Source organism: Elgaria multicarinata, chromosome 1 (assembly GCF_023053635.1).
Source record: "Elgaria multicarinata webbii isolate HBS135686 ecotype San Diego chromosome 1, rElgMul1.1.pri, whole genome shotgun sequence".
Classification (NCBI taxonomy): domain Eukaryota; kingdom Metazoa; phylum Chordata; class Lepidosauria; order Squamata; family Anguidae; genus Elgaria; species Elgaria multicarinata.
In genome coordinates this window covers 211,550,030-211,694,208 of record NC_086171.1, presented here as the reverse complement: position 1 = coordinate 211,694,208, position 144,179 = coordinate 211,550,030, and the positions used below count along the sequence as shown (strand labels likewise).

Below are 144,179 nucleotides of genomic sequence, written 5' to 3'. Positions count from 1 at the left end.
ATTCACCTCCTGGTCTGCAAAGGATCGCTGTCGCCCGGTAGCAAAAGCAACAACAACAAATAATGAGAAAGCTTAGCGCTACGGGGATAATCCGAGGGAAGCAGGGATGTGGGATGAAGCTTTCAGAGATTTTCCTCCATTCCTGCATTGTGGTACCTTCAGCGAAAGTATGAAGTGGTAGGTGGGAGATATGTACTTTTTGCCTGAGAGCTGTGTATACATGGGGAAAGCCCTGGAGTGGCTCCGTGGCGTCGCTGTGGCGCTTATACAATGCAGCAGCCACTGCGAAGCCATCCTGGGTTTTTCCCCGAAGCTCTGAAGTAAAGAAGTTGGGAACTTACCACAACTATTTTCTCTGGAGCAAGGCTCCAGAGTCGCAGTGGAGGCATGGCTGGGTGGATGGTGACTTCTTATTGGTCACTGTCCACCTGGGCAGGGGGAGGGGCGGGGCCGGCGAGCCAAATGGCCACCTGAATGCCCCTGTGCTTCCTCTGGCATTGGAAGATCAGCAGGGAGGGGGGAGCCGGGGAGGGAGAGGCAGCGGTGAAGGGCAGCAGTGTGGCCATGGGTCGTGGCAGCAACACCCCCTTCTCCGAAGGATGTAAGCCCTGCACTCGATCCTTGGTGTGGGGACAACCCCGGCGGGAGTGAAACCACCAGGTTTGGGGGTCTCATGGCACTGAGGCATCATCGTCAGGACAGGCCCTTGGTTCACTGAAATGACAGTAGATCTACAGGGTCTGAAAAATAAGCTCAAAACCAGACAAATCTACTGATACCAGGCTTTGTGCATGAACCAAAGCAAAATTATATTCCACAGCATAGGAGGAAATAACGTCTTCACAAGTTGCTCCTTCATCCAAGGTATTTAGGGCTAAAGTAGATTATTAGCTTCATCCCACATAACTATTTCCCTTGAATTATCCCCTACAGCGCTAAGCTGTCGCCGTTGTTGTTGTTAGCTAAATCACACCCCGGGCGGCAGCGCTCCTAAGATCCTTTGCATACCAGGAAAAGGGTTTAAGGAGGGAAATGTAAAAAATCATTAAGAAATCAACAGATGACCCAATCTGATTCAAATTTGGCATGCTTAAAGCTCTCCTTAATATCTATTACTGTGCCAATTTTGATGCCTTTATCTTTAAAACTTACGCATATGTAAGCATTTGTTTATTTTTTCTTTAAACATGATCCTGCGCCCCCAGTGGCCGCTCGGAAAACAACAAACGATACGCTCGAAAACTAGTAGCAAAATATTGCGCTTCTTTTGGTTAAGAAGCGCAGTTAAAGCAGGATGGATGGGAGCACTTCACAGTCAAAGCAGACTGTAACTAAAATGCTTAGGCCATTGCTAGACGAGGAGTTAGCGCGGTGTGAGGCCCGGTCTCCCTACTGTCCATCCAGATGACGCACAGGGGATTCCGGGGTCAGGCCGGGCTAAGACCTCCCTTGACCCGGGATAACCGGATGCGGTTATGGCCCAGCTTTTCCGCAGCCCCGGGCTGAGGCCGGGGCTGCAGAAGGTCTAGCAGGGTCCGTGGCTTTTCCCGGCTGCTCGCTTACTCGCAAGTAGCCGTGAAAAGCTGCGGACTGGGCACAGCATTCCATAGGAGTGCTGTGCCCATCGGGCCGGAGGGGGAATCACGGGGGGGGGGGGGAGATGGGGGCCGGGAGAAAGAGCGGACCCGGCAGGAGGGGGGAAGAAGAATGGGGACAGGGCATGGTGAGCGGGGACAGGCATGGCAGACCGGGGGGGGGGGAGAAGAATGGGGACAGGCATGGCGGACAGGGGGAGGATGGGTGAGCGAGCAGGCAGGGGGGGCATCAGACATCGTGTGTGGGGGAAATCAGGGGCAGGGGGATCTGGAAGAGAAGCGGAGTGGGGGGTCCGTGCACACCCCTAATAAATACTATCCATATGTTGCAGATGAGTCTAGGGAAAATATTCCCTGTATGTATAAAGCTAAGTATCAGGCCAAAGGCCTGGCCAGAAGTCTTATATCTGGTATTCTAGATCTCTTTGTGGAGGGCTCTTTCCGGATGGAGGAACGTTCCACGCCTGTGCTCCACAGTGGTACAGCCCAGACACAGAATGGCCACCTCTGTGAGATCTAGACGTGGGGTGTTGTTGGGTTTGTGGGTCTTGTCGGGTTTTTTTTGGCACATATGTGTATCCTGGATGGAGTCTCTAAGCACACTCATAGGGCCTCTCTTCATAGGGCCACTTTGCCGCTCCTAGGGTGACCCTATGAAAAGGAGGACAGGGCTCCTGTATCTTTAACAGTTGCATAGAAAAGGGAACTTCAGCAGGTGTCATTCTATGCATGTCGCACCTGGTGAAATTTCCTCTTCATCACACCAATTAAAGCTGTAGGAGCTATACTGCAGCTATACTAGAGTGACCAGATTTAAAAGAGGGCAGGGCACCTGCAGTTTTAACTGTTGTGAAGAAGAGGAAATTTCACCAGGTTCTCCATATATACAAACGACACCTGCTGAAATTCCCTTTTCAATACAACTGTTACAGGAGCCCAGTCCTCCTTTTCATATGGCCACCCTAGCCCAGAGCTTTCCAAACTTTTCATGTTGGTGACACACTTTTTAGACATGCATCATTTCGCGACACAGTAATTCAGTTTTACTAGCAAACCGGAGGTTAAACTGACCCCTTGTAAGAGATACGGACACATACATAAATTGTAATACGTTCGCGCGACACACCTACACACTGCAGCCGACACACTAACGTGTCGCGACACACAGTATGGAAAGCTCTGCCCTGGCTGCTCCTTCCCCCTGAAGCCCCAAGGTATCACTGTTGCAGGGTGGGAGCAGGAAATCCCCATGCCAGGGTGGCCCGGAGGAAGCGCAGGGTTTCCCGGTGGTCATCCAGGTACTGGAGCCTGCTCCCCTGCCTCTTCCTGACTTCCGGTAAGCAATCACCAGTCACCATCCACCCAGGATCTGCCCAGGAACGCCCCCAGATCGAGCCTCGAGTAAGGTCATTGGCGGAAGGCCCATGGTGACCTCGCTTCTTCAGGAAAAGTCGAAACAAGTCCCCAACTTCTCCAACGTGCAGCTCCGGGGAGGGGGGAAGTCCCACGGTGGCTGTGAATCAGCTGCTGCCTCGTATAACCGACGCAGCGCTGATTCGCAGCTACCATGGGGCTTAGGAGTTGTATAGATAGCCCCATAGTGCGGGAGGTTTAGGCAGCAGAGAATGAGATCTGCCTGCTTTTTTGTTTGCTGTTTATTGCAACGCTCAGGATTTACGGCAGTGACATCGTTTCCAGAGGAGAAGCGTTGCACTCCCACCAACCAGTTCCAGATGCCCAGAAACATGTTTTATTTTATTTTATTTTAATTCTTGCTGGTTGTTGTTGGTTTCAGCATTAAGGAATTACCTCAACGCAATGCGGTGTGCTTGCCAAAGGCACGAACGCAACGCGTCGGCTGGCCATGGAGAGAGGGAAGCAATTGGCTGCCGTTCAATGGCAGCCATTGGTACACAATTTATTTTCTTGATTATAGCTCCCCATTTAAGAGCATTTCCTGGTTAAGTGAGTATCTGCTGGAGCTCAGAGGCAGAGAAACAGCTGGCTGGGTAGAAAGGAAATGCAGCAGACTGGAGGTACCAGCCTGTGTCCTCCCAAAAAAGCTGGTAGTCACATTATTTTCCCCAACTTGTTTGCACAAGTAACTGGTGGGTAATGGCTGGGCACTGGAAACAGCGCCTTCTCAGTGGAGGCACCCCAGTTAAAGAATGTTCTCCACTGGTGCTGATCTTGTACTTTCTGTGCCAGATTTTATTCTCCCAGGTTTTTACGGATTTTTATTTTTTAAAAATTCTAGTGATCCTGGTTTAATTCCTGCTTTTGTTTCTCTTTTTAGCTGCTGTTTTTATTGTTGCCATTTTTTTCTAACTGAATTTTTGATCTGCATTCTTGGTTTTCGTTTTAAATTGCTTCGGTTGCTGCTTCGGAAGCTTCGGCCTAGAAATCCTTGAAATAAAGAAAAATACACTGTGACACCGAAATACGAGCAAAATTTTAGGGTGACCATATGAAAAGGAGGACAGGGCTCCTGTATCTTTAACAGCTGCATAGAAAAGGGAATTTCTGCAGGTGTCATTTGCATGCATGCAGCACCTGGTGAAATTCCCTCTTCATCACAGCAGTTAAAGATGCAGGAGCCCTGCCTAGTGTGACCAGATACAAAAGAGGGCAGGGCTCCTGCAGCTTTAACTGTTGTGAAGAGGGAATTTCACCTGGTGCTGCATGCAAAAAAATGACCCCTGCTGAAATTCCCTTTTCAATGCAACTGTCAAAGAGGTCTATAGGGAAGAGGGGGTAGGTCAGGTACCTGGATCTTGACTTGTTCAGGTAGGGTGACCATATGAAAAGGAGGACAGGGGTCCTGTATCTTTAACAGTTGTGATGTAGAGGGAATTTCAGCAGGTGTTATTTGTATGCATGCAGTGCCTGGTGTAATTCCTTCTTCATTCAAATACTTAAAGCTGCAGGAGCCCTGCTCTCTTTTGTATCTAGTCAGTCTAGTATAGCTCCTGCAGCTTTAACTGCTGTGATGAAGAGGGAATTTCCCCAGGTTCTGCATGCATACAAATGACACTGGCTGAAATTCCCTCTTGATCACAACTGTTAAAGATACAGGAGCCCGGTCCTCCTTCTCATATGGTCACCCTAGTTTAGGGCTTTCTATACTAGCAACAAAACTTTGGGGCTAGCTATATGATACCTCTTTGCTTACTGATTCCCCTCCAAACCCCATAGCATCGCTGCTGCAAAGCACATCGATAGGATTATATGGCAGGAGTGAGCGCGAGCTATTCAACCAGGAAAAATTGCAGCACCATTGTCAGAGGGCGGTAACGGGCAGTGTCTTGTCTAGCCCTGCTCCCCCTGGGTTAGAAGAAGGTGTTTCAGGTGATCAATCATAATCAGACGCTGAAGTAAAGCAGTCGGCACCAGAAACAGGCCAGCCTGTACCAGTGGGGGAGAAAGGTCTCATGGGTTCTTCACAGCTGGGAGTGAACCCTCTCCAGGACTTATCTCCTCAAGGGCAAACAATACAGTCAGTGGGAAGCCAGTATTCTTCCGAGGGGGAGAGCATGGAGAGGTTAGCCGATCCTAGGGTACGCCGCAGGCTAAAACAGGCGGAGCTAAAGAAAGGTGAGAGAAAGTCAGCCCAGTTGGTGTCCCATCAGAGGCTGCCTCAGAACTAGTCTCTCTGAAGTTAATGCGTCTTTCTACTTGAAAGGACAATTGTCTCGCTTAGTTTGCATAGAATCAGAGAATCAGAGAATAGCAGAGTTGGAAGGGGCCCACAAGGCCATTGAGTCCAACCCCCTGCTCAATGTAGGAATCCACCCTAAAACATACCTGACAAATGGTTGTCAAGCTGCCTCTTAAATGCCTTTAGCATGGGAGAGCCCACAACCTCCCTAGGTCAAGGGTTCCATTGTCATACTGCTCTAACAGTCAGGACGTTTTTCCTGATGTCCAGCCAGAATCTGGCTTCCTTTAACTTGAGCCCGTTATTCCGTGTCCTGCACTCTAGGAGGATCGAGAAGAGATCCTGGCCCTCCTCTGTGTGACAACCTTTTAAGTATTTGAAGAGTGCTATCATGTTTTTGCCTAGGTGAAAGTTCCTAGAGATTAGACTCTCTTCAGGAGGGAAGAGATGTTTATTGCTTGAATAAAGCTTTGTGGATTACTTAGCAGGCCTCGTTATTGTCTCTCAAGAAGGCGGGAGGTTTTGAGAAACACGACAGGCAGCAAATTGCAAGACCAGAAACCGCAAAAAGCGTCTGCGCAACTCTGAAACCCCGTAGCTGCGATTCATTGAACTTATGCGCTATTCATCATAACTGCCCTTACTTTCATTCCGTGGATTTTAATATTGCCATGGTGGGCATTATGAGGTTTGCTGAGCTCGCCCCCTGCCCTCCATTCCCACTCCTACTCTTCGCTGGGATCCGCTCCTAGCTATGCCCACTCTCTTAATCCAAACTGAAGCCGCCACTGACAGACAACAAACAACCGTGGTGACATCGGAGCAATGTAAATAGTTATGGTGAAACGACATGTCGTAAAAGCACAATTTTGTGGGGAATAACATGATGTGGCTGCGAATTGGCGGCTGCGTCAAATCAACAACGGGGCACAACTGTGCAGCCATGATGGGATATATAGAGCATATAGGCAAGCCCTTTAACAATGAGCGAAGGAACTCCACCAAAGGGCCAGCATGGAAATCCGAGGGGAAGAGGGAGGAGTATTAAAGTGGGGGCAGTGGCCTGGAAGAAACTGATCCCAAGCAAATGCAACAAAGAGGCTAACATGTTAATTATAGCTTATGAGCTTTTGTGGACTACTTTGTGGCAGTGAACTTCCTATGCATATGGACTGTGAAATGCAGGAGTGAGCCTTGTTGGCAAACAGTATTCCCTCACCCAAAGCACGTAATACCTAGGAGAGCCCTCAGTAATCCACACAACAGCCCTTTAAGGTAGACCAGTATCATTATCCCCCATAGGTGTGCGCAAAGGGTGTGCTGGGTGTGCCCAGGCACACCCTAATGTCTCAAGCAATAAGCACTGAATTGAGGGGGCCACTGAGGAGGGATCCAGAGGGGGAACAGCGCTCCAGATGCCCTCCGCCCCCCCTCCCTTGGCCACTAGGCCTCTGCTTGAGCAGCTGCAATGGCCTTCCTACAGTCAGAGAAGCACAATAGGGCATCAGTGTCTACAGTGTTAATAAATGAATGAATAAAAAATAAGGTCCTTTATGATTGAGTATTCAATAAATATTCACCTGTAAAAGAAAAATTCCCTGGGTGCACATCCTAATAAAATGTGCTGTGCACGCCTATGTTATCCCTATATCACAGGTGTGTGTGTGTGAGTGTGTGTGTATGTGTGTGTGTGTGTAAGAGAGAGAGAGAGAGAGAGAGGCTTAACCACAGCCACTCATTGAGTCCTTCTCTGCAAGCCCCTGCCAAAGGAAGCAAGGCAGGTGGCTACCAGGAGGAGGGCCTTCTCTGCTGTGGCACCCCGGCTGTGGAATGAGCTCCCTAAGGCGGTTCACTTGGCACCTACATTATATGCTTTTAGACGCCAGGTGAAGACCTTTTTATTCTCCCAGCATTTTAACAGTCTATAAATCAATTTTAACTTGGTGTTTTAAATTTGTAATTTTGCATTGCTGCTGTTTTTATCTGGTTGAGCTTTTATATTGCATTTTATATTATGGTTTTATACTGTTGTTTTATACTTTGAATGATTTTAATTTTTGTGAACTGCCCAGAGAGCTCCGGCTATTGGGCGGTATAGAAATGTAATTAATAAATAAATAATAAATAAAATTTATTGCTGGGGTGACATTTGAAATCAGGGACTTGTGGGCGTCCAGCCACATACACAGACACAAAATTTGCCCCACCCATTTGAGAAGCAGGTCAGCAGCATTCCATCCTTGGAAACGCATTTTGTCTTAAGAAGAGCCGTGGTCCCATCATCGTTGGCTTCCTCAGCCCAGTGGGGCCAAAGCAAACGGCCTCATACGAGCATAGAAAATCGCCCCAGCACAAGGGCCAGATTGACATGCACTAGACCCGGCAAAGTCTTTCCTTGGCCAATTTTTGGTGGCGTCAGTGTGATTTTTGTCCTCCGCTGAATTGGTCCCATGAAGAGCTTTGCTCTTTTCCTGTTAGCAGCAGAGGGTCTCTTGTGGCCGGTATTGTCAGAGGGTCATTCAGGAAACATACACAATGTCAGGACATTTTAGCACTGACCTCACCACTTTATGACTCTACAAGCTTCCTCCACCGGAAACAAGAGTCCTTTGAGATGGAAGACTTAGACACATGTGTTGCCAGGAGGTCTGGGAGTCCTTTACCTTGCAGAGTTCTCTCCATGAAAGGTCCGGCGGTCGTTTCGTAGGGATGTGCTCCGCTTCTAATTGGACCGGAGAAGCAGTAGCGGAGCGGGGGGCTTCGCCTGCCCTTAAGGCGGAGGCGAAGAGGATTGGGGGGCCGGCGGGGCGTGGCGAAGAGGATCAAGGTGAAGGCGGATCCTTCGCCTCGATCCGGAGCTCCGCCGGAAAGGTAAGTGGGGTTTACCGGGCCCTGCCGCTGTCGCTGTCGCCCATGCGGTGACAGCAGCAGGGCCCGGTAACGCCCCCCGCCCTCCTCTCCCTTACCTGCCTCCGTCTGCGGTCCGTCAGCGTCTCCAATTGAGCCCATGGTTCCAGCAGGAAGTCTGGGCCGCACTTGCGGCCCAGACTTCCTGGTGGAACCACGGGCTCAATTGAAGACGGCGACGGACCACGGACCGAGGCAGGTAAGGCCCCCCCTCCTCCTTACCGGGCTCTGCCGCCGTCGCCGCATGGGTGGCGATGGCGGCAGGGCCCGGTAACCCCCCCTATGGGGGGGGGGACTGGAGCTCCGATCCGGATCCGGAGCTCCGAGCGGAGCAGAGTGGGCACAGGCGGAGTGGGGGCGGGGCGGAGCGGGCCGATCCGAAAATGGCGGATCTTAAAATGAAGCGGAGTGGGGGGTCTGTGCACACCCCTATCGTTTTGTATGACACAAAATGGTGGTCGCCGCAATGCATCCTTCCAGAGCCGTAGAGAAGAACCAATGGAAAGCGTGCAGAGACAATTTGAGAGTTCCACCCCATTGACCGCTCTTGTTGGGAAGGCTGGCGACAAGATGGTTTATCAAAATCTGGAAAAGACTCCAGAAACTGTGAGAATGAAACGATGTCTGAGTACTGTTACAGCCAAATACTGTTCGTGATTGCAGTAAACATTTCAGTCTAAACTAGAACAGATAAGAAACTTCCTCAAAGGTAATTCTTTTTACCCTTGAAATGTAATGAGTTTCCTGAATTATTTATTTATTTATTTATTTATTTATTTATTTTATTTAAGGGTTTTTATGCCGCCATTCAGCCAAAAAAGGCTCTCACGGCGGCTTACAAAAGTATTTCTTGACAGTCCCTGCCCACAGGCTTACAATCTAAAAGACATGACACAAAAGGAAAGGGGATTGGGAGGGAGGAGGAGGAGGGGGAAAAGGAAAGCAAATTCAGGCACTACAATCTTAGTTGGAAAGTTCAGCAGTTACAGTTGACAGCAGGAGGGAGGGGGCTCTCAGCTGGAGCTGGACCCAGGCATGATGGAGAGGTGCCCGGCTGTTGCTTCCTCCCTCACTGGTGGCCTCTGCAGAGACAGTTGGTAGCAGGAGGGAGGGGGCTCTCAGCTGGAGCTGGACCCAGGCACGGTGGAGAGGTGCCTGGCTGCTGCTTTCTCCCTCACTGGTGGCCTCTGCAGAGACAGTTGGTAGCAGGAGGGAGGGGGCTCTCAGCTGGAGCTGGACCCAGGCACGGTGGAGAGGTGCCTGGCTGCTGCTTCCTCCCTCACTGGTGGCCTCTGCAGAGACAGTTGGTAGCAGGAGGGAGGGGGCTCTCAGCTGGAGCTGGACCCAGGCACGGTGGAGAGGTGCCTGGCTGCTGCTTCCTCCCTCACTGGTGGCCTCTGCAGAGACAGTTGGTAGCAGGAGGGAGGGGGCTCTCAGCTGGAGCTGGACCCAGGCACGGTGGAGAGGTGCCTGGCTGCTGCTTCCTCCCTCTCTGGTGGCCTCTGCAGAGACAGTTGGTAGCAGGAGGGAGGGGGCTCTCAGCTGGAGCTGGACCCAGGCACGGTGGAGAGGTGCCTGGCTGCTGCTTCCTCCCTCACTGGTGGCCTCTGCAGAGACAGTTGGTAGCAGGAGGGAGGGGGCTCTCAGCTGGAGCTGGACCCAGGCACGGTGGAGAGGTGCCTGGCTGCTGCTTCCTCCCTCACTGGTGGCCTCTGCAGAGACAGTTGGTAGCAGGAGGGAGGGGGCTCTCAGCTGGAGCTGGACCCAGGCACGGTGGAGAGGTGCCTGGCTGCTGCTTCCTCCCTCACTGGTGGCCTCTGCAGAGACAGTTGGTAGCAGGAGGGAGGGGGCTCTCAGCTGGAGCTGGACCCAGGCAAGGTGGAGAGGTGCCTGGCTGCTGCTTCCTCCCTCACTGGAATTATGAAATGTGTGTTTTGGAATCAGTAATGATACAAATTCAAAATTTGGATGCCCCAGTCAGGACCAGGATGAGTCCTACCTAGAAGCAATACCTCAGCATGGTGATGTCATTTTCTTTGTCGTGTTAGGAATTTGGGGGTTAAAACTCCTGACGCTAGGAGCTTTATCACACCAGCGTTATACTGTGCAAGCACTGCTAATTGCATGCAAAAGACTCAGAAGTTTTCCACCTTATAATCTGTTTTGATTGTGAAGTACTCCCATGCATCCTGCCTTAATTGTGCAATAAAGCCAAAAGATTAGCCGTATTTAGCCCCTACATTTTGATCGTCTCTTCCGAGCCGCCGCTGGGGCACAGGAGCAGGATTTTAAAGAAATGCTTACATCTGCATAAGCTTTAAAGATAAAAACTCCAAAATTGGCACAGTAATAGATATTAGGGAGAGCTTTGAGCATACCAAATTCGAATTGAATTGGGTCATCTGTTGATTTTTTTAATGATTTTTTACATTTCCCCCCTTCAACTCACTTCCTGGTATGCAAAGGATCGCTGTCGCCCGGTAGCAAAAACAACAACTGCGAAAGCTTAGCGCTACGGGGATAATCCAAGGGAAGCAGGGACGTGGGATGAAGCTTTATGTCATGGAAGGTTCAAAGGAACCCCACCCCCCCGTCAGGAAGTGAGACAAGAACTTTATTATCTCCTTCCATCAAGAGCAGAACGTCATCAGGAAGTTCCTGAGTTCCCACCCGGATCCAACTAAGTCGAGTACCACCTAGTGACTAAACCGTATAATGACAGTATCCACACGTACAATCATCAGTGTTTCCTTCGACACTGGGAGCTATCTTGTGGCAGGAGAGGGTCTCCAGGAAATCCTCCTGGGCCTACAGAACTATGAGCAGTATTGGCCTTGGCGCTGAAAATGACACCCCTGTGTAGCCTCCTCCTCCTCCTTACAATGCAGTTACACCATGCATTTCCCCACCTCTGCCAGAGAACAGTTTGCATGGAGAAGCACAGCCTAATCCAGGATCAATGTTATGACATTTGCAAAAGGGGAGTCACGGTTATGGTATTTTCGGCAGCTCTGTCGTTCATACCTGCACTGTCTAGTTCACAAGAATACCCGCTGTCTTCTGATGCCTGACACATGGTTCCTCCTGAAACCCCACACAGCCCCTGGTGAAACCAACACGGATGAGGACGATATCTTGCTAAAACTACCCCCTCCCCAAATCAGGCGTGGAACAAAGAGCCATGCAAATTGAACAGAATATGCCAGTGCGGTGTAGTGGTTAGAGCATTGGACCAGAACTGGGGAGGCCCGGGTTCATGTCCCCACTAATGCTCACTGGGTGGCTTTAGGCCAGCCTCTGACTCTCAGCCTCACCTACCTCACAGGGTTGTTGTGAGGATAAAATGGAGAGGAGGAGGAGGATTATGTAAGCCGCTTTGGGTTCCTCTTGAGAGAAAGGCGAGATCTAAATGTAACAAATGCATAGATAGGTAAATAAATAAATATGCAAATTGTATGCAAAAAGGGAGACCACCCGCCCGCCTCTTCTGTGTCATCGATTTTTTGGGAACATCGGGGAACGGAATCGACCAGGCTTCAGCCAATCAGAAAAGGCCAGAAGCCTGCTCACTTGGCTGACAGGAACATCAAGAGAGTGGGTGGGGGGTGAGGGGGGGGGGGAGAAAGAGAATGGGATCGCTCCCCTCTCTGTTTGGATGTGTGTGATCTAATAATCTGGGATGTCTCCATCTGGGATAGGTTTTCTGTTCCCTCCCAATTTTCTTGGGGTCCTTAATGTGTTATAACTTATAACAGGCCATTACCTCACTGGTTCATGGCAGTCTGAAAACACATTAAGGAGCTCCCTTGCTCTGTGATGCCTGGCTCAGTCTCACAGACCTTTCATCAAACTCCTTGGAGGGGTCTAGGTCTGTAATTCCTCCCACCCACCCCGTCCCCCGCTCCTGCCCCATCTTCTCCAAAGTTTTGTCTGGTTTGGGATGCGATAGGATTGGGGATCTGAGCCATTTCGCATATCCTAATAATTCTTGCCTCCCTCCTTCAGAGGAAACAGACCTTGCATTTAGAAAGATAATAATAATAATAATAATAATAATAATAATAATAATAAGAAGAAGAAGAAGAAGAAGAAGAAGAAGAAGAAGACAGATTCATATCTTCCCACATTTCTCTCTTCCCGTGTTAATTTTGAGGAAAAGCAAAACTTCTGCAAATTTCAGGGTGCAATCCTATACTCACCTACCTGGGAGTAAGTCCCATTGTACTCCGTGGGAGTTACTTCTGAGTAGACATGCACAGGATTGCAGACTAAGTGAAGTTGAACCTCTCTGCAGACCTTAAAATGTGCACCCAGGGAATTTTATTTTTTAAAGGTGAACATTTATTGAATACTCAATCATGACATTTTTTTTAATTCATTTATCTATTAAACACTGTAGACACTGAAGCCCTACTATGGGTTTGGCTTGCCTGACTGTGGGACAGCCACTGTAGGTGAGGGGAGGATTGTGATGCTTATTGCTTGAGACATTAGGGTGTACCTGGGCACAGCTGGCACACCCCTTGTGCACACCTATGGCTCTGAAATGAAGAAGGGAGGTGGGGGAATGGATTTATTTTCAACACAGATACAGTCAGAGCAGTAGGGAGTGATCAGAGGGAGGAGCTTCAAGGCATCATTCACTGGGAGGTTCACCATCATTTTCTGACAGAAAGGAATGAGAACAATTTAAACGAACATTGATGGTTGGTGACTACTAGCTACTAAATGTGCTCAATGCTCAGCCGATAGAGAGGCGAACTGTGAACCTTCCTTGCCCCTGCTAGGGGAATCTGCTTGTAGCATTTGCTGCAGCAGGAGAGCGCAGATGACAGGGCCCTCCAGAGCAGCCGCCCGCTCAGTGACACTACCGCCTGCTCTAGAGGGCCCTGCTGGTCCCACTCACCCGGTGTGTCAAATGCTAAAGAGCAGCAAGTGGGGCTTCTCTGGAGAAGCTCACCATCCTCTGCTTTGCTCTGAGGGGCTCTTCAGAGCGAAACAGAGGACGGCCAGCTGCTCTCAGCCACCTGTCAGTGAATCCTCTCAGTGTGAGCCAGAGGGTGGGTGGGCTCTCTGGCCAGCCACATTGACTGGCGAAAGTGGGCAGAGAGTCGACCAGGTCGAAATGCCTGGCTCTGAAGAAATCCTTCCTCAGAGCCAGGCACTGCCTTGGTGGAAAGGTGTCCCAGGCTGCGGACAATCTCCCGGGACGTTTCTCCTTCAGAGCAGCTGCCTGTCCTCTGTTAGCTCTGGCAAAACAGAGGACTGAGTGGCTGCTCTGGAGGAGGGGTGTCCTGAGAGTTGGCATGAAGCACGGGCAATCTCTAGGGACATTTTTCCAGGAAGGCAATGTGTGGCTCTGAGGAATGCTCATTTGGGGCTGCACTGGCAATTGGGGGTGGGGAGTGGCATGCAGTGGCTTGTGCATGACGGTGGTAAGGAGGGTTAGGGGACACATGGCAGTGGAGTGCTCTCATGCTGGCTGGCTGGGAGGGAATAGTGGAGGCTGGTGACTCCGATGTCAGTGGGGCAGCGAATCAGCTCCAGGTTTCAGTCAGAACCACCAGAACTCTAAAGGAGCTATAGCTATAGCTCCTTTAGAGTTCCAGCTGGTTCTGACTGAAACCTGGAGCCGATTCGCTGCCCCTCTGTCATCGGAGCCACCAGCCTCCACTGTAGGTAAGCTGCCCATTTAGTAAAAACATCCCTGTCACGAGAGGACCATTATGTTCATTTGCTAAGTCCCCCTGGTTAAGCTTTCACACTTTAAGGAAAAACATCTGAAAGGAATCATGACAACCTAACTATTGGCAGACATGCGCGATATTCTTGCAAAAGAAGAAAAGGGTGGTGGGACCCCAATGGATTTGTATGAATGATAAATCAGAGATGATGTATTTGCCAATTTAATAGCTTGAATTAATACATTTTCTGATGATGTTAGGGCTGGCTTGAAACGGGGACTATCATTTCAAAGCCATTTCACTCCCATTGAAATGGGCTGTTTTGAATAATGTATTGGTTTTTCAGCAACATGGCAAAATAAATCAGAATGATTTCCAAAAACCCATATATGCTTTATTTGAAAGCAGACACAAAGGATGAAAAGCCTTTCCCCTTAAAAAAGATTTTACCCTTCAAGGCGACTTAAGAACGATTTTTAAATAAATAAATAAATAAATAAATAAATAAATAAATAAATAAAATAAATAATCAGAAATTAACAGTGCAATCCTTTGCATGTCTAATCAGAAGTAAGCCCCACTCAGTTCAATGGGACGTACTCCTACATAAACATGCTGAAGATCAGAGGGATGAATGAGGGTGACAAAGTCAGGGTGGGGAGGATTTCTCTTCAAATTACTGGGTCAGTTTCACAACTTTTTACTGGATGACTGTTCAAAGTTCTAATCAGTAGGGATGTGCTCCGCTCCGATTAGGAGCGTAGAAGCAGTAGCGGATTGGCCTGCTCCGCCTTACCCAGAGGCGGAGTAGGAGCGGACCGCGGACCCCCTAGAAGCAAGGCGAAGAGAAGCGACCATTTTTCGGAGCTCCGAGTTCAGGCGGAGCGCTCCGGTCGCCATCTTGAAAACATTTCGCCATAGGATTGCATTGCGGCAAATAATCGCGCATAACTACGTTGTTTTTGAAGCTATCGTTCTGGAAATTCTTGTGCACAGAGAGTCGTGGATGGGGGTCATTTTGAGACCACTCTCACCTCTCTGCGTGCTGTGGTTCACGTGCAATATTTTTTTAAAAATCGGGTCAACCGCGGGGCTCAAACTGCGTTTCGGCTTTTCGCCCATAGGATTGCATTGAGGGAAAGAATCGGGGATAACTGGGGGGGGGTTTAAGCTATCGTTCTGAAAATTCTTGTGCACAGAGAGTCGTGGATGGGGGTCATTTTGAGACCACTCTCAACTTTCTGCATCGTACGGGTCGCGGGCTAGAAGTTTTTTAAAAATAGGGTCAACCGCGGGGCTCCGTTTCGGCTTTTCGCCCATAGGATTGCATTGAGGGAAAGAATCGGGGATAACTGGGGGGGGGTTTAAGCTATCGTTCTGAAAATTCTTGTGCACAGAGAGTCGTGGATGGGGGTCATTTTGAGACCACTCTCAACTTTCTGCATCGTACGGGTCGCGGGCTAGAAGTTTTTTAAAAATAGGGTCAACCGCGGGGCTCCGTTTCGGCTTTTCGCCCATAGGATTGCATTGAGGGAAAGAATCGGGGATAACTGGGGGGGGGTTTAAGCTATCGTTCTGAAAATTCTTGTGCACAGAGAGTCGTGGATGGGGGTCATTTTGAGACCACTCTCAACTTTCTGCATCGTACGGGTCGCGGGCTAGAAGTTTTTTAAAAATCGGCGGGAAAAATACCTTTTTCAAAGGGCTGAGGGGCAGAGTCAGCTCCCGGTCATGATGATCCCAAAGTTGGAGGAGGGCATAGGCAAAACAGGTAACTTGGGATTCTGGGAAACTTCTCTTTCTTCATCTGAACGGGCTTTTCCCCGTGTTTTTTAACACAGTAGCCCCACCAAATGCACAAACACAACCTGAAATCATATACTAAGCCAAGAATAAGAGATAGAAAACACAGCACTGCTCCCCACCCTAACCTTGGTGAACAACTGAATCGATGTGGTGCAAGGGGATGAGCTCCCCTAGGGCATCTCATTGTGGACGTGCCCCCACTCTCTCCTGCACTGGAAGGCCATAGAGCCTTCCAAAGAGAGTAAAACGGTGGAGCAATGCCTATCATGAGTTGAAGTGAATGGTCACTTTTCAGTGGTGGAGCAATGCCTGTTATGAGTTGAAGTGAGCGTTTTACTTCTTCTCAGAGCTGTTGGTGGCTGTCTTGAACTGGCAGCTACTTCCCCCTCCCCCGGGCACGTCCCCCTATTGCTGGTAAAAGACAGATATAGCCTTTTTTTTTTAATTCTTCTTGCTGTTTATTGAGCAACACTGCTGCTTTTAATTCCACCCCTCCTTTGTTTATTGATTGATTTATTCCATTTTCTATGCATTACTGGCTTATCCTTGGCTCCCTTCCTTATGCCCCCAGAAATGCCAGCTGCATGCCTGCCTGCCTTCCCTCCCTCCTCCCCTGCCCACCTCGCAGGGATGTTGTGTGTGGGGTGCCCGATTTTCAAAAATTCGCCAAAAATCAGGGGATGATGGGATTGCCTTGAAACTTGGCGTGTGTGTGTATACGCCCATGAGGTGTCATGGTGCCAAACGTGAGGTTTCTAACTTCAACGGAAAAAAAGTTGTTTACTTTTTTAGCTTTCAATGCAACCCTATGGGGGGGCAAAAACGGAGCTCCGGATCCGGATCCGGAGCTCCGAGCGGAGCGGAGCGGAAGTGGGCGGAGCGGGGGCGGGGCGGAGCGACCCGCTCCGAAAAATGGCGGATCTGCAAGTGAAGCGGAGCGGGGGGTCCGTGCACACCCCTACTAATCAGTATACTGAAATCTATAACACCATCATCCAAATAACTGTCCAAGGCAGTGTTGGCATGTAGGGAAACTTCACTTTGCACAAACAAGAATAAGAGGAAGTAACCAGTTGGTTACCTATGAAAACAGTTCGTGAGAAAAATCAAATCTAACAAAAGGTTTAACTAAACTTTGACTGAATTGCTTTTAACTGTAGGTGTCTCTTAATCCCTTCATGATTTGTTTATAGGCTGTATGTTACTGCCATATCATTGTACTATGGCCTGCACCTGTGTTTCTAAAGCTGCACAGAGAAATTTTTTTGTATTCATATTTCATTTTGTTTCAATTTGTAATTACGTTTGTTTAATTATACTTGCCATTTTTATTTTTAAAATAAAACTTTATAGTACATAGTTAGCCTAATTCTTAAAAAAAAAAGCTTTATGGACATAAATAGATTCTCGACTTTGAATTATAGTGAAAACCATTGTTATTTGTGGAATCTACATGTCAATGAAGTGTTTCATGAGAATCAGTCAATGGGCAGTCAAAAAGGGATGACCAACTAACATACCACTTTGAATTTTGATATATATGAGATAATTAATTCGAATTAGTGCTATCAGTGAGTGTACTGTAAACATGACTTACTACCAGAATTATATTTTTACCGCTCCATTTTTATCTTCACAACAACCTTGCAAAGTAGTTAAAGCTGAAAGGTATCGAACAGTCCAAGGTTATTCAATATGGTGAATGGAGATTTGAACCCAGATCTCACCAGATCCCTTCCCCAAGCAATTTACACTCTAAATGCTGATTGTGTGTGGGCACAACAGAGGATGGGAAGGTGTGGGAGGGGTAAATGTAAAACAGGATTCATAAGAGCAAATGTAGTTAGACTTATTCAGTAGGGTGACCATATGGAAAGGAGGACAGGGCTCCTGTATCTTGAAGAGTTGTATAGAAAAGGGAATTTCAGCAGGTGTCATTTGTATGCATGCAGAACCTGGTGAAATTCCCTCTTCATCGCAACAGTTAAAGATGCAGGAGACCTGCCCTCTTGACCAGATACAAAGAAGGCATGGCTCCTGCAGCTTTAGCTGTTGAGATGAAGAAGGAATTTCACCAGGTGCTGCATGCATACAAATGACACCTGCTGAAATTCCCTTTTCTATACAACTCTTCAAGATACAGGAGCCCTGTCCTCCTTTCCATATGGTCACCCTATATTCAGGCTTCAGTCATTTCCCAGGAGTCCTTGAGCACTATGTTGTCTTAAAGCAGGGATGCAGAATTTCAGGCCTGGGGTCCCAATCCTGCCCTCTGGGATTCCCACGGCTCCACTCCTTCCGAACGACCATCAGGGGGTTTCACAGCTTTCGTGGAGTTTCGTCCTCTTTTTTTGGAGATGTGTCTCCTCTTCTTTGTCTGTGTTTTTTAGGGAGACGCGGTGGAGAGGTGAGATGGTTAGACATTCCTGGCCCCCTCTGCTGTATATTCCCAGAAACAGGAGGGGCCGTGGGATGGTGGGAGCATCAGGGCAGACGGAAAGATGCTAAGATCCCTGAGGAAGCGAAAGTCTTGCCACAGCTCTGCAGAGCATTCAGGCTGAGAAGCTGAGATTAGTCAGCAGAGTTTGTGGGTGGACAGGGAGGCCATCATGCCGGGTCTGCCGCCTTTTTATAAATAACCCCTGTCCCAGGGCCAGGATGTGTGTCAGGGCCATTTTGATAGAGTGTTTCTTTCCTGATTGAAGAGAAACAAGGCCTTGTGTTTTTTCTTTTCTTTTCGGGTGAGGTTGCTTTGAAACGAAGGCCTCCTTCCTTTTATTTTTGGACTTTGGCAGGAGAAGCCTTCGGAGAAAGGTTCAAGCAAAGAAAGCACTTTTCCTTTCCACAGAAGCTGCGGCCTGGGTGGGGGAATTGGCACAGGGACACAGAAACACAGAAGACAACACACCATACCATTTTTATAAACCCAGAATTCCCTAAAGGACATTTTCACACTCGTCGGCTGTTCGCACATGCGTTAGGTTTGCTATGCACATGTGCGTAAGACTCCGCTGAAACGGTGTGAGTTTAAGGTGAGGTGAAAATTCTGTCTTGTGGTGTCAGAGCCCTGAGGGACCATTCACACGCCCACACGTCAGCGGTTCATGAAATGACAGATATGTATGTGTGAACAGGTTCACATTACCACTAATACTCTGCGCATAATATGCTTATTTTATTTATGTATTTATTGCATTTTTATACCGCCCAATAGCTGAAGCTCCCAGGGTGGTTCACAAAAACTGAAACCATTCAAAGTATAAAACAAACAGTATAAAAACATGATATAAAATACACATTAAAACTGATTAAAACATACCATACATGATTAAAACATCTTTAAAACATCCTTAAAACATCCTTATTTATTTATTTATTTATTATTACATTTATATACCACCTTATAGAAACACAGAAATCATATGTATATGCAGCATGTTTCAAAAGGGCTCCTCACATCTGTTATGCTTAGAATAGCTGTGCAGGACTGCCACAATGGTGGATCCAAGAGCACTCCCAAATTTCAAACATGATTCTTTGCGGGGAGTGCAATCCCGTCCAGAACAGCTTGAACTCACTTAGCTGGGCAGATGAACTGCCCGCTAACAGTACCACCATCTTGTCTGGTTTGAGTCTCAGTTTACTGGTCCTCATCCAGTCCATTACCACACCCAGACACTGGTTCAGAACAGCCATTGTCTCATCTGGATTTGATGAAAAAGAAGAGATAGAGCTGGGCGTTATCGGCATATTGGTGACACCTCAGTCCATATCTCTGGATAACTTCCCCCAGCGATTTCCTGTAGATGTTAAGCAACATGGGGGATAGAATAGAGCCCTGTGGCATCTCGTGGCATAATTGCCACAGGACACAGCAATAATTCCCCGGCACCACCTTCTGGAATTGCCTACTCAAGTAGGAGTAGAATCACTGCACTGCAGTATCTCCAACTCCCAGTCCAGACAACTTATCCAGAAGGATACCATGATAGATGGTATTGAAAGCTGCTGAAAGGTCCAACAGAATCAACAGGGTTGCGCTCCCCCTATCCCTCTCCTGGCAAAGATCATCCCACAGGCTGACCAAGGCACTTTCCATTCCAAAACTAGGTCTGAAACCCAGTTGAAATGGATCTAGCTAATCCATTTCATTCAAGAGTGCCTAAAGTTGACTAGCATCCACCCACTCAAGCACCTTGTCCAGGAAGGGGTATTAATAATTGGCCTATAGTTGTTAGGATTTTCTGGGTCTTTTAGGCTTTTTCCAGATTGGCCTATAAAAAGGCTGGCGGGCACCACTCCCTCTCTCAAGGAGGAGTTGATAACCTCCTGGACCCAGACGGACATCGTTTCCCTATTAGATGTAAGATGGGCAAGGGTAGGGTGACCAACTGTCAGGATTTCCCCGGATTTGTCCTGGTTTTTGTTCTTTCCATGGTGTCAGGGGGGATTTTCTATAATTTTCAATAATGTCCTGGAATGACACACCTTCCTCTTTAAGGCTGCCATTAGCATGGCAGGAGGGAATGACATGCTTTCTTGAGGCACATCATTCCCCCACCCCGAGCTCCAATTGAGGTCTTAAAGGGGAAAGTGGGTCATTCGTGGACATTATAGAAAAGGCCCCCATTGGAGTGGATGGTGGTGGTGCAGAATGAAATCCTTTCCCCTCCTCCACTCCAATCGGGTTCTTTAAGGTGGCGGGGGAATAACGTACTTTCTGCAGGACTCAGAAAGCTGCTTCCCCACACACACACTAGGTGTCCTCTTTTTTGGTTTCCCAAATATGGTCACCCTAGGCAAGGGTCAAATACACAGGTGGTTGACCAACTTGGCCAAGCCCCTTGCCCACATCCTCTGGCCTCAGCATCTGCAACTCATCCAATAAAACTAAACCAGATGGTGCTCTGGACACCTCTACTAATGGATCTGCATTAACCGTGGTGGAATTTGTGACGAATCTGAGTGACTCTTCAAAGTGTTCTGCACACTCATCGCAGCACGCTACGGATGTTTCCACCAGCTCTCTCCTTGGCCCAGATTACAAAAGGCCATGAACCATTAGGAAAAGCTCTGCTGGACAACACTGAGAAGATGAAATGGTGGTGGAAAAGATCTCCCACTTCGCCATCCTCACTGCCACAGAGTAGGCTTGATAATGAGCTTTAACCTGTGGTCAGTCAGACTTGTCATGAGTCTTTCTCCACCTGCATTCTATGCACTTTCCGTCTTCCTTCAATGCCCTCATCTCTGGTGTATACCAAGGAACTCCCCAAGCTCTTCTCAGAGGGAGTGGGTGCTTGGGAACGATTGTATCATGCCCTAGTCATCTCTGCACTCCACAGCATAACCAGGGCTTCAACAGGATTAACAGACACATCTTGACATCATCATTGAAACAGTTCCAAGGGAGGCATTCAGAGCACTGTCTAGTCTTGTTACATGAGTCTTAACTAATCACACCTAGCTGAAAGGGGTTGATTGGATGGACCAGCAGCCAGCATAGCTATTTAAGAATTGGCAAAATATTCTCCCATTAGCCAATCCCAGTAAGTAACCGAGCAGCTTTATTTTGGACAACTGCCAGTTCTGAACAATCTACAAAGGCAGTCCCGTGTATAGCACATTGCAGTAGTCTAGTCCTTAGATTACCAGAGCCTTGATAGCCACAATTATGTTATCCGTCCAAGAGGGGTTGAAACTGGCGTATTGACATTTGTTGATAAAAGGTGCTATGCGCCACAGATGCCACTTGGTCATTCAGTGACAAAGCTGGATCAATGAGTACACCCATACAGCAAATGTGATTCTTCAGGAGGGATGCAACTTTACCCAGAACAGGCTGAGCAACACTTTCCTGGTTAGATGAGCCATTTACCTCTGTCTTGTACAGCTGCAGAGAAAATATAATTTGATACTCACACAAAAATGTGAAATTGTACCAGTAAGTTGAAGAGAAATAGTTCTCCAAATCGTTTCACTGATTCTTCAGCACATTTTCTTGGGAGTAGGTCCCATTACACTCAATGGGGCTTACTTCTAATTAGACAAACACAGTTTCAAATCCGACTCCTTCCTGGGGTCTGCTTTCAAATAAAGCATTTTTGTTTAGTTTTTTCCTCTTCTTCCTCATCTCCTCCTCTTCCTCATTCTCTTCCTCCTCCTCTTTTTTTTTTAAAAGAAATCCAAATGCAAAAAATGTTTCCCCTAGTAATTTATCCTAAAATAGGATTCACGAAACAGCACACAGTGACTTTATAGTTTTAACCAGATGCTTGACTCACTAACCTTTCTTTGAAAGGATATTTAAGTATACCATACCTCTCAAATAAAACGAGTTGCTGGAGGAAAGATCTGTCCACACTATTAAAAAACAAGTGTGTGTTTCTGTAGATTTCCAAGAGTTGTCCACTACTGATGGCCCCCAACAAGTCGTTGAGTAGGCCGCCATTTTTAAAATGGTGGCAGCCATTTTGAATGTCAAAAAATGCTAAAAGCACCTCAGGACAAGATTTTCTGAGGGAAACAAACTGACAGAAACTCTGATTCCCTTCCCTTAAAAGAATTTTGCCTCACACCTGAAATATAGCTGAAACTAAACCCCCAGTGTTGACTAGGGTGACCATATGAAAAGGAGGACAGGGCTCCTGTATCTTTAACAGTTGCACAGAAAAGGGAATCTTAGCAGGTGTTATTTGTATGCATGTCACACCTGGTTAAATTTCCTCTTCATCACAACAATTAAAGCTGCAGGAGCTATACTGCAGCTATACTGTGACCAGATTTAAAAGATGACAGGGCACCTGCAGCTTTAACTGTTGAGATGAAGAGGAAATTTCACCAGGTTCGCCGTATATACAAATGATACCTGTTGAAATTCCCTTTTCAATACAACTGTTAAAGATACAGGAGCCCGGTCCTCCTTTTCATATGGTCACCCTAGTGTTGACGTGGGTGAAACAGTTAAGAAATTGTCTTTGTCATAAGAACATTGGAAGCTGCCTTATATGGAGTCAGATTGCTGGTCTACCTAACCCAATATTGTTGACACTGACTGGCAGCAATGGCTCTGCAGGATTTCAGGCAGAATTCCCCTCCCCCACGCCCCCTGCCCTATCCTGAGATACCAGGATAGGAATTGAACCTGGGCCTTTTTATGATGGACCCATGGTCCTTTCCCACAGAAGTTCTGCTGGTTCAATCCACAGTAGGTGGGACTGCAACCCAATTATGGGTCATCCTAACCCACTAGGTGAAGATCAATGGTGTAAACCAGGGCAGATAATGTGGTGTCCATGGGCATCAGCACACCTCTGCATACCTTTCTTTGCACCTGACAAGGTGCTCTACTCTTCACCCATTATTATTATTATTATTATTATTATTATTATTATTATTATCATTATTATTTATTATAAACTAATTTTGAGAGGGAACATGTGTATGGATCCAGAGGAAGAGGAGGGTAATAAATTATTATTATTATTATTATTATTATTATTATTATTATTATTATTATTATTATTATTATTATCCAGCATGTGAGAGAAAAGAAATAGTGGGGAATGAATTGGCTGGCAAAGCAGGCTGGAGAGAGAGAGAGAGAGAGAGAATTTGCCTTTTGTGAAATAAGTTCCTGTTGGTACTGAAAACTTGCTACTGAAAACTTCCAAAGGGTTGTTTTGTAGTGCTTTGGATCAGACCCCACCTCTGCCTTGTGCTCAGTCTTTGTGGCAGGTTACTTGGCAACCATTTGGCAGCCATTTTGTGTTGGTGCTCAGGACACTTCCTCAAATTTCCAAATGTGCCCAGAGGCCCAAAACAGTTGCCTCCCGCTGATGAAAACAGCACTGGGCTAGATGAAGCAGCAGTCTCCCTTTGTATAAGCCAACTTCCTGGGTTTCTTGGCTTTGGGATGGTCACTTTACAACAGAACTTGGATCCTGAGAAATGTGTACGTCCTCCTCTAGCTCAAATTCTTCAGTGCTGTTTAAAAAAAAAAATGCGAGAAAAAGGAATAAATTAAGCCTGACTCCCCGGCCTCTGGCCGTGTGGTGTGCTAGAGGTGAAGGAATAAAGTTCTGAGCGCTTATCTGATGGAGCACAAGCTTTGCCAAAGCTTCTTTGCTATCAGCTTGAGACACATGTGCAATTGGCAACGCTTCTTGGAAGGAACAATGCAAACAGTCTTCATTGTGGAGTCAACAATGATGGGAGAAGGAGGCCGTGGGCCGTGGGCGGTCTGTGAGGCACACCGCAGGCGATCCCAAGCCAGGAAGATGCTGTCAAAATCAAACGCAAGGGATGGCCAATTTCTGCAGTGTGGCTCCCCTCCTTTTTTTTTCTTTTTCTTTTCGGGTGGGGGGGGGAGTTGTTCTCAAAGGAAAATTCTTACTTTGGGAATGATTTGGAGCCAACTATATAAAGCAACAGGCTTTTTGTCGGCATAAAAGAGTTTATGGTTGCCGTCACGTGTGAGCTTAAAATAAGCCACTGTTGCCAGCCAGTTTAGGAAAGCATTTGGATTTAACAAGGTGCTAGTTCTCAGTTGGATTACCCAAATTGTGGGCTCTATCTTGCTCCCTCTCTGTGTTACAAGAGGGGGGGGGAGAGATTTCTGGGAAAGCTAAATAAGTATTACTCATTTGATTTTCAAAATCAGGAATGCCAACGTCTTAAAAATTAAGGATTTGCTACCTTGAGTTTCCAAACTAATATTTTGGGGTAGAGATTCAAGCTTCCCTAAATACACACAGGGCTCAAGTCCCCCCCCCTAAAAATAAAAATTCATTCTAAAGTCTGTAAAATGTTGAGGCAATGTACAGATTCCTACACATTCCCTAGAGCAGTGGTTCTCAACCTGGGGCACTCCAGATGTGTTGGACTGCATCTCCCAGAATGCCCCAGCCAGCTGGCTGGGGCATTCTGGGAGTTGTAGTCCAACACATCTGGAGCGCCCCAGGTTGAGAAAGGCTGCCCTAGAGAGAGCTGATAGACCTATGCACAATAATTATATGGTGCAGCCTTATCATGACTATATCACTGTAGGTGGGGGTGAGATTGCATTTTTGTAATGGATTAATTACAAATTAATGGAGTCTAAAAGTTGGTCAGACCCAGGGTGACCATATGACCGGATTTGCCCGGATTTGTCCGGGTTTTTTGATGACAAATCCGGGAGGGGGATTTTTTTCCAAAGAGCAGCTCTAATGGGAATTAACAAAAATGCTTATAACTCCATCATTTTTTAAGATGAAGACATGAAACTTGGCATGATGGTAGCTCTTAGGAAGGGCTTTAGTCATGCCAAATTTGAAACAGATCTGTTCATCCATTGATTTTTAAATTTTTTTTAAAAAAATTAAGGTTTTAAAATTATTATTTTTAAAATCGTCATTTTTAAAGATAAAGAGCTGAAAGTTGGCACCATGATAGCTTTGTCTTAAATGTGTGCTGTAAAATCAGACATGTGACCAAGGCTATGTTCGGGTGGGAACGCCCCCTTGGTGCTGGACACGCCCCCTTGGGAGGCGACCATGTTGTCCTTCTTTTTGGTTTCCAAAATATGGTCACCCTAGTCAGACCTGCTGACCTTTTGTCAGGGAGATTGCTGGGGAAATGACCAGTGGACGCTTTCTCAATAGCTGGGAAATATTGGGAACATTCTAGAAGTGGATATAATCTTCTGTCTTCTGTTCCAGCTAAGGATGATACAATCTAGGTAGGCCTGTGCATCTGCGAAAGGAAATTAAGGAAACAGACTGCAGTTTTTGAGAGGATGGTGGCTCCGATGTCAGTGGTGAATCCACTCTGAGTTTCAGACAGAACCAGCCAGAACTCTAAGGAGCAGGGGGTTGGATTCGATGGTCTTGTAGGCCCCTTCCAACTCTACTATTCTATGATTCTATGAAAACAAAGTTCCACCCTTGCTGTCTCCCTGATATGTAGGGTGACCAGATTTAAAAGAGGGCAGGGCTCCTGCAGCTTTCACTGTTGTGATGAAGAGGGAATTTCACCAGGTGCTGCATGCATACCAATGACACCTGCTGAAATTCTCTCTTCATTACAACTGTTAAAGATACAGGAGCCCTGTCCTCCTTTCCATACGGTCACCCTAATCCAAGGCAGGTCTTCCTTTATGAGAAGATAAAATGACCTTTCCGTCCTCCTTGTCATAGTGTCACCCTAGTCGAGAGGGAATGATTTGCCCAAGGCTGCACAATCATTTCATAGAAGGAGTAGGATGCTGAATCTGCAAATTCCCAGAATTAAGACGGACATGAGAGCCATTGAAACCAATACCCATGGAACTGGTCCATCACAGAGACTTATGATGGGAGGATGTGAGTCAAAATTAAAGGAAGTTGGTCTTCTAAGAAGAAAAGAATGAGTACCAATTGCTTTAGGGGTAATTAAAAATGTCCTCTGCTCCCAAACATATTTTTCACACCCACGGCTAGCCGGAAACCTGAGGGATCTCAGACAGCAAATGAGCTTGTACACCATCACGCAGCCTGGGGCAAAGGAACCAAATGCAACCTTTGTCAAAGATGTGCACACAGAATTCAAAGGCCGAAATCCACCCCAGAACATGAAAACAGCAACAACAAAACAAACAAGAACCTCTAACGTTAGGGTGACCCTATAAAAAGGAGGACTGGGCTCCTGTATCTTGAACCGTTTGTATTGAAAAGGGAATTTCAGCAGGTGTCCTTTGGATATATAGGGAACCTGGCGAAATTTCCTCTTCATCACAACAGCTAAAGCTGCAGGTGCCCTGCCCTCTTTTAAATCTGGTCATGCTAGTACAGCTCCTGCAGCTTTAATTGTTGTGATGAAGAGGGAATTTCACCAGGTTCTCCATATATACAAATGACACCTGCTGAAATTCCCTTTTCTATGCAACTGTTAAAGATACAGGAGCCCTGTCCTCCTTTTCGTAGGGTCACCCTATCTAACCTTAAACGCCAAGATAACGGAAATGTAGAGCTGATATACCCACTCAAGAGAGCCACGTAGTACAGCCCTCTTGGGACTGTACCACTTCCCACCAGGGAAGATTGCAGTTGGGAAAACTGCATGTTTAAATTTTCCTTTGGAACTCCCAAACCCTGATGCTTAGCAATTTCCCAGCTAGTGGGCCGATGGTCACTCTTCCCGTCTTTCTTACCAAACACCTCCTCCCTCCAAGCCTCAACCGGCGCCCGCCTTCCCCATGATGTAGCTGCTTTGTGAGAAAACCACAAAGGTTCCCCCTTTCTGGACCACTGCAGGCTTCCTTTGCCAGTAGCTGGAAGGGAGTATTCTTTTGCATTGGTGCCGACAGGCCGGCTGGCTGGCATGCGCCTCCCAAGGGAGGTGTTAGAAGGAGGTTGTGCATTTCTGGGAATTGTGCAGGTCAGGGAAGGAGGCTGTCATTGTTCAAGTTAGAAGTTAGCATTAGGCTTCAGAGATCCGTGCTTGGTTAGAAGGAGCAGCAGAGATGTATGGGTCAAATCAGAGGGAGCCTTCTACCACTGTAACACCAGCGGTCTCTACAGGGCCTTCACTTGTGGTGTGTGAACCCGACTTTGCAACTTGACTTGCACATCGGTGAACTGAACACTGGTTCAAATATCAGTCTTGCCCTCCTTTGAAGTTTCAGGTCAATCATCCACTTTTTACTTTAAAAAAAAAAAAAAAAACAGCACTTGTTGATTAGTTTATTTATGCAACCCTCTTCTTATTGAAAAGATTATTGCAAGCATTTTTAAAACAGTGGCAAAACTGTTCCAGTAAATGGTTAGGAAAGGTGTGTTGGTGATGTTGCAGCTGCTAGCCAGTCAGGGCTGCCCACAGACAGCTTCTCTCCATAAAGAATCATTCTGAAAAGTGGCAGATTTTTTTAAAGAGTTGTACCAAGGAGACAAAAAGGAACATTTTTGGACTGAACATGGTAAAGGTGTTTCCAAACCTTCTTCACTGTTTTGTCGTAAGCTCTTCCACTGAAGTCCTACTCCAGGTACACTATGGCCACAGCTAGACCTAAGGTTTATCCTGGGATCATCCCGGGTTCGCCCCTGCCTGAGCACTGGATCCCCTGTGTGTCACCTAGATGAACAGGTTTGACCCCTGGACGATCCAGGGATAAACCTTAGGTCTAGCTATGTCCTATATCATCCCAGACAAGAGGGCCTTCTCAGTGGTGGTGCCCTGGCTTTGGAGTGCCTTCCCTAAAGAGATACATCTGGGACCTACCTTACAACTTCTTTGCCACCACGTTAAACTGTTAGTTACGCAGGCATTTTTATTAGCACCATCAAGTGGAGGCTGGTGGCTCCAGTGTCAGTGGGGCAGTGAAGCCACTCCGAGTTTCATTCAGAACCAGTCAGAACTCTAAGGTGTAAAGTCTCCACTGCCTCCATCTGTCTTGTCAATTTTATTTGCCATATTTTATTATGGTTGTTAGCATTTTATTATATTGTATCAGGGCAGTAGAGTTGAACTTCTTTCAGCCCAAGGGTTGAGTTCCATTCAGAGAAGTTGTCCACACCCACTTTCCAGGGGTGGGAGGAGCTTTGCAGGTAAAGGGTGGAGCCAAAATCCCAAAATCCCAGCCTACTTTTTTCTTAAAGCTCTTAATGCCACTAACTAAGCTTTAGCAGAGACATTTCAGTCTTTAAGGATGGGGTAAAAATACATGCTGAAACCATGGTGATGACCGAACAAGACAGAGATCTTGGGATTGTGGTGGACAGATCAGTGAAAATGTCCACCCAGTTTGCGGCCGCTGTAGAGAAGGCAAACTCCATGTTAGGCATGATAAGAAAAGGATTTGAGAATAAAAGGGCCAGTATCGTACTGCCCTTATACAAATCTATGGTGCGACCACACTTAGAATACTGTGTACCATTCTGGTCACCACACCTATATAATTTTAGTTGCCCTTTTTCCATGAAAAAGGGCAACTAAAATGATTAAGGGGCTGGAGCATCTCCCCTATGAGGGAAGGTCACATCAACTGGGATCGTTTAGCTTGGAAAAAAGGAGGCGAAGGGGAGACATGATAGAGGCGCACAAATTATGCATGGTGTGGAGAATGTGGATAGGGAGACATTTTTCTCCCTCTCCCATAATACTAGAATCCAGTAGGGTCATCCCATGAAGCTGATTGGTGGGAGATCCAGGACAAATAAAAGCAAGTACTTCTTCACACAGTGTACAGTTAAACTATGGAATTCACTACCACAAGATGTAGTGATGGCCACCAATTTGGGTGGCTTTAAAAGAGGGTTGGATAAATTCCTGAAGGAGAAGGCTATCAATGGCTACTAGCCCTGGTGGTTATATGCTACCTCCAGTATCCGAGGCAATAAGCCTGTGTGCACCAGTTGCTGGGGAACATGGTTTGGAGGGTGCTGTTGCACTATGTCCTACTTATGGGTTCCTGGTAGGCCATTGTGTGAACAGAGTGCTGGATTAGATGGACCCTTGGTATGATCCAGCATGGCATTTCTTACATTCACCTTCCAGCCCCCCGGTTCTGTTGTGCTTACAACCACAACACTTCTTTTCCCATCCTAAGATGAGCTACCATGGCATTGTAACCAACCCAACAACACCCCATTGATTTTTTAATCCCCAGGCAAGGAGCAAAGACTAAGAGGCTTATCAAGGATTTTTTGAACCACAATCCATGCTTGTTATACCAAGCACACACGTGTCAACAGGGTTTCTACACCAGCCTTCCCAACCTCCATGTGTGTTGGACTACACACCCCAAATTCTGTATGCACCAGTTGCTGGGGAACATGGGTGGGAGGGTGCTGTTGCACCATGTCCTGCTTTGTTGGTCCCTGGCTGACAGCTGTTTGGCCTCTGTGTGAACAGAGTGCTGGACTAGATGGACCCTCGGTCTGATCCAGCAGGGCTCTTCTTATGTTCTTACCACTGCAAAACAACGCCAATGGCCGTGCGGGCTGGGGATGCTGGGAGTTCTAGTCAAAACATCTGGAAGGCATCAGGTTGGGAACAGATGGTTTCAATGGAGGGGGCAGAAGAGCTGCAGATGGACTCAGGAGCTGGCTGATGAGAAAGATGCCAGCCCATGAGAAGAAGCAGCCCAGAGAACAGGCAGGGCTTAAGAACAGCCATAAACGAGTCCTTCAAAACCATGTCACTGGGAATGTTTGCTATTTACTGCTATTTACTGCTATTTACTGTCTTGCTATTTACTGTTTTACTCTGTACAGCACCATGTACATTGATGGTGCTATATAAAATAATAATAATAATAATAATAATAATAATAATAATAATAATAATAATAATAATAATATTCCACCAGATTGCCTGGCTGCTTGGCACCACAAGCAGCTTGTATATCACAAGCTGAATATGAGCCAACAGTGCAATATGGCTGCAAGAAAGGCAAATGCTATTTTGGGCTGCATTAATAGAAGTATAGCTTCCAATCACGTGAGGTACTGGTTCCTCTCTATTCGGCCCTGGTTAGGCCTCATCTCGAGTATTGCGTCCAGTTCTGGGCTCCACAATTCAAGAAGGACGTAGACAAGCTGGAGGGGGTTCAGAGGAGGGCAACCAGGATGATCAGGGGTCTGGAAACAAAGCCCTATGAAGAGAGACTGAAAGAACTGGGCATGTTTAGCCTGGAGAAGAGAAGATTGAGGGGAGACATGATAGCACTCTTCAAATACTTAAAAGGTTGTCACACAGAGGAGGGCCAGGATCTCTTCTCAATCCTCCCAGAGTGCAGGACACGGAATAACGGGCTCAAGTTAAAGGAAGCCAGATTCTGGCTGGACATCAGGAAAAACTTCCTGACTGTTAGAGCAGTATGACAATGGAATCAGTTACCTAGGGAGGTTGTGGGCTCTCCCACACTAGAGGCCTTCAAGAGGCAGCTGGACAACCATCTGTCAGGGATGCTTTAGGGCGGATTCCTGCATTGAGCAGGAGATTGGACTCGATGGCCTTGTAGGCCCCTTCCAACTCTGCTATTCTATGATTCTATGATTCTATGATCAACAGCCCCTCCCTGCTGCTGATCAGAACTCTTCAGGTGCCTGGCAGATGGAGGTTCCATCCACATTCCATTTGAGCTCATAGACAGGAGTTCACCGTTAGAGCCAGGCAGCCAGGTACTCCGGTGGAATGTTGTCCTTGCACAAACATCTCCAGCAATACTTTTTTTGAAGGTCTCCTCTATGTCTGTGCTTATGCCCTGCCTCTAAGGTTGTTCTCCGGAGGTACGTCACGTTGAAGCAAAATGCACTTTTGAGAGACACAGAAGAGGACATATAACCCCCTCCCTTGTACTTTGTATGTATTTATTGATTTGTTATATATTTCATTACTCATAACACTTGTGAATCACATTCCCTGCAATGCACCTGAAGCCCCTAACGGTGTATGAACAATAATAAAATGTTTAACAAATACTAAACTACTAAAAACTCTTGATTTTTTTTAAAAAATGCAGTTTCCACGGAATCACAGTCTACAGAGAAATCTACCTTATACTAGGTCAGTTCATTCATCCATCTATTTGAGATCCATTGGAGGAGACCTTCTGTGTGTCCCACCAATGCGAGGCATACATTATGGTGGGACATGGGACAGGGCTTTCTCTGTTGTGGCACCCCCGCTGTGGAATGCTCTCCCCTTGGAGGCCTGACTGGTGCCAACAATGGCTTCATTTCAGTGCCAAGTTAAAACACGGCTCTTTATCGAACCCTTTGAGAGCTAAAATGCTCCATGGTTACTCATAATTTTAATTGCTTTGTTTGTTTAAAAAAATTCTACTGGTTAAAATTTGTTAACAGTTTAATTAGTTTTTAGCTGTGTATATTATGTTTACATTGTTCTGATTTTATCTGTATGCCGCCTTAAGATCTCAGTGATATAGGGTGGGATACAAATGTTTTAATAAATAAAATACATAAGTTTCAGGACACATGACACAGCCATCCATTTGCCGTAGCTCCAGGTTTTTAACACAATAATGCGCATATTTGCTTTCGCGATTTACCGCAAGTTTTAGATCACGTCCGAGTTTGCACCGCGTTATGATTATGTGTCTTTGGGGGAGTTAAATCGCATTTTGACATGTGGGTGGAGCTTTGAGGATAGGACAATGTGATTGGCTGATTTCCCACCTATCGGCTGCCTTGTTCATTTGCGCGCTGTTTTTAGTTTGAATTCTCTGATTCTGCTGCCTCGTTCCCCCCCTCCCCCCCTCCCAGTTTGTCTGTACATGAATCTGCAGAGCTCTGTGTATAAAATTTATAGCTTCCATTGTCTCTTCTCCGTAGCATAGTACCATCGTATATGCGCATGTGCACATTTATAACTGCACTATAAAAAAAAATTCAGGAAATAAATCGGTGTTGCTGCTGCAGTGTGACGCTATTTACCTAGATTCAAATCAACGAAAAATTGTGTTTATATTTAATGAGGAGCAATCCCGTTGTCATATAGGCAAGGGCCAGGTGCAAAACCTTAGCCACACAGGATCACAATATAGAAAACCTGAAAGCCACAGGATAAATCTAAGGATATATTGAGTGACCGACTTCCACTTTTCCGTTCTTGCTTTGCTGATCTCTCTGGGAAGTACGTGTGTGTGTGAGTGCGTGTGTGAGGCGGGGGGACGGACGGACTTAGGAAGCATTAAATGAGAAAGCCATTTGTGAGAGTTATGGAGCCCCCGCCTTCCCACAGCCAGCTCTGCAGAGGCGCCACTGAGAGGAGGGTTTTTGCAGAGGCCAAAAGGGAAGTATATGAACTCCGGACTTCTCTGGGTCAAGGACGTTGAACGGGCAGAGAAGAGAAAGGCTGCAGGGAGGGGCAGAGCTGATGAGCGACACAAATAGCTCAGACTTTCAACGGGCGCAGCTAGGCAAAAGGAAGGTGTCGTCTGTGTGCAATTCATAAAGGTAGGTATCAATACATAAATGGGCCCAGATATACTTCCGTACACACATATCCACCATACCCCACAGCAAAGGAACATGCGCGTTGCACCAGTTTCACGGAGATTGAAATGCCTGGGAAGAGAGAAAGCTGCCTTCAGCCTAAGATGGCTGGCAGCTTCCACATTGCCAAAGAGAAGTGCTAGTATTAACATTCAAAGCCATAAACGGCTTGGGGCCAGGTTATCTGAAGGAACGCCTCCTCCCATATGTACCTGCCCGGACCCTAACATCATCCTCAGGGGTCCTTCTCCGTGAGCCCCTGCCAAAGGAAGTGAGACAGGTGGCTACTAGGAGGAGGGCCTTCTCTGCTGTGGCACCCCGGCTGTGGAACGAGCTCCCCAGAGAAGTTCGCCTGGTGCCTACACTGAGAAGACTGAGGGGAGACATGATAGCTCTCTTCAAATACTTAAAAGGTCACACAAAGGAGGGCCAGGATCTTTTCTCGATCATCCCAGAGTGCAAAACATGGAATAACGGGCTCAGGGTACAGGAAGCCAGATTCTGTCTGGACATCAGGAAAAACTTCCTGACTGTTAGAGCAGTATGACAATGGAATCAGTTCCCTAGGGAGGTTGTGGGCTCTCCCACACTAGAGGCATTGAAGAGGCAGCTTGACAGCCATCTGTCAGATATGCTTTAGGGTGGATTCCTGATGGCCTCCTAGGCCCCTTCCAACTCTACTATTCTATGATTCTACTCTTTTCGTCGCCAGCTGAAGAACCTTTTATTTTCTCAGTATTTTAACACCTAATTTCACTTAAATTTAAACTTTGCTTTTTTAATTCCGTATTTTAATCGATATCAATTTCTGCTGTGTGGTTTTATCTTGGTTGTGCTTTTTATATTGTATTTTGCATTTGTGTCTTTAGACTGTTGGTTGTTTTATTATGCTTTTCACGGTTTTAATTTTTGTGAACTGCCCAGAGAGCTTCGGCTATTGGGCGGTATAAAAATGTAATAAATAAATAAACAAAAGAAAAGGAATTGCAACAGGGATGTATAAGAACTTCATTTATGTTTGCGAGCGCAAGCTGGAGAACATAATCTCTGAAAATGTTTACACGTTCTCAAATCTGCATTCGCGATCTGAGAAAAGCTCAACTCATAGAAAAATGCACATTTTTCTGAAAAATGCACATTTTGGGGGGAAATGCACATTTTCCACGCTTTCCTTTACATGGGGGAATTTGCATTTTTTGCTGTGCTTATTAATAAATGCGCATTTCCCCTGCTTGAAATGCACACTGTTCCCATTCGAGTGAAATGAAAAAAAAATGCAGACTTTGTGGGAAAAGAGCAGAGCGGAACTTCAGATGGATGTTTGGAGAATCTGGGCAATCACAAACATCACTTCTTTGCCCAGCCCTAAAGTGCGTCTGTCTCCTAAAGAAGACACAGCTTTGTGTAAAATTCATATAGACATGTATGGATGCAAATTTAGAAATAATAGTTATAATTTAAATAGAAATGCAATATATTGCATCCTAGTGGGGAAGACTGAGACCAGGTTACCTGTGTGCTTTGCCAGCTTGGTCTGCTGCCCAGGGGCGGATCTACACAGAGTCGTCGGGGCGCCCTGAAGGCGCTTGCGTGCGGCTCCAGGGCGCCCCGAAACTCCTAGAGTAGATCCTGATCCTTTCTTTCGCCTTCCCCAACGACCACGCCCCCGTCCCCACCCCGCCGCGCTGGCCAAACAAGTCCCTGCAGCCTTCTCCGGGCGCTCCCGGGGCTCTGCCTCCCCTCCCTCCCCCCTCTCCCTCCCTCCCCGCCTCCTTTCGCCCGGCTGCCCTCGAGCGAAGCCCGGCCGAGCTCCGGCGGGGCGGCGTTACCTCGTAAAGGTCCCCTGAAGCCATGCCGGGCTGCGGGACTCGGGGGCGCTTGGGCGCCGCGCTCTCGCTGCGTGCTAGGGGCGTGTGTCGCTCTCGCTCTCGGCGTGTGTGTGCGTGCGGGTGTGTGTGCGTGTCTCTCTCTCTCTCTCCGTCTCCCCCCCTCCCCTCTCGCTCTCGCTGCCGCCGACCGGAGTGAGAAAAACTCAGGATCTACACTAGGAGTTTCAGGGCGCCCTGGAGCCGCATGCAAGCGCCTTCAGGGCGCCCTGACAACTCTGTGTAGATCCGCTCCAGATGCTCATTGGGGATGGGCAGCTTCAAGGCACCAGGCTCCCCCTTCATGGTTCTTTCTCTTTAAACTGGACTTGGACTGGAGATCCTTTCAAATAGAGGAGGATGCCTTTATTATTGTTATTGTTGTGTTGTTGTTAAATATTTTAGTTCTCTTTCTCTGTAAAAAGACTCAAGGTGACTTACAAGAGTTAAATTATGGAACTCATTACCACAAGACGTAATGATGGCCACCAATTTGGGTGGCTTTAAAAGGGGATTGGATAAATTCCTGAAGGAGAAGGAGAAGGCTATCAATGGCTACCAGCCCTGGGGGTTATGTGCAATCTCCAGTATCCGAGGCAGTAAGCCCATGTGCACCAGTTGCTGGGGAACATGGGTGGGAGGGTGCTGTTGCCCTCATATCCTGCTTTGTTGGTCTCTGGTTGACGAATGGTTGTCCACTATGTGAACAGAGTGCAGGACTAGATGGACCCTTGGTCTGATCCAGCATCAGGGCACTTCTCATGTTCTTAAGAGTAAAACATACAAACTTTAAAACATCTAAAAGCAGTTCCCACTAAAAAACCATGACCCCATGAACTAGAGGACAGTCCGCTATAAAGTAGGACACATGGGCCACCCCTCTTCTACTAGGACAGACTTTTTGTCTTCCTGGCCCAATGTTGTCTCCTCTGATTGGCCACGGCACTCCGTGGTCTCCGGCATAGAAAGGCCTTTTCTTATCACGTGTCCTTTTTAAAATGGAGATATCAAAGATTGACGCACATGCGCTACCCAGTGGACACTGTGCATCCATTTTGAGTTTCACTCAGAACCAGCCAGAACTCTAAAGGAGCTATACAAGGTGCTGAACCCTTCTCCCCACCCCATAAGGTCAGGCCTTGAATAGCTCCTTTAGAGTTCTTGCTGGTTCTGACCGAAACCCAGAATGGATTCACAGCCCCACCAAAATTGGAGCCACCAACCTCCATGGGCTGTCCCACTGAGCTTCTGCCACAATGCAATTCCACACACAAAAGATAACAAGACACGACGTGTACGTGTGGGGCAGAGATGGGGGCAGAGGTGACTGGAGTTGTAGTCCAAAACTTCTGGAAGACTACAGTTTGGAGCAATGTCCTTTTCTATGGCCAAGATCTATTCTTTCTATAGTATTTACCCATCAACCTTTCTAATTCTCAACTAGAAGACCTCTGCAGCTTCATTCTGTTTTATTGCTTCCTCTTGATCTCGGTTGAGGAATTAGTGAGCAATAGCATCTGATTTGCCCATTAAATAGCCTCTTTGAATTGCTCCAAAGCTGGTTTCTCTTCCCATGGATGTGTGGATGGGTGGAAGCTTTAATTACTGATTTCTTCTCATTATTTGTAATGTGTGTGGGTTTCTCTTTTAAAAAGAACTAGTGCTGCTCTGTTATTTATAGCAATGTTTTATGATTGGAAAAGGAAAAATAATAATGAGAGGAAATCAGTGACTGATACTTCCCCTCACCACCCCTTGGGAAGAGAAATGGGCACGGGGCAATTCAGAGAGGATCAAGGGCCTATTCGTCATCACCCCCAGCCTGTATGTCCATGGGAAGTAATAAAAGAGGCTGAATGTACAAAAAAAGAGAGGAAATGTTCAATTTGAAGGTAGCACAGGAGACCTGAAAAGCATTAATTGTGCTCTGCCTGTTCACACTGGACACACTCGGGCTGCATTTGCACTTGGCCGTCATCAAGAAGAGGAAGAAGAAGATAATCGTCACAAAACTAGTCAGAAAAATTCAGGAGGGTTACTCAGAAAATACTGGAATACAACTGGCTAACGATGATGGAATTTAGAAACTCTGTAAAAGGAAGTGAATGAAGTTTGGCAGTTCCAAAGAACATAGGAAACGGCCTTCTACTGAGGCAGACCTTTGGTCCCTCAAGCCCAGTATTAGCAGTGGTTCTCCACTTAAAGCTGCGGGAGCCCTGCCCTCTTTTGTAGAGTGACCAGATACAAAAGAGGGCAGGGCTCCTGCAGCTTTTACTGTTGTGATGAAGAGGGAATTTCATGGGGTGCGGCATGCATACAAATGGCACCTGCTGAAATCCCTTTCTCTATGCAACTGTTAAAGATAGAGAAGCCCTGTCCTCCTTTCCATATGGTCACCCGACCTTTCCCTTTTGCTTCTCTTCTTTTTATTTGATAAGGCTGATGGTAGAGCCTTTCTTTCTTTCTTTCTACTTGGCATGAGCAACTTCGGGAGACAATATTTTCCTGAAAAGTGGGATAAAAATAAAATATCATGAGCATAAATAAAGACAAGTCCCCAGGTTCACCCCCTCCCCAGTATCTCCAGGTAGGCCTGAGAACCTCCTGTTGGGGCCCAAATTGTCATTACTTTAAATCTGTAACTAGCAGCGACACTTTTTGTTTTCACTCTAGAGTAGATGTGAGGGCCCAATCTGGATTTTTAAAGCTCCACTGCCACTCACTCTAGGATCCTGATTCAGATTGGGGGCAGTGTGTCTACTCTAGAGTAAAAAGGAAAAAAGGAAAGGTGCAACTGCTGGGTAACGGTGCTGTTCTGCTGCCTTATATGCCGTAAATGCAAATATATGTAAAGTTAATGGTTTATGTTATGTATAAAGTTCCAGGAAGTAAGTAGGCGTCAATGTACTTACAATTTCTATCTCAACTGGGAAAATCAATACGCTTATGTACAGGCACTTACTTATGTTCATAAATTCCAATTAATTAATAAAACAAGTGATGCGGTTTGTGGAGAAGTGACTGTGGAGAGATCAAGTAACGGTGGCAGCAGAATGGGAAACTGAGGGCCCGGTTGCTGGGCTGTGGACCCTAAAGAATAAAGGCAAGACAGGAGCAGCAGCAGTAGGCCTAAACCCTCACACACAGACGTCATTAGCACAAAGGGGATTGAAGTGGTCCTGGATGCTAGTGGCGTGGACTGTCCTGTTGGGTAGCTTGTGGGTGTCTCAGGTGAAGCCGAGATGACACAGGTGGGCAGGACATCACAGTCACAGATTTAAAGTAAGGTCTGTTTTAGCCCTGGGAAACCTTGGAGATCCACCAACAGTTAGTGTAGATTAGGGAGACCATATGAAAAGGAGGACAGGGCTCCTGTATCTTTAACAGTTGTATTGAAAAGGGAATTTCAGCAGGTGTCATGTATATATGGAGAAGGAAAGGAAAGGAACCTCTCGTGCAAGCACTGAGTCATTACTGACTCTTGGAGGGACGCCAGCTTTCGCTGACGTTTTCTTGGCAGGCCTTATAGCGGGGTGGTTTGCCGTTGCCTTCCCCAGCCGTTATTACCTTTCCCCCAGCTAACTGGGTACTCCTTTTACCGACCTCGGGAGGATGGAAGGCTGAGTCGACCCGAGCCAGCTGCCTGAAACCAGCTTCTGCTGGGATCGAACTCAAGCCGTGGGGAGAGTTTCGGCTGCAGAAACTGCTGCTTTACCGCTCTGTGCCACACGAGGCTCTTAAATGGAGAACCTGGTGAAATTTCCTCTTCATCATGCTAGTTAAAGCTGCAGGTGCCCTGCCCTCTTTTTTAATCTGGTCACTTTAGTATAGCTCCTGCAGCTTTAACTGTGGTGATGAAGAGGGAATTTCACCAGGTTCTCCATATATGCAAATGACACCTGCTGAAATTCCCTTTTCTATGCAACTCTTAAAGATACAGGAGCCCTGTTCTCCTTTTCATATGGTCACCCTAGTGTAGATAGATAGCTTCATGGCATTGGCCTGACTCAGTAGAAGAGAGTCAAGATGCTCTGGGCTGCTGCTGAGATGAGAGGACCTGGCATATGTCAGTCCTAACACAAAGTCAAATGTTCTCTGTCTCTGTCTCTGTCTCTCTCTCTCTCACACACACACACACAGAGACTGGTGGCTGTGCAAGGGGAGATGCCCAAGGTCATGAATGGCCCTTCCCGTCAAACGAGCGGGAACCTCTCTCTTTCCCATCTCCTTGGGAATTCCTGTTACTGCTGCAGGTCGGCTCCTGCAGAGGTGGGGTTTCCTCCCCCTGCTCTGTCTCCACCCAGATTTGCTGGCATGGGACTTCTGCATTCAGAGGGTGGAACCGGACGACGCCACGGCAGCTGCTTCATGACTGAGGGCATCCAGATGCTGCCAAAGCCACCAGCCGGTCCAGGATAGGGTGACCATACAGAAGGGAGGACAGGGCTCCCCTATCTTTAACAGTTGTATTGAAAAGGGAATTTCATCAGGTGTCCTTTGTCTGCATGCAGCACCTGGTGACATTCCCTCTTCATCACAACAGTTAAAGCTGCAAGAGCTACATTAGAGTAACCAGATATAAAAGAGGGCAGGGCTCCTGCAGCTTTAATTGTTGTGATGAAGAGGGAATTTCACCAGGTGCTGCATACATACAAAGGACATCTGCTGAAATACTCTTTTTTATTATTTATTTATTTTATTTTTTACATTTATATACCGCCCCATAGCCGAACCTCTCCGGGCAGTTTACAAAAGTTAAAAACAGTAAACATTTAAAAGGTATACAAAATTTAAAATCATAAAAACAACAGTACAGAAACAACAGTTAAAGATACGGGAGCCCTGTCCTCCTTTTCATATGGTCACCCTAGTCCAGGAGGAAGCTGACTGAACCTGGGCAGGGGTGTGTCTATATGTGTCCTTCTGTATAGCCACCTCCTCCTGCAGCCTGGCACTCCCTGCATGTGTTGGACTATAACTCCCATGAACCTGGCCAGTGTGGCCAATACATGATGTGGGGTTATGGGACTTGTTGTCCAACAGTGCTGGAGGGCACCAGGCTGGGGACAGCTGCTGTGTAGAATTGGATAGATGAACTATTTTGGGCATGGATTGACTAAGAATATGAGTGGTGAACTGGGTAAATTTCTGACCCAGAACATGCCTCACCCCAGAAGTGAACAACCCAGAGAGCTTCAACTATTGGGCAATACAGAAATGAAATAAATTAATCAATTGCTAGATGGCCTTTGATGCGTCTCTAATCCTTCACCCATCTGTTGACAACACACTACAACAATATTAATGTCCCTTGCAAGGACATTGTAATAAAGAGGCTCCTCAGTAAAGTGAAGTGTGGTTTTTTTACACTCAAAAAGGGTTATATAAATCAATCCCTCTCATTCCAACATTCAGCCTGAGAGTGTTGTTGTGTATGTAGCCAAAATGGTACCACCCACACGAGAGGGGGATGATAGATGACTTGTGGGGACGCTGAGGTAAAAGGCTTTTGGGAGGAACATAAGAATTGCCCTGCTGGATCAGACCGAGGCTCCATCTAGTTCCTGTTGTTGGCTAAAACCTATTCTTTGGTTGCATAATAAAGATTTGGGATTTTAATTTGGGTCCATCTAGGACAGCACCCTGTTCACACAGTGGCTGACCAGCTGTCGACCATGGAATCACAAGCATGACACGGGTGCAACAGCACCCTCCCGCCCATGTTCCCCAGCAATCTGGCAGGTGGGGGGAAGCTAAGCAGGGGTTGGAGGACGGGACCAATGAGAAACTAACTGCTTCATGGCCACAGAATGGGAGAGATCCCGAACAGCAGCACTTTAGTACTGATTTGAATCAGGGCTTAGACCCAGGCCGTTGCTAGATGAGGTGTTAGCCCGGTGTGAGGCCCGGTCTCCCTCCTGTGCATCCAGATGACGCACAGGGGATCCCGGGGTCAGGCCGGGCTAAGTCCTCCCTTAACCTGGGATAACCGGATGCGGTTATGGCCTGGCTTTTCTGCAGCCCCGGGCTGAGGCCGGGGCTGCGGAAAGTCTAGCAGGGTCCGTGGCTTTTCCCGGCTGCTCGCTTAGCCGGGAGAAGCCATGGACTGGGCACAGCGCTCATAGGAGCACTGTGCCCATCGGGCCGGGGGGGAATCACGGGGGGGGGGAGATGGGGGCCGGGGGAAAGACAAGACCCGGCAGGAGAGGGGGGGAGAAGAATGGGGATGGGAATTGGGGACGGGGGGGGGGAAGAAGGACGGGGACAGGGCCTGGCGAGCGGGGACGGGCATCGGGGACGGGGACGGGCATGGCGAGCGGGGGGAGGACAGGCGAGCGAGTGGGCAGGGGGGTCATCAGGCATTGTGGGGGGGAAAATCAGGGGCAGGGGGAGCGGGGAACCCTTTATTTTTTTTAAAAAAAACCTACCTGGTGCGGCGGTGCGCTCCTGCGCACATGGCCCTTTAAGTGTAAAAAAAAATGCCGGCGCGACGGGGCTTTCCCTTACCCCGTCCCGTGTTACGTCTGGAAAAGGGCGACGGCGCGCGCTAGCTGTAGTGTGCCGTCGCCCCTACTCCCCACCGGATTATGTGGTAAGTCTAGCAAGGCCCCCAGAGTGTGTTTGCAGTAACAGGGTTTGGGCTTTGGGGGCTGCTGACTCCAATGTCAGTGAGACAGTGAATCCACTCTGGGTTTCAGTCAGAGCCAGTCAGAAGTTTAAAGGAGCAAGATTCCTTTAGAGTTCTGACTAGAACCCAGAGTGGATTCACCACCCCACTTTCACTGCAGGCACCAGCCTCCACTGGGTTCAGAGCTTAGTCCTCAAAGACGTAGCATGAATAAAGAAATGCTCATATCCAGAGATGCCCAAAGTTCTTCTCCCTCACTGAGTAACCGCAGCCTGGAGTTGCAGTAGCCTTCACTTCTCACACGATCCACAGAAAAGGGATGACATCAAAAGCTACCCAGAAGTAATGCATTCAAAATTCCAGGGACTTTTTATAATCCTAAAGAGAACAGACCTTTTTTTAAAAAAAAATGTATTAACTTTTGGTTGTTGCTGTTGCTTATAGTGTTTTGTGGCTTTATGCAAGTTGCCCGAGGCAGCATGCAAAATTCAAAGTGAAAAACATTTCATAGAAACACAATAATAAAGCCCATTAAAATGGCTCAGAGCAAGTAACCAGCAGGCAGCCATAGCAGTACATAAATCTCAAAATATGCAAGAACAGACCAGGATTGGTAACAGCAGGCTGGATCTTAAGAAGGTTACGAAACGGGCACAGCCTAGCAAAAGTTAAGCTACAATTGAGGCTGGAGTCCCATTGACTTCAAAGGGAGAGTTAAGCATGTGCTGCCACTGGAATGAATGGGACGTAAATGAGCTTAACTTCGCCCAGCTCATGGCCTACATTTTAATGCATCCCCTACATTTCCAACATTGCATCTCAAGTGAGATTTTTTAACAAAAGACCACCTGGTTGTACCTCACGTCCATCGCCAAGCTGACATCTTGCAGTTTTGCAGGTACCTTAGTTCCAGATCTGCAAAGTCTCTGAGTTTGACCTGAAATTCAAGGTTTCACCCTTTTTCTCAGGATCTGCAGGGTAACATTAAGGGGGCAGGGTAAACCACTTACGCATAGTGGGGCCGGGGTTTAAGCAAATCCGTGTCATCTTTTTCTCTTCTGGTGATGCATTTCCTCTCCCCCCCCCCCTCGAGATGAAATGCATCACCAGAAGAGAAAAAGAAGACACGGATTTGCTTAAACTGCATATGTGAATGTCTATGTATAGATGCAAATGTAGATATTAAATAGAAATACAGTCCTTCTCACCAGAGTGGGGGATAGGGTGACCCATGTGCCTGTTGCTCAGATTGCTGTCCAAGTGCTGGTTCATGGGTGCCGAGGGCTGCATTCTATTTTGGGGAAGGTCTCAAGGGAGGGGATACAATCCATTGGGGGACGGGGGACGAAGGCCAAAGGCAGCAGGGCCAAGGCAAAGGGTAAAGGCCCAGTACCAGTATGTTTTAACTTAAAGCTCCCTACGGCCTGCCTGTAACTAAGCGCTCCATGAGACAAGCATTTTACTGCAGTATCATTGCTGGGCACTCACATATTTTCGCCGGTCCACTTCATGACGTTGTCTGCCTCCCACCCTTTATAGCTTTCTTCCGCCGCAAAAAACCACCCCAGTAAATCTGACTTATTTTTAAAGACAGAAGTTGCCGCTATCACCTGCTGTGTGCAGGAGAAAAACGGCCCACTGAATGGGCTACATGCATGTGGTTGACTTCCTCTTTCAAAAGAGGAAGTAATGAGGGACAAACGTGCGGGCTGAAAAGCACCAGTGAGCAAACACGATTCCCCCCTGTGTGATGATGCTCTAGGGCCTAATCTACACCAAGCAGGACACTGCACTATGAAAGTGGTGTGAAAGCAGTATATGAAAGGCGGATAGGGTGACGATATGGAAAGGAGGAGAGGGCTCCTGTATCTTTACCAGTTGTATTGAAAAGGGAATTTGAGCAGGTGTCATTTGTATGCATGCAGCACCAGGTGAAATTCCCTCTTCATCACAGCAATTAAAACTGCACGAGCCTGCCATCTTGACCAGATACAAAAGAGGGCAGGGCTCCTGCAGCTTTAACTCTCGCAATGAAGAGGGAATTTCACCATGCATACAAATGACACCTGCTGAAACTCCTTTTTTAATACAACTGTTAAAGATACAAAAGCTTTGTCCTCTTTTTCATATGGTCATCCTAAAGGCAGGAGACACACCAAGCAGGATATAGCACTATGAAAGCAGCATGTGGTATGTGCCAATGGATCCCAACAGTTGTCAGTGCACTTCAATACCGCTATAAAGCAGTAGTGTGGCTCCTGCTTTTTATATACCACTTTCATACTGCTTTCATAGTGCAATATCTTGCTCAGTGTAGATTAGGCCTTTAGCCTTAGTCTTAGGAAATGCATTTCAATTCCACAAAAGCTGGGAAATGACTCAATAATCACTGGTTGGGGGAAGGGGCGTGGCCAGGAAAAAAGGGTGTGGCCTTCTGGGGAACCATACCTGGACTGGACAGCCTTTCAAACAGAGGACAGCTTCAAACAGAAGACTGCCCTCTGACAGCTCTCCAAAAACAACCCTCCGTCCTCTGTTAAACAGGACACATGGCCACTTTCGGCCCGGTTACCTTCTGTTGTTTGAGAGCTTTTGCAATTCAGTCCAGTCCTTTATTGCTTGGGTCCAAGGACCATTGCAAGATAAAAGCAGTATCAATCATTAAAACAGTAAAAGGCTTACATATTTTGAACAAAGATCACAATTTAAAATCAGCACATAAAACATTAAGAAGATGGATAAAATTAAACGAAGTGCAGCTTATACAACCATAAAACATTGCAATTAAAAGGCTAAAAGAGTTAAAGTATTGTCAAGGTGCAATTTTAAAATGTTCAAATCTCCGAGTTACTATGGCCCTTTGCAGAAAGAGAGTCAGGTGACTAGAGGAACTTTTCTCTGCACCGTGCAGCTTTAGTCGCAAACGCTGTAACCCTTTGAACAACGAATTGATTTTCAGATTGTAGAAGGAAGTCCAGTTTGTGGCTTTTGCAATTCACTTCTTGCCCCTTGTCCAGTAGGCTTCATCCCAAGGGACCAGGCAGAGCCAGGCTCTTCCCCTGATTGGCCAGTTGACACCCTGAGGTGGTGCAGAGAGCATGCCAGCTCAGCGAAGCTAGCTCTGATCTAGCCACGAGTCTTGTAGGAGGTGGCCAATGGCTGGGAAGCCCTAGTGCACATGTGGGTAACCTGCCAGGCCCTACCCATATCAGGGGCATACTTTTGCCCCCTCCCCATGTCCGGACATGTCCTGGCAAAACCGGACATATGGTCATGCTAGCATACTCAGGCATGTTTTAGGAGCACAGCTCTAGTGCCTTTGTGGCAGAGATGAGATTTAAATGAGCAGCACTGTCTTTTGCACTTTCTAGGCCGAAATAGATGTGACATGCATCACATGTAGTTTTTTCATACCCACCCACCCAAAAGCAGAGCATTCGAGAGAAAGGATTGCTGGGAATGGGCCACTTACATTTTCGCCTTCCGGGCCTTTCCCCCTCTGTGCTACGGGGCACTCATCGCAACGGTGCCTTCCATCCAAAGTTCTGATTTCTAAAGCGTTGAGTGGGAACGGAGTGTAGATTGTGAGGATCACCTTCTGGCCTTTCCTCCCTGCCCAGTTCTTCCCACCCAGCTCGGAGTGACTGAGCACCCTGGAATCTGGGAAACATCACATGCCGTCTCTGCGGTCACACAAACCACATTGGAGCTGAGATGATACAAACCACATTTTACAGCCTCGGCAGCAACAGCAGCAGCAACACATCCTCTCTGCGTCGAAGAGCACTTTGGTGGGGCGGACAGGAATGGTGCCTTGAGCCCCTTCTTCTATTACCAACCTGCTCTCGGCTTTGAGCCTGTCGCTACTTCGCCTTCTAGAGTAGCCGCCTCCAACCCTGTGTCCGCCGATGTGCAGGACTACAACTCCCATCAACCCCATCCAGCAATAATTGGAGTGGTAGTCCAACACATCTGGAGGGCACTGGGTTGGGGAATGCCTCTCTCCAGCTTAGATTCGCCCTGCGATGGAATGCTACCAGGCACTGGACTGCTTCCAAGTTCTGGTTTGGACCACTGCCTAATCCATACTACACCGAGGTTCATTGTTCTAGGATCCCTGGAAGAACTGCAAACTCCCCTCCCCTCCTCACCCCACCCCACCATGAGAATGCATGCAGTTAAGGTTTCAATCTGACCTTTAAAGAAATAGTTTTTTAAAAAATCAATGGTCTCGAAAGCCACATGTTTTGTGGTCTTCATTGTCAACAAAACTTTTTTTTTCTTTTTTAGAGAACCTCATCGCCCAATCTCACAGTTTTGCTGGCTGACTTGGGGTAAATACGCATCGATGAGTCCACAAGAGCCATCGTTTCCACTTTTCTGCCTGGAAGAAGTGGTGCAGAGCGCCTGCCTGCTTAGCAAAAGCAGCTCTGATCTGGTCACCAGTCTTGTAGATGGTGGCCAATGGCTGGGAACCCCTAGTGCACATGTGGGCAACCTGCAGCCCACAGACCTCTCTGTGTGTGGCCACCAGCTCTAGCAGCTGGACAGTGGGGAACAGATTGCTAGCAGCGGGGAAAAAGCAATCTTGATTTGAATTGCGGCGGTGTGTGTGTGTGAAGTTATAACTCCCCCACCAGCATCCACCCCATCCATTCCTACACCCCTCGATGGGCTCTGCAGGGGTCAATGTAGCCTCCAACCCACCCACCCCAAATCTCTTCCAAGTGTCCTGACATCCAGAGAGGGCCCAAAATCCTCAGCCACAGCCAGCTGGACTAGGAGCAGAAGCTCATCCTACCTACCTCTTTCCTTTTGTGCATGTTTGCAAACTCTGATTGACTTCCAAGCAGGGCTTCCTGATTGGCCAGGGGCCCTATATAAACTTCCTTCCTGTCTCTGAAAAGCCCACAGTCACAGAGGCTTGTTTAGTTTTTGTTAATAAGCTCCAGAGCTGAGGTTTGAAGGCTTTTCTTTGGGGGTCCATTCTCCAAATTCAGAATCTTAGAGTGCTGTCCTCAAAATGCTGTTGTTAAAGTAGGGTGACCATATGAAAAGGAGGCTTTTGTATCTTCAACAGTTTATTGAAAAAGGAATTTCAGCAGGTGTCATTTCTATGCATGCAGCACCTGGTGAAATGCCCTCTTCATCACAACCGTTAAAGCTGCAGGAGGGGTACAAAAGCTACCTTCTTTTGTATCTGGTTACTGGAGTATAGCTTCTGCAGCTTTAACGGTTGTGATGAAGAGGGCATTTCACCAGGTGCTGCATGCATACAAATGACACCTGCTGAAATTCCCTTTTCAACACAACTGTTAAAAATACAGCAGCCCTGTCCTCCTTTTCATATGGTTGCCCTAGTTAAAGCCCCAGGCATCTATACCTGCTTGTAGGAATTAGTTGTGGACCCACCCCACCAGTAGATGGTAGTCATGAGGCCTTTTGGCTTTGATCCATCATTAAATCCCAATAGAAGAAGCCCACAGTAGCCACAATGCTCTTACCTGCCTCTGCTCCCATAGACTGTCTTTTATGCAGGTCTCCTTTACTCTGCTTCTCCATCCCATTATTCGCCCTATGACAATTGCACTTACTTCCACTCCCTGTGCAGCAAGTATTGGGAAAAGGTGAGCCTTCTAGAGGATCCCAACTAAGGACACACCTATGTTCCGGCAGAGACGTCAGTGGCCCTGTTCAGAAGACACTTTAAACCATGGTGGTTATCAAAAAAGCCTTAGCCACGATGGTTTAAAGTGTCTTCTGAACAGGGCCCGTGTCTCCACACCACCCAGGGTGTCTTTGCTTTTTCAAGAGAAGAGGAAGAGGTACAAAGGGAGGACATATCAGTTCAGAAAAAGCTATGGGCATGACAAGGCATCCATGTCCTATGTCCTATGAGAGTTAATTTGAGGGATTGTAAACTGTGCACTTGTGCTAGAACATGTGTATAATCCCCTCCTTTCTTAAATAAAGACTGGGACAATCTAATTCCACACCAACGTTCGTTGTGCTTGACCAAGATACTGCAACATTGCAATGGGGAGTATTGTGCAAAGACACAGCTCTTGGTTCTGACCCAAGGGTTGCACAGAAGTGCAGTTGGGGGGTGGGCACTTTGTGTGTAAATGATGATTCTGTGGGACCAATGTGGTGAACACACCAGTTAACCACCAAACCGAAGTACTTATCATATGAATCACGAGTGCCATCTGCAGGCATTTCTCAGGTACTGATGCTTTCATAGAGAAAGCGAAAGTTGAGAACTTGATTTCTTTTGAATAGCCTTTAAGACAAACTGAAGCCTGTTTGCTCAGAAGCACATCTTCCTGAGTTTAGTGGGATTAGCTCCTTAGAAAGTGGAATCACAAGCCTTGGTGTTCTATGGAATCCAGAACTCTCTCTACTCAAATTTGCCTTTTTTTTTTTTTTAATGGTGATGTCCACCCTCTAGAATTCCCTTCATAGGAGGTTCCTTCTTTTCTTTCTGCTATCAGATGAAATGTAGCACCTATTTATTTTTTACATAAGAGCTTTTCCACGTTGGTAAATTTATTTATATTTATTTTTTAAATTTATATACCGCCCCATAGCCAAAGCTCTAATGGACATTAAAAAGTATACAAAATTTAAACTATCAAAAATATATAAAAACAACAGTATACAGTATCACATTTGATTAATGTGATTTTATTCTGCATTTTCTTTTATAAGAGTTTTAACCAGATGTATGATGTTTGTATATCCTGGATTTTCCATCTTTATGCTAAGAGCATCTTCCTATTCTGCATTCGAGCCCACTTCTAAAATTCCAGCTTGGTGGTTGATTGAGAGTGCCAGGTGGGGACATCAAAGCTCTGTTTCTTATGTGGAGCTCACCATATTAGGCTGCTAATATTTAGCTTCCTGTTTCACAATAAGTGGTTATGCTCCTTATAATAAATTTCAATACATGCGAAGATCTGTCTATTGTTCTATAATCCATACTTGGGAGTCACAAGCCAGTGGCCTGGTCACCTTATTTACAAATGAGCACTTAAAATAAGATACAACGGACTGAAGAGAGTTACATAGTTATGACCCAGGAAACAGCATTTTAGCATGCTTTATTTCTAACTTCCAGAAAGTGTTAAGTGTGGAGAACAGGATCTCATGTTCCATAAGGCCACCAAGCAATAGGTCTTGCTTGAATAAAGCTATGCCCGACCGTCCATCAGCTGTTTGTTCATGACCTAAATGTTTATCAGCTTCATCTTTTCTATACAACAGGTTGTTGCCTGACTGCAAACTGCCCATGCGTAGAGCCAATACCTGAGCATAATGCCCACAACCACATAGGCCGTAGCTAGACCTAAGGTTTATCCCAGGATTGCCCTGGGGTCAAACCTGTTCATCTAAGTGCCACACAGGGCATCCAGTGCTCAGGCAGGGACAAACCCGGGATGATCCTGGGATAAACCTTAGGTCTAGCTACTAGGGATGTGCTCCGCTCCGATTAGGAGCGTAGAAGCAGTAGCGGATTGGCCTGCTCCGCCTTACCCAGAGGCGGAGTAGGAGCGGACCGTGGACCCCCTAGAAGCAAGGCGAAGAGAAGCGCCCATTTTTCGGAGCTCCGAGTTCAGGCGGAGCGCTCCGGTCGCCATCTTGAAAACATTTCGCCATAGGATTGCATTGCGGCAAATAATCGCGCATAACTACGTTGTTTTTGAAGCTATCATTCTGGAAATTCTTGTGCACAGAGAGTCGTGGATGGGGGTCATTTTGAGACCACTCTCAACTTTCTGCGTTGTCTGGGTCGCGGGCTATATTTTTGTGAAAATCGGGTCAACCGCGCGGCTCAAACTGCGTTTTCGGCTTTTCGCCCATAGGATTGCATTGAGGGAAAGAATCGGGGATAACTGGGGGGGCGGTTTAAGCTATCGTTCTGGAAATTCTTGTGCACAGAGAGTCGTGGATGGGGGTCATTTTGAGACCACTCTCAACTTTCTGCATCGTACGGGTCGCGGGCTATATTTTTGTGAAAATCGGGTCAACCGCGCGGCTCAAACTGCGTTTTCGGCTTTTCGCCCATAGGATTGCATTGAGGGAAAGAATCGGGGATAACTGGGGGGGGGGGGTTTAAGCTATCGTTCTGAAAATTCTTGTGCACAGAGAGTCGTGGATGGGGGTCATTTTGAGACCACTCTCAACTTTCTGCATCGTACGGGTCGCGGGCTAGACGTTTTAAAAAAATCGGCGGGAAAAATACCTTTTTCAAAGGGCTGAGGGGCAGAGTCAGCTCCCGGTCATGATGATCCCAAAGTTGGAGGAGGGCATAGGCAAAACAGGTAACTTGGGATTCTGGGAAACTTCTCTTTCTTCATCTGAACGGGCTTTTCCCCGTGTTTTTTAACACAGTAGCCCCACCAAATGCACAAACACAACCTGAAATCATATACTAAGCCAAGAATAAGAGATAGAAACACAGCACTGCTCCCCACCCTAACCTTGGGGAACAACTGAATCGATGTGGTGCAAGGGGATGAGCTCCCCTAGGGCATCTCATCGTGGACGTGCCCCCACTCTCTCCTGCACTGGAAGGCCATTAGAGCCTTCCAAAGAGAGTAAAACGGTGGAGCAATGCCTATCATGAGTTGAAGTGAATGGTCACTTTTCAGTGGTGGAGCAATGCCTGTTCTGAGTCGAAGTGAGCGTTTTACTTCTTCTCAGAGCTGTGGCTGTCAGTGTCTTGAACTGGCAGCTGCTTCCCCCTCCCCCGGGCACGTCCCCCTATTGCTGGTAAAAGACAGATATAGCCTTTTAAAAAAAGTTCTTCTTGTTGTTTATTGAGCAACACTGCTGCTTTTAATTCCACCCCTCCTTTGTTTATTGATTGATTTATTCCATTTTATATGCATTACTGGCTTATCCTTGGCTCACTTCCTTATGCCCCCAGAAATGCCAGCTGCATGCCTGCCTGCCTTCCCTCCCTCCTCCCCTGCCCACCTCGCAGGGATGTTGTGTGTGGGGTGCCCGATTTTCAAAAATTCGCCAAAAATCAGGGGATGATGGGATTGCTTTGAAACTTGGCATGCGTGTGTATATCCCCATGAGGTGTCATGGTGCCAAACATGAGGTTTCTAACTTGAACAGAAAAAAAGTTGTATAATTTTTTAGCTTTCAATGCAAGCCTATGGGGGGGGGAAACGGAGCTCCGGATCCGGATCCGGATCTCCGGGCGGAGCGGAGCGGAAGTGGGCGGAGCGGGGGCGGGGCGGAGCGGCCCGATCCGGAAAATGGCGGATCTGCAAGTGAAGCGGAGCGGGGGGTCTGTGCACACCCCTACTAGCTACGGCCATAGACTAACTGTTGAGAGGGAAGGGTGCAATGTTGAAAATCAGGGCATCTACTGTGAGGGGAGTTGGAGACCAGCTTGGCTGCAGGGGGAAAGCCTGGTTTATTTTATTCAATAAATAAATAAAAGGCTACTGTGGCATCTTAAAGACTAATGTTTTTATTGTGGCACAAGCTTTTGCAGATCCCTTTTGTCAAGATGTGTTTCATTTCAGTTTGTAATTCATCCATTCTTGTTGGTTCTTCATATAGCCTGCTTACCCTACCCTGTACCTGTTTGCATTCTCTTCCCCTCCTTATTGTTTTACTATGATTTTATTAGATTGTAAGCCTATGCGGCAGGGTCTTGCTATTTACTGTTTTACTCTTTACAGCACCATGTACACTGATGGTGCTATATAAATAAATAATATATATATATATATATATATATATATATATATATTCGTCCCGTCTCTCTTTGATGCTCACCCTCTCAATTCATCTCTTGTTGCTCATTATTTTTAATTCATAGAAAGCACCCTCCTGGATCAAACTAAGGGTCCATCTAACCCAGCACGTTATTTCCTAGAATGTACAGCCAGATGTCACAAGCAAAACAGGAGTTATTGATTGCACATCCCCATCTCTTTACCTCGTTAATTATGGTGTTGTACTGGGTTATATCTTTTTAAAAATCAGTGGTTTTGTATTTATTATTACACATTTTAATGAACTTCAATCTTCTTTTGTAAACTATTCAGAGATTTTTTTTTTTGCAACTTTATGGCCACAATTTACAGAGAAGTGCTTTATTTATTGATTGATTTATTAATTACATTTCTATACCTCCCAATAGCCAGAGCTCTCTGGGCGGTTCACAAACACAAATGGCGTAAAATACAGCTGTAAATAACGTGTCTTGCCTTTGTGACCATAAATATCGGAACTTGCCCTTTTTAAAGCTGAGAAAATGCCTCGTAAAATCCGGAGGATGCACCAGGGCTTCAGGGAAATCCTGTGAGCCCCAATCCGTCCAGATTTCCAGGTCGTGGATTCCCACCCCTGGACCGGATGATGGAGGGTTCGCCCATCCCTATTTGTAGCCTGCCACTAACACGAAAGTGCAGTTAGGTCAGTCCCCAGGACCATTTAGGCCAGCATCTTTTCCTGCAGTTGTCAACCAGATGCCACCTGCCAGAAAGCCTCCATAAGCAAGACTGAGAGTGAGCCGCACTCTCCTGCTGTAGTTTCCCAGTAACTCATATTGATATCTCCTCCCTCTGACACTGGAGGTAATACAAAGCCATCATGCCTGGTAGCCCTTGATGGACTACCATCCTAGAAGTTGCCTAACGTATTGATTTATCACAGTTCTATACTGCCCAACAGCTGAAGCTCTCTGGGTGGTTCACAGCAATTAAAACCATAAAATACAGCATAAAGCACGATGACCCTGTTCAGACGACACACTAAGCCACAGTGGTTGACTGTGTTTTGAGCTAAACATTATGGCTTCGGTGTTGTGTGACCTATAAAAGGAAGGACTTCTTCACACAGCGCATAGTTAAATTATGGAATTCATTACCACAAGATGTAGTGATGGCCACCAATCTGGATGGCTTTAAAAGGGGGTTGGATAAATTCCTGGAGGCAAAGGCTATCAATGGCTACATCACGCCAGTCCTTTTCCAGCTTCATTGGCTGCCAGTCCAGGTCCGGGCCCGTTTCAAAGTGCTGGTATTAACATTTAAAGACCTAAACAGCTTGGGGCCAGGCTATCTGAAGGAACGCCACCTCCCATATGTACCTGCCCGGACCCTAAGGTCATCCTCAGGGGCCCTTCTCCACGAGCCCCTGCCAAAGGAAGTGAGGCAGGTGGCTACCAGGAGCAGGGCCTTCTCTGCTGTGGCACCCCAGCTGCGGAATGAGCTCCCTAAGGAGGTTCGTTTGGCATCTACATTATATGCTTTTAGACGCCAGGTGGAGACCTTTTTATTCTCCCAGCATTTTAACAGTCTATCAATAAATTTTAACTTGGTGTTTTAAATTTGTAATTTTGCACTGCTGCTGTTTTGATCTGGTTGAGCTTTTAGATTGTATTTTATATTATGGTTTTATACTGTTGTTTTATACTTTGAATGTTTTTAATTTTTGTGAACCGCCCAGAGAGCTCCGGCTACTGGGGGGTATAGAAATGTAATAAATAAATAAATAGCCCTGATGGTTGTGTGCTATATCCAGTATCTGAGGCAGTAAGCCTGTGTGCACCAGTTGCTGGGGAACATGGGTGGGAGGGTGCTGTTGCACCCATGTCCTGCGTGTGGGTTCCTGGTTGGCCACTGTGTGAACAGAGTGCTGGACTAGATGGACCCTTGGTTTGATCCAGCGTGGCACCACTTATTTTCTTAAGTGTGTCATAACCACGTTCACTAACCATTTGCTGTGAAAGGGTTTATTTATTACATTTCTATACCACCCAATAGCCGAAGCTCTCTGGGCGGTTCACAAAAATTAAAATCATACTAAGACAATCAACAGGTTAAAAGCACAAATACACAATACAATATAAAAAGCACAACCAGGATAAAAACCACGCAGCAAAATTGATATAAAATTAAAATACAGAGTTAAAACAGTAAAATTTAAATTTAAGTTAAAATTAAGTGTTAAAAATACTGGGAGAAGCAGTATTTTTAATACTGCTACTGCATGGTTAGGCTGCATGGTTAGCAGCCTAACCATGGCTTAGTGTGTTGTCTGAACGGGCCCAATATAAAATATAATAGATTTAAAACTACAGTATAAAATCTCCTTTTGAAAGCCATGTAAACTAGCTGTGCTCTTTTTCTGTTCTTCTTGCAGCTTGTACTCCATTCCTTTCCCCCCCCTTTCCTCCCCCGCCCCCACCTTTCAATTTGACTGTCTTTGGCTATTTTCTTGCCCCTTTCCACCCATTCTTCACTAAAGTCTCTTCATTTACCAGCTCCTAATTCCCTCACTGTCCACTTTTGTGGAAAATCTAATATGCCAGCGGGGTTGCTTGGGGCTTGTAGTCCTTTCCTCAGCAACGAAGCATGAAGACATCCTTCCGCCGAACTACACCTCCCACAATGCTTCACGGAGCAAAACACTGGCGCCGCGCGCTGCCCTCTGGGAAGCACAGTACCGGCTCGCCACCCTGTGCCCAGCTGCTGAAGGAGCCACGGAGCGCGACGGGACTACAGCTCCCGTCGTGCCTCGGGCTGGCGCATACAACGGAATCTGGTGGCGGTGTGTGAAGCGCGTCTGGTCCTAACCGCGGCCGGCCGGACTGCGGCACGGCTCGCTCAGCAGCATCCTGGGGTGTTGTCCCCGCTGTTCCTCCTCCCCTCACACCCCCGGGCGAACCGAGGAACCGGCGCCATGGGCGGGGAGGAGGAGATCGTGCGCATCGCCAAGCGGCTCGACAAGATGGTCGCCAAGAAGAGCGCGGTGAGTTATTCCGCCGCGACCCTGACAGACAGACTGACTGACTGACTGAAGGGCTCTCTTCCCCTCGCCCGCCCCGCCCCTTTGAGGCGCGCGCGCCCCGCCCGCTCCCTCCCGAAAGCCCCGCCCTACGCCGCTGCCCCCTCAGAGAGCAGCTCCCCTGTGAGGAAAGGGAGCACATACGCCTCCATTCTCTCCCCCACCGTCGTCGCCTTGACAACAGCGTTCTCGCGTCCCCTGAAGAACTCGCCCCGCCCACAACAGCTCCTCGCCGCCTTTTTCTGCCCTTTGGCTCCTCCCCTCCAGCTTTTTCTCTCTCTCTCTCTCCCTTTTAACGCTCGAGCTTTAGCCCCGCCCACAACGCTCCCCTTGCGGTTCTCCCGTCCTCAGGGGGGCGGGGCGCAGTAATTCCGCAGACAGCCCTCTCGCCTTCCCCTCAAGTCTTTAGCCTTCTCAGGTGTGAAAGCTCCGCCCACCACTTCGCGCACTCTTTGGCAGTTGGCCCCGCCTACCTCTTCTCCCGCTTGCCTGTTTTCCAGCCACGCCCCTCCCGTTTCGCCTCAGGCTTGGCCATGGCGGCCTCTTCTTCCCCAAAGACTGGCCTAGGGTGACCCTATGAAGAGGAGGACAGGGCTCCTGTATCTTTAAGAGTTGTATTGAAAAGGAAATTTCAGCAGGTGTTATTTGTATATATAGAGAACATGGTGAAATTCCCTCTTCATCACAGCAGTTAAAGCTGCAGGTGCCCTGCCCTCTTTTAAATCTGGTCACTCTAGTATAGCTCCTGCAGCTTTAATTGCTGTGATGAAGAGAGAATTTCACCAGGTTCTCCATATGTACAAATGACACCTGCTGAAATTTCGTTTTCAATACAGCTGTTAAAGATACAGGAGCCCTGTCCTCCTTTTCATGTGGTCACCCTAATACTAGCTGCTGGGCCACTTGAGAAGGGTACTATAACTGTGTTCATGGTCTGGCTTCCCATAGGCAGCTGGATGGCCACTGTGTGAACAGAAAAGTGGACTGGATAGGGTGAAATTTCATTTTCAATATGACAAAGATACAGGAGCTCTGTCCTTTTCATATGGTCACCCTACTTTTCTTAGTTAAATACATGTTTTCATTTCATTTTTTATTTATGTGTTACAGTTGTGCCCAGCTCTCTCTCCCTCTGTCTTCATTTCCCTGGTCTTTCTGACAAAACCTGTGAGAAAATTCAACGAAAATTTTCTTCAGTGAGGTGGTCAGACTCCAGTGGAAGCTGTTGGCTCCGATGTCAGTGGGCTCCCTTCGAGTCCTGACTGAAACCTGGAGCGGGTTTGTCGCCCCACTGGCATCGGAGCCACCAGTCTCCACTGTTAAACTGTGCTGGGGCTGTACCACTTCAAACTGCTTGTTGGGTTGTCAAGCAAAGGAACACTCTTGCAATGCCAAAATAAATAAGGAGTCTCAGGGCTGGTATAATTCTTCCCCCATTTGGGGGCCTGTCAAGGGCCCAGAAGGGCTTTGGAGGAATCCTACAAATTAGGGTGACCGTATGAAAAGGAGGACCGGGCTCCTGTATCTTTAACAGTTGTATTGAAAACGAAATTTCAGCAGGTGTCATTTGTACATATGGAGAACCTGGTGAAATTCTCTCTTCATCACAGCAATTAAAGCTGCAGGAGCTATACTAGAGTGACCAGATTTAAAAGAGGGCAGGGCACCTGCAGCTTTAGCTGCTGTGATGAAGAGGAAATTTCACCATGTTCTCCATATATACAAATGACACCTGCTGAAATTTCATTTTCAATACAACTCTTAAAAGTACAGGAGCCCTGTCCTCCTTTTCATATGGTCACCCCAGCTAGTATTAAGAGGCATAACTCCACTGATACTGGAGGTAATATATAGCCGTCATGGCTATTAACCATTGAAAGCCTTATCCTCCATAAATTCGTCTAATCGCTTTTTAAAACCATTCAGTACACCTCTATCATATCCCTCCTTACCTTTTTTTCTAAGCTAAAAATCCCCAAATGTTGCAACCCCCTTGATAATTTTGTCTATGCCTTTTTTGTTCCCTGCCGTATCCTTTCTGAGGTGCGGTGACCAGAACTGTTCACAGTATTCCAAGGTTGGTCATGCCATAGATTTGTTTAAGGGCATTATGACATCTGCAGTTTTATTTTCAGTTCCTTTCAAAATGATCCTGACATAGAATTTGTTTATTTCACATGAGCAGTTGCACATTCTGAAAGTGGAATACAGATTTTTCAATCAGAGAAACGCCTTCTTCCGGAAGAATGTGTACTGTCCCACCAAGCAATAACTGAACCCAGTTTTTTCTTATTCTTGCTGTTCCACTGTTCCACTGTTTGTTCCTAAGGAGAGCCAGCAAGCTGAGTGGTTGCTGTTCAGTTTGTTCTGTTTTAAACATTTTTATATTTCTGTTTATCAGACTTGATTCCTCTGCATTTTCTAAAATAAAAATGTAACTGCTAAATGCAAACATACACAATAAGTTACATTTCTTTGCAAAACATGTTCCTTGCAAAGGTGCATAAATTGCATCTCTTTTGGATTGTCTTCTGTGAGACCGGTATTGCAATCTGGCCAGTGGATAAAGCAACTTCTTAGATGTTTCACGTAATTACCATTGTCTTGGACACATTGCTGCTGAAAGAGGTGATTAAAAACTCTTCAATGAAAGCTGACATTAATTTGTACTGCGTTTAGTTTGAGTCTGGCTTGAATGGACATGTAGCTGAAAGCTGGAAGCGGGACTAAGCTTTGCCAAAGACAAATCATGTATTCTTGATATTGCTGGAGCTTGGCCTAACAGCTTAGCTCTGATCGATCCCTCCATGGGCTGTGTTCTTGCTGGATTGCTCTGCCGATTGAATCCCTTTCAGAGATGAAACAGAAACAGACCTTCTTTATCAGTTTAGTCCTCTTTGTGGCTCTGTGGTCACTGTAGAGGTAATATATGCACTATAAAAGCTGTGAGTATTTACTTTTTGAATTGAGCCAGAAAACCCTTGTCTGATGGAATGTGTAGAGGAACTGCTGAACTGTCTTGACAGATTCCAGACCATTGTGTGCCTGGTTAGCATTTCAGAAAGTCAGCCCGTGCAAATTCCTTCATCAAATGTTGATAAAGAAAAGAACCAAGGGAGCCAGGTGAAACTGATTTATTGAAAATCCTTTAAAATCTGTATATTTAACTTTCTACATTATACAAATTGGTTGATTTTTAAAGGAACTCCCCCCCACCCCAGTTCATCGAATCTCTTTTGTCTTGTACCTGTGAGTTAGTTCCTCTCTTCCGCTTTTGGGTGAGTACAGGCCTCATAGAATCATAGAATAGCAGAGTTGGAAGGGGCCTACAAGGCCATCGAGTACAACCCCCTGCTCAATGCAGGAATCCACCCTAAAGCATCCCCGACAGATGCTTGTCCAGCTGCCTCTTGAAGGCCTCTAGTGTGGGAGAGCCCACAACCTCCCTAGGTAGCTGATTCCATTGTCGCCCTGCTCTAACAATCAGGAAGTTTTTCCTGATGTCCAGCCGGAATCTGGCTTCCTTTAACTTGAGCCCATTATTCCGTGTCCTGCACTCTGGGAGGATCGAGTAGAGATCCTGGCCCTCCTTTGTGTGACAACCTTTTAAGTATTTGAAGAGTGCTCTCATGTCTCCCCTCAATCTTCTCTTCTCCAGGCTAAACCTGCCCAGTTCTTTCAGTCTCTCTTCATAGGGCTTTGTTTCCAGACCCCTGGTCATCCTGGTTGCCCTCCTCTGAACACGCTCCAGCTTGTCTGCGTCCTTCTTGAATTGTGGAGCCCATTTCTACTTGCAAATGTAAACATATAGGCAAGGGTTCAGAGAGCTGGCCGGCACCTGGCATATTGCTGTACATCCAGACTCATGCAGAAACATTTTACTTTGGAAATGCCAGCTTGCTTTGCTGGTGGTACATATCTGGCACTATTTTCTTTTAAGTCTCCTGATTTCCAAAGGCTCTGATGGCTGCAGTTTCTGCTGTTAGGAATGAAACGAACTCAGCTGTCATTATTATTATTATTATTATTATTATTAATTTATATAGCACCATCAATGTACATTTGTAAGGAACCCCCAAGTATTAAAATGTGATTGAGGTAGTTCTTGTTCTGTTTTCCTCTTGTTTGTGTCCTTGTAAAAACACTGTAAGGTAGGATACGGCGGAGTGTGATGAACTCATCAATTCACACATTGATCAATGCCGCAAGGTGAAAATTGCCTCATGGTTGAAAAGGTAGGAATCCATCTTGATTTGAGAAATGTTACACAGTTTATAGCAGTAGTCATTTGCAGCAACAATTGCTGGTTTGACTGATGGTGATTCTGTTGCAGAAAGGATTTTCTGCTAAATAGGCCTGCTCTGAATTCAGTTAATAAACTGCCGGGGCCATTGTCAGATGATTTCATAGAAGCAATTTGGACTCTTTTTGATTGTCAATATCTGTAAGCTGTAGGATTCCTTTTCTTCCCCAGGAAGGAGCAATGGATTTGCTGAAGGAGCTGAAAAGTATGCCAATAACTCTGGATTTACTGCAGGTAAATTATGCTGCTGGACATCCCTTGTCTTCTATCCTGCTGCCAGCCACTGAATTCTGCCTCTACAAATGCTTGTCTATCTAGGTAGATTACAAAGGTCACTTGTTGGGCTTGTGCTACTAGTAGTAGGTAAGAGTATTGTAATGTGTGGCTCTACCTTGTGCACTACACACAACACAGCATCTTCTCTGGCAAGGAAACTTCAAATTTTGTATGTAATAAATTAAGCAAATCATCATAATTTGCTTCTCATGTATATTTTACGTTTTTCACAAGATTTGGGATGTTTGGGAATGAATCAAGGTAGTAGAAGGCAAAGATAGGGAAATGTGGGTCAAAGGGGGACAGAGGCTGGGGCCGTAGCTAGACCTAAGGTTTATCCCAGGATTGTCCTGGGGTCAAACCTAAGTGCCACATAGGGCATCCAGCGCTCAGGCAGGGACGAACCCGGGATGATCCTGGGATAAACCTTAGGTCTAGCTACGGCCTGGGAGTCCTGGAGGGGAACAGAAAAACATAGCCTTTGCCTAATTAGCCCATGCTTCTTCAACATCCCCATTTAGTTTCTGAGCCACCAATGGACACAGAGTGAATATTTAAAACATTTCTGTGCAACCCTGGAAGCTAGACATCTCCTGATTTTTTTTAAAAAAGGAAATCTTACATTACCGTGATATGAAATACTTTACCATGGTCATCTTTGCTCCATTGGCAACAATGCTGCATTGAGTGCTGGATTCTTAGGTATAAAAAGCACTGAGTATTTTGTAATGTCATTAGCATAATCGCCTCAGTTCTTTCTATGGATGGCTGTTGTGGGGGAATCTGGCCCTTTGGGGGGCTTTTTGAATTTCCCAGCAGCTACGGACTTTTTCCTGAAATCTGGGAACTTAATTGGTTCCTCCCCACACAGAAATTGTCAATGTGGCGGCAGCGAGTGCAAATAACGGCCAAAAAATTGCATAATTTCACATTATAAAGTATGCAAATTTGCACAATTTGAGGACGTAATTTGCGCAAATTGTCATGCAGGGTTTTTTAAATGATTTGTGGAATAAGGATTTTAAAGCGTACAGTATTACAATTGCTATGGAATAAAACTAGTGCAAACTGTCAAATAACCTGAGATTTGGCCTTCACCTTTGGGCCCCCGTTTCCTTGTTGTGAGGACCTTTGCCAAGTTGGTCATATGATGAATTGGTCACTTATTCTTTTGCAGTCTACCCGTATTGGGATGTCTGTGAATGCGCTCCGGAAGCAAAGTACAGATGAAGATGTGATTGCACTTGCCAAATCACTTATCAAGGCCTGGAAAAAACTCCTAGGTGAGCATGTTTGGATAGGTTCATAAGAACGGGTGGATTCGACCTCCTGGATTGGAGCAAGGATCCATCTGCCCAGCACTCTGTTTCTGGCGGTGGTCAGTCAGATGCCAGTGGGGGCTCCCTGTTCTCTTCCTGCTGTTCCCACCTCGCTCTGAACAGAAAGGTTCCATTCGTTTATGTCAAAACCTTCAGTTATTTCCTAGTTGTCCTCTAAAGCTGTGGTTCCTTATACTGTAAGGTTGTGACCCTTTTATGGAGGAACACAAACTTAATGCTGAAATTTATGCTATAATTTCTTCTCCCCCACACCTTTTTTTTAAAAGCAAATATTGCTATCTGCAAAAGAGTTACTTGAGTACAATGCTTCGGGAACCACCATTGTAGCTAGAAATGGATCCTTCTCCTGGCAAACAGGACCGAGCCATTTTTGCCAGAAACCGCCCACCTCCTCTGCCTCATATTTACTTGTGCGAGTGGCTGATCCTCAAAGCCTCATAGGATGCTGAATAGGTGTAGAAGTGGTAATCATGCCCCCCCTCTGCTCTTGTTTTGGTGGTATAATTGCCTTTGTGTCCACAACAAAGGCAGAAGGGCAGCTGCTTAAACAGAAATGCACTAATTGATCCTGCACTAATAGTGGCCTACAGCTGAGTCACTTTTGTTTCTGTTTTTGCTGTTCCTAAAGCCTGTACACTTGATTCTAGAATTCCCTTTTTGGGTGCTGAGTGTGTGACCTCATGCGGAAACATGGAGGCTGAGATGCTAGCAATCTCTGTGATTAGCAGGGTCATGGGACAGATGGCAGCCCCTGGGACAACAGGATCAGGGATGTTTTGCTTTGTCACCATATTGAAGAGAGACACTGTCCTAGGAACTCTCGTTTTAGCACTACAGCTCACAGACTTTGTTTTATTGGTTGTCCTCTTCCCCGCTGCTCCTTTACTGTATTCAGATGCCTCAGAGGATAAGAGCGATGAGAAGAAAAGGAATTCCTCTTTGCCCGCTTCCTCTTCAAAGGAGAGCAGTGACTCAAGAGACCAAAGGTAATGCTTCCCTTATAGCCAGAGGTGGTGTTCTTGTACCTGGTATCCCACCTCTCCCCTCTGGACCCTATGTTTCCTTTCAAGAATTGACCTGTCTTCCTTACTCTGTCTGTTGGAAAAGGAACATGTTACCTTTATATTGACAAATTAAGGTTGCCTAAAGGAGATAGTGGCTACTACTACTAGATTAATCAGGGTGGTCTCTTAATTATTTTTTTATGCTACAGTTGTAAATGGAAAAAATAAATGTCTACAAAATTCAGTGGCCTTTGTGATTTTTTTTGATTACTCTTGTTTATTATTTGATTCACCTTCATTTCTTCTTCATTCTCACATGCTAGTCCTTCATTTATTAATAAAAAAACCTTCCTTTCTGATTTTGTTGAGTTACTTTGTATTTCATTTTTTCCCCGTTGTTATTAACCCATTTCTCTTCCACACCTCACACGCACATTTCTGCACACAAGCATGAGTTTGCAGTCCGCTCTGATACTGTCTGTTGCACCCAGGTGTCTGGTGTAGTGCAGATCCCAGAAGTATGTTGTACATCAGATTTATGCAAATCTTAATGTAGAAATCCACAGTACAACCTGGCACATGGGGTTCCAGTTCTAAGAGGTCAAAATATTCATAGTAGTTCAGCCTGCCTGGGATTACTGCCTTAAATATGTTAGAGCCAGTGTGGTGTAATGGTCTAAGAGTGTCAGACTGGGCTTTAGGAGGTCCAGGTTGCAGCCCTCGCTCGGCCATGAAGTTCACTGGTTGACTTTGAGGCGGTCACTGATTCTGAGCCTATCCTACCTTTTAGGGTTGTTGCGAGGAAAAAAAATGGGGAAGAGATGGATCATGTGCAGCATCTTAGGTTCCTTCCAAAAGAAAAAAGAGGTGGGAAGTAAATGTAATAAATAAATAAATAAATAAATAAATAAATAAATAAAATGAAATGAAGCTATTTAAAAACATACTCTGGCTGGAAACTCTGAAGCCTAAGCAATAATGGTGCTTTCCTGTATGTTGGATTGCTGTGAAATGTTTATGTAAATTAAGAAGAAAAAAACCCCAAAAGCTTCCAGTGGCTGTGGCAGAGCTATAGGACTAGAAGCTCAATCTGTGGCCTTAAGACAGGGTCAGTCACCCATGAACACGTCCTGCCCCAGCAGAGAGAAAGCAAGGACTAGGGCAGCCTTTCTCAACCTGGGGCGCTCCAGATGTGTCGGACTACAACTCCCAGAATGCCCCAGCCAGCTGGCTGGGGCATTCTGGGAGATGCAGTCCGACACATCTGGAGCGCCCCAGGTTGAGGAAGGCTGGACTAGGGGCTTGTAGAGCAGTGAGTCATGGATTATTCGAGCTAGTGAATCAAGCCACTTATTCCAGGGGATGGTTGGGGGAGAAAAAACCTTGGAGCCATTTGCTGAGCTCAATGGGGCCCAAATGAAAGCATCAATTAGACTTTGAAGGTGAAGCCAACCCACCCATTGAGTCTCTTCCTAAGGACGTGTATTGGGACATCTTAAAACTACTGCCGAGCAGATAAATGAACTCCTTTTAGGCTCACAGAGGCAGGATATTTCCATACTTGGAGCCAAAATGCAGGTCATACACTGACCGGTGTTGCCACCTGGCGTCGGCATTCTGTGGAAGCCGTTCTCATTCAACTTTTCTGAGTACGTCATTTTATGGACATTTATCAGCAGTGTTGACTGGGTTATCAGCAGATGGTGCAACGTTATTATAAGCAGTTATAGGTTCTGGCCCAAGGCACTGGGACTGATCCAGGGCCGGATCTACACTGTTGCTTTAAAGCGCTTTATAACAGTTTTATAGCGCTTTAAAGCAGTTAAAGCGCTTTATAACTTTTGAAGCGCTTTAAAGCAGTAGTGTAGATCCGGCCCCGATTAAGTGATGCGAAAACTGCTGCTTGTGTGCAGCCATCTTCCCACCGGCACACTGCTTTTGAAGGCCATGATGTGGCATCAAGACCATTTCGCTATAACTCTCCTGGCTTAATGAGAGGCTGTGGATGGCTGATCGATACAGTCAGTTGGTAGCAGTGGTGGGCACAGGAGAAGGGATGGTCTTTTAGGCTCAGATCATCATATGTACATCAGTATGTTTTGGTGAGGGCCCCCATAGATTCTTCCTCTAAATTATCTGGGGACACGCTATTTTCAATCACTCCTGGTGCATGGCTTCCAAGATGGTAGTTCTTCTGGCTGCCACTACCAGCCCATGTGAGCTAATGCCATTGTTTGTTGCAGCATAGAATTAGAAGCCTCTGCCCAGAGGCACAGGATGGATACGCTGCACTGAGTAACCACTCCCAGTCCCTCTACTTACTTGTAGATGCAGGAACCCTTCCCGCCCTCCATGCTCTGCCATGGCAGCTAAGCAGCATGCCCTGCCAGAGACGCTACTGTTGATCATGGATAGAAACATACAGAGTTTTATTATATTATACTCTGATTCTTGTACATCACCCTGGAATCTTTTAGCATGAAGGGCAGTCTAGAAATTTTCTAAATAAGTGCCGTGTCAAACCGTTGGCATTGACTCGCAGCAGCCGTCCAGGGACGAACCTGGTGTGTTCACACCACTGTTTTAGGAAAGGTGACGCTCTATGGTAGAGCATAAATTAACCGCCCAGAGAGCTTCGGCTGTGGGGCGGTATATAAATGTAATAAAATAAATCAAATAAATAAATAAATTGAAAAACGAAGTGGACACCAGAGGAAAACTAGGGTATCATGGAATTCTGACACCAAAGTGTGCTGACATCATCCCAGGTGATGTTAAAGTGTGAGGGATCCATGGCCGTAGCTAGACCTAAGGTTTATCCCTGGATCTTCCAGGGGTCAAACCTGTTCATCTAGGTGACACACAGGGGATCCAGTGCTTAGGCAGGGGCGAACCCTGGATGATCCCAGGATAAACCTTAGGTCTAGCTGTGGCCCATGTTATCGCTTGACAGGAAGCTCTGGCATAACACACTCGAAGGCGTGTGTGCAAGGTAGTGGTAGGAATGTGTACTGTCCTTTGTTCACACTATCAGTGGGGGTGAGATTATTAGGAATGGGTTAGGGAATCATTGGGCATATCTACACAGCAAACCTATTGTATACTAGCTTAATTCTGACCTTTTCTAAAGAATCCTAGGAATTAGTTTGATGGGTATGCCGATCACAGAACAACACTTCCCAACGTTCCTTGGGGAGAAGGAATTATTATTAAGCTACATCAAAATCTCTAGTGTAGATATATCCATACGATAGAAGGCACCTCCAGGGATTGTCATTTTAGCAAGGTTCCATTAATTTGGGTACTCGCTGAGTATTAGACCCTAACACGATCATCCTAAAAAGCACCCGAAACAGCTCTCTTAGAAAAGCCCAGGAAAGATATTTTAAACAGTCTCCAGAAAAAAAAAAATGCTCTTGATTGAACATTCCCTATTGTGAAAAAACTCTTCCTAATGGCTTAAGCATCTGCTAAAAAACCAAGAAAGTGTCAAACTGGTAGATGACAGTTTGTCGCCCACGGTAGCTGAAACGCTGTTATCCTTGACTTACTACTGCAGGGGAGCGACGTATTTAATCCTTTATCTTTGGGAATTCCTTAAGTCAGCCCCTATTTTTGAAGCGAGTTCCCTGAATGCGGAATAGCGGTGTAATAGGCCATTGAAGAAGACTTCCACTCGAAACGTGTCTGGCCAAGACCCTCAAGTTAATAGGGTGACCATATGAAAAGGAGGACAGGGCTCCTGTATCTTTAACAGTTGTAGTGAAAAGGAAATTTCAGCAGGTGTCATCTGTATATATGGGGAACCTGTTGAAATTTCCTCTTCCTCACACCAGTTAAAGCTGCAGGTGCCCTGCCCTCTTTTAAATCTGGTCACTCTAGTATAGCTCCTGCAGCTTTCACTGTTGGGATGAAGACGGAATTTCACCAGGTTCTCCATATATACAAATGACACCTGCTGAAATTCCCTTTTCTATGCAACTGTTAAAGATATAGGAGCCCTGTCCTCCTTTTCATATGGTCACCTTAAGTTTACAGAGCACCTTTCCATTGTATTTTTTTTAACTTTTTGTATAATGCACATTTTGAGTGCTCTTTATATTCTTTATATACTCCTTTAAAAAAAAGTATTTTATTTTAACACGAAGCTTCGCTATAAATCAATTATTACCTTAACTTCCTTGGTTTTTTTTAGCATATTGTGTTTGGTTAAGGCTAGCACCTGCTTTGTGTGCGATTAAGCACCTGCTTCCTGCAATTTGGATCTGATTCTATGAGTACTTGTGCTCAGAGTCAGGGGTCAGGTCAGGGCATGGACAGGGCTTGTCCCCTTGGGATGGTGCCGGGACCTCAAGCAGGGTAGCAATTTTCAGTTCTGTTGCTTTGCCACTCCTGGTATCTTCCTGGCCCAAGGAAGGACAGAGCAGGGATGCACAGTAGTAAGGAGTGAGGAGATGCTGTTGATGGCCTCTTAGGTGGCAAACTATGGGTCTGACAGCTATTAGTAAATCACCACAGTTTGGTTTCTAAAATCTTCCATTCTTAGCTGTACTAGTTGCCTTCAAGTGCTCCTTTTCTGTCCAGTTCTGATAGTCAATCCCTTTATAGTTGCCATTTGCATTCCATCCTGTTGCAAATAGGATTTGATTTTTACACTGTTGGGCCACTGAAAGACCATCATCATGAGATTTCGGCCACAGCTAGACCTAAGGTTTATCCTGGGATCATCCAGGGTTCGCCCCTGCCTGAGCACTGGATCCCCTGTGTGTCACCTAGGTGAACAGGTTTGATCCCTGGACGATCCAGGGATAAACCTTAGGTCTAGCTATGGCCTTAGTCAAAATATATGATTTCGGACCCTTTATATCTGAACTGAAGCCTAGGTTCAGATTAAAGGGTATTGTTGTAAGACGGATGGAGTGGAATCCAGAGTAGAAATTTAGTATTTGTTTTTGCAGTGCAAAAATGATTTATTGAAAATTTCTTGTACGTAAGAACTATTGATGTTATGGCTGTGATGTAGTGAGCATGGGCTCTGATTTCATGCTCCCAGCCTTGTTAATGTGGGTTGAGATTCCAGGTGGCCCCAGATGGCTTATTTTCTTCCCTTGAGTCATTCTTTTCTTTCACCAAGAATCAGGACATTCCAAAATATTGCTGATCTTCCCGCACATCCTCTATTATCACATTTTTAGTAGAAGGGTAGATTTGCACATATGGTCCAGAGAGCGGTCAAAGAATTACTCAATGGATAGCTCATTGTATTGCTTAATCATGTCCATGTCCATTTAACTGTATTCAATTTTTCGACCCTGTTCCGAAGACATGCTTAGCCACGGTGGTGAAGCATGGCTTGGCGTTTTGTGTGAACCATTGCTAACCATGATGGCTACATAACCATGGTTTAAACATGCTCACTAACCATTTGCTGCAAAGGGGTTAGCAACCATGGCTGAACAGGCCCATGAATTTTTGATGCTATTTGTTAATTTTTATTCCACCTTTTCTCCAAGCAGCCCAAGGCAATGTACATGGTCCTCTTCCTCTCTATTTTATCCTCACAGCAGCCCTGTGAGGTAGGTTAAGCTGTGAGTCAGTGACTGGCCCAAAGTTATCCAGTGAGTTTCATGCCTGAGTGGGACTACGAGAACCCTGGTCACCCAAGTCCCAGTCCAACACTTTAACCCCCTACCTACAACATACTATTTCCCATTCTTTGTAAAATACTCCACACTTAATAGGTTTGCACAAGATAACTTCCCAGCCAACTGTGCCCTTAGGAAACAAATGCTAATACTGTACTTGACTCTGCCCTGTATTATTTCTTTTATTATTTTATTTAAAATATTTTTATTCTGCTGTCTATCTCAAATTTCGCATTGGTTTACAAAAGAAATCGACATCAGCAAAATAAGTTCAGCATAAACGAAGAAAAATGCGTTAACTTTGTAATTTGCTTGGCTGGAAATTCTGGAAGGACAAAAGAAAGTAATTCCTCACATAGAGGGCATGTCTACACCCCCCGGTGATCCGGGAGGGAGGGGGGAGGATCTTGCGATATGCTGATCGCGAGATCTTCCCCCTACGTTCACACGTGGCGTGCGACGTCCGTGGAGGAAGGAGGACATCGTGCCCGCCATTTTGGCGCAAAGGTAAGTAAAGAAAAAGCCCCACCCCTGCTCCCCACTCCACCCCCGCTGGCCCTGGACTCTTCCCGTCCCGGCTCCTTCCCTCAGATGACCCCCGCTGCTTGCGGGGAAGAGGGAAGAAGCTGGGACAGCCGGCCACACCACTCGCGGTTCTCAGGATCATCCCGGGACTGCAGGAAAAAAACAAGAAAAATGGGTATGGCAATATCCTGGGGTAATAGAGGGATCATCTGTCCCTGCGCCTGGGATCCCCTGTTCGTCATGTGGACACACAGGGACGATCCCAGGATGATCTCCGGGATATCGGCTGGTGTAGACATGCCCATAGAGTCTAATTAAGGTATGGAATTGGCTGTCGTAAGACGGCCACTGGTTCAAATGGCCTTAAGTGGGGACTAGACAAATACGTCATGGTCTATCAATGCCTATTTGTCATGATGACTAAATGCAACTCTTCGATTCAGAGGCTGCGTGCTGGAGAACAAGAGCAGGAGAATGCTATTGCCTTCCTCCCTTTCCTGCTTGTAGGTTTCCCAGAGGCATCCAGTTGGCCAAGGATGGGAAAGCGGATGCTGCATTATGTGGACCTTTGGTCTGGTCCAGCAGGGTCCTCCTTACGGTCTTAATTTGAACTGAATTTGCTTTTAGGCTATGTTTTGATGAAACCTTGGAATGGACAAAACAACATCACAAACCTGGATCCGGCAAATAGGGTGGCAAAAATCACACCTATATTGCAAATTAAGAAGATACAATTGACATTGCAACTGCAAAAGAACTCGGCAGTTCTTTGACCGGGCTTCCATTTTGTCGGCTTCTTAAAGTTTCCTTAGAAGCTTTGGATTTCACAAAGCTTATTGGAACTGATTTTTGAAACACTAAATTCTTGATCAGACTACACAAACTATGCACTCACGTTTCCGCTAGACCTCCATGATTTGACATCCACAAGGTAAGCTGGCGAATTCTGACAAGCTTAGTTTCTCTTTTAGCTCCACCAAAAGACAGGACCATCCGAAGACCCCCACCACTCCCAAAATCACTACCTTCCCACCAGTGCCTGTCACATGTGACACCGTGCGTAACAAGTGCCGTGAAATGTTGACTTCTGCTCTACAGACAGACAGTAAGTAACGGGAGAGCATGTGTGGGTTATCCACACCCACCCATTCTCCCTCCCATAAACAATTTTTTTTTTCATCCCTGCATGTTGGCACTACAAAAGATCTTTCACTGAATGCTGTTCATAATGATCCCTGCTAAATTCTGGGCTTCTTGACTTATCATTATCCCCCACTGGCAGCCTAAAAATGTATGTAGAAAAGTGGCCAAGAGTACACCGTTTTGAATGTGGGAATGTTCAGATGGGTGTAGGTAGGAACGTCAGAGAAATCCAAAATGAATTCAGATGGCTTCTTATTTCTATGAATTTGGCTCACGGATTCCACAGTGAAGCAGCATCTTCTAAGTCCTATGAATTCTGTGGACTTGCAGACCTTTTAAAAATAAATAAAAATAAAGATCTGGAATTGTATGAAAATTTAGTCATGCCAAAGTACAAAAGTTAGGCGAAAATATGTGAATATATACTGCATTAAAAAAAGAAAGAAAGACACCCAGCATTTTATGCATCTCCGAATTCTCTTCATCCTCCTCTCTGTAGCACTAAGAAAAAATATACAAAATATATAACATTCCATGGAATGTTATGTAAATTGTGGAGGAAAAGGGGGGGGGGATCTGATCCTGTCAATGAGCAGATGATGGAACGAAAGATGCCTGATAGTGTACGAGACACAGATGGAACGGATTAAATAAATCCTTTACATCCGTAGATGGCCGTTCGACGAAGGTCCATAGCTCAGTGGTAGAACAATGCTTTGCATGCAGATCCCAGGTTCATCCCTGGCATTTCCAGCTAAAAAGGGAACTTGGGCTGCAGGTTCTGTGAAAGACCGTTCTGTTCCTGAGATCTTGGAGTGCTGCTGCCAGTCCAAGGGTAGAGAGGGGCCAGATCTACACCAAGATGGATATGACACTTTAAAAACAGTTTGAAAACTGTCTATGGAGTGTGTCCTGGGCCCCAACAGTTGTCACTACTGTTATAAACTGTTTTAAAGCAATAGTGTAGACCATTGGTTCCCAAACTTTTTCAGGTCACCGCCCCCTTGGTTCCACAAACTCATGCCCAGTGCCCCCTACCCTACACTATAAAAATCATTATTCAGAATAGCCGTTTTCAACGACCCACTAAGGAAGATAATAACAATAAAATTCAAAACAGTAACAATTAATTGAATATTCATTCAATTTCATTTTTTAAAGTTTATTCAATTAAACATAATTGATGAACTCGATCCAGTGATATCATCTTTTCAAGAACATTAGATATCACATTTAGTAACTAGGGCAGAGTACCTCACTATTCTGTAAATTCTTAATGGGATGGATGGGCTTGATGAAGTGATACCATTTTCCCAATGTCTGGGTTAAAGTCACTTAACATGAGTCTTAAATCACCACGTTTAGTAATCTGGAGTCGATTTCTTTGCTTGGAGAGAAGTAGGCAGGCCACACTAAAACCACATTCCACCAAATATGATGTTGGAAATGCAACCAGGAGCTTCTGAACCACTCTCCATAGTGCAGGATAGCGATCAGAAATTTCCTTCGGTAACCAAAATTCCTGGTACGGAAAAGACCACCTCGAGTGCCCCCCTGCCGCCCCTTTGCCTCTTAGCGCCCCCCTGCCGCCCCCTTGCCTCTTAATGCCCCCTATCCAATCCCACCACTCCCAAGGGGGCGGTACCGCTCACTTTGGGAACCAGTGGTGTAGACCCTGACCACACCAGGTTGGGAGAGGCTGGAGTAGTAGACAATGGCCTGACCTGATGGAAAGCAACTTCCTAGGACTGCTCTTCATGGGATGATTTTAGTGGGCAAATGTGTTAGTTTTGCTTTCTCCTGCATTCAGATTTTTCAAATCTCTCCCAGATATGAAGAACTTTGTGAATTATGTAGATTCTTACCCTGACCAAACTGAAATAAAATTATCACCCATCTCCACCGACCAAATTCAGTGGGTACAGTTGTTTCCAGGATGGAGAGGACCATATGGTACCTGGTTTCCATATCGCTCTTAAAAGATGAGGAGCCTGTAGAAAAAAGAGGTGGCAATCCTAATGAAGCACTAGCCTGGGCCTGAATCTTGTGTGTGTGTTTAAAAAAATCTCAAGTTCTTTCTGTTTCAATTATGGAGAACTTTGGTATATTCTTATCAAAACTGACCCGAAACAAAATTCTTGCCCATTTCTAGATTTCGGACTTAGAATCATAGAATCATAGAATAGCAGAGTTGGAAGGGGCCTACAAGGCCATCGAGTCCAACCCCCTGCTCAATGCAGGAATCCACCCTAAAGCATCACCGACAGATGGTTGTCCAGCTGCCTCTTGAAGGCCTGTAGTGTGGGAGAGCCCACAACCTCCCTAGGTAACTGATTCCATTGTCGCACTGCTCTAACAGTCAGGAAGTTTTTCCTGATGTCCAGCTGGAATCTGGCTTCCTTTAACTTGAGTCCATTATTCCGTGTCCTGCACTCTGGGAGGATCGAGAAGAGATCCTGGCCCTCCTCTGTGTGACAACCTTTTAAGTATTTGAAGAGTGCTATCATGTCTCCCCTCAATCTTCTCTTCTCCAGGCTGAACATGCCCAGTTCTTTCAGTCTCTCTTCATAGGGCTTTGTTTCCAGACCCCTGATCATCCTGGTTGCCCTCCTCTGAACACGCTCCAGCTTGTCTGCATCCTTCTTGAATTGTGGAGCCCAGAACTGAACGCAATACTCTAGATGAGGCCTAACCAGGGCTGAAAAGAGAGGAACCAGTACCTCCCATGATTTGGAAGCTATGCTTCTATTAATGCAGCCCAAAATAGCATTTGCCTTTCTTGCAGCCATATCACACTGTTGGCTCTTATTCAGCTTGCAATCTACAACTTTTCCTCTGCTTGGTTCTTCCCACCATAGTGAGGCAGCTAGTGCCAAGGATTAGATGCAGGCCTTTTGCTTAGAAACAAAAGAACAAAACACAACCGTCCCCTATGAGCACACGCCTCTTGGGTTTGTTTTGAAAGCATTTGCTCTGCAGTCTCGTAGATAAAAGACAGATAACGCTGTCATAGAAAACAGTACTAGAGCCCTTATTGCGCATGGCAAACGTGCACATTTCTTTTGACTCTGGTCAGCAAGGTTTTTGGAAAATACAACATGTGCAAACTCTGGTTAGCAGACCCAGATGACTTTACACATGATGGACATGTTCCTAATCCAGCAGGGCTATTCTTATATTCTTATGGATTAAAAATGATACTTTGAGCTCCCGGAGAGGAATGACGAGGTACAACTGCGACACTAACAAGCCGCAGTGTGCTCTGTATTACACTGTTTAGCTGAATTTCACAGTCTTTGCTTAAATGTAGCGGAACCCGAGGCGGAAGCATGAAGACAGCTGCTTGCTTTGAGAATTTAGCCGTCCTTTGGCTTAGCTTCTTTCCTGCTTCTTCACAGGTGACTTCGTGGCCATCGGTGCTGACTGTGAGCAGATTGCTGCCCAGATTGAAGAATATATCCTTGCTTGGTTTGTAACATCAGAAAGGAGGCTGGGGAGGATTTCTGAGCAGCTGCTATTTTAAATGCCTAGGCCTTATGTTTAAAGCATTCTCTATACCACTTCGAGCAGTTTAGTATGGCTTCCCCAAGAGAATCCTGGGCAATGCCAGGGTTTTTTTTTTTTGAGAGTGCTGAGAATTCAGTAAGGATCCCTGACCTTTTAACAAATCTGCTCCAGAGCAGAGCAACAGCAGCAATGGCAGGAGTCCAAAGTCAGCACTCCGGTCAGCGCATCAAAGGAGCGAGAGACAAGAATAGCTTAAACGACAGAGCTTTAGTCAGGGGGCTGTTTCTCAAACACAGGTCTGGAGCCTACTGATGGCTGAAATACGCCTGGAGTGAGTTGTCTATCCTAGAACCCACCACCATTGAAGGGAATTGTTCTCAATTAAAGAGGTGAATGTTCCATGAGTCTGGGATGGCCCCTGCTGCCTCCTGGATTGGTGTTGTAGTGAAGGTGGGATTCCCAGAGCTGCAGGAGTTGCTGGGGTGGAGGGTGTGGGCAAGGAAGCTTCTCTGGGAGTGGTGAACTAATGGCCTCATGGTCCCTTGGCATCCCTCCTCCTCCTCCTCTTCCTCCTCCTCCTCCTCCTCTTCCTCCTCCTCCTCCTCCTCCTCTTCCTACTCCTCTTCCTCCTCCTCCTCCTCCTCCTCCTCCTCCTCCTCCTCTTCCTCCTCCTCCTCCTCCTCCTCCTCCTCTTCCTCCTCCAACTCCTCCTCCTCCTCCTCCTCCTCCTCTTCCTCCTCCTCCTCTTCCTCCTCCTCCTCCTCCTCCTCCTCCTCCTCCTCCTCCTCTTCCTCCTCCTCCTCCTCCTCCTCCTCCTCTTCCTCCTCCAACTCCTCCTCCTCCTCTTCCTCCTCCTCCTCCTCCTCTTCCTCCTCCTCCTCCTCCTCTTCCTCCTCCTCCTCCTCCTCCTCCTCCTCCTCCTCCTCCTCCTCCTCCTCCTCCTTTGTGGAGATAACCTGGCAGAGGGGCTTATTTATTTATGTATTTATTTATTACATTTTTATACCGCCCAATAGCCGAAGCTCTCTGGGCAGTTCACAAAAATTAAAACCATAATAAAACAACCAACAGGTTAAAAGCACAAATACAAAATACAGTATAAAAAGCACAACCAGGATAAGAACCACGCAGCACAATTGATATAAAATTAAAATACAGAGTTAGAACAGTAAAATTTAAATTTAAGTTAAAATTAAGTGTTAAAATACTGAGTGAATAAAAAGGTCTTCAGCTGGCGACGAAAGGAGTACGGTGTAGGCACCAGGCGGACCTCTCTGGGGAGCTCATTCCACAGCCGGGGTGCCACAGCGGAGAAGGCCCTCCTCCTAGTAGCCACCTGCCTCACTTCCTTTGGCAGGGGCTCACGGAGAAGGGCCCCTGTAGATGATCTTAAGGTCCGGGCAGGTACATATGGGAGGAAGCGTTCCTTCAAATAACCTGGCCCCAAACTGTTTAGGGCTTTGAATGTCAATACCAGCACTTTGAATCGGGCCCGGACCTGGACTGGCAGCCAATGAAGTTGTAAAAGGACTGGCGTAATGTGATCTCGCCAGCCAGCAAGATCCTAGGTGGCAAGCTCCCTAGGTGGCTGCTTCCTAAGATGGTCTCCTCCATCCTCAGGGTCCCAAAACTCTTCTGCTGATGTAGCAAAGGCCCTTGGCAGTGACACCCAGACTTTTGTAAGACTGGAATGCGAATGTGTTTGAGGCTGGAGCTAAAACAAACAAACGATTCTCCTGGTACTCCTTAATGGCTTTTGAACTTATATACCAAGATGTTAAGAACACCGATTTGAAGTACAAAAACCGTGTCAGGAGCCGCATTTCCAATCTGAAGGACTCCAAGAACCCTGACCTCCGCAAGAACGTCTTGTGCGGCGCCATCAGTGCAGAGCAAATTGCAGTGATGTCCTCAGAGGTGAGATGGGGAGTTGAACAGCCTGAAAACAATCCAATGCGACTCGCGGTTGCCCATCAATTAGCCTGATCGCTGAACCTCAAGAAAGGTAGCTGTGCTGCCAGAGTTTTCAGCAGCAACTAATGATAGAGAGGTATATCCAGTGCAAAGATTCGAAAAGATTAAAGGTGGAAAAGGCCTTTGTATGGAGATGATAACGTCAGGCTTGCCAGGTAACAAAAGGATTTGGAGGGTACCTTAAAGAAGGATAAAATGCATGTTTTAAGGCATGAAACTGACAGTAGAGGCTATATTACATCCTTCTTGCATATGATCTCTGGGTTTTTTTTGTTTTCTTTTTACATGCAGTATGAATATTCAGTGCCCTTTACTCTAGCTTCAGTGTTTCAGACTGAATTTAGGAGTGAATGTGCAATTTATGCACCATATTTTCTGCCACCGCCTCTCTCTCACACACAAGAAGGACAGATTTGCTTGTCTACTCCTCCTTGCTAGAGGCAACAATGGCCAGGACTTGCTAGTGCTGGCTGTAGTGAAGAGAAAGGATTAAGGGCGGCCTGTGGATTGAAAATAATTTGACTTAATCCTGGGCCGGAACTGGCAGAGCCAGGGATTGAGAAGTTGGCACTGGGCAATGGATTTGGTACCTTTTTCTGCTAACTGTGGAAGACTTTAGCTTAGACTAAAGGATGCATTTCTTCATATAGATCCTGGTTAACTTATGGCATTTGGTGATGGCCACTAACAGATGGCTTTAAAGGGATGATACAAATTCATGGAGGGTGAGGCTGTTGAGGGCTACTAGTCTTGAAGGCTGTATGAACAGGCAGTATGCCACGGAATACTCGTTACTGTGGAAGCAAGACCAGGGTAAGGCTCTTGCTTTCAAGCCCAGGTGGTGGGCTTTTTGGAAAACAGGATGCTGCATTAGATGTCAGATTCCAGCTGGACATCAGGAAAAACTTCCTGACTGTTAGAGCAGTATGACAATGGAACCAGTTACCTAGGGAGGTTGTGGGCTCTCCCACACTAGAGGCCTTCAAGAGGCAGCTGGACAACCATCTGTCAGGGATGCTTTAGGGTGGATTCCTGCATTGAGCAGGGGGTTGGACTTGATGGCCTTGTAGGCCCCTTCCAACTCTGCTATTCTATGATTTTATGGACCTTTGATCTCAATGAGCTATTCTGTTCTGTTAGATAAGGGTACATGATGTCAGTATTATTTATTTATTTATTTATTATGTTTTAATCTGCCCAATAACGAACGTTTGCGAATGGAAATTGTTCGGGGAATCATCCCTGTCAGTACTTCTTTGTATTTCAATTCCCTGTGACAACAAAGGGCTCATCTACACCAAGCAGGATATTCCACTACGAAAGTGGTATGAAAGCAGTATATAAAAAGCAGGAGCCACACTACTACTTTATAACGGTATTGAAGTGCACTGACAATTGTTGGGGCCCATGACACATCTACACCAAGCAGGATATTGCACGATGAAAGTGGTATGAAAGTGTTACACAAAAGGCAGGAGCCACACGACTGCTTTATAGCAACATTGAAGTGCACTGACAACTGTTGGGGCCCATGGACACAGACCATATACTGCTTTCATACCACTTTCATAGTGGAATATCCTGCTTGGTGTAGATGTGTCCTGGGCCCCAACAGTTGTCAGTGCACTTCAGTACCACTATAAAGCAGTATTGTGGCTCCTGCTTTTAATATACTGCTTTCATAGTGGAATATCCTGCTTGGTGTAGATGAGCCCAAAGTTAATATCACTTCTCCCTGCACTGCCACCCCAGCATGTGTATGTAGAGCTGCCATTTTGAGGTTAACCCTTCATGCATCTGATGAAGTGGACAGTGTCCCTGAAAGCTTATGCCAGAATAAATGTGTTGATCTTTAAGGTGCCGCAAGGCTCTTTGGTGTCTTTGCTGCAACTGTCAGGGATGCTTTAGGCCTACACGGCTGCCCCTCTGGAAATGGATTGTAACTGGTTTTGAATACTTTTGACAGAACTGCTGCTAACCAGTTTGCTAACAATTAAACCAAGGAAGCAAACAGAGGCGATGCCCTTGCATTTTTTTTTCCCCTTGAAAGGAAATGGCGAGCAACGAGCTGAAAGAGATCCGGAAAGCCATGACCAAGGAGGCCATCCGGGAGCATCAGATGGCTAAAACGGGAGGGACCCAGACTGACCTCTTCACTTGTGGAAAGTGCAAGAAAAAGAACTGCACCTATACCCAGGTGAGGCTCCGGACCTCCACAGCACAACCTGAAAGACCAGCCGGCTTGCTTATCAAGGCCTTGAGCATCCTCTCCTTCCATGAAATCCACTGAGAGGTGAGGATGTTGAGCTTCTCTGCGGAAGTGCCGACAGGATCGAGTCCAGATTTGTAACAGGTCAGCTGAGGGGGAGGCAATACTGCTGTTCCGTCTTTTTTCTATTTACAGAAACAAAAGAGATTTGTTAGGAAAAGCAGGAATGTCTCAGCACCAACAGTGGGTGGGTGTTGCCTTCACTTCTAACGCTTTCTTCTTTGACCTATGGCAACATAAGAAGAACGGTGTAACTGCCAGATCACTAAGGCCAATAGAACCGCTGAGCCCAGGCACTCACCAATAATGGGGGACCAGTTTTGTGTTCAGGGAAATGAATGTGATCATTGCTAGTGATGCTGTGAACTCTTGACCAAGGCCTCGCAGAATTGCTTGTCCCCGTGAGGTTGCAGGCTGCACCGAGGCCACTTTCAAACAAACTTAATTTCATTTTCCCAAGCCCTTGGCTGCCTTGTTCTTGCTAATGGCCAGTTTACAAAATAGGCTTGGGATGGGGAAATGTCATGAGAAGCTGACATCTGCGGATCATTCCCTGTGATGATTAAGATTTCTTGTGTGAAATATATACGTCTAATTATTACGTCTACTAAAGCTAGCAGTTGATTTTCCCACGTGGCATGTTTGTCAGAAATCTTAACCATGGGAGACGCTTGAGGCGATATATCAGCATCCTTTATTAACGTGCCCTTGCATGAATTACTCAGTATTAAATGGTGTGGATGCATTTGGAATGATGGCTATAGTTCTGGTCACCTCCTCACAAGGGAAATCCTAGAGCTGAGGACGGTAACTCGAAGGCGGCTAAAATGATCCACGTGTTGAAGCACCTTCCCTGTGCAAAAAAGGCTAAAGCATTTTCAGTTTGGGGGGAAAATGACATAGGGCATGTCTACACCAGCCATTTATCCCGGGATCATCTCCGCGCACCCAAATGACACACAGAAGATCCCGGGAGAAGGCAGGGATGATCCTTCCACTTTCCTGGGATAATCCTTAGGTGTAGAAAGGGCCATAGATAATAAGAGGCTTATAACGTTCTTTAAAATTCCTCTCTGTCTTTTGCTCTCTTGCAAAAGGCTATCAGTGACTACTAGTCATGATGGTTATATACTACCTCCAGGATCATAGGCAGTATGCCAGTTTCTAGGGCACATTAGCAGGACGTTGCTAGACTTAGGAATGTGAGGATCTTGTATAATCCGCTCCATTTGTGTTTTGTGGATTGTCAGGCATTATCCACGCAGTCAACAACACGGAAAAAAATCCAACAGAATTTTCGCTGGTGCATAACATTTTGCATACTTTTCTTAAATCAGCATAAAATCAATGCGCAAATAAAGATTGCTACACCACAGCGGCTGGAGAGATCAGAGATGTGTAAAAAAAAATGTTTTTTTTTTAAAATGGCATATTCATAACCACATTTTTACACAGTTTTGTACAACCAAAGCTGAGTAAAATTTTGGAAAGTTTAAAAAAATGCCCCGCAGGTCAACGGAATCCACACAATTCTGAAAAGCTGGTTCTCTGTGGATTCCGTAGGACTGATTCATAGAAATCTGGTCTCAATTTGATCCGTTGTGGACTCGTGTCCAGTTGGTGAGTTTCCTACAAGAACCCGGTTGGCCCCTGTGTGAACAGAATGCTGGACTTACTAGACTCCTTGGTCTGTTCCAACATGGCTGTTCTTATGTTCTTAACTTGTGGTCACCCAATGGAACTGATAAGTAGTAAGCTAGCCATCCCCAAGCCGGTGCCCTCCAGATGTGTTGGACTACAAATCCCATCCTCTGCCAGCATGGTGATGGGAGTTGCAGTCCAACACATCTGGAGGGCATCAGCTTGGGGAAGGCTGCATTAGGCTCAGGACAGACAAAAAGGAAGTATTCATCATACATTGCATAATTAACTGATAGAATACAAGTGACGGGGAGTGATGGCCTAATGGCTATAAGCCATAGTAGCCACAGGGAACCTCTTGGCTTAGAGGTGGCGCCTCTCTGCCTACCAGGGGATGGGGCAGGCAAGAGGGGAGGGCCTCCTTACAGATTTCCAGAGCTGGCTGCAGTTCGAACAACAGGCTGGGTCTCTGGCCTGATTCAGCAGGGCTCTTCTTTACCTTCTTACCTGCCTTTTTGGCCACTTTTGTAACGTGTCTCAGCTGAAAGAGGAAGATGGTCCCATCTGAGCAGGGCCAGTGCCAAACTATTTTGCGCCCTAGGCAGGTGAGCTGCTTTCACCCCCCCCACCCCCCCCCCAGTGTACCTGGGCGTGGAGCGCCATCTCGCCCGCCCAGCTAAAGCAAAGCCAGGATGCTGGGGTGGGTGGGGTGGCTTCGGAACGGTGCGCCCAGCCGGAAGCCAGTCTGGGAGAGCGACTTCCAGGCGTGCCGTTCCGAAGCCGCCCGCACACCCCCTCCCAGTGTTCTGGCTTCACTTCGGCTGGGCGCCCACCTAGCCGAAGCAAAGCTAGGACGCTGGGGTGGGACATGGGCAGGTGTGGCTTCACTTCGGCTGGGTGGCTGCCCAGCCGAAGCGAAGCCAGGATGCTGGGGTGGGGGAGCCGGCGGGCGGGCAGCTTTGGAACGGCGCGCCTGGCCGGAAGCTGCTCTGGGAGATCGACTTCTGGGTGTGCCGTTCCGAAGCCGCCCACCCGCCCCAGCGTCCTGGCTTTGTTTCAGCTGGGTGCTCACCCAACTGAAGTGAAGCCAGGATGCTGGAGGGGTGGGCGGGTGTGGCTTCGCTTTGGCTGGGTGGGTGCCCAGCCGAAGCGAAGCCAGGACGCTGGCGGGCGGGCAGCTTCGGAACGGCACGCCCGGAAGCCGCCCTCTCAGAGCCGCTGTGGGAGAGCGGCTTCTGGGTGCGGCGTTCGGCGCCCCCCTTACCTTGGTGCTCTAGGCGGCCGCCTGAGTGGCCTCTATGGTAGCACCGGCCCTGCACCTGAGCCCATGTTTGTGCTTTGTGCTTTGTGGCATCCTGAGTTTGCATCTAGTCAGGCAGCGATTCACAAGCCCCGTCAGACTACGAAGTGCTGCAGAAAGCACGGGGCATGACCTCTGCCCGGGGGTTCTTGCTTATCCTCCCGACACAGCTTCTATAGAACTTGTGCAGAGAGCGTCCTTTTGGATGGCACTCCAGATGTCAAAGGGTCACACCTCAGAACACGGTTCGGTTGGAAACGCCGCTGCTTTGGAGGGCGGATTTCAAATTCCCAAGAAATTGGCGACGGGCAGATGGGCAAAGCGCAGGCGAGGGGCGGGGAGGTGGTGAAAGGCCTGCTTGGCAACCCGGGAGGTGCGTGGCACGGCCCGCACGCAGCCTCAGACGTTTGTTTCATCCACACAGGTGCAAACCCGCAGTTCAGATGAGCCAATGACCACTTTTGTTGTGTGCAACGAGTGTGGGAACCGCTGGAAGGTAAGCATGATCCCCAATTTTCGTGACGTCTCAGGATCAAACTACATGGGACATGTAGTTGTGTTGTTCTCTCCACCACCACCCCTTGAAGGTGCCTTTGAGATTGATTGGAGAATCGGGGAGGGGGGAACCTGCTTAACTCTTTCCCTGCTAGCCGTTTATGTACTCAGAATTTCTTCCCCACCCACCCCCATCTGCAAGGAATACAGTGGCTTTCAAAGGGCAAGTTTGAGTAGGGTGACCCTATGGAAAGGAGGACTGGGCTCCCGCATCTTTCACAGTTGCATAGAAAAGGGAATTTCAGCAGGTGTCATTGGTGTGCATGCAGCACCTGGTGAAATTCCCTCTTCATCACAACCGTTAAAGCTGCAGGAGCTATACTGACCCGATACAAAAGAGGGCAGGGCTCCTGCAGCTTTAACTGTGTTGATGAAGAGGGAATGTCACCATGCATACAAATGACACCTGCTGAAATCCCCTTTTCAGTACAACTCTGAAAGCTACAGGAGCCCTGCCCTCCTGCCCATAGGGTCAGCCAAGGGATTGGAGTTCCAGGAGCCGTGGTTGTGGCTTCGTGGCTCTGAACCCCGTCTCCTGTCTGGTCCTCTTTCCCTTCATGACTGCCACCTTTTCATTGCCAAGCCTTCACAGCAAGGACAAAACTGAAACCCGCACCACCGTTCCGCAAAGGAAAGCCTTCTCTGCTGCTTCTGCGGGTCCTTCTTGCCCACCTGAGCAGAAGAGGTTTTCGGGGTGGGATCGCCGGCCTTTCCCTTGGCTCTCTAACTCCCACCAACCTCTTGCAGTTCTGCTGAGACGCCTCCGGTGGGAGCAGGGACAGCCAACCCCGGCCCGGACCTCCGCCGTGCGCTCCCCTGACGTCGCCAGCACATTTTGTACTGTTTTTGTCGCCGAGTTTGCTTTGTGCTCTGTACATCATCCAGGTGAAGAGGGCCCAGCTGTAGCCACGCCTGTGGGAAAGAGCGGCGTCTGGGAAGGCACCAGATGAGAGGTCATGTGGACTGACCACCTTATCAGTATTGTGAGGGTTTGGAACAGTATTAAGCGTTTTTTTGTGTGTTTTCTTAAAAACATATGCATATTGGCCAGGCGTCTAGTCTTGAATCTCAAAGGGCACAATAGCTTCTTGCCACGTTCCTCGGCTCCAGGAATTCTTAAGTTATGTCAGCACTGGTTTGCTTGGGCTGGTAAGAGCCACAAGCTAGTTCTAGACCCCAGGAAAGGGTTGTACGTTATGACTCTGGGCCATCACCTCCAGTCAGCTAATGTAGCTTAAGGATAGATTGGGGAAAGTGCTGCCTCTTGCAACTGGAAGAATGCAGGCAGCATCTGCACGGGAGGAGAGCCGACCACTCCTGGGAAAGCGCCGGCTGCTTCTCCTTCCCTTTGCTGCACCTAGCAATCTGTGCCATTTTTATTATTTTTTTATTTGGTATGTTCCATGTACAGTTGCAAACGAACAAAACAATAAAATTCCTAAACGAACAAGGCCACGGGTGGTTCCTGTGATGCACCCACCTACAAAGGCTACCACTTCGTAGGTTTTCCACCAGAACATTTTGAGTCTTGCCACCTTTTGTAAGGGCTGCAGTCTGAATTTGGTCGTTCGGGTTTGGTGGAATTCCCTTTCGAAGCGTTGGCACAGGTGGGAGAGTAAATCATGGCGGGTGACCTTACTGAGAACGAGACCCTTGCTGCCTTTGCTTTTTAAGCCACATATGCTGCCGGATATAGCGTGGGCCAGGCCAGGCCTTTCACTGTGCGAAAACCCAGGTGGCGTGTGTGTGTGTTGGTGACGATAGTGGAGTGTTCCTGGCTGCTACCAAATCCAGTGGCAGGTACGGTCCCCCTTGGCATCATTCTTCCTTAAGGACCAGAAGCCCTCACAGCACATGTGCGCTCTTTAGCAATGAGGGGGATAATAGTAAAAACCCTGGAGATTAGGGGTGTGCACGGACCCCCCGCTCCGCCCCGCAGGCCGATCCGAAAATTTCGGGTCGGCCCGCTCCGCGCCGCTCCGCGCCGCTCCGCGCTGCTCCGCCCATACTCTGCTCCTCTTCGCCGCGGAGCTCCGGCTCCGAATCGGAGCTCCGCAGTGGAGGGGAGTGGCGCCAGGTAAGGCCGGGAGAGGAGGGTGGGAGGTTTACTGGGCCCTGCCGCCATCGCCGCCCGTGCGGCGACGGCGGCAGAGCCCGGTAAGGGACCAAGGGGGAGGGGGGCCTTACCTGCTTCCGTCGGCGTTCCGTCGGCGTCTTCAATTGAGCCCGCGGCCCAGACTTCCTGGTTGAACCGCGGGCTCAATTGAAGATGCCGACGGAACGCGGACGGAGGCAGGTAAGGGAGAGGAGGGCGGGGGGGGGGGGGGTTTACGGGCCCTGCCGCTGTCGCCGCATGGGCGACAGCGACAGCGGCAGGGCCCGGTAAACCCCACTTACCTTTCCGGCGGAGCTCCGGATCGAGGCGAAGGATCCGCCTTCACCTCGATCCTCTTCGCCACGCTCCGCCGGCCCCCCAATCCTCTTCGCCTCTGCCTTAAGGGCAGGCGAAGCCCCCCGCTCCGCTTCTAATTCGCCGGTCCGATTAGAAGCGGAGCACATCCCTACTGGAGATGCAGGACTGGTTTTATAGCATCGCTCTAGTCTGGCTGCACGTAAAGAAAGGTCTGAACCAATGACTGGCCAGGCTTGGGCTGCAAATTGGCTGAAACATCTCCTCACTTGCCCCTGCAATGGAACTACAAACATCTCTAATAATAATAATAATAATAATAATAATAATAATAATAATACTCCCCCCCAAATTTATTTTCAACATTGTTCTTTCTTTCTAAGAAAGACCACTTCAGTTAAAACTACGTTTTTCACTTATTTTTATGGACGAGGGGTGGGGGTTTTTTGGGGGGCAAAAGGGGTGATGGATCAGAGATATATGAGGAAAAGAACTGACATCACAGCCTGAAAATACAAGACAGCGCTTTGGCCTCCGCTGCCTGTGTTTGTGATCGGATCCCGCAGCTATTTTGTACCTGTGCCAATTGGAGAACAGACTGAATATGGCGAATGCAATAGGCAAGTCTGCCCATCACCTGCCAAACTCCACCTTTTATGTTTTACCAAAATAAACGCATTTACCTGCCATTCCAAAACATTCCCATTTTTGCTGGAGCTGCTCAATATGGAGAAAGAACCACGATGTCTTCAGGTAATCAGTCACTGCTGTTACCCTGGTATTCCTCCATTTAAAGACACCCATTGGGGGTAGGGACTTTGGTGTGGGGGTTATGGATCCCCCCCAAATACACATAAGGGTCATAGTACACTGAGTAGCAATTCCTGATTGTTTTTACTTAGGGCATGTCTACACCAGGGGAAGAGAGGGGGAAGAGCTCATGATATGCTGGTCTCGAGATCCTCCCCTTCAGTTCACACGCAGCGCACGATGTCCCGGGAGGAAGTAGGACGTCGTGCCCGCCATTTTTTAAACTGAAGAGTGCATGATCGCTCCATCAAAAAGGTTAGATTTTTTTGTTTTTAAAGATCCCTCTCCCCTCCTCCGATGGGCACGGAGCTCTTCAGGATCCCTATGCCCGGCTCCTCGCGTTTACTCACGAGGAGCCAGGACGAAACTGGGAGGGCTGCCCACACCTCCCATGGTCTTGGGACGATCCCAAGACCGCAGGAAAAACTGGGGTAAAAGCTGTCCCGGTTATCTCAGGGACAGGGAGGGATCCCGTGTGTAATGTGGACGCACAGGGATGATCCTGGGGCGATCCCCGGGTAAGGCATGGTGCAGACATGCCCTTAGGATTGGCAAGATCTTCCAAATCATTTATATATAAACCGTACGTATTTTAGGAAAACTGCCATGAAAGCTGGACCGCTCGTCTCGTAAAAATGCAGATATGAGGGAATATTTCTGACTGGCTGCATCCCTCCTATCAGAGCTAGTGCCCAATGCAAATTTCCCCATTCACTGAATGGTGCACACGCTCAAAATTCCCTTTACGAGTTCATCTGAAGTGAGTACGGAAGTAGCACTAGAGCAGGCCAGAAGAGCCTTGCTGAATCACTCTCTTAACACAGCATCTTTCTAAAAGTGGCCAGCCAGATGCCCTTTGGGAACCTCACAAGCAGGCCCTGAAGGCAGCAGCTCCCCTGGCGTTTGCCCCTCAGCACCTGGTACTGAGGGACGTGCTGCCCGAGAACACTGGGTTCCATTTAGCCATCGTGGCAAACAAATCTGTCCTCCCTGCCTTTCCTTTAATCCTTCCAAAACAAGCAAATCTATCTTAGGCACCACTTCCTGACTGTTCGAGCAGTACAACAGTGGAACCCATGACCTAGGGAGGTGGTGGGCTTTCCCACAATAGAGGCAGCTGGACAACCACCTGTCAGGGATGCTTGAAGATCGATTCCTGCATTGAGCAGGGGGTCAGACTTGATGGCCTTATAGGCCCCTTCCAACTCTACTGTTCTGTGATCTCGTAGCACTGAATTCTATAGATTGCTTTTGCTTTGTGAAGAGGCATATCCTTTTGTCTGTCCCAACTCACCACCAAGCAGTTTAGGAAAGTAGGAATCTGCTTTCTACCATCAGGCCACTGATCAGACCAGCTCAGTATTGCTGACACTGACTGGCAGCCACGGCTCTCCAGGGTTTCAGGCAGGAGTCTTTCCTAACCCTACATGGACATGCTGGGAATTGAACCTGGGGCCTTCTGCATACAATGCAGATACTCTACAATGCAGAATCTCATTGGGATTTCTGTTCTATAAACAGAACCGTTCCTCTCTATCCACCTGCTCCCCCAGGCCGCTCATAATTTTATAGACTTCTTTAATCCCCCACCCTGTCCCATTAGTCACCGTTTTTCTAAATGACGGAGCCCCAAAGGTTGTAGCCTTTTCTCACAGAGAAGATGCACAAGGTCCCTGGGAATTCCGGCTGTACTTTCCCGGCTCTGATGGGGTGATCAGAACGGCACATTTTTTCCATTGAGCTGTTCACCATGACCCCCAAGATCTCTCCTGGTTTGTCAGAAGACACTTTTGAGAATGAGCAAAAAAGAGCCACCCTACCAGACGTGTCTGTGCGGTTAAAGGGAGCTGTTGGAAAGGGAGCTTGTAGAATAAAGCCGCCTTCCAGAAAGAACATCGCAGTAAGGGGTGGTGGGTGCAGACATCAGACAGCAGCAGCACGGAGCCTGCTTATAGGGATGGGAGAACCACCGAGGATTGAGTTCATCGAAATTCTCCGAATGTCACTTCAAAGCTCGGTTTGATCGGCTCACATTTTCGTTTGCAACGTTTCCCGGTTTGTTCAAACAGGAAAAGTATGTATTTTCTGCCCAGGCTAAAGTGTGAAAAGGCATCGTTTTAAAAATGTGCATGTTAAAGTGCATTAAAACACGATTATTATTTTTTAAAAAACCATGATCTCAAGTTCAGGAATGTGCAGACGTTTTCCAAAATGAAATGTTCCTGCTTGGGGTTGTGCACGGGGCAGCTGATCTGCAAACTGAAAATCCTTGTACAGCCCTACTTGCTTCACCCTTCTCCGTCAGAAAGAACAGCTATGAGACCCTCGTAACGAAGAACTTCTACCTGAGGTTTTTTTCCCCTCTTCCAGTCCAGTCCCATTTCCTTTGGTGTCTTTAGACTGGAAGCATGAAGGCAGGGACTGTTGCATTGATCTTTGTTAGCGTTTCTGGAAACCTTTGGCTGAAGAGATAAAAAATACTTTAAACAGATTGGCTATAGACTAGTTGATTTACCAAGGTCAGCACACAGCGATGCAAGGAAGTGCTTGTCTATACTATTGCCAACCAATGTTCAGTCAGCAGGGACGGATCTACACTACTGCTTTAAAGCGCTTTATAACAGTTATAAAGCGCTTTAACTGCTTTAAAGCACTATAAAACTGTTATAAAGCGCTTTAAAGCAGTAGTGTAGATCCGGCCCAAGGCTCTGTGGAACCCGTCAGGCCCTAGATGTGAGAATCCAGCCCTACCTCTGTTTATTAGAGGCAAAACTATCCGATGGCATTAAGGGCGATAAAGAGGCACCTTAGAAATTGAGTTGGCAAGCAACATATTAAGAGGTTGGCTGCAAGAATCCAGTGTGAATTGTACTATGCTCAACTTTACTGGATTTCCAGTTCGGGGACACTGCATAGTATAAGGCTGACAGATGATCATCATTGAGGGAAATACGTGAAAGGTTGTCACACAGAGGAGGGCCAGGATCTCTTCTCCATCGTTCCAGAGTGCAGGACACGGAATAACGGGCTCAAGTTACAGGAAGCCAGATTCCGGCTGGACATCAGGAAAAACTTCCTGACTGTAAGAGCAGTAGGACAATGGAACCAATTTCCTAGGGAGGTTGTGGGCTCTCCTACTAGAGGCCTTCTAGATGCAACTGGATAGCCATCTGTCAAGGATACTTTGAGGTGGATTCCTGCATTGAACAGGGGGTTGGACTCGATGGCCTTGTAGGCCCCTTCCAACTCTACTATTCTATGATCCTGGGGGACAATGCAAATGAAAACAAGAGCAGTCAATACTGACAGTAAGGACCCAGTTCCACATTACATTTGATACGTTCAAAGTCATCAGTGGATTATTTTACTTGGCCACGTTCATGCAGTTGGGTTTTTTGAATGAATCCTTCCCCCACACAGTGACAGAGACGTGCGAACGCTTCCCTGGAAATTTTACTCGTCTTATAAAAACCCTTGCAGCTTCCTGTGAAATTCCTGTAGACGTTTCAACCTGGGCATAAGCTTCTAAAATCTGCTTTGGACTTTGCTGGTTGGAAACCTGGACCGTGCACAGCCCTCACCCTGAGAAATGGCATTTGTCGTACTGAAATGGTTTTTAGCCAACTTCTACCTATTTATCTTATAATACAGCCCTGTTCCTTTTTAAGCCTTTCCCCAACTGTGGTACATATAAACTATCCAGCATGTTGGAGGCCATTTACCTTACATTCCTATAAATTAAAGGCAGTTCCCAACATGTTTACACTGCAGTGTGACGAAGAAACGGAGCTGAGGATAGAGCTTGCAGAAAGGAGCACGCTCAATTCTCCATGGCTGGGAACAAGATTTTGTTCTTGTCTGAAGTGCAGCCCTTTATCGTCCCACCAGGACGGAATGACATCAATCACCTATATAAGGACCCTGCAGTGGTGAGGGAAAAACCTGCCCTTTTTCTTCAATTCCAGATATTACAGAATTCTGCATTCCCCCCGCCCTTTTTAAATTTAAAATGGGAGGTGCTACTTAACCCCCACCCCAACCGTCATTTCCCAGCTGAAGAATTACTCACTCCATCAAGGCATTTTTCAAGTTAGAAATACTCACTGCATGGAATTGCAGTTGCTTTATACCTTGGTCGGCAGCACAGATAATCACCGCCTTCACTTTCAATCCGAGATGACGAGACGCCACCCCAGCAGATGAAATGGAATTTGTGACTTAAATTGACTTTCAATGTGGCTATGCTGGGTGGGCACGAATGGACGATTTCTCACGTTGATTCAGTAGATGCAGCCTCTAGCCAATGTTCAGCTGGATGGATTCTCTCCTATTGAGCTAGTCACTGATCCTCAGTGGAATTTTCGCCTCCATGGTTATTTTTGCAGAGTTACGAATTGGCCTTGCCTCACTTGTACCTCCCTTCCTGGCTTTGCCGCTCAGCCAACATCACGATTACCGGCTGTATCCCTAAACCATAAAATGGACAAGATCTAGGCAGTACTGCAGGAACACTCAAAATTAGGGGTGTGCACGGACCCCCTGCTCCACCCCGTGGGCCGATCCGAAAATTTCGGATTGGCCCACTCCGCGCCGCTCCACCCATACTCCGCTCCTCTTCGCCACGGAGCTCCGGCTCCGAATCGGAGCTCCGCAGTGGAGGGGAAGTGGCGCCAGGTAAGGCCGGGAGAGGAGGGTGGCAGGTTTACTGGGCCCTGCCGCCATCGCCGCCCGTGTGGCGACGGCGGCAGAGCCCGGTAAGGGACTAAGGGGGAGGGGGGCCTTACCTGCCTCCGTCCGCGGTCCGTCGGCGTCTTCAATTGAGCCTGCGGTTCAACCAGGAAGTCTGGGCCGCAGGCTCAATTGAAGATGCCGACGGACCGCGGACGGAGGCAGGTAAGGGAGAGGAGGGCGGGGGGGGGGTTACCGGGCCCTGCCGCTGTCGTGCTTAGGGGCTGATTGGATCTCGTCCCTGGGTGAAGAACATTGATCTAACATTTTTTATTTTTATGAGCAAAGGGGATTGTTTAGCAAAAATTAGCTATACTCCAGTGTTACGTTCTGATTGGTTCATGCCGCAACAGGGCCCTGCCCTTTGCAAGCTTCAAATGCTGTACTGAATTCCCTATTCTTTGTCTGACTGCTCGCCTTTGAAGAGACTCAGACCTTGATTATAATCAATAAAGCGCTTTCGAACCCTCTGTCACTGGAAGTGTGGAGTCGTGCTTAGGGGCTGATTTGATCTCGTCCCTGGGTGAAGAACATTGATCTAACATGGGTGGCGCCATTTTGGTTACATAAAGGACAAGGCATTTGGAGAACAAGTTCACTATTAGTGTAGGTGTATGTTTATTAGGTGCTGACCTGCTCAGCCCTCATTCTCTACGTCACAGGGCCAAATCTGGAAATAAATATTATAACAGGCTAGGAGGGGGGTATTTGCCAACTGTTGTATTTCCTGCCATTTCTTTCCGACATTAAAGAGACGACATATTCAGACAGCGGTCGTGAATGTTATAGAGGACTTGTTGCTCTTCTCATCTTTCTTGTAGCACACACTCTCTCTCTGGCCGTTTCTACACCAGCCTGAAAATACGAGCTGGTCACAGCCGAGTCCCTGTGCATCCAAATGACGCACAGGGACTCCCAGGGGCACAAGCGCAGGTTTTCCCACGGATAATCCCTGGGGAAACCCGATTCTTCCCGGAGTCTCAGGATTGCCCTGAGACCGCAGGAGGTGTGGCCGCGCAACACCTTCCTTCCTCCCGGGATGTCGTGTGGACTAAGGGGAGGATTTCACGATTAGGGTATCACAAGATTCTCCCCCCTTCCTCCGTCTACACCAGGCTGGTGTAGAAATGGCCCCTCTCTCTGTCCCTCTCTCCCCCCAATTTGCACACCTGGCTGTTATTACTTCTGGTGGAAGTGAGTTCCACAAGTCAAAACACAAAGTCTGTTTTCGAAGGCTGCCACATGGATGAATGTCCTCTAATTTGACTATTGTGTGAAAATCTGGAGAAACAAAACCCCATTGGCTCCTCATGCGACTCCAAGGACAGTTTTCTGAGCGGCAGGCTCCACCGGGCAGAAATGAGGGAATGGCGAGTAAAAGACACTAGAGGAGGAGCCGGTGTGTTATTGCCTTTCCAACGTGTGTGGTGGTGGTGCTGCGGGCACAGATGGGATGAGAACAGGCCTCAATGCTCTTGCGAACAGTGTTTCAATGGAAACGGCATTCAAAACACACTCATCCCTTTAGCAAGAGGCAGTAAGAAGGAAGGGCTACGATTCAGGACCCTTCTCCTTCTCCTGAACAGAGGAACGCAACCCTTAAACTTATCCCCTATTATTAGCATCCGCTACAATTCCAGCACCCAGAATAAAACAACAGAGAAGCATTTCAAATTATGAAACGAGAGGGGGGGGGGGGAATGATGACGCCACAGCTCTGATGGAAGATGACATGAAACCAGCTGCCAGGGAGAATTTGTAAAGTGAAACTGACCTAGGTGGACAGTCGATGGGAACTAAAATGGTTCAGGTGAGAACTTTGCTTAGAGCAGCTACGTTTGCAGCACAGGAAGGAGGTTGTCACATCCCAATGGAATGGAAAAGAGCCAATGGAAACGAGGACAGGGCTCCTGCATCTTTAACAGTCGTCTTGAAAAGGGCATTTCAGCAGGGGTCATTTGCATGCGTGCAACACCTGGTGAAATCCCCTCTCTTTTGCATCTGCTCATGCTAGGCAGGGCTCCTGCAGCTTTAAATGTTGTGATGAAGAGGGAATTTCACCAGGTTCTCCATATCTACAAATGACACCTGCTGAAATTCCCTTTTCTATGCAACTGTTAAAGATACAGGAGCCGTGTCCTCCTTTCCATACGGTCACCCTAATCCAAGACAGATCTTCCTTTATGAGAAGATAAGACAACCTTCCCCGTTACAGTAACAACCACGATGGGGAAGAAACTGAACTGGTGCAACCCTCATCTTTCCCCAGAGCTCTTAAAGGAAACAAAGCCTACCTGAAAAGGATCATGGCAGTGATGAGTCTCCATTGCATTTACAGCAGTTAATGTAAGAAAAGCTCAGCAGGATGGATCAGGCATCCCACTTCCCAGTGACCCAGATCCAGTACTTCCAAAAAGCCCCCAAACAGGGCATGAAATTAGTAGTCTTCAGTGACTCAAGGCTTCCCTTCGGCAGGATGGCTAGCCCTCAGATGGCTGTGGAACTCTTCTGATTGCCAAGTGGAAACTGTCGGGCCGCCAGAGCCAACCTCCGTCCCAACCCAGCTCTGAGAAATTGACCCTATTATATTGCTGAGCAGGCTTCTGTTCAATCCAGTTCAGCTCCCAAAAGAAGTCTGGCAGACTTGTATTTTCCATCTGAGAAAGAGCCCACTCCCCTTTCCAGAATCAATTCTGAATCCTGGAGCTTCTCGCCAGGATCTGGCAAGCTGAAGAGGCCTTTTTGCCATCAAAGGCCACAGCAGAGGCCTCCCGGGTCTTCTTAATGCAGGCGCGTAATCACACTACGGGCATGTCTACACCGTGCCTTATCCCGGGGATCGTCCCGGGATCATCCCCGTGCATTCACATGACGCACAGGGGATCCCGGGGGCAGGGAGGGACGACCCCTCCATTTCCCTGGGATAACCGGGAAGGCTTTTAGCCCAATTTTTCCCACGGTCTCGGGATCATCCCGAGACCACTGGAGGTGTGGGCAGCCGTCCTGGCTTCGTCCCACCTCCTCGCGAGTAAATGCGAGGAGGCGGGAACCGCTTCAGGCGCTCCATGCCCATCAGGGGGTGGAAGCGGGATTAATTTTTTGTTTTTTTAAACTTATTTTTGCGTTGGAGCGTGTGTGTGTGCTCATCTTCTGTAAAAAAGAAAAAAGAAAAAATGGCGGGTGTGACATCCTTCGTTCCTCCCGGGATCTCGCGCATGCGTCTGTCTAAAGGGGGAGGATCTCGTGAGCAGAATATTGTGAAATCCTCCCCCCTCCCTCCCCTGGTGTAGGCATGCCCTACGTCCGCTCAGAGACACCTCCATGCAGGTGGGCTGTGGCCCACGATACTAGAGAAGCCTTCCGGACTCATAGCAAGACCTGCTGGGATTTCAGGTCGTTAGGACTTAGTTTTAAGTTGGTTCTCGGGAGGGCTGAGCCATAAATCTACCGGGGAGCTCTGCTTACAGTGGAACTCATCATCCACCCTATCTGTCCCTTGAAGAGCTCTGAGGCCAAGTTTTATCTGGTTCCCCCTGACCTCCCCTCCTCACGGAGATGAGAGAAGCTTTCCTGAGGTCTGTCCCCAGCTGGAATAAATGCAACCTGCAAACCACAAACCCTTTGAGTTTCACAAAACTTTTCTTTGGACAGGAAGCCTCTTCCAAATACTTACACGCAGTTCAGACTCTTCTTATCCTAAATCATGGTTGGGCAGAAAGAAGATCTCCAGAAGTGTTGGACTTCCAACTTGAAGTCCAAAAAAAGCCTACACTAGGTAGGTTCTACACTACCCAACTGACTGGTCTGGCAAAAGTTACCACCTGAACCACTTGAGATCGCTACGCACCTGCAGGACCACCATGGAAAAAAACCTCCTTTTAAAACATGGGTGGGCGGGGGAATGACAGATCAAAGAGAGAACAACATTCAGAAAATGTGGACTTTGGCTTTTTTCTTTTTTTGCCACGCCGTCCAAGACCCCCCCTTCCCCGCCGCTCACGTCCCCTCCCAAAATTTGGCTGCTCCCGTCCGTACTTCCGTTCTTCGGTGCGGTCAGCCAGGCGTTGGCTTGCCAACACGGATTCAGTAGTATAAGCAGAGGCCTGAGTTCGAGGTCTGCGGGACAACAGGTGCCGTTGCGCATTCTTCTGGCGGAAGAAGAGCGGGCGGGACTGCATGGAGCGAGGTTCCCAGTGGCACGGCAGCCAGGATGTAGTCAGAACCCAGTGGACTGTGGGATTTGGAGCATCTGGAATGCCTTTTTAGGTCTCTTGGCTCTGCAAAGGCCAAGTGGGAGATCCATATATTTTTTTTTAAAATTAACACCTGCTGTATGAAAGGAGAACCGTCACGCCCTTTTTCGTCTCCCCACCCCAGCCTGGTGGTGGTGGGGCTTAGGACTCCGAGGATGACCGGGAGAGGCTCTGGAGCAGCGCTTTGTATATGGCGGAGTTCAGAAAACGGGGGTAGGAGTCTCTGTGCATGAGCGTGTAGATCTGTAGCTGCGCGTCGTCGAAGGTGTGCGTCGACGGCTCCTGCATCTTGTGGTTGATGCCTTCGCGCACACGGGAGTCCAGGCTGACCTGAGCCACCGGGGTGGGGGTGGGGTGGGGGTGGGAGAGACATGGGAAATAAATTAAAAAAAAAAACACCATGAGGAAAAGGACTGGTACAGAGTAAGAGCCCCAAAGAGGGTGATAAAAACATCAACAGAGTGGAGGGAAGAGCGGACTTAGCAAGAGACGTTGCGAACGACGGTTCCAAAGTGGAAGCTGAAAATCTACCCCTTCCATGTTTGGGTTTAGAACATGAGAACATCAGAAGTGCCCTGATGCTGGGTCAGACCAAGGGTCCATCCAGTCCAGCACTCTGTTCACACAGGGGCCAAACCACACACACCCCAATATGGGACCTGCCCCCACGGAACATTGGCCTCTGGGGAACCAGAGGGGCACCATTCTCTGCTAGGTGCAGACTCCGCTCCACACCCCACTGCCAGCCTCCGCGCTCCCCGCCGAGGCCTCAGGCCCTCTGCTGCCTTTGCACTCCAAGCAAGTAAGCAGCAGCAACAGGGGCAAGGAGAAGGCGCCTCCACTCTCTTTATCCTCTCCCTGCCCGCCCCATGAGCAGACGTCTGGATTGGACTCAAAGGAAAGAGGGGGAGCGAATGGGCGCAGCCACAGGAGAAAGCAGGGGCCCTCATGGAGGGGACCCATGGCGGGAATCTTTCCCAACGGCCCCCCAAAACTAGGAGCTGGCATCAAGGAGAGGGTCTGCATTAGGGGTGTGCACGGATCCCCCGCTCCGCTCCGCCCATAGTCTGTTTCTCTTCGCCGCGGAGCTCCGGCTCCAAATCGGAGCGCCGCAGTGGAGGGGAGTGGCGCCAGGTAAGCCCCCCCTCCCTCCTCTCCCTTACCTGCAGAGACCAAGGGGGAGGGGGCCTTACCTGCGTCCGTCCGCGGTCCCTCGGCTTCTTCAATTGAGCCCGTGGCTCAACCAGGAAGTCTGGGCCGCAAGTGCGGCCTAGACTTCCTGGTTGAGCCGCGGGCTCAATTGAAGAAGCCGACGGAACGCGGACGGACACAGGTAAGGGAGAGAAGGGAGGGGGGGTTTACCGGGCCCTGCCGCTGTCACCGCATGGGCGACAGCGACAGTGGCAGGGCCCGGTAAACCCCACTTACCTTTCTGGTGGAGCTCTGGATCGAGGCGAAGGATCAGCCTTTACCTTGATCCTCTTCGCCACGCTCCGCCAGCCCCCCAATCCTCTTTGCCTCCGCCTTAAGGGTAGGCGAAGCCCCCCGCTCCGCTCCTGCTTCTCCGGTTCGAGGAGAAGCGGAGCACGTCCCTAGTCTGCATGTGTGTGTGTGTGAGAGAGAGATGTACGTACACCCCTACTTCAGGGGCGCTGCTTTATCGCTGCCATTAGGGGGCGAAAACAGCAATTCCAGCTGGCTCAGAGGTGTTGGGAAAGAGAGGAGGCCTCTTCCCTGGTCTGGCGCCCCCGACACGATGACTGCTTACGTCCGATTTGTTGTTAGAGGCGAGCGCCAGCAAGGAAATCCCTTGCTTATCTCCTCTGAGAGGAGCTTGGAAATAAGCAAGGGACAAGACTGCTGCCGTGCCGGCAATTGCAGGGGGTTCCGGCAGCCTCACGGGCAGCCCGCCGGCCGCACGTCCTGCACCCTGGTGCGCTGGATGGAACGGTTGCTTGTATTGGACCTGAAATGGCAGAGGGCTGAAAAAAACACGAATAAACGAAGTACCTCCTTGGGCGAGAGGATGGAGATGTAATCTTCGTAGATGATCCGGGCCTTCTCGTCGATGGCGTGCTTGTTACACTCGCTTTTGAGTTCCTCGCAAGCCAGCCAAAACAGCATGTTCTCCTCGCTGTACTCAGTCCGTAAGAACTCCCGGAACACGTTTCTGCCGGCCGGGTTTTTCATCAACTTGTCAAATGACTGGGACCAGCCCTTGATTTCCTCGGTGGTTGGCTTGGCGCTGAAAGGGTCGCTCCCCACCCAGCAGAGGCGAAACAAGCCAGAAGGAGCCACAAGGAAGAAGAGGGGGAGAAGAGGAGTTATTTCAGGGAGCCTTTGGCAAATTCCTGCCTGCTCATAGCAGTTCGCCCCAGTCTGATCGGGGGCTCTGAAAATTACTTTGAACTAGACCCTGACCCAGACTCTGAGCTAGGGAAAGCTTACACAAAGCACATTTATCCCCGGATGATCAAGTTACAATTTTTTACATGTGAAATGGACAGAGGTTTCGTATCTCCTCAAATCCTCAAACACCAGGGCAATGAGAATGATCTGGAAACAAAGCCCTATGAAGAGAGACTGAAAGAACTGGGCACGTTTAGCCTGGAGAAGAGAAGATTGAGGGGAGACATGACAGCACTCTTCAAAGACTTGAAAGGTTGTCACACAGAGGAGGGCCAGGATCTCTTCTCGATCCTCCCAGAGTGCAGGACACGGAATAACGGGCTCAAGTTATAAGAAGCCAGATTCCGGTTAGACGTCAGGAAAAACTTTCTGACTGTTAGAGCAGTACGACAATGGAACCAATGACCTAGAGCGGTCGTGGGCTCTCCCACACTAGAGGCCTTCAAGAGGCAGCTGGAAAACCATCTGTCAGGGATGCTTTAGGGTGGATTCCTGCATCGAGCAGGGGGTTGGACTCGATGGCCTTAGAGGCCCCTTCCAAATCTACTATTCTATGATTCTATGAAATTAAATCCTTGTAAGCTCAAATAATGTAGAAGAGTGATGTAAAAGCATGTGTCAAACTAGCCGCTTGGTACACATGAATTCAGAGCGCACAGCATGAAGAATGGAACAACAGGCTGTAGCTTTTACAAATATGGTTATGTTTTCAGCTGTTTCCCGCATGGGGATGGGGTAAGAAATTCATTCAGTCTGCATTTCGATGTAATCTTATTCAGAATTGCACTCCCAGAATCTAAACAAGATCCAGAATGTGGTTTGTCATTAAAATCTGGACGTTAGTGAAGTTTGTGATGCAGGTTGCAAAATAATATAAAAAAAAGAAAAAAGGGTGTACAAAAATGCATACACTTGAAACGGTGTGTACAAAAAAGCATATACTTGAAAAAAAGTGCTTAAAATGTGCTCCAAGCAGTGTAAAAATCACTTGGAAAAAATGGGTACATTTGAAAAAGTGTGTACATTGGGAGGGGGGAAGTATACAAAGTGTGTATTTGTTTTATCAAACGTGCACAAAAATACAAACAGATGTCCAGATAGACTTTAAAAAAAACTGTGGAGTCAAGATGGAACCAACTTAACATCAGAAAAACGAGAAGAAAAATGAGTCTGATAAATTCACCCCTCTCCTTTACCATGTTTGACGTAAGTGTTGTAACGTGTCCACGTGGCTCACCGCCGTCTGCTGTCACTGGTGGCAGATCTCCAGGGTCCAGGCAGATTCCTTGCTACCTGTGATCCTTTTAAGTGGAGATGCCATCAGGAGTTGAACCTGAGACCTTTGAAATCCAAAGCATGCGCCCTACATGGGTCCATGCTCTTCTCTCCCAAAGCAGGGCATGAGCCAACGGCCTCCTCCCACAGAAGGGGCACCACAGAAGCAAAATGAACACGATGGGATAGAAGTAAAGAAACAGGATAGAAAAGAATAGCTTCCATATCTTTTAAGCGAGAGCAACTCAGACAATACAGGGAGGAAAATTACCAGCAAAGACAATATTCTGCAACACACGCACACACAAAGAAAATGCTTGTGGATTGAGGGAGGGGAGCATTTGTGGCCAGGTTCCCAGCCAGATCAAGAAAGGCTTAAATGGCACGGCCTGTATAAATCATCCCAAGCGAGAGAAATTTGCATACATTTGTATTATTTTTCTTGATTCCATCGGGAGAACTAAATAGGTATGTAGGACCTGGAAACCTCAACTCCTGATCAGTGAAAATCCTGCCCTGTTCCATCCGCTGCCCCCTACAGACTCCATTCTGACATCTACAATTTCACCATACACCCTCATTTTCAAGGCTACTGAGGGCTAGAAACATGCTTTTTTGCAGGGGCTGGGGGGGGGGGGACGCTGAAAGAAAGAAAAAAGGAGTGCTAAATTCATTTTAATAGCAAATTCTTCACTTCCATAGAGGCAAGTCAAGCGCTTTTAAGCCCCATTTATTTCAATAGAAGAGATGTAAGGATCCGTTGAAAGTAATGAAATTCAGAAGGTGCATAATTTTGGCTGGATCTTGCGTGTAGCATTTATTTGGGATTTATTTCCCCTCCACATGGCTCCAAAGGAGCCCCGCAAAGCAGCTAGTAACATAGAAAAATCAGTCAATAAAAGCATCCAGTAAAACATATAAGTAAAAACTAGCAAATAATGCAATAGCCACAAACATGGAAACAAAGCCCTATGAAGAGAGACTGAAAGAACTGGGCATGTTTAGCCTGGAGAAGAGAAGATTCACGGGAGACAGGATAGCACTCTTCAAAGACTTGAAAGGTTGTCACACAGAGGAGGGCCAGGATCTCTTCTCAATCCTCCCAGAGTGCAGGACACGGAATAACGGGCTCAAGTTAAATTAATTATTATTAATTTTATTTATTTATATAGCACCATCAATGTACATGGTGCTGTACAGATTACACAGTAAATAGCAAGACCCTGCCGCATAGGCTTACAATCTAATAAAGTTGTAGTAAACAATAAGGAGGGAAAGAGAATGCAAACAGGCACAGGGAAGTGTAAACAGGCACCGGGTAGGGTGAAGCTGACAGTATAGGGTCAGAACAAACTTAATATTTAAAAGCTATAGGGAAAAGAAAAGTTTTTAGCTGAGTTTTAAAAGCTGTGATTGAGTTTGTAGTTCTCAAGTGTTCTGGAAGAGCTTTCCAGGCGTAAGGGGCAGCAGAAGAAAAAGGACGAAGCCGAGTAAGGGAAGTAGAGGCCCTTGGGCAGGCGAGAAGCATGGCATCAGAGGAGCGGAGAGCACGAGGGGGGCCATAGTGTGAGATGAGAGAGGAGAGATAGGCAGGAGCTAGGCCGTGAAAAGCTTTGAAGGTCAACAGGAGAAGTTTATATTGGCATCAGGAAAAACTTCCTGACTGTTAGAGCAGTATGACAATGGAACCAGTGACCTAGGGAGGTTGTGGGCTCTCCCACACTGGAGGCCTTCAAGAGGCAGCTGGACAACCACCTGTCAGGGATGCTTTAGGGTGGATTCCTGCATTGAGCAGGGGATTGGACTCGATGGCCTTATAGGCTCCTTCCAACTCTACTGATCTAGTTCCACCCAGTCCCCGGAGAGGCTTATATGGACAGTACGATGGTGTAACGGTTGAATATACAACAGTTCTAAGTGCTGAAAGGAAGCAACTCACCAGGATTCACAGTTTGGGATGGTCTCCAGTTTGGTGTCTCGTGACGCCCTCCACGCCCGCTCACGATCTTCATTCCTAATAATGAAAATAATAATAATAATAATAATAATAATAATAATAATAATAATAATAAATTTAGTTATTTGTTACCCGCCTCTCTCTCCGGATTGACAACATAAATGCAAATGCCATAAAATACATATAATTAAAACATGTAAAACTAATACGTTATTAAAAGCAGCACATTATTAAAAAGGCATCTTAAAATTCAACTGGGTAGGCCTGCCGGAAGAGATCCATCTTTATGGCTTTCTTAAAATCCGGAAGACTGTTAAATTGACGAATCTCTCCTGGCAGGTCATTCCATAATCTGGGAGCGGCAGAGGAAAAGTTCCTCTGGGTAATAGTCGTCGTAAGGAAGGGGTTCAGCGTGCTCAGAATTACTGTTTTTAGCAATTCACTCTTGTTCCTTGTCTGTTATAGAATTGCAGAAGCACCGCTTATCTCTCCACCTGGCCGTAGGCGGGAAGCCATCTCCTGGCTCCGTTGAGGCGAGAGCAGTGACCTTGGGGCAATTTGCAACTGTGAAGGAGAAATTGGCCCTTCCGGAGGGAGGGGGAGGAGTAGAAACGAGGGACCTTAAAAAGTCTACGAAATCTGAGGCCAGGGCCTGAGCTGAAGGACACCTGGCTGCGGGGAAGTATATTCTGTAACCAATGTTTTAGTTTGCTGGTACGGGGTTCGGGGTTGATGTATCTATTTTAGTAGCTAATCTGATGTAAATGCTTGCCTCTTACCCTTCCTAATTCAATAAAGGATTGGGCTTAACCCTTTCAAATTGAGAGCTGTGTGCTTTATTCCAAGATCTGTGCAAAATCCAGTGGGCAGCCAGGTTGGCCGAGTGTGGTTTCCTTTACCTTCGTCAGCCTTGTTTTTGTTGGCTGGAGTAAATTCTTCCCAGAGGACCTGAGTGTGCGGGGCGGATCGTACAGGAGAAGGCGATCCCGCAGGTAGCCCGGACCCAAACCATGTAGGGCTTTAAAGGTGATAACCAACGCTTTATACTTTGCCCGGAAACTAATTGGCAGCCAGTGAAGAGATTTTAAAACTGGTGTAATGTGGTCACCCCTAGGTGTACTGGTGACCAGCCTGGTCACCGGTAACAGATAGAATGGGGTGTGCACAACTTCAAGAAAGAAGCTATGGGTTGGCGTCTAATGAAGACAAATTTTAACTGGCTTTTAATGAATATGAGAGAATGGGGGTAACAGAGAGTGAAGGTGCCCCCCTTGAAGGCAACACCATGCATGGGATCTAAGGATGTAAAAAAGCCTCTAGTTGACCAATTTAAAACATATACTAGGGAAAAAATGGATTTGGGTGAGCAAACCAAAGGAAGTAAGGCAGGTGGCTACTAGGAGGAGGGCTTTCTCCGCTGTGGCACCCCGGCTGTGGAATGAGCTCCCCAGAGAGGTCCGCCTGGCGCCTACACTGTACTCCTTTCGTTGCCGGCTGAAGACCTTTTTATTCGCTCAGTATTTTAACACTTAATTTTAACTTAAATTTAAATTTTACTGTTCTAACTCTGTATTTTAATCTTATATCAATTTTTGCTGCATGGTTTTATCCTGGTTGTGCTTTTTATACTGTATTTTGTATTTGTGCTTTTAACCTGTTGGTTGTTTTATTATGGTTTTAATTTTTGTGAACTGCCCAGAGAGCTTCAGCTATTGGGCGGTATAAAAATGTAATAAATAAATAAATAAATAAATAAACCAGCCAGGCTTCATGCAAATTCAGTGGCCAGTTTGAACTGGGTGAACATTTCTTTCCAACTTGAAACATTTCACACCACAGGAGGAATTGCATCTGGAGATTCGCCTTAAGAACCATCCCTCAACATGCTACCATTGACATTTTATTTTTATTTTTCAGCGGCCACGTTATTGTATTCTTTTGCAATTTTAATTGTGGGCCATGTTGAAAGGGCCTCCGGAGGACCAGAAGGCAGAGTGTCATAAAGATTAGGAATGAATAAATCCTGTCATCAAACGCATTCGTTCCTGATGCCCCCCAAAATACGAGAGACAACGGAAAGCAAACTTAAGTCGTTTCAAACGTGTTCCTTTATCCCTTTTGGACATCCATGTTCAAATAAGGTTTAAATGGCATGTTAATGGATCAAAGTTCTGGGCTTCTTTTTTCAAGCTCAAAGCAGCCTGGGAAATGCTGCTTAACCCTTTCCTCTCTGATCGTTTCCCCACTCAAAAATCACCTTTCCTGAACTGTGATTTCACCCACGAGGTGGGGGGAACACACCTTTCTCCCGACAGATGAAAAAGCAGCTAGGGGATGTCAATTTTGGGTTGAAAAATGGCGGTGCGAGGAGTACCTAGCCTCTTTTTGCTCCGTTGCAGCTTGCCTTGTGCTGCTGTGTGTTTTAAAAGCAAAACACAGAGAGGGAAAATTGTTGAACTCCAGTTGTTCACTCTTCAGAACAGTAAACTTCGGGGGGGGGGGAAAACTCTACAGTGGACTTTACCAAATCTGGCCAGTAGAGGTCAGCGTTCCCTCAAAGTTAAGCATGCAGGGATGTACACCAATTTCGTTTTGATTCGATTTTTGACCGGAAGTTCTACAGCTTCTTCTTCTTCTACAGAAGAAGAAGAGGAGTTGGAGGAGGAGGAGGAGGAGGAGGAGGAAGAGGAAGAGGAGGAGGAAGAGGAAGAAGAGGAGGAGGGGAAGAAGAAGAAAAAGAAGAAGAAGAAGAAGAAGAGGAGGAGGAGGAGGAAGAAGAGGAGGAGGAAGAAGATGAAGAAGAAGAGGAGGAAGAAGATGAAGAAGAGGAGGAGGAGGAGGCGGAGGAGGAGGAAGAGGAAGAAGAAGAGGAGGAGGAAGAGGAAGAAGAGGAGGAGGGGGAAGAAGAAGAAGAGGAGGAGGAGGAGGAGGAGGAAGAGGAGGAGGAGGAAGAAGATGAAGAAGAAGAGGAGGAGGAAGAAGATGAAGAAGAGGAGGAGGAGGAAGAAGAAGAAGAGGAGGAGGAAGAAGAAGAGGAGGAGGAGGAAGAGGAAGAAGAAGAGGAGGAAGAAGATAAAGAAGAAGAAGAGGAGGAGGAAGAGGAAGAAGAGGAGGAGGGGGAAGAAGAAGAAGAAGTAGAGGAAGAGGAAGAAGAAGAGAAGAGGAAGAAGAGGAGGAGGAGGAAGAGGAGGGGGAGGAGGAGGAGGAGGAGGAGGAGTCCTTCTTAGTGTTAGGGTGCAATCCCATGCATGTTTAGACAGAAAAAAGTCCTACAACTCCCAGCATTCACCAGCTCGGAATTGTTGGACTCTCTCTCTCTCTCTCACTGTGCCTAAGTCTGTGCCCTTTTTCTTCTTAGTCCATGTACTTTGACCCACTGACAAAAATGAGACTTAAGTTAGACTAGCACTGGATACAACCCATTGGATACAACCTGATATTAGCTGCCGTCTAAGCCAGGAAATAGCAACACTTGCTAGAACAGATTGTGGGGAATTTAGCCAATGCAGAATATATCCTCAATCCAACACACACACACACACACACTCCCAAACCCAAACAAAACTACACGGAGCTTCCAACGGCCTCTATGCTTGGTGAAGCACAAATACAGCGGGAGCATCTGCTCAAGATGGTGTTTACACTCGCTTTGTTCAATACTCCCCCAATTAGCCTCCAGCCGTAAAGAAAGCTGAAATACACGGACCACCCCAAATACTACAGCTGAACAGCCAGCAATGAAGTGCTGGTGAAAGCTTCAAATCGGGATGCTGAATGGTGCAAAATCCTGTGCATGTATAGACAGAAAAAAGTCAGGCAACTCCCGGCATTCCCCAGCCAGCCATGCTGGCTGGGGAATGTGGGAGTCGTCTGACTTTTTTCTGTCTATACATGCATAGATAGGATTGTGGCCTAAAGGACCGCCTTCTGCCTGTCCGCTTCGGTCAGCCGAGGAAGCCCTGCTTGATGTCCTGCCAGAACATGAAGTCTGGTCCGTGGAATAGGGCCCTCTATATTGCTCTGCCCAAGCTGTGGAACTCCCTGCTGCAGGAGATGTGTCTGGTCCCCTCCCAGATGACGCTTAGTCAAAAGTTAAAGGCCTTGTTATTCTGTTGGGATTCTGGCCTGACCAGGAGATGAATGTCTTATTCCTGTTCTTGATAACGTCCTTAAACAGCTTTCTTCTTGTTCAATCTAATTTGAATACTTTTAACAGATTGGTGTGTTTTTTTTAATAAAAAAATGGATGGTGAGCTCCCTTAGGCAGTTTACTGTGAAAAAGAACGTTTTACATTAATAATAAGTCACGTCAGTCACTGGCATCACATCAAAAAACTATACAGAAAACCTCCAGAAACTGGGCCTACCAACATCCAGGAAGCAGTCATGCTTAAAACATGCTCAATTGTCAGGAAATTCCTGAATTGGTAAAAGACAGCGTGACTTGGCAACGCCTGTCGTGTCTGTCTAGAAAAACCGTGATACACAAAAGGGAGGAACCCCTCACTGCGAAAACAGGAACAAACAGGAGGACCCCAGGGGAGTAATGAATGGAACTGTGTACAAATAAACGCACACAGATGAGATAATCCAGTCAGGACTAGGGGCGAGCCGGCAGTGAAGTGCTGGTGACACGTGTCTACACGTCTACACGTGACACGCGACGGAGTAAGGGAAAGCCCCATCTCGTTGGTCTTTTTTTTTTTTTAGGTTAAAGGGGCCATGTGTGCAAGAGCGCACCAACGATAAAGTAGGTCTTTTTTTTTTTAAAGAAAAGGGTTCCCACTCCCCCCGATTTCCCCCTCGATCTCCGATCCCCCCGCCCGCCCGACGCCACCATATCAGATCCTCCCCACCCGCCCAGTCCAATCCCCCCCCATCGCCCCTGGGCCGCGATTCCCCCCCATCTCTCCCGCTGGGTCCGCCCTCCCCCCCAGCCCCCCCCAGCTGGGTCCGCCCTCCCCCCCAGCCCCTATTTCCCTCCTCCCCCCCCGGCCTGATGGGCATAGCGCTCCTGTGGAGTGCTGTGCCCAGTGCGTGGCTTCTCCTGGCTACTTGCGAGTAAGCCGCGTAGCCAGGAAAAGCCGAGGAACCGGCTAGACCTTCTGCAGCCCCGGGCTCAGCCCGGGACTGTGGAAATACCGGGCCACAACCGGTGCCGGTTATCCCGGGCCAACGGAAGGTTTAGCCCGGGCTGACCCCAGGATCCCCTGTGCGTCATCTGGATGCACGGGGTGAGCCCGGGTATCAGCCTGGGCTAAACCCTCATCTAGCAACGGCCTACGACTTGGGGCGAAATATCTCAAACACCTCATTTCACAATCCGGAGTTACCGTTTAAATGTAGATGTGTGTTAGATAAATGTGGGTTTACATTCCTGGATTTCAAGGTATTGCATATATGTGTTTACTTGCATTTATGTCCTGTAAATGAGTCTGTGCTTAATGAGGCATATGAGATATTTCGCCCCAAGTTGTCATCTCCTAATATGTGCCCTGTATTTGTGTAAGGCTTGTTGTACTTTAATGCACGTTGACCATTCAAATCAATGTTTGCATAAGATATTGTACAACGTGAACGATTCTTTGCATTTGTACAACATGAACGATTTTTTGTATATGTTGAGTTTTTGTGGAAACATACATCCCAGATAATACAGATAAAGGCCTTAGGTAGACCTACCTGTTATCCTGCAACGGAGGAGGGAAGATCTCGCGTTGTGTTTAATGCGAGATCCCTCCTCTGTCTACACATGACGACCTCCGTAGGAGAAGCGTCGCGTCCGCCATTTTTTTTTAAAGGACCAGCAGCGCACGAACGCTCGTGCGCAAAAGGTAAGTCCTTTTTTAATTTTAAATTATTTTCCCTGCTCCCCCCACCCTACCCCCGATGGGTGCAGCACTCCTGAGGAGCGCTGCGCCCCGTGCGCAACTCCCCGTGAGAATCGCGCTGAGCCGGGTCAACCTGCGGCACCTGGCCACATGTTCTGCCGTCTCGGGCTCCGCCTGGGACCGCAGAAAAACCGGGGCCAAAGGCGAGGGCTATATCCCAGGGCAAGAGAAGGATCATCCCTCCCTGATCCCGGGATACCCTGTGCGTCATGTGGACGCACAGGGACAATCCCGGGGTTTGCCGACAAGCTGGAGCGTGTTCAGAAGAGGACAACCAGGATGATCAGGGGTCTGGAATCAAAGCCCTATGAAGAGAGACTGAAAGAACTGGGCATGTTTAGCCTGGAGAAGAGAAGATTGAGGGGAGACATGAGAGCACTCTTCAAATACTTAAAAGGTTGTCACACAGAGGAGGGCCAGGATCTCTTCTCGATCCTCCCAGAGTGCAGGACACGGGATAACGGGCTCAAGTTAAAGGAAGCCAGATTCCGGCTGGACATCAGGAAAAACTTCCTGAGAGCAGTACGACAATGGAATCTGTTACCTAGGGAGGTTGTGGGCTCTCCCACACTAGAGGCCTTCAAGAGGCAGCTGGACAACCCTCTGTCAGGGATGCTTTAGGGTGGATTCCTGCATTGAGCAGGGGGTTGGACTCGATGGCCTTGTAGGCCCCTTCCAACTCTGCTATTCTATGATTCTATGATAATGCCCCGTCTAGCTATGGCCTAAGAATCACCAAAAACCCCAACTTGTACACAGTTCTATTCATTACCCCTCTGGGGTCCTTCTGTTTGTTGTTCCTGTCTAGAAAAACCGCCATGAGCAAGAAAGATGAATAAAATAATAATAATAATAATAATAATAATAATAATAATAATAATAATACACGTTCCCCAACACTTCTTTCTGTGCCCAACCAGGAAGGCAGAAATGCTCAGGGGCATTCTATAGTCCAGACTAGAAGTGTGCCAAATTTCTCCCTCGTTCCTTGCACTTTCAAGGCTCCATTTGTCCCCTGCATAGGTGGAGGGGAAATTTGGTGGCTCACAGTTGGGTGAATGTAAAGAATGTTTGTTTCTTATCTTAAATAAGAGGTGGCCTAGAGGTTTTCCTCTTCTTCTTTTTCTTTCTTAAACCAAAAAAGTAAAGAAAGGCTGAGTTCGGACAACACGTTAGTCAACGGTGGCTTTAGAACGTCATGGCGGAGTTTTTACACCACCGTTGAGAAATGTGTTGCCTGGAGGGAAAACTCCACACCACGGTGGAGGCTTTTTTTAGAAAACATTCCATGCTGAATATCCACGCTGTGTAGGGTGACCCTATGCAAAGGACAGGGCTCCTGTATCTCTAACAGTTGCATAGAAAAGGGAATTTCAGCAGGTGTCATTTGTATATATGGGGAACCTGGTGAAATTCCCTCTTCATCACAGCAGTTAAAAGTTCAGGAACTATCCTAGAGTGACCAGATTTATTCATTTATTTATTTATTAGATTTTTATACCGCCCAATAGCCGAAGCTCTCTGGGCGGTTCACAAAAACATTTAAAAGAGGGCAGAGCTCCTGCAGCTTTAACTGTTGTGATGAAGATGAAATTTCACCACGTTCTCCATATATACAAAATGACACCTGCTGAAATTCCCTTTTCAATACAACCCTTAAAGATAAAGGAGCCCTGTCTTCCTTTTCATAGAATCCTAGAATCCAGAGTTGGAAGGGGCCTATAAGGCCATCAAGTCAATGCCTAATGCTGGTCACCCTAATATGGTCACCCTAATGCTGTGCAAAGGAGAGTTCCTGCACAACCGTTGTGTGGCGGGCCCCGTGGAGTTTTCCATTGCGTTGTGTCGACTTTTCCCACTGCCTACAGAGTTCCTGGGCAAGAGCGGTGAAAGGAGTGAGTGCCGCTCTAGGAGAGCCACCAGGATTGGTTTTTTTGCAGCAATGGCTGATGGGATACCATCGGGAGGACCGAGGAATTCCCTCCATTTCTGGATTTGCTGGGTCCAAGTCTTTGTGCGTGCGTGCAGACGAGGACCTTTGGTGACGGCTGAACACAACCCCTCTCCCCACCCAACACACAACCCCCACCACGATTTGTAGCCACGTACCACGAGCAACTGCAGCAGCAACACCAGCAAAGGCAGCAGGGGTTGGCCCGTCGGTGGTTGCTGGCCCGTCGCAGTGCTGTCGGAGATGTCTCATGTTGGGACATTGGAAGGGGTCTGTCAGGGTACTGCGTCTCCGGGTACTGCAAAGGCAAGATGCAGAACAGGCAGGGTAAGCAAGGCAGCTCAGGGGGACTTTGACGGAAGGAGCCCTTCCCGGGGGTGGGGTCGAAGGCAAGGATACAAAAAGTACCAGCGTATTGTAGCTTGGAACCCTTATTGCCAATAACTAAGCCTTGGGAAAGGCATTTCGACCTTACCGAATGGGGGAAAAAACTTGCACATTGATTGGTGGTTGGGGGAAAGGGGGTGGGGCCAGGGAAAGGGGGAGTGGTCATTTGAGCAACACCAGAGGGGCAGTTCGTGATCCCCGGAGGGTGGGATCCGGCGCCCAGGCCTGAGGTTCCCTGCCCTGGAGCACCGGGGGGAAAGTTTTAAGAACCTAAGAACGTAAGTGCTATGCTGGATCAGACCGAGGGTCCATCTAGTCCAGCACTCTGATCACACAGTGGCCAACCAGCCATCGGCCAGGGATGAACAAGCAGGACATGGTGCAACAGCCCCCTCCCACCCATGTTCCCCAGCAACTGGTGCACACAGGCTTATTGCCTCGGATACTGGAGATAGCACACAACCATCAGGGCTAGCAGCCATGGATAGCCTTCGCCTCCAGGAATTTATCCAACCCCTTTTTAAAGCCATCCAAATTAGTGGCCATTACCACATGTTGTGGTAGTGAGTTTCATAATTTAACTATGCGTCTTGAGGAAAACAAAACCCATTTGCCTTGACGCACAAAATTAAGCTTCGGTTTCCGTCTTGGGGGACCCCTTCCTTTCACAAAACAGGCCCCCTGCCCTGCAGTCGTTCCACAAATACACGAGAAATTCATGATTGGAAAGAAGTCGCTGAAAAATTTAAATGATACACAATGAACGTATAGCTTGGGCGCATCAGGCCTGAGATCCAATCCCAAAGCATCTCCAGCCGAAGGAGAGATCTCTTTTCTTATGGCTCAGCCAGGAGGGCCGGGAAAGACGGCTGTTCAAGACCCTGGTGAGCAACCTCCTGTCAGGCGTGACTGTCTCATACATAGCTAGGCCCACACAGGGGAGTTCCACGCACACAGCCAGCAACGTTCCAGAGGTTTCTGCTGCAGCGGGCTCACACAGTTCAACACCTGAGCTGTTTCTCAGTTGCGGAGCTCTGATTATGGTACTTTCCTCCCCAAGGGATGCTTGCCAGGAGCTGATTTTATGCATGTTTAAGGTGCAATCCTATGCATGTTTAGATAGAAAAAGTCCCAACAATCCTTTGCATGTTTTTAGGGCACAATCCTATGCATGTTGAGACAGAAAAAGTCCTACAACCTATGCATGTTTAGGGCACCATTCTATGCATGTTTAGACTGAAAAAAGTCCTACAATCTTATGCATGTTTAAGGTGCAATCCTATGCATGTTTAGATTGAAAAAAGTCCTACAATCTTATGCATGTTTAAGGCGCAATCCTATGCGTGGTTAGACTGAAAAAAGTCCTACAATCTTATGCATGTTTAAGGTGCAATCCTATGCATGTTTATATAGAAGAAGGCCAACAATCCTTTGCATGTTTTTAGGGCACCATCCTATGCAAGTTGAGACAGAAAAAGTCCTACAATCTTATGTATGTTTAGGGCACAATCCTATGCATGTTGAGACAGAAAAAGTCCTACAATCTTGTTGAGACAGAAAAAGTCCTACAATCTTATGTATGTTTAGGGCACAATCTTATGCATGTTGAGACAGAAAAAATCCTACAATCTTATGTATGTTTAGGACACAATCCTATGCATGTTGAGACAGAAAAAGTCCTACAATCTTGTTGAGACAGAAAAAGTCCTACAATCTTATGTATGTTTAGGGCACAATCTTATGCATGTTGAGACAGAAAAAATCCTACAATCTTATGTATGTTTAGGACACAATCCTATGCATGTTTAGACTGAAAAAAGTCCTACAACTCCCAGCATGGCTGGCTGGGGAATGCCAGGAGTTGTGGGATTTTTCTCTCTCTAAACATGCATAGGATTGCACTCTTGATGGCTTTTCAGTGCTAGCTAAAGACCTTTTTATTTTCCCAGGCCTTTCATCCTGACGAGGTATGCTGCCATTTCTTTGATTCTGCTTTTTATTGATAGTTGTTTTATTATATCTATACACTTTTATATCTTTGTTTTTTGGTGGCAATGTGAACTGCCCTGGAAATATTTATGCATTGAATCCATTCATTCAAATACATAAATAAAAAGTCGTGGGAACTCTGAAGGGCACCGAGAAGAGCTCAATGGCAGCACGCAAGCTTTCCATTTAGAAGATCCCACGTTCAATTGTTGGGGACTTCAAGCGGAGTCGCCCACCTGAAAACCCAAGGGAGCTTTTGTCAGTCAAAGTGACCGATATAGAGTTGGATGGACCATTGGTCTGATTCAATGCAAGACAGATTTTTAGGTTTCTCTTTAAGGATTTATTTATGGGAAAAGACCAGAATAAAATAGGATCAAAACGAACAGCAAAAGCTGATAAACTAAAAAACACACACATTGTTTAACACTTTAGTCCATTGAATTCCTTCTCACCCACCTGACCAATAATAATGTATTAGTTTTAAATGTTTTAATCAATGATATGTATTTCATGGCATTGCATTTGTGTTGTACCCCGCCTCGATCCAGAGGGAGAGGCGGGTAACAAATAAATATATTTTATTTATTTATTTTATTTATTTATTGCACTTATATACCGCTCCCATAGCCAGGGGTCTCTGGACAGTTTACAGAAATTCTAAAATTAAGATTAAAACGAGTATACAAAATTTAAAATTCTAAAACACAGAACATACACACATAAAGCATTAAAAGCCGTTAAAAACTAAACATGTGGGTAATTAAGATGTGCTGCTATATGCCTGGGCAAACAGGAAAGTCTTAACCTGGTGCCAGAAAAATAGCAGCGTTGGCGCCAGGTGAGCTTCGTCAGGGAGATCGTTCCATAGTCTGGGTGCCACCACTGAAAAGGCCCTGTCCCTCATTGCCACACTCCGAGCCTCTCTCGGAGTAGGCACCCGGAGGAGGACCTTAGATGTTGAACGTAGTGACCGGGTATATTCACGTCGGGAGAGGCGTTCCATCAGGCATTGTGGTACCAAGCCGTGTAAGGCTTTATAGGTCAAAACCAGCACCCTGAATTGGGCTCGGAAACATACAGGCATAATAATATTATTATTATTATGCTCAGAAACATACAGGCATATTATTATTATTATTATTATTATTATTATTATTATTATTATTATTACTACTACTACTACAAAGGCACCGTATTTCCCCCCCTTATTTTCATCTTTCTTCCTAGAAATAAGCTCATAAACTATCTAAACCAATCAGGGATCCTGTAGGAAAAAGAACCTGAGAGAACATTATATGACCAATTAGATTTGCCTACACAAAGCAAAGGGACCCAAATGAATTCTAAGGCAATACCTCCAGGACCAGTCACATGGTGGATTCCAACCAATCAGGGATCTTGTATTTTAACGGAATGACTTCAAGATGTATATGGCCAATCAGATTTAACTACGTGGGGAAGTCAATGAGTGCAATTCAGGAAACATTTGTCTCTCTCTGAATAGGCAGACACTCTTCACCCCCTTCTGCACAAGCACAAAAATATTCACAAACAGCACCCACCCACAGCCTCTTGATTTCAATTCAACCCTAATCCTGATCTTACTGTAAGACAGGGGTGTTAAACCTCAGGCTTGCAGGCCAAATCTGCCTCTCCATGGTTCCCAAATGGCTCCACCCCCTTTCATCCAACCAATCATGGTCTTTTCCACGGTTCCCTCCACCCTCATTCTAAAAAGTTGAAATAATTCCCTTAAAGCTTAGTTACTTGTAATAAGAGCTTAAAGCTAAAATATGCTGGTGGTTTCAGCTTCACCTCTTTCCTGCTGGCTCCGCCCCTTTTTGCCATCAGCCACGCCCACCCCTGGGAAATCCAACCCGCGAGAGCTTCTCTGAAACTGAATTAGGCCCCTCGGGCCGGAAGAGGTTGGACACACCTGCTATAAGACAGTCTCCGCAGCTCACCTGTTTCCCCACTTCATAAACAGTCGGCATGGACAGTCCTCTTCTGCCCTTCTGGCCCACCGTGGCTGCCTTTTCTGGCCAAGGGCTGGCCCCGGGTCCCGTTGACTCCTGCCCTTCCTAGGGCTCCTGCAGCTTATGGAATGGCACCTGTGGGAAGAGAAAAGCAACCCTGTGAGGCTCATGCCAGATCAGTTCTCTCATTGAAGGGTTTAAACACAAGGACGGGAAGTCCCCGATTTCTTAATTTTATTTTTACTACCCCCAACTTATTTCACACACACCTACGTTAAGCACAATAAAGATAAAAAACCACCTCCCCCCAAAAAACCACCTCCCCCCAAAAACCAGACCCAAAAGCAGAGATCTTCATCAAGCTCATCGCATGTAAAAATGGTGTTCGTTTGGGACATGGTGTAGGAGAAAGCGAAAGTAGGTCCCACTGAAGTCTCCATCCCATGTGAAACCACAAGCGAATCCACAGACCCCTGCTCTTCTGGCGGGTGTGGCTATGGAGGCTATCATCAGGAGCGCCTGTGCTTCAACATTTGCTACTGGTGACGAGACAGAGGCTATGAGGCAATGCTGAATGCTCTTCCCCATCACGGAGAGGATTTACGACTCCTCAAGGAAATGTACCCATCTCATAAGAACATCAGAAGGGCCATGCTAGATCAGACCGAGGGTCCATCTAGTCCAGCACTCTGTTCGCACAGTGGCCGATCAGCCGTCCACTAGGGACCCACAAGCAGGACACAGTGTAACAGCACCCTCCCACCCATGTTCCCCAGCAACTGGTGCACTCTTCAAATACTTAAAAGGTTGTCACACAGAGGAGGGCCAGGATCTCTTCTCGATCCTCTCAGACTGCAGGACATGGAATAACGGGCTCAAGTTACAGGAAGCCAGATTCTGGCTGGACATCAGGAAAAACTTCCTGGCTGTTAGAGCAGTACGACCATGGAATCAGTTACCTGGGGAGGTGGTGGGCTCTCCCACACTAGAGGCCTTCAAGAGGCAGCTGGACAACCATCTGTCAGGGATGCTTTAAGGTGGATTCCTGCATTGAGCAGAGGGTTGGACTCAATGGCCTTGTAGGCCCCTTCCAACTCTACTATTCTATGATTCATATAAGCTTACTGCCTCTGATACTGAGGTACAGAGAGGCAGGGGAAGGGGCTAGTCTAAATCCTCACTGTATGCACATTTGAAGCCAGCTCCCCATCCAGCTAAAGAAAGGCAAATCTGTGCCATGGATCTCCTTAGCTGGACTGGGGCAAGGGTGTAACTCCAAAAGCAGCCCGAACAAGAATAAGTAGAACAAGAGACACGTGACTACCACTGAAAACAGCAGCCCTGCAACTCTCTTTCTCCTCTCAGTATAACTAGTCAAATGAACACGTGAACACCCATCTTTTGACAGCTATAAGAATGGTGATGGCACACGGATGGAAAGGAAATGGGCCCATCATCTGTCATGGACTGTTTTCATGGAATATGGGATGCTGTTGCTATGACTGGCAAATGGGTTATGTATAACTGGGGCTCTGCAACATAATGTTGCAGTGTGGAGTGCTTCTGCCCAGGGTTCCAGCCATTTCAGATTTCTATTTCCATTTTGGGTTTTCCCCCTCTCTGTATTTAAGGGTTTTCTTCGGTACAGGGTACGGTGGACAAACTTTTACCAAATCTATATTAAAATCTTTCATTTCTCCTCTGATGTCTGTGGGTAGCTCTCACTTCCTGGGGCAGATTTTAAAATAGCTTCTCAGTGTGAACCAGAAATGACCTATCCAGGCAAAGAGATGGTTCTGTCTACCCTTTTTATCTCTCTCTCTCTCTCTTCCTCCTTCCTCCTCCATTCCTTTCCCTCTGTCAGTTTCTCTCTTTCAGTCTGTCAACTTTCTGTGCACTGACCTGTTACTGGGCTATTTTTTTTTTGCGCCCCCCCCCCCCATTTAGGCTTTAAGTCTTCTTGTACCGCTGCAAACCTCGGGGTTCCCCACATCTGCTGACACCTCCATCTTGTGCATGGGTAGTGTAGTTCTGGCTACCTTCACACGCGCACTGGAAAACCTGAACCGGAACTAGAAGGAGTGACTTCAAGCCGGCGTCTATATTTTTGTCTGCCGGGCTCACGATGCGCTGTGCGCTCCTGCCATCTGGTGAGCAACCAATCTTCCTTGCACTGTTGCAGCGGTAGAAGAGGGTGAGAAGCACCCTGACAGTCCTGTAGTGATATATACTCCCCCTCCCACCCCATGTTCAAGGCTAGGAGGAAGTAAGTTGGGAGTAACTTTGCTACTGTGGGTTTCGAGGAGATACTTCGCCACAGACCAGTGTCAGTAACGCCTACACACTCCCCGCCTCACTTTCTTAACTAGCATCAGTCACACCAGCAAGGTGTGTGTGTGTGTGTGTGTGTGAGGCTGCTTCCAAACAGAGGCCTAACACTCAAAAGGCCCTGTGCAACTATTCCGTCCTGTTCTCCTTAGCGGATTTTCCGCGCTAAGGGGGGAAAAAAGGCAGAGGAGAAGTGGTGTGAATCCGGCAGCTACTATTTTGGGCTTGGTCACCGAGACCAGCCTCCCAAACGGCAGGCTCCTGTGTCAGAGAAGGAAAGCAGAAGGACAACCTGGTTTTCAGGAAAAGTTTTTATTTATTTATTTGTGGTGCTTCTGTAGCAGCACCCACTCTCTGGAAAACCCTCCCTCAGGAAGCAGAAAACGTAACAGCTTTTAAACGCTTCCTGAAAATGTACCTCTTCACACAGGCTTTCCCTGGACTGTAATTTATCTGATTTTACATTGCACTTTTTAATGTTTATTATACACTTACTGTATTTTTAAAGTTTTTGTGCATTCCCCAGAGAGCCTCAGCTATCAGGCAGTATAAAAATGTAATAAATAAAATTAAATAGAACACAAAATACTAGACCACGTTCAGCATTCTATCTTGCTGATTCCATATGTAATTCTGTTCTAACCCTTTAATTTTATTGGTATGTAGGGTTTAATGTTTCTCTGCATGAAAAAAGAAATAAATCCATATCACCGCCTTTCCATTCCAAAGACTTTGGTGGCCGCCCCATAGCAGGGAAACTCCAAACCAAACGATAGCCCTATGTAGAGCATGATAACAGCAATCATAGAATCATAGAATAGTAGAGTTGGAAGGGGTCTCTAAGGCCATCGAGTCCAACCCCCTGCTCAATGCAGGAATACACCCTAAAGCATCCCTGACAGATGGTTGTCCAGCTGCCTCTTGAAGGCCTCTAGTGTGGGAGAGCTCACAACCTCCCTAGGTAACTGGTTCCATTGTCATACTGCTCTAAGAGTCAGGAAGTTTTTCCTGACGTCCAGCTGGAATCTGGCTTCCTGTAATTTGAGCCCATTATTCCGTGTCCTGCTATGAATGGTTTTAATTTTTGTGAACCGCCCAGAGAGCTCCGGCTATTGGGTGGTATAGAAATGTTATAAATAAATAAATAAATAAATAAATAAATAAATAAATCCGAAGTGGGCTGGGATAGGTCCAAATTGGTTTGGGGAGGTCCAAATAGCTTCATACCAATTCGGATGGATCCAGACCCTTTCCCAAGCACATATACACATGAAAATGGGCACCATGATAGCTTCTAATCAAAATAGATCCTTATTCATGCCTATTTTGAAGCAAATTGGATCATCCCCTGATTTTTAGGGAATTTTTAAAGTTTTCCCCCATTTACAAAACTGCATTTATCTCCATCATTTTTTCAAGATACACATATGTAACAGGGCACCATGGTAAGTTCCACATAGGACCTTATGCATGCCGACTTTGAAGCAAATCGAATCATGCCCTGAGTTTTAGCGATTTTTAAAAGTTTAATCTCAACCACAACATCCCTCAGAAATAAAATGTGTATTGGAAGGAAAAATCAAAAGCGCATCTCAAGACAACATTAGCGCTTCAAAGGGAACACAACTCCCATCAGCCAGAGCCAGCATGCCCAATGTCTAGGAATGCTAGGAGTTGTAGTCTAAAACATCTGGAGGACACCAGGTTGGGGAAGGCTGGTCTCTCACAAGGATGTCTCAGGCTTTCCCGATGAAATTACCCAGGATCTCTGCAAATGGCTATAGTAGCAGCTGGATCTGAGCTAACTGACATACCTGCTGTGTTTCTGAGCTATGGGGCGATTGCTAGAAACGTCTTTGTGGTCAAGCCTACCCCGCTACAAGGGGGAAAACCCCACGAAAACAGCTTTTCTCTGATTTTGATTGTTTCGGCAGTTGCCATGGCTTCTTCCTTTCCCGAAGAACAATCTCAACGCAGCGAGGCACATCAAGACGCTCAGAACAGCATCTCCACAGCTGGATCTAGTCTCTTGCTCTACCCGATACAACGTGGGCTGGTGTTACCTAAAAGACGACCTGCAAAAAGATCTATTCTTTCTCCGCATCCTGCCAGTAACGAGACAGCCCTGCCGGGTCAAACGGGAGCTGAAAGACCCAAAACCTTTGCCAAGAAATCCCACATTTTCCCACATACATTATGCAAATGAAGCTACTGTTCTCATTTTGTATAATTCGTTGTGCACTTCCTAGACATGAGTAGAGGGGGGGGGCGGGGAGTTACGAAGAGCACTGAAGCCTCCTCCTGACCAACAGAAACATCGCTCAAACCGCCTTTCTGTTTTGAGGTGACATCAAGTCCTGCTCACGCTCTTTCATGTTAATCTATTTAGCCATGAGGGCTAGCAACCTGACCTTGTTTTAAAACGAAAGCTGAGGTTCTTTTGTCCAACTGGGGACGCATGGCATAAATAGGGGTCGAATTGTACACAAAAAGGGGCCACCATGCGACGGCAGCGCATGTGTTCTGCATGGAAAAAGATCTGATGCTCAATCTCAGGCTTCTTCAGTTAACAGATAGGGGGAGAGGGAGGGGGGGGAAACCTGCCAGAGATTTTGAAGAGCTACTGCTAGTTGGGGAGGCAATACTATATTTATTTATTCATTATTTTTATGCTGCTCCTCAGCCAAAAAAAAGCCTCCCTGAATCATTTAATAGACCTGCCCACACTTACTGTACCAGGCTGGATGGACCAAAGTAACTATGAACTCCATCAGACGAGCATTGTTACTGGGCACTCACGGATTTTCACGAGTCCCTCTCACGACGTCGTCTGCCCCCCGCCCCCCCCCCATTCTAGCCTTCTTCGCGCCACAAAAAAACCACCCCAGTAACTCCGACTTATTTTTAAAGATGAAAGTTGCCGCTACTCCTGCTGTGTGCAGGAGAAGCAGCGCGATCAAAATGTCCCACTGAATGGGCCGTGTGCGGGTTGTTTACTTCCTCTTTCGAAAGAGGAAGTATTGAGGGACAAACCCGCGGGTGGAAAAGTGAGGGTAAGCAATGGCGTTTCCCCCCCGTGTGATGACGCTCTATATTTATGTCCGGTAGTCAACGTTGGGTGGTGGCTCTGATATCAGTGGGGCGGTAAATCCGCCCCTATTTATTTATTTTATTACATTTATATACCGCCCCACAGCCAAAGCTCTCTGGGCGGTTTACAACAATTAAAAATAGTAAACATTAAAAGTATACAAAATTTAAAAAACCATCAAAAACATAAAAACCAGTATAAAAACAACAGTATCCATTTAAAAAAGCAACAATTCTGGGGTCCATTAAAAACAAACTTAATGTTGTTAAATGCTGTTAAAATGCCTAGGACAAGAGAAAAGTCTTGACCTGGCGCCGAAAAGATAACAATGTTGGCGCCAGGCAAGCCTCTTCGGGAAGATCATTCCACAGTCGGGGGGCTACCACCGAAAAGGCCCTCTCCCTTGTTGCCATCCTCCGAGCTTCCCCCAGAGTAGGCACTCGGAGGAGGACCTTAGATGTTGAGCGCAGTGTACGGGTAGGTTCATGTCGGGAGAGGCGTTCCATCAGGTATTGTGGTCCCAAGCCATGTAGGGCTTTATAGGTTAAAACCAGCACCTTGAATTGGGTTCGGAAACATATAGGCAGCCAATACAAGTGGGCCAGAATTGGTGTTATATGCTCAAACCTCCCTGTTCCAGCTATCAATCAGGCCGCCGCATTTTGCACAAGCTGCAGCTTCCGGACCGTCTTCAAAGGCTGCCCCATGTAGAGTGCGTTGCAGTAATCTAATTTGGAAGCTACCAAAGTATGGACAACTGAAGCTAGGTTATCCCTGTCCAGATAGGGGCGTAGCTGGGCCATCAACCAGAGTTGGTAGAAAGCACTCCGTGCCACCGAGGCCACCTGAGCCTCAAGTGACAAAGATGGTTCTAGGAGAATCCCCAAGCTACGAACCTGTTCCTTCAGGGGGAGTGCAACCCCATCCAGAACCTAGCTCCTTTGGAGTTCTAACTGAAACCCGGGGCAGATTCACTGCCCCACTGACATCAGAGCCATCAGCCTCCACAGCCGGTAGCCATTTAAAACACTCTCACCACCAACCCTACCAAGCAGGAGTCACTAAACTGAAAAGCAGTGGTGTTGTGGAGCCAGAGCACGGAGGCATGCAACACCGGCGCTTTTTGACTACCAAGGACGCTGGTGTCATCTGCCCGACAGTCCCCACCCTAGAATCCCGTCCCCTCTGACCTTCACTGCAATCCTGACAGCAGCTGGGGTGGAGTTATGGGGAGGGATAAATTTTCTCTGCCACAATCTATCGCTGAGCCATCCCTCTTGTCAGGCAAAGTCTTTGGGGTTGTCTTGGTCTTAGATGGGCAATTCGGAGCCACCCGCTGTACAAAAGTCCTACTTCTGGTAGAGGTGGAAACTGCTAGAACTGCTTTGCTGATATGGATCCACACAGACGCCTGCATTTTTAGGCTCTCCTGGCAATTGTGGCTATTATAAGGAGCGCCTGTGCTTCAACATTTGCTACTGGTGACGAGAGAGAGGCTATGAGGCAACACTGAACGTACTTCCTCATCAGCGAGAGAATATATGAGTCCTCAAGCAAACGGACCCACCTCTGCTGGACCAGAACAAGGGTCCATGTAGCCCAACACTCTGTTCACACAGTGTCCAACCAGCTTTTGATCAGGGAACCACAAGCAGGTAACGGTGCAATAGCACCCTCCTACCCATGTTCCCCAGCAACATGTGTATATAGGCTTACTGCCTCTTATACTGGAGCCATCAGGGCTAGTAGCCATTCATAGCCTTCTCCTCCAGGAATTTATCCAGGCCCCCTTTCAAAGCCAGCCAAATTGGTGGCCATCACCACATCTTGTGGTAGCGAATTCCATAGTTTAACTATGCGCTGTGCGAAGAAATCCTTCCCTTAATTTCTCCTGAATCTCCCACCAATCAGCTTCATGGGATGACCCCCTCGTTGGGTTCTAGTATTATGGGACAGGGAGAAAAATGTCTCCTTATTCACATTCTCCTTATTTATTTATTTATTTATTGCATTCATATCCCACCATTTTTCCTCTAAGGACCCCAAGGCGGCGTACATAATCTTCCTCCTCTCCATGTTATCCTCACAACAACCCTGTGTGGTGGGTTGGGCTGAGAGTCTGTGACTGGCCCAAAGTCACCCAGTGGGTTTCCATGGCCGAGAAGGGACTAGAACCCGGATCTCCCGACTCCCAGTCCAACACTTTAGCCACTACACCACACTGGCTCTATTTTGACACCGACCGGCATTATTTATTTATTTTCTACACTAACCAACAGCCGAAGCTCTCTGTATGGTGCACAAGAATTATTATTGCCTTTCCCCACCAAGTAGCCTGTTTTCTGCTCACAGGATTCCTCCCTCAACCTCTGCCTTGTGGCGTTATCTGGAATTGGTCATCCACAGGATTTCGGGCTTCCGTGCTGCAGAACTCCCTGGCCTTCTCCCAACACACAGAAGACCTCTGGGTGGGCCACTCACTTTATCCCTCATAGGTGCCACAACTGCCCCACTTCAAGGCTAAACCCCACACAACCAACCACCGCCTTTCTTCAGAGCATAGTTGCCTGCAATCTTACAGCTCCATGCCCCTTTTATACCGTATTTCTTTGATTCTAAGACACAAGAAATATGGTAGGGGGGTGTGTGTGTGTGTGTGTGTGTGTGTGTGTGTGTGTGTGTGAAGGTACCCATGTTGCCCTCAAAAGCGTTGGCTGAGGAACTCAGCTCGTTCCTCCTTACAACCCCCCTGCCCCACAACACCTCTCCCTCACCTCCTGTTTGTCGGATCCTTATGAATACCTTCTCCAGGGCCGGTGGCAAGGGTAGGCATAACTGGGCACGAGCCAAAGGCCCACACCCTGGCAAGATACCCGTGGATTCACTCCTCCTCTTCCCAGTGGCAACCCTGGGGCTCATCTACACACTATGAAAGTGGTATGCAGAAGCCACACGACTGCTTTATAGCGGTATTGAAGTGCACTGCAGGATCTACACTACTGCTTTATAGTGGCGCTGAAGTGCACCGACAACTGTTGTGGGCCCATTGACACATCTACACCAAGCAGGATATTCCACTATGAAAGTGGTATGAAAGCGGGATATGGTATGTGTCCTTGGGCCCCACCAGTTGTCAGTTCACTTCAAATTTGCTATAAAGCAGCAGTGTGACTTCTGCCTTTTATATACTGCTTTCATACCACTTTCATAGAATCATAGAGTAGCAGAGTTGGAAGGGTCCTACAAGGCCATCAAGACCAACCCCCTGCTCAATGCAGGAATCCACCCTAAAGCATCCCTGACAGAGGGTTGTCCAGCTGCCTCTTGAAGGCCTCTAGTGTGGGAGAGCCCACAACCTCCCTAGATAACTGATTCCATTGTCGTACTGCTCTAACAGTCAGGAAGTTTTTCCTGATGTCCAGCTGGAATCTGGCTTCCTTTAACTTGAGCCCGTTATTCCGTGTCCTGCACTCTGGGAGGATCGAGAAGAGATCCTGGCCCTCCTCTGTGTGACAACCTTTTAAGTATTTGAAGAGTGCTATCATGTCTTCCCTAACTCTTCTCTTCTCCAGGCTAAACATGCCCAGTTCTTTCAGTCTCTCTTCATAGGGCTTTGTTTCCAGACCCCTGATCATCCTGGTTGCCCTCCTCTGAACACGCTCCAGCTTGTCTGCGTCCTTCTTGAATTGTGGAGCCCAGAACTGGACGCAATACTCTAGATGAGGCCTAACCAGGGCCGAATAGAGAGGAACCAGTGCCTCACGTGATTTGGAAGCAATGGAATATCCTGCTTGGTGTAGATGTACACTTGCTCTGGCCCAGACAGTGATGGCAGTGAGAAAAAGGACGGTCAGAAAGAAGAGAAACACGTTCTCAGGATGCACAATGTTTACTTTCAGGAAGCCCGACGCATTTCGGCCTGTCCTTTATTCTAAGACTTTCCTCAGGCGGCTGTTATCCGGCCTATTACAAAAGTATAATAGATAAGTCCTTGAGTTTTAACAAGTAAGGACATTTATTTATTTATTTATTCAAAACATTTATATTCCGCCCTATATCATTAAGATCTCAGAGCAGCGGACAGATAAAAACATACAGTATAAAACAATAAATATGCACAGTTAAAAACAAATTAAACCATGATTAATTACAGCTCATGTAATTAGCTCATGTGAAAGATCAGATTTATAAGATTTTAAATAATATTTATTTATTTATTAATTACATTTCTATACCGCCCAATAGCCGGAGCTCTCTGGGCGGTTTGCAAAAATGAATATATATTAATATATATATAATAATAATATATATGCATAGGCCTTAGTGGCAAAGTGTTTAACCTATTAGCAGAAATCTGTTTTAATACTACGTGTTGCCTCATTGTACTCTATTTTATTATTAATGTTCCAGCCACCCTGAGGAAGGCCGTAGAATAAAGGACCGGCTGAAACGCGTCCGGCTTCTTGAAAATAAGCCTGTGGCATCTTGAGAATGTGTTTCTCTTCTTTCTGACCAGCTTCAGATGTTTACCTCCTTCTGTTTTTGTTTTTTTCAGTGAGAAAGAGGAGGAGGAGATGCCACTGCCTAGTGGCTCACCAGCTCTTTTTCGGTAAAGCAAGGAAGTGGAGCAATGATGAGAAAAGGAAGAACGAGCAATAGCAGCTGTTGACTCACTGGAAACGTAAATTCGGGCCCTTTCTACACCTAAAGGCTTTAGAGGAGGGACGATCCCAGACGTACCTGCTTCTGGGATCGTCCCTGGGTCATAGAATCATAGAATAGCAGAGTTGGAAGGGGCCTACAAGGCCATCGAGTCCAACCCCCTGCTCAATGCAGGAATCCACCCGAAAGCATCCCTGATAGATGGTTGTCCATCTTGAATGCCTCTAGTGTGGAAGAGCCCACAACCTCCCTACGTAACTGGTTCCATTGCCGTACTGCTCTAACAGTCAGGAAGTTTTTCCTAATGTCCAGCTGGAATCTGGCTTTCTTTAACTTGAGCCCGTTATTCCGTGTCCTGCACTCTGGGAGGATCGAGAAGAGATCCTGGCCCTCCTCTGTGTGACAACCTTTCAAGTATTTGAAGAGTGCTCTCCTGTCTCCCCTCCATCTTCTCTTCTCCAGGCTAAACGTGCCCAGTTCTTTCAGTCTCTCTTCATAGGGCTTTGTTTCCAGACCCCTGATCATCCTGGTTGCCCTCCTCTGAACACGCTCTAGCTTGTCTGCGTCCTTCTTGAATTGTGGAGCCCAGAACTGGACGCAATACTCTAAATGGAAGCACGACATCCTGGAAGGGAAGAAGGACATCAACGCCCTTCATTTAACAACAAGAACAACAGGAGCCAGAGCGCACTTGCACTCCAGTGTAAAGTAAGTAAAACAAAAAACAAAAATGCCCCGCTCCCGCTCCCCCCCATCCCAATTTCCCTGGACTCCCCCCGGCCTGACTCCTTCCCTCTGCTACTCACAGCAAGGAGGGGAGTAGCCAGGATGGGCACCTGCACTCCTCGGGATTGTCCCGGGACCGCGGGTAAAACCGGGATAACCAAGGTCTCGGTTATCCCGGGGAAATGGAGGGATTGTCCCTGCCTGCTCCCGGGATCCCCTGTGCGTCATTCGGACGTGCAGGGATGATCCCAGGAAAAAAGGCAGGTGTGAAAAGGGCCTCACTGAGGGAGGTGGCCCATTGAAGGCATATTGCCCAGGGCCCCTCAAAAATTTGGTCCAGCACTGCTCGATATCGGACGCGGCGTACCTGCCAGATGACAGCGGTTTAACCAAGTCTGCAATGCAGAGATAATAATATTGGCCCCGCCTTACGGGGCTGTTGCATGAGATAATACATTGTCGAAGCACTTTAAACGCTTGAGATGTGCTAGATAAAACGGCTCAGGGCAAGACAAAAGGTTGTTGGCTAAGAAAGGCAGACACGCTTCCGCTTGGACTCCAGACAAACAGGATGTTAAAAAATCCTCTACCCAAGCACCTCATGCTAAACCGTTATCTACTCACAGCATGGACTTCTGAGAATGACCTATTCCAGGGAAGGCTTCTTAGCTAAATGAGAAAATTTGCATGTGGGGGATAAATACAAGGGCCATTTCACCTGACATTAGGATGAAAAGGCTTAGCTGGGAATCCCGTTATACAATTCTATTAACATCTGCCAATCCCACTACAAACTTCTGCAGCTGTCCTCTGCGACTGTGTTAATATCACAACCGGACGCACACTCCCGAGGAGCGCAGGTGCTCCCCACATAGAATATGTTGGCAACACACAGCGAGAAGCAGAGAACCCAGCCAGTTCTGCAGAAAAGGCAAAGCCGCGGGGGAAACGGAGGGGAATTAAGTAGACCACATCAGAAGAAACAGATGATATCAATTAGTACGCCGGATTTCTTGAAGCGACAAGCGCTGCTGAAGCCTAGAAAAGACATGAAGAATTACTTGAAATTTCTATTCTGATGATGCCCATTCCAGTTGAGGATTTCCTACCAGGTTGCCACAGTGGGAGTTGAAAGAGAGCGGAGGGAATAGGCGGAAAACCACCCAGTGGGTACCCCCAGTTGTCCCGTTTGTCCTCTGAAACCCCTCCTCACCCCAAGCTGATGTCCAAGACCAGGGCCAGATCTAGACAAAGTAGGATATTTCACTATGAACGCAGTATGAAAGCAGTATATAAGAGGCAGGAGCCACGCTACTGCTTCATAGCGGTATTGAAGTGCACTGCAGGATCTACACTACTGCGTGTTCCTTCATCCACACTATAGACTTCAGAGGCAGACATGGAATTTGGAATTCATGTACCTACGAGCAAACATCTAGTCCCAGCCTCCGCTGCAGCATTTTGTCAGCTTGTTTATGTCGCTCAGGTGTCTCTCGAAGCATCTCTGAACTTCACACATCAGAGAGGATGACCACATTACCACTTCTCCCAACATAAAAACAGAGAAAAGTGGAGCATCCTCCATCTAGACAAGTTTGTTCATTATTTTCAATTAGGGCTGTGAACCGCCTCGGGCTGAATCCCTGAATCCGAGGCAGTACAGCGTTGGCCTGAGCCAATTCAGGGTGGTGCTAGGCCACTCCCACCCACCAGGAAAACCATCATAAGGCCAGCCGTTGGACTCACCTCCTTCTCCCTCCCCATCCTCCCTTGTCATCTCCCACCACCGCCATGACTTACCTGTAAATCGCATCATCATCCCAGAGAGCCGAGCCAAGATCATGGTGGCTCTCTGTTTTTACTATATCTATGGCCATAAGCCATGGTGGTCGAAAAGGGCCATTTCCCTTTATGGCCACCATAGTTTGTGGCCATAGATATAGTAAAAACAGAGAGTCACTGTGATCCTACTTTAAATCACGTCTCAGCTCTCTGGGAGAAGGATGAGATTTACAGGTAAATCCTGGTGGCAGTGGCTCTGGGTTGGGTGGGCAAGGGGGCTGAGCGTGGAGTGGGAAGTCAGGAGTCCCATGGACTCCCAGTTGGTCTTGCGCCCAGCTTTCCTGGGTGCTGGCTGCGCGGCTGGCACCCAGGAACCCACAAGTCCGACCCACTTTGGGGGGAGGGTGGAGAATCTCGCTTCATTGCCGAAGCAAGGCAGGCACCCCCCAAAGTGCCCTGAGTCGAATCAGGGCCATTTTGGAGGCCCCAAAATGGCCTCCAAGTCAGCCCTACTTTCAATTCACTTTAAGACAGGGTGCATGTTATATTGCTCAAGCGGGCAACAAGCATCTTGCATCTGTTTGCGTCAAATGCTGAAAGCTCCCAGCCACACACTGAAGAGGACTTTTTCCCCTCGCTGATGCCGCACTTGCAGAAGGAGGAAGCTGCCTTCCTCTGGCACCCAGGATTGCAGTTCCTTGCTAGGAAAGGGTGTGGTTGGGTGACTAGAGTTTCTCCTTGCTGATATCTTTGGTGGCTAACCTTCCCTTCCAGCTGCTAGGATATCGGACTCGATGGCCTTGTAGGCCCCTTCCAACTCTGCTATTCTATGATTCTATGATCTTACACCTAAGAAGTATTCATTGACAGATGCGTTCAGTTGAAACCCTGGAGATTCCACATGACTCTGAAGACATATGAAGCTGCTTTATACAGAGTCACCTGGTCCATCCAGGGCCTTCTCGGTAGCAGCTCCCAGAGTTTGGAACTTCCTGCCCAGGAAGGCTAGGTTGGTTGTCTCCATCTTTGTTGTCCTTCTGCCGGCAGGCAGACATTGGGCCTGTTCAGACAACACGCTAAGCCGTGGTTAGACTGCTAACCCTTTTCCAGCAAATTATTAGTGAGTGTGTTTAAACCATGGTTATATAGCCACCATGGTTAGGAATGTTTCACATGACACACTAAGCCATAACGTTTGGCTCAAAATGCTTAATCACTGTGGCTTAGCGTGTAGTATGAACAGAGTCATTGTTCTTCAAGCAGGCCTTTCGCTTATAAGCTGGGTTGTTGCTAAAGATACATATGGTTGGATGCTGTTTTTATTTCTTTTATAGTTGTGTTTTTTATCGGGCTTTTAATCTACTTATTTTTATGTTCATTTTAATTAAGTTTATTTATTATTATTTTATTTATTTATTTATTTATTTATATAGCACCATCAATGTACATGGTGCTGGTTTTATTATCGTTAGTTGCCTTGAGTAGCAATCAAACTAAATATCCTGCCCCAAATTCTATTCTGATTGGCAGAAGGAGTCCAAGGTCTCCGGCAAAGTGTGTTCCCAGTCCTGCTGTCTGAGTTGTGATGCCCAGGACTGAATCAAACTCACCAAGACCTTCTCTGCCACTGAATTATGGCGCCCCCTTCTCTGATTCATCAATCCATCTTGGAAGCTCACTCTATGGCTCAACTCTTATTTTTGGTTGCAATGGAAGGAAACAAAATCATGCTGTGTTTTTTTTTTAGGACAGATTTCCCCTACTGTGTGCCCTCCATGGCCATGTTGGCTGGGGAATCATGGGAGTTGTAGTCCAACACAATTGGAGGGCACCCAGCAGGGGAAGGCTGCTTTACCCAAAGAGACAAGCTGTTTTTGGAACTCAAGTCACAGCTTGCCTCATCCGCATTAGGAACAGCTATGGCATTAATCGGCAGAACAGCCCGGGTTCCAGCGGCGTGGGCAGTGTTGTCCTTTATGCGCACATTATCTCCTAAGGTAGATTACTGCAATGAGCAGGGGGTTGGACTTGATGACCTTGTAGTCCCCTTCCAACTCTACTATTCTATGATTCTATGATCCTTGATGCTTGGCCATAGCTAGCAAGTTGTTATAGGATCTGCCTCTCTGTAGTATAAGTACATTGGACACAATTGTAGAGGCAGATAACACTGCGCGTAAATCTCTTTTGCCTCTTCTTTTTCAACTTCTCCAGCTGCTTTTTAAAAATGTGCAGTTGAAGCAAAGAACAAGAAATGATTGTGAGGCAGCATTGGGGTAAGATGAAAGAAAAAAACTCTGGGAATTGTGCGCTTGTATAAAATACATAAACACACTCAATATTCTTGCTAAGTCACAGTCGTAAGTTTCGGCCATTCTCTTGGGAAAAGGAAAGGAATGAACAGCAGTAACCCCAACCCACAAGTCTCCAAGTATGACCAACGTGCCCTTCCCCTTTCCCCCTCAATATTTTGGGGTCAAAGCTTCTCAAATTTTTAACCTCACCCCTCTGCCTTCTTTTCTCCTCTGCGACCCCAGAGAGGTCCGCCTGGCGCCTACACTGTACTCCTTTCATCGCCAGCTGAAGACCTTTTTATTCTCTCAGTATTTTAACACTTAATTTTAAGTTGAATTTAAATTTCACTGTTCTAACTCTGTATTTTATTCTTATATCATTTTTTTGCTGCGTGGTTTTATCCTGGTTGTGCTTTTTATACTGTATTTTGTATTTGTGTTTTTAGGCTGTTGATTGTTTTATTACGGTTTTAATTTTTGTGAACCGCCCAGAGAGCTTCGGCTATTGGGCGGTATAAAAATGTAATAAATAAAAAAATAAAATTATCTATTTGTTACGTTTATATTCTGCCTTTCTTGCATTATAGATGGGTGACATGACCCATCTCAGGAGGGATTTTGGTGTACAACCAGGAAGGAGCAAAATGTCAATTTTGGGGTTGTGGTGGACAGCTTGATGAAAATGTCAACTCACTGTGGGAATTTCTACACCAGGGGAGGCGGAGGATCTTGTGATATGCTAATTGCGAGATCCTCCCCTTCAGTCCACATGAGCATCGCACCCGTTGCGGCGGCCATTTTTATTTTTTACAAATGTGAAGAGCTGGAGCGCACTCACGCCCCAGCGAAAAGTAAAAGGTAAAAACAAAACAAAAAACCGTTCCTGTTCCCCCGACTCCACTCCCGGTGGGCACAGAGCACCTGAAGACCTCCATGCCCTGTCATGAGGAGCTGGGATGAAACCAGGACAGCCACCCACACCTCGGGACGATCCCGAGACCGTGGGAAAAATTGGGCTAAAAGCCGTCCCGGTTATCCCGGGGAAATGGAGGGATCTCTCCTCCCTGCTCCTGGGATCCCCTGTGCGTCATGTGGATGCACAGGGATGATCCCGGGGCGATCCCCAGGATAAGGCATGGTGTAGACATGTCCTGTGCGGCGTCTGCAAGAAAGGCAAACTCCACATCACACATAATTAGGAAAGGAATTAAGAATAAAACTGCCAATTAACATACTGCTCTTATAAGAATCTGTGGTGCAACCACAGTTAGAATACTGTGTACCGTTCTGGTTACCATGCCTTAAAAATTATATTATAGAGCTGGAATATTCTTATGTTCTCAAGGTGCTGGTTTTGACCTATAAAGCCTTACACGGCTTGGGACCACAATACCTGATGGAACGCCTCTCCCAACGTGAATATACCCGGTCACTACGTTCAACATCTAAGGTCCTCCTCCAGGTGCCTACCCCGATAGAGGCTCGGAGTGTGGCAACGAGGGACAGGGCCTTTTCGGTGGTGGCCCCCAGACTATGGAATGATCTCCCTAACGAGGCTCGCCTGGCGCCAACGCTGCTATCTTTCCGGCGCCAGGTTAAGACTTTCCTCTTTGTCCAGGCATATGGCGGCACATCTTAATCACCCACATGTTTAGTTTTTTAACGGTTTTTAATGCTTTATGTGTGTATGTTCTGTGTTTTAGAATTTTAAATTTTGTATACTCGTTTTTATCTTAATTTTAGAATTTCTGTAAACCGCCCAGAGAACCCTGGCTATGGGAGCAGTATATAAGTGCAATAAATAAATAAAATAAATGTTCTTATACACTATTATATTATTATCATCAACTATTACGATTTCCTGCCTCAGACACCGAAATGCCTTAGGGTTGGGGGGATTGTGAAACGGAATTTCCTGCTTTCATTCTGGAAGACTCCAACCCTACCGTCAACCACCTGTTTAATGGATGAGTGCATGGGAACGCGTCATGTGCAATGATGGCCAAAGGAACATTAAAAAGTCCCATTTAATTAGCTGGAGTGCTCTCCTGTGGGAATGGCCTGGCTGGTTCTAGAGCCCTTGCTATGAACGACAGAGCGAGCGGCTCCTTTCATTAGCTCAGAGGTGTTGGCCCTCAGGCCTCAACCCACCCTGCCTGGGGTCCCAATCTGGCCCTCTGGGGTTTCCCACAAAGCCATGCCCCCTTCCTCTGCCATCACCCCCTTTCTCTCAAGCACCAATCGTTGGATGGTTTCCAAAGATTTTCTGCAGTTTTCCCCAGTGGTCTAAAAGGCTGAAATTCCTCTCCTGAGGCTTAGAGACTATTTATTTATTTATTTATTTATTACATTTTTATACAGCCCAATAGCCGAAGCTCTCTAGCAGTAAGAGCCTGAAGTTAAAAGATGCCGGCCTTTTTGGTATTTTGGCCCTGTCCTTTTTGCCTTGCCCCACTTTGCCTTCGGCCTGGCATAGCATTGAAATCCAGCTTCTCTGACAGTAACCTCAGCCCTCAGCTGGAAAGACAGTCAGCGGCTGCTCCTCCTTGAACTCTTGTTCTGAGCCTCCCATAAGGGAGGCCGCTGCAGGAGGTTATCCGGAGATGTGGACTGAGGTGTTATCAATATGCAGATGATACCCAGCTCTACCTTTCCTTTTCATCAAACCCAGGTGAGGCAGTGACTGTTCTGAACCAGTGCCTGGGCACGGCAATGGACTGGATGAGGGCTAACAAACTGAGACTCAATCCAGACAAGACGGAGGTACTGTTAGCGGGTGGTTCATTTGTCCGCCGAGGTGATGTTTGCCCTGTCCTGGACGGGGTTGCACTCTCCCTAAAGAATTTGGTCCGTAGTTTGGGGGTGCTCTTGGATCCAGAACTGTCACTTGAGGCACAGGTGAACTCAGTGGCAAAGAGCACCTTTTATCAGCTTAGGCTGATATACCAACTGTGCCCTTATCTGGACGGAGATAGCCTAGCTACAGTGATCCCTGCTCTGATAACCTCTCGTTTGGATTACTGCAATGCGTTATACGTGGGGCTGCCTTTGAAAACAGTCCGGAAGCTTCAGCTGGTACAAAACAGGGCAGCCCGTTTACTAACAGGGACTGGCTGGCGAGATCACATTACGCCAGTCCTTTTACAACTTCATTGGCTGCCAGTCCAGGTCCGGGCCCGATTCAAAGTGCTGGTATTGACATTTAAAGCCCTAAACGGTTTGGGGCCAGGTTATTTGAAGGAACGCCTCCTCCCATATGTACCTACCCGGACCTTAAGATCATCTACAGGGGCCCTTCTCCGTGAGCCCCTGCCAAAGGAAGTGAGGCAGGTGGCTACTAGGAGGAGGAGGGCTTTCTCCGCTGTGGCACCCCGGTTGTGGAATGAGCTCCCCAGAGAGGTCCGCCTGGCGCCTACACTGTACTCCTTTCGTCGCCAGCTGAAGACCTTTTTATTCACTCAGTATTTTAACACTTAATTTTAACTTAAATTTATTATTATTATTATTATTATTATTTATTTATATAGCACCATCGATGTACATGGTGCTGTACAGATAACACAGTAAATAGCAAGACCCTGCCGCATAGGCTTACAATCTAGTAAAGTTGTAGTAAACAATAAGAAGGGAAAGTGAATGCAAACAGGCACAGGGAAGTGTAAACAGGCACCGGGAAGGGTGAAGCTAACAGTATAGAGTCAGAACAAACTCAAAGTTTAAAAGCTATAGGGAAAAGAAAAGTTTTTAGCTGTGTTTTAAAAGCTGTGATTGAGTTGGTAGTTCTCAGGTGTTCTGGAAGAGCATTCCAGGCATGAGGGGCAGCAGAGGAAAATGGACGAAGCCGAGCAAGGGAAGTAGAGACCCTTGGGCAGGCAAGAAGCATGGCATCAGAGGAGCGAAGAGCACGAGCGGGGCAATAGTGTGAGATGAGAGAGGAGAGATAGGCAGGAGCTAGACCGTGAAGAGCTTTGAAGGTCAACAGGAGAAGTTTATATTGGATTCTGGAATGAATTGGGAGCCGTTTTAACTCTGTATTTTAACCTTATATCAATTTTGCTGCATGGTTTTATCCTGGTTGTGCTTTTTATACTGTATTTTGTATTTGTGCTTTTAACCTGTTGGTTGTTTTATTATGGTTTTAATTTTTGTGAACCGCCCAGAGAGCTTCGGCAATTGGTCGGTATAAAAATGTAATAAATAAATAAATAAATAAATAAGGGTAGGGGGGCCAGGGGTTGGCGGGGGGGGGAGAACACCACCAACTGCTGGTCCTTCACTAACAGCAGATCAGTCATAAAATCTGAACAAAATCTGAACTGTCAGGACTGGAAAAAAAACCCTTCCCTTCCCTATGAAGTTTTGAACTTTGCATTAGGAGGAAGTGGTTTGGGGAGATTGAATTGGTAGAAAAGCAGCAGCAGCAGCAGCAGGCAAAGCAAGGAGGGCTCAGAGCAGCTCAGCAAAGTTGCATTTCCTTTGTTTGCAAGACAATTTGAGGTTACTCCTTGGCACTTCCAGGTAAAAGGAGCTGAGGTAGAAAAGACCTAGGCCATAGCTAGACAGGGCTTTATCCTGGGGCGATCCCTGGGGTCGTCCCTGTGTGTCTACATGACGCACAGGGGATCCCGGGATCAGGGAGGGATGATCCCTCCTTGCCCTGGGATATGGCCCTACGCTTTAGGCCCGCTTTTTCCGCGGTCTCGGGAAAGTGTGGCCCACCGTCACGGTTTTTCCCAGCTCGTCGCGGTTACTCGCGAGGAGCTGGGACCCGCGCACGGGGTGCAGAGCTCTTCAGGAGCTCTGCACCCATCGGGAGTGGGGTGAGCGGGAAAATTTTTTAAAATAAAAAACCACTTACCTTTTGCCCACAAGCACTCCTTCCTCTTTAAAACAACCCACACAAAACAAAATGGCGGGCGTGACTGTGACGTTCTCTCCTTCTGAGGTTGTCGCACACCGCGTGTAAACAGAGGAGGAGATCTCACAATAAAAATATTGCAAGATCTTCACCCCTCTGTCACGCTAGACCCGTAGTTCTAGCTGAGGCCCTAGAGTGGGGATGCTGGACAGCTGCTGCCAGTCTGAGTAGGAATACTGGGCTAGATGGAACATTATAAAGCAGCTGCAAATGGAAAAGCTAAAAGCACTTCCTCTCCTGCACTCCAAAAGCAACTTTTTAACACACGCGTGTATGTAATGTGTCCTTTGGGCCCTGAGCATGTGACCTTTCCCACTCTAACCTATGTCGCTGGGTTGCCGAAGGCATAAATGAGATACAACCTGCCGGAAAGTCCTTGAGGGAAGAGCAGGATACAAACGTACCAAATCAAACTTTCTGAGCCTCGTGCCTTCCAGATGCGTTCGACTGCAATTCCTATTATCAATGGCCATGCTGACTGGGCATGCTGGCAGTTATAGTCCAACACATCCGAAGGACACTACTTTGCAGAAGGCTGTCCTAAAATCCTCTCCCCACCTTAGACATACACAAAATGATGCATGGTGTAGAGTATGTGGAGAAGGAGACATTTTCTCCCTCTCTCCCATAATACTAGAACCCAAAGGGGTCATCCCATGAAACTGATTGGTGGGAGATCCAGGACAAATAAAAGGAAGGACTTCTTCACGCAGCGCATAGTTAAATTATGGAACTCACTACCACAAGATGTAGTGATGGACGCCAATTTGAATGGCTCCAAAAGGGGGTTGGATAAATTCCTGGAGGCAAAGGGGATCAATGCCTACTAGCCCTGATGGTTACGTGCTACCTCCAGTATCTGGGGCCACAGCTAGACCTAAGGTTTATCCTGGGATCATCCAGGGTTCACCCCTGCCTGAGCATTGGATCCCCTGTGTGTTACCTAGATGAACAGGTTTGACCCCTGGACAATCCAGGGATAAACCTTAGGTCTAGCTATGGCCTGAGACAGTAAGCCTGCATACACTAGTTGCTGGGGGACACGGGTGGGAGGGTGCTGCTGTTGCACCGTGTTCTGCTTGTGGGTCCCTGGTCAACAGCTGCTTGGCCACTGTGTGAACAGAGTGCTGTACTAGATGGGCCCTTGGTCTGATCCAGCATGGCATTTCTTATGTTCACCTTCCAGGCCCTGCTCCTAAGACAACTCATGAGCTACCATGGCATTGTAACCAACCCAACAACACCCCATTGATTTTGTAATCCCCAGGCTAGGAGCAAAGACTATGGCCGTAGCTAGACCTAAGGTTTATCCCAGAATTGTCCAGGGTTCAAACCTGTTCATCTAAGTGCCACACAGGGGATCCAGCGCTCAGGCAGGGACGAACCCGGGATGATCCTGGGATAAACCTTCGGTCTAGCTACGGCCTAAGAGGCTTATCAAGGATTTTTTAAACCACAATCCATGCTTGGTATACCAAGCACACACGTGTCTACAGAGTCCGTACACCAGCCTTCCCAATCTCCAGGTGTGTTGGACTAAACACCCCAAATTCTGAGACTTGCAGTCCAACGTATCTGTCAGGGACCAGGATGGGGAAGGTTGTTCTACATAGCAGCCCAGCAAATAAGGAAGTTCATTCTGGGTAGCTAAAATACTGACAGTTATCTCAAAACACCCTTTAAAAAGAGGAAGAAGGGAGTGTGTGTTAATTGTGAAGAGGAACAGCCTGCAAATGTGGAAATTTCCCAAGACATAAAAATACGGCCCTGTGCGTGTGTGTGTTTCCTTTAAAAACGGACCCAGTGTTTTGTTCTGGGAAAACTGCAGTCACATGCAATATATAATGGTACCCAGTTCAGGGGTTACAGCTGACCAATCGCCAAATTGTACCATCTTATACTTTCCCAATTAAGGGCTCGATCCTATGCATGTTTAAACTGAAAAAACTCCCACAATTATCAGCATGTCCCATCCATCCAGTCCTTTATAAAAATGCTTTTTGGGCAACAGTACTTGCCTGATTTAAATCTTAAGGTAGGATTACAAAGTTTAACGACAAAAGGGTAAATAAACCAAGAAATAAAACATGGGAGTTTTATTTATGTATTCATCTCATTTCATTATTTCAATACCTCCCAATAGCTGAAGCTCTCTGGGCGGTTTACAAAAATTAAAACCACAGGATACGCCACATCTGGAGGGCATCAAGTTAAAGAAGTCTGTCTTATACCAACAAAAACTGCTATTCAGGGAGGGGTGAAGTTTACGCGCTTTCTTTAACCACACTGCTGCCACCTTTCCCAGTGGTGCCTAGCTAAAGCAGCTACAACGCGCTCAGAGGTTTCCTTGCCCACTCCGAGGAAGGAGGTGGGGGACAGGGAATAAATAGTAGAAATCGGCACTCTCCTCAGACAACCCTTACACAGGGCTTATCAGGATGCACCTTGGGGGAAGCCAGAGCGGCACGCGAAAACAACGAAAACAACTTAAGACAAAAAGCACGTTACAAGCACAACAGGCTCCACAATTTTGCACACCCACAGTGCCCACGTATGTTTGTGTGTGTGCGTTCAATCATTTCACGGTGATCGATACTGCACTAGTTCCAGCTATGGCTCTCTGCAAGAACGTATCTAGCAAATTGCCAGTTTCTAGATGAAATCTTGCTTTCTGTCCAGAGACAGTCCAAGAAATTTGGGGGGGATAAAACAAGAATATCCAAATGGCACTCTTCTCTTCCGCTCCCACCTCACGGACGGTTAAAGACATGAAGTTAAATAATTGGCAATGTCCTTTACTGGTTCCCAAAAAACTGCAGCCTGAGGTAGTATTTTATGCTTGTTGTTATTCCCTGCCTTGATCCAATTGGAAAGGAGGGTAAGAAATATATTATTTTATTTATATATTTATTTATGTATTTATTACATTTTTATACCGCCCAGTAGCCGAAGCTCTCTGGGCGGTTCACAAAAATTAAAACCATCATAAAACAACCAACAGGTTAAAAACACATTATTATTATTATTATTATTATTATTATTATTATTATTATTATTATTAGGCTGCCTGGTCCGGCATAACAGCAGGCCCAACCCTGGTCTCACTTGTTCATTTTCAGTTTGGAAATCAGGGGGTTAATTCTTTTCTTCTTTAACACAGAGATTTATTTTTGAAATAAAATTAAAAATACAGACGACAACAACAAAAACTCGCCTAACAATACCACTAATTATGAGAAGAAGGAAATCCACTAACTACATCCTTAGTATAGTCTTCCCCAACCTGGCACTCTCCAGATTTGTCGGACTACAACTCCCATAATTCATGACCATTGGCCATGCTGGCTGGGGTTGATGGGAACCGAAGTCTAAGAACATCTAGGAGGCACCAGGTTGGTGAAGAAGGCCTTAATAGATCATGGATAAGCTTGTTGGACAATTATATTAAAACCATCTAAGGAGAAAGACAGTAATTATTGAAAATGTGTAAATTATGTAGCTGAATCAGTTAGGAAAAAAAATATAATTCTAACCCAATGGTTGTAATGTGTTTACCACTAGTTTTTCTTTTAAATGGTTAAGAAATGTCGTACCCTGCATTTGAAGAAGACTTTTCTAACGCAGCTTATATCAAATATATCAATGAAACAATCAGCAATAGAAACACATAAATCCACAATTCCACAACAAAATTAAAATCAACAGTTATCAACAGCCTCAGATTGATAAATTCAGGGCTAATTTTTTAAAAAAAGTCTTGAAAAATAAAATGTCTGAAAGGAGAACATGGATCCTCAGGCAGCCTGTTCTGATGAAAGTATACCGTAACAGGGCGTCTCCCTAGTCGCTACCCACTACACTCCGGTCAGCAGAGGTTTCCCCCAAAACCTCCAAAGGTTGATTTGAGTTACTGCCAAGATGTGATGACAAAGTACATTGTTATGAAATGACACCCGCCCGGCTTGAGATTAATCTTTAGCCACACCAACGAAGCCCCCTGAAAAACAGGGAAATTTGCTGCCACGGTCAGCGTTGAGCCAACTCCACACATAGGAAACATTTCGATTTTGTGCAACCCACACGAATTTTGCACAGCCATGTCATGAGCGTAACTCTTAAAATCGGGATTCTTTCTATGCTCTGTGTCAGAAACATTGTGCATCTACTGGAAAATTAACACAAGAATCCATGTAGAAGCCTACACATCGATGACACGGGGCGTGGGTTGGCGGAGGAGGAAGAAAATAAAATGGAAACTAGCGAAATGAGCACTAAAGAAGTGAATAAAGGCATGAAAAGTAAAAAATTGGCAAGAAGGGTGTGAGTTCAGGGTAAAGGAATGGATCACGCTGAGACAAGGAGCGGTCATGCCACTCTAAAATGGAATTTGAAATATTTTTCCAGCTTTGAACATAATTCTTCTTAAAAGGTAGTAGAATCAAGTTTCTGGTGACCAAGAACTTGGAATTTCCCTGGCTTTGGTTACAGTGGAATACACAATGTGTATGGATGGAAATTATCCCGGAGTCAACTCCAATATAATTATACTGGGATGGCTGGGCAAATATATACTTAGCCACTGGTTAGGCCTCATCTTGAGTATTATGTCCAGTTCTGGGCACCACACTTCAAGAAGGATGCAGACAAGCTGGAGGGGGTTCAGAGCAGGGCAACGAGGATGATCAGAGGTCTGGAAACAGAGCCCTATGAGGAGAGACTGAAAGAACTGGGCATGTTTAGCCTGGAGAAGAGAAGACTTGAGGAGTGCTATCGATTCAGACCCCCCGACCCGCTTCGGAGGTCCGAATCACCCCAATCTGCTTCGGATTCGGGTGCACAGCCTTCAAATACTTGAAAGGTTGTCACACAGAGGAGGGCCAGGATCGCTTCTCGATCATCCCAGAATGCAGGACACAGACTAATGGGCTCAAGTTACAGGAAGCCAGATTCTGGCTGGATACTAGCGCTGGTAAGTTGCTACTTGGCTGATGCCCTGTGACTAGTAAGGATTGCCCTGAGCAAGGAAGCTTTTGGAAACAGAAAGCTGTACTGTAGTTCCCCCACCCATCTACACCTCCCCTTCTCAGCTGTTGGAAGTGCCACAACGACTAACCCATGGAGGTGTGGGCAGGTGGCTAATTAAAAACACACACCCAATGGGCTAGTAAAATTGCGGAGGGTGTATTTGCAAAGCTGTCTTAGGCAAATCCCACCGCCTGACCTTCCGGCTGCTGGCAATAGGCAGGTGCACAGACACTGCCTAACTGTGAAATGCAAATTACTGGCTATTATTTCCAACCATAAGAGCGAGGCAAAGGGTTGCAGGTTTGTACAGCTACCATACCTGTTGCAAGGCCGGCAGGGTTCCATCTAGCCATCCTGGACGACCCTCTAAGAAGACCAATGCCTGCTTATTGGTCTTGGCATAGTACGTCTTTAAAAAGGTCAGACGCACTGACTTGAGGTGTGACGGAACACACACGCATAGACTTTCCCTCTCCCTCTTGTGTGTGTGTGTGTGTGTGTGTGTGTAAGTCTTGTTACTTAACAGGAAAGGGAGTGGCAAAGGAAATGTCATAATCAAATGCAACAGTGAAGTCCTTTTTTGGGAAGCCCCAGCTACTTAAAATCACTCATAAAGGCTTCCTAGAGACAGGAAAAAGCAGTGGCCACACAGAAAATGAAGAGAGGAAGTGGCTGAGATGGCAAAAAGTGTGGTGGGGCCGTGGATGGTGGATTTGGGAACAACAGCGTGCCGCGCTGCAACACTTTTCAGTAACAAGCCGAGAAATGTTTAACTGAATCGGCATACTCTTTCCTCGGTCCCTGCCAAGCTGCCGCCACACCAGCCTGGGTTAAAAAAACGCAATAAGCGAATATACGTAGGTTGGGGAGGGGGGAAGGCGGTGGAATTTGAATGAGAGTTTGATGCTCCATTCACTTAAAACATGGGATGAGCGGGGAAAGAGAGAGGGGTGGGGTCCCCAATGCTATGACTTGGAAGAGCAGGATTTGGCGTTCCATTCACCCGCTACCCTGCAATATTTTTTTGGCAACCAGTAGAAAAATGCTTATGGAACATCTTAGTGGAAATGCTCTTCCCTCAGTCCCCCAACCTCTCAAACCGGTTTCCAAAAAAATAGCAATGAACACAGAAACATAGCTCTTCAAGGCCGGCCCCGTCATGAGGCAGACTGAGGCCTTAGCTAGACCTGCCTGCTATCCCGCGACGGAGGAGCGAAGATCTCGTGTTGTGTTTAACGCGAGATCCCTCCTCCGTTGACACGCGACGACCTCAGAAGGAGAGGTGTTGCGGCTGCCATTTTTATTTTTTTTAAAGAGATAGCAGCGTGCGAACACTCGTGCGCTAAAGGTGTTTTTTTTAATTTAAATCATTTCCCCCGCTCTCCCCACCCTACCCACAATGGGCGCAGCGCTCCTGAGGAGTGCTGTGCCCCGTGTGCGGCTCCGCGCAAGGAATTATGTGGAGCTAAATCAACTCGCAGCACCTGGCTACACGTTCCATGGTCTCAGGATCAGCCCGGGACCGCGGAAAAACCGGGGCCAAAGGCGAGGGATCACCTGTGCGTCATGTGGACGCACAGGGACGATCCTGGGTTTTGCCCCGAGATAAAGCCTGGTCTAGCTATGGCCATTGGAGCAATGTAGCATTTGCCAACCAGTAGAAAAATGCTTATGGAACATCTTACTGGAAATGCTCTTCCCTCAGTCCCCTAACCTCTCAAACTGGTTTTCAAAAAAATAGCAACGAACAAAGAAACATAGCACTTCAAGGCCGGCCCTGTCATGAGGCATACTGAGGAGCCCGCATCAGGTGGCGGATTGGCAAAGGGTGCTGCTCCCCACCTCCCACCCGCCAAGAGGCCTTGTTGCTGCTTTCAGTGGGTGCTGTGCATTTGCCACATTGAGAGAGCGGCCGGGGGGGGGGGTTTCCCTCTGGAGCAGCCACCCTGTTTCCCTCACGCCACGCAGAGCTCTTGTGAGAGCCCCACAACCATTAAGGGGTGTGCAGTGGAGGTAGCAGGGGCAACAGATGTGTGGTGGCAACGACAGCACACGTCCTCGCCTCAGGTGAGTCACCTTAGGCCAGGGCAGTAGCTCTTCATGCTCAGAAGGAGATGCGCAACATATTATTTATTCATTTAAAACAGGGTTTCCAACCTTTTTGGCACAAGGGACCGGTTTCGTGGAAGACAATTTTTCCATGGACTGGGAGGGGGGGAGGGGATGGTTTTGGGAAGCCCCCCCTCCCACTCCAGCGTCCTGGCTTCGCTTCGGCTGGGTGGGCGCCCAGCTGAAGGGAAGCCAGGACGCTGGGGCGGGCGGTTTCGGAACGGCGCGCCCGGAAGTCGCTCTCAGGAACAAAACTTCCTGACTGTTAGAGCAGTACGACAATGGAACCAGTGACCTAGGGAGGTTGTGGGCTCTCCCACACTAGAGGCCTTCAAGAGGCAGCTGGACAACCCTCTGTCAGGGATGCTTTAGGGTGGATTCCTGCATTGAGCAGGGGGTTGGACTCGATGGCCTTGTAGGCCCCTTCCAACTCTGCTTTTCTATGATTCTATGATTCTCCCAGAGTGGCTTCCGGACAGGCGCGCCGTTCCGAAGCTGCCCCACCCCAGCATCCTGGCTTCGCTTCGGCTGGGCAGGTGAGATGGCGCCCCGCTCAGGTACGCTGGGGTGGGGTGGGGGTGAAAGCAGCTCACCTACGCAGCCCGGTTCCTAACAGGCCACGGACCGGTACTGGTCCGTGGCCCGGGGGTTGGGGACCCCTGATTTAAAACATTTCTTGGCCGCCTTTCAGGGTAGAAGCTCCCCACCACCACCAAGGTGGCTCACAGCAATAAAATGCATAAGAACAGTTATAATATTAAAAGCAATAAAAACATAAAACACAATAAAACAGTAAAACCCAACAGTAAACCCAGCAACAACAACAATGGCAATAGCAGCAAACGTAGTCGTACCACAAGAAGGCCACGGTAAGATATTTATGTTTACAAGGCCTTCTTTTAAAGCCTGTAATGACTAAGGATGACAGACCTTCAGAGGCAGCTTGTTCCAAAGGTGTGGAGCCACTGCAGAGAAGGCCCTCTCACAAGTGATCATTTGTTACCCCTTAATTCACAGGGACTCAAGGGGTTGGCTTGTTGGGGACAACCCATTTAAATAGAACTGCACTCAGCTGTAAAGATCTGGCCTGTGGCCTCGAAATACTTCTAAACCCAGCGTTGCTCCTGGATTCTCAGGTGGCATCTGTGGCCCAGAGTCACTTTCAACAGTTTTGGCTGACGTTATGGCTTAGCTAGAGACCTCACTGTGCTATATTCAGATGTTGTCAATTCCAGCTTAGACTCCTGTACGGCACAGGGTAACACACGTTTCGGAACCAGTGTGGATCTGAAATCTTATATGTCACCTATTCAAAGCCAAACACACTGGCTGCCTGTACGTTTCCATGCCCAGTTCAAATGTGTTTGTGTGTTTGTTTAACCTTTGAACCCCTAAACTGCTTGGGACAGGATTAGTAGTAGAAGTAGTAATTTTATTCTTTCGCTATTATTTATTTATTTATTTATTTTATTACATTTATATACCGCCCCACAGCCGAAGCTCTCTGGGCGGTTTACAACAGTTAAAAATGGTAAACATTAAAAGTATACAAAATTTAAAAACCATCAAAAACATAAAAAACAGTATAAAAACAACAGTATCCATTTAAAAACAACAATTCTGAGGTCCACTAAAAACAAGCTTAGTGTTGTTAAATGCTGTTAAAATACCTAGGACAAGAGAAAAGTCTTGACCTGGCGCCGAAAAGATAACAATGTTGGCGCCAGGTGAGCCTCATCGGGGAGATCATTCCACAGTTGGGGGACAACCACTGAAAAAGGCCCTCTCCCTTGTTGCCATCCTCCAAGCTTCCCTCGGAGTAGGTACTCGGAGGAGGACCTTAGATGTTGAGCGCAGTGTACGGGTAGGTTCATGTTGGGAGAGGCGTTCCATCAGGTATTGCGGTCCCAAGCCATGTAGGGCTTTATAGGTTAAAACCAGCACCTTGAATTGGGCTTGGAAATGTATAGGCAGCCAACGCAAGCGGGCCAGAATCGGTGTTATATGCTCAAACATCCCTGTTCCAGCTATCAATCTGGCCACCGCATTTTGCACAAGCTGCAGCTTCCGGACCGTCTTCAAAGGCTGCCCTATGTAGAGGGCATTGCAGTAATCTAATTTGGAAGTTACCAAAGTATGGACAACTGAAGCTAGGTTATCCCTGTCCAGATAGGGGCATAGCTGGGCCACCAACCGGAGCTGGTAGAAAGCACTCCGTGCCACCGAGGCCACCTGAGCCTCAAGTGACAAAGATGGTTCTAGGAGAACCCGCAAGCTACGAACCTGCTCCTTCAGGGGGAGTGCAACCCCATCCAGAACCGGTTGAATGCCCCCCCCCATCCGATCAGAGGAACCACCCACCAGCAGCATCTCAGTCTTGTCTGGATTGAGTTTCAGTTTATTAGCCCTCATCCAGTCCATTGTCGCAGCCAAGCACCGGTTCATTTTGTTATAAGCCATAACAAAAGCAGAACGGACATTCAGAGTTGAGCAACAAAGTCAGCTTTCAATTTCCTGGCCTCCAGCAGAAATAAGGAAACATGTAAAGTAACGTAATTTTCATTATCAAGCAAAAGAAGAAAAAATTCACTGAAGTGGCTGGTTGGTTGAGGAATGCCTACTGGAAAAGAGTTGTTTTCGGGAGGTCCCGGAAGCAGCACAGTGTTGGCACCTGCCTGACCTCCAGAAGAGTTCCAAAAAGAAGGGGCCACCACACTAAAGGCTCTTCTCCTGGTGGGCTCCGATCAGGCTACAGGTCCATGTGGAACCAGGAACATACCTTCTAATGACCTCAATGACTGGGCAGGTTGGTAAGGGAGAAGACAGTCTCTTGAGTTATCCTGGTTGTTGCCCTTCCTTGTCAGAAGGAACACTTATAAGTACTTTGAAACTAAGAACTGGTGTCTGAATTCTTTTTCCCTCCTCCCTCACCATCCCTTTTTCCTTTTATGTTATGTCTTTTAGATTGTAAGGCTGATGGCAAAGAGTGTCTCGTTATTAATCTTTGTAAGCCTCTTTTGGCTGAAGAGTGGGGTAAAAATACCGTAAGTAAATAATTTTTAACTCTGACTGACAGTGAAGGGCTTTTTTTTTTTTAAGGCAGAAGTATTTCCTACTTTTTAACTACAGGTGCTGAGAACTAAGCACAGGACCTTCTGTAAGCCAACCATGTACCCTACCACCAAGTTCTGCCCTGTCTTCAATTATGGGTAGGCCGGCTGTTATCCATGTGGATCACAGCAAGGAATCCTTCTAGGGGCTTTTTATAATCATGGATATCTGGTGACTTTTTAATTTTGTTTTATTAAATACTTTATCAGAAAAGATTTCACTGTCACTTATTTATTATTGTGCTTATATCCCGCCTTTTTTCCTCCAAGGAACCCAAGGCAGCATACATAATCCCCCTCCTCTCCATTTTAGCCTCACAACAACAACCCTGTGAGGTGGGCTGGGCTGAGAGTGTGTGACTGGCTCAAAGTCACCCAGTGGGTTTCCATGGCTGAGTGGGGACTAGAACCCAGATCTCCCGGCTCCCAGTCTGACACTTTAGCCACCACACCGGCTCACTTAGAAGTCATTATAAGCCTGTTCAAAAGACCCCTTAAAAACCCTGCTGGTTTTAGGCATTTGGTTAAGCAGCAGGGTTTAAGGTGTCTTGGGCGATGCATTTTGCTAAACCCTGGTCACTTTCCAACTCCAGTCAGACCGTCTGCAGCAGGGTCAGCAGCTCTAACCCTGGCTTAAAGTGTTGCATGCAACAGCATGGCTTGTGGTTAATGCTAACCCCAGAGAACCAGTTTTGCTAACCACAGTTCCAGAAATGTCATCTGATCAGGCCCTATATCGTTCACGATTACCAGCAATTTTGGCTTTTAGAATGAGAGTGAAATCTATGTACTAAATTTATTACAAAACAACTCGCCCTTATTAGTCCTTAAAAAATTGTTGTGGTTGCTCTTTGCTTAAGCGATTATCTTCAATCCAACATACAGTTAGGGTGCTGGAATTGCAGCACTGTGAACATATCCTTAGACATAAGCCCCAGTGGAAACACACACACACACACACACACACACACGATTGCATATTAACTGTCTCCACAGCCCACAACATTTTGGAGTAACAGGAAAAAAAATGGAGAGATGCTGTCCATAATATATCCTGTAATACAAACACTCCATGAAAATTATAAACGGGTTTCAAACCTAGACGAGCCAAGGAAGAGGCAAAGAGACAGATCTCCTTCTTAGAAGTTGTTGCTACAATTAAATATGGAAATGAGGTGAATCCCGAGAACTAATTATATATTTCCACGGCAGCCCTCATTGCCGGGTAAACTATGTGCCTCAGATACACTCTTGACTAATGAATGGGCTTAAAGGATGGCACGAGAGCCAGATAAAAATAAAAACGTTTGTTATTTTTAAAAAAATGAAAATCACTTCAGAACAGCCGTTCTCCTTTCCCTAATCCACAATTGCTATGCTGCTTCTTTGCAGTTTCTAACGCCCCAGTGAAATCCAAATATAGTCAGACAATTTCCAAGCATGGGGTTGCATTCTGCCCACTTTCCAGGCATGGCATTTGTGATCTGGGTAGGAGCTAGGATATTCAACCTCTAGGCACACATTCACACTGTGAGCACCACACCTCATATAGGTTCTGCACACACAATTTTGCTGGTAAATAGCAGTCTTGTACTGGTTCCTCTCTATTCGGCCCTGGTTAGGCCTCATCTAGAGTATTGCGTCCAGTTCTGGGCTCCACAATTCAAGAAGGACGCAGACAAGCTAGAGCATGTTCAGAGGAGGGCAACCAGGATGATCAGGGGTCTGGAAACAAAGCCCTATGAAGAGAGACTGAAAGAACTGGGCATGTTGAGCCTGGAGAAGAGAAGATTGAGGGGAGACAGGATAGCACTCTTCAAATACTTAAAAGGTTGTCACACAGAGGAGGGCCAGGATCTCTTCTCAATCCTCCCAGAATGCAGGACACGGAATAATGGGCTCAAGTTAAAGGAAGCCAGATTCCGGCTGGACATCAGGAAAAACTTCCTGACTGTTAGAGCAGTACGACCATGGAATCAGTTACCTAGGGAGGTTGTGGGCTCTCCCACACTAGAGGCGTTCAAGAGGCAGCTGGACAACCATCTGTCAGGGATGCTTTCGGGTGGATTCCTGCACTGAGCAGGGGGTTGGACTCGATGGCCTTGTAGGCCCCTTCCAACTCTGCGATTCTATGATTCTATGATAAGGTGAAATCATCCATCTTGTCCCACGGAGCCTTCCTAATTACCAAGTGCTGAGTGTGTGTATGTGTGTGTGTCCCCGTCGCAATACCACACAATGAAGAGGCTTGTTCCTATGTTTCTTCTATGTGCATTTACCAAAGACCATCTGTGTTTTCTTATTCGTGGTAGTCCTTCCGGTTAGCAAATCCAGCTTTGCAAATAAGTTCGTAAGAATTTACTAACCCACAAAAATGTGTTATTGGCTGCTGGCCCACAACTGTCTATATTTGTCATGTGTAGCCTAAAAAAAATGTGTGTGTGTGTGTGATGGGCGATTACACATTTTGAAAGGCTTTTATGAATGAATGCCTTAAAATGCTGTATATAATTTATGGAAGAAATTAATAAACATCACTCATCCCCAACCTGGTGCCCTCCAGTTACCAGTAGATATAAATCTCTCTTCTGCCCACCCCTGGTTTTAACGTGCCCTTAGGGAGGGCTGCCTATCTATCTACCACATTTTGATCCCACCTCTTGCCAAAGGCCTCAAGGTGGTTTAAATATAACACAATTAAAAACATAGCAAAATATTTACAGCAGATGAAATAGCAAGACTAGCAGGTACAAAAGCAGCCTACAAGGCCTTTAAAAATGTTTTGAACCCCTGAATGTTGTGAACTGCTGAGAGATTCTATTATGGGGTGACCCTATGAAAAGGAGGAAAGGGCTCCTGTATCTTTAACAGTTGCATAGAAAAGGGAATTTCAGCAGGTGTCATTTGTATATATGGAAAACCTGGTGAAATTCCCTCTTCATTACAGCAGTTAAAGCTGCAGGAGCTATACTAGAGTGACCAGATTTAAGAGGGCAGCTTTAGCTGTTGTGACGAAGAGGGAATTTCACCAGGTTCTCCATATATACGAATGACACCTGCTGAAATTCCCTTTTCTATGCAACTGTTAAAGATACAGGAGCCCTTTCCTCCTTTTCATATGGTCACTGTATTCTATTATATTCAGCGATATAGAAATATTGCAAATAAAAAATGAATTAATTAAAAGGGATCGGAAATTTCACTAGAAGCCATAACAGACAGGGAGAATAGGATGAACTTCACTTTGGCAGCAAGGCCCGAAGTGTGGGTCAGGGTTAAGAACATCAGACCAAGGGTCCATCTAGTCTAGCACTCTGTAGGCCAGGGACCAACAAAGCAGGACATGGTGCAACAGCGCCCTCCCACCCATGTTCCCCAGCAACTGGTGCACACAGGCTTACTGCCTTGGATACTGGAGGTTGGTGTGCCCAGAGATGTAGGGGGCAGGGCTAGCACGCATGAACCCAATTCTCTACCCCCTTTAAGATGTCATGCTTTCAAGTGAAAGCCTGAATAGGGCTTGTGTCACATCTAGTAGTGGCCATAGAGAGCGCCCAAGAGAGCCAATCAAAGGCAATTTAAGCTTTTAATATATACAGCGAGCCATTTGTTTTGCTGGATCCACACCAACATCCTCCACTCCTACTGAATTTATTTACATCATGTAGGACGGCTTTCCCCAATCTGGGGGATGCTGGGAATTGCAGTCCAAGACATCTGGAGGGCATCAGATTCGGGAAGGCTGATATAGGGTGTGGCTGGCAGAGAGAGAGAGAGAGAGAGAGTGTCACACTTAGGCCTTAGCTAGACTTACCTGAATGTCCGGGACTGAGGTGGGAAGATCTTGCATTGTGATTAACGCGAGATCCCTCCCCCGTTTACCCGTGAGGCGCGACAACCTCAGGAAGAGAGGTGTCGCGCCCGCCATTTAAATTTTTTTCTTAAAGCGACAGCAGCGCACGAACGGTCGTGTGCAAAGGTAGGTCCTTTTTAAAAAAATAATTAAATTTCCTCGTAACCCCAATGGGTGCAGCTCCCGGTTCTACGCAAGGAATTGCACGGAGCCGGGTCAATACGCGGCAACGGGCCACACGTTGCGTGGTCTCGGGCTCAGCCAGAGACCGCGGAAAAAGCGGGCCCAAAGGGGAGGGCGAGATCCTGGAGCAAGGGAGGGATAATCCCTCCCTGATCCCGGGATCCCCTGTGCGTCATGTGGACGCACAGGGACGATCCCGGGGTTTGCCCCGGGATTTCGCCCGGTCTAGCTAAGGCCTTAGAATCAGCCTCTAGGTTTCTCACCATGATCACCAGTAAAGTTTTACGCACCAGTCAAAAACGTTTGTATTCATCCTGGCCTTTGTAAACCCTGTTGGCTGATGTGCTATTTTATCTCTGCTGCTTTCAATACGTGGGTTGTTGTGTTGTGGGTATTGCAAATGTTTATTCTGTTGTAAATCGCCCGGAGTCCTAGTAGTATTAAGGGCAGTGTATAAATATTTTAAATAAATGAGGACTTTCTCTCCAATAGGAAGCACTGCTATTTCTTAAAGGAATACAAGTTGCAGTGCCAATGCTTCCAGATAGGGAACGAACACAAACACACACACACACACACACCTCTTGGGTTATTTACCCTTCAGTTGTTAACCTCTGTAATCCTTCCTTAAGATTTAAA

The 144,179-nt window shown here is 47.1% G+C and overlaps 2 protein-coding genes across 3 annotated transcripts; one reads left to right on the top strand and one right to left on the bottom strand.

The window, feature by feature from the left end:
• Positions 1–53,673: 53,673 nt before the first annotated feature.
• TCEA2 (transcription elongation factor A2) lies at positions 53,674–80,870 on the top strand. 2 transcript variants are annotated; one of them, XM_063120997.1, is made up of 10 exons: positions 53,674–53,902; positions 58,413–58,475; positions 59,695–59,800; positions 60,753–60,843; positions 68,003–68,136; positions 71,573–71,629; positions 73,444–73,598; positions 75,706–75,852; positions 79,290–79,361; positions 80,306–80,870. In XM_063120997.1, the coding sequence occupies exons 1-10, from the start codon at positions 53,834–53,836 to the stop codon at positions 80,324–80,326; spliced, it is 915 nt and encodes a 304-aa protein (XP_062977067.1). In that variant the 5' UTR covers positions 53,674–53,833; the 3' UTR covers positions 80,327–80,870. The 2 variants fall into 2 exon arrangements, with proteins under 2 accessions (XP_062977067.1, XP_062977076.1); XM_063121006.1 differs by having other exon boundaries at positions 80,168–80,870.
• Positions 80,871–91,662: 10,792 nt separating this feature from the next.
• Positions 91,663–134,750, bottom strand: RGS19 (regulator of G protein signaling 19). Its single transcript, XM_063147191.1, has 6 exons — positions 134,605–134,750; positions 109,448–109,594; positions 105,263–105,402; positions 97,245–97,319; positions 93,632–93,866; positions 91,663–91,951 (listed from the first exon to the last, which is right to left on the bottom strand). Exons 2-6 carry the CDS (start codon positions 109,475–109,477, stop codon positions 91,763–91,765), a joined length of 669 nt encoding a protein of 222 aa, XP_063003261.1. The 5' UTR covers positions 109,478–109,594; positions 134,605–134,750; the 3' UTR covers positions 91,663–91,762.
• Between the last annotated feature and the right edge of the window lie 9,429 nt (positions 134,751–144,179).

Bases quoted from the DNA above. Each gene is read 5' to 3' on its own strand.
- TCEA2 (XM_063120997.1), top strand. From the start codon at position 53,834: ATGGGCGGGGAGGAGGAGATCGTGCGCATCGCCAAGCGGCTCGACAAG. The intron at 53,903-58,412 runs GTGAGTTATTCC...TTTCTTCCCCAG, and splicing joins TGGTCGCCAAGAAGAGCGCG to GAAGGAGCAATGGATTTGCT. The intron at 68,137-71,572 runs GTAAGTAACGGG...GCTTCTTCACAG, and splicing joins TTCTGCTCTACAGACAGACA to GTGACTTCGTGGCCATCGGT.
- RGS19 (XM_063147191.1), bottom strand. From the start codon at position 109,477: ATGCCGACTGTTTATGAAGTGGGGAAACAG. The intron at 105,403-109,447 runs GTGAGCTGCGGA...TTGCCTTTGCAG, and splicing joins TTTATGAAGTGGGGAAACAG to TACCCGGAGACGCAGTACCC. The intron at 91,952-93,631 runs GTACTTCGTTTA...CCGGTGGCTCAG, and splicing joins CCATCCTCTCGCCCAAGGAG to GTCAGCCTGGACTCCCGTGT.